The following is a 144,179-nucleotide window of genomic DNA, read 5'->3' on the forward strand; positions in this document are numbered from 1 at the left end:
GCGGGAGCTCGTCGCCGCAGAGCGGGGACCCGAGTGCGCCTGGTCCAGCCTGGGAGCAAGAGGAGTCAAGAGAGGCCTGGCGGCATGTGGCGGCCGCGACGCCATGGGCGGGCGGGGCCCTGCCGCTCGGCGAGGGCAGGGGGGCTCCGTGTGTAGGTCTGTCCCAGACGGTGTCGGCGAGCCGCTGCTAGCGGGGCCCGGCTCCCTCGCGGCAGGCGGCCGTGGTGGTGCCCCCTCCCAGTCCAGTCTCCGGTGCCTTCCGCCGGCTGGTCGCACGCTGGTGCGAATCGGGGCTTGGGAAAGCGCGGTGCTGACTGCTGGGCTGGGGGGCCGTGGGCTGAGCGGGCAGCGTGGTGCGGCCATGCGGGTCGTTCTGGCAGTTTGCCAACTTTGAATTGCCGAACTGAAAGACTTGAGGCAATTTTTTTTTTTCTTCCCCTGTGTCGTCTGTTTCCTCCCTTTTGCTCTCTCGGTCTTAATGAAATATATCTGCTAGAGATTACGTAACTGTTTCTCTGCAGAGTTTACTCAGATGTGTCGGTTCTCTCTTATGGCGGGAGGAGACCACCTGGCGTTTTTAGAGCCATTTACAGGCAATTTTTTTTTTTTTTTTTCAAAACGCAGAAATTGCTTCCAGTGTTTCTGGCAAAGATCACCAATGTAAGCGACAGGGGCTGGTGTGCTTTACGAGCCAAATAGGGGCTAGCTTAAGTAGATTTTGCCTCCAAGGTTATGAGGAAGTAGGTTTTAAAACGCTGACTTCCGCCATCACCCTTTCTGTTCAACGTGCTCAAAGCACAGAGCATTTGTACTTGGAGGAAAGCAAGAGGAGAAGACCCAGTGTGATCTCCAGTTAAACCAGTGACAGCACCTTCTTTGTCTGAAAGAATTGTCTTTGGTTCAATGGGTGTTGAAATGTCTGGTGGTTCACAGTTGCACTGTACTTAATTCCTGGGGTGATGTGCAACGCTGTATAATAGACATCTTGTAACGATCTTAAGGTTATGAAGATAAAGAGCAGATCATTATTGAACCTGATGGTGGTTAAAATATCTGTAAATGAAAGCTTCTTTAATACAGAAAACAGTGATACTTAGACCAGCACTCTGCTCTGTAGAAAGACTTGATTTTTCTGGGGAATTTCATTTTTCATTTCAGGAGAGGAGGGCTGTAGCCTATATAATAATGTCAAATAAAACTTTATGAAATTAGCAAAACCCCCCAGTATTTAATAAAAGTTCGTTTCTGAAAGGGTAGTATGTTTGCAGTTTGTCACAGATGCTTCCGTTAGCAAGTACATATTTGTGTTTGCCCAGGCTGAATGGTAACAATTATGAGCTGGCTTTTGTGACATAATTGTGGTGATCTCCAGGCATCAAAAGTGAACAGCAGGTTGGTTATGCATAACACGTTCACTCCAGTAACCCCTAAGCCAAGATGCGTGGTTTTGAGAACATCAAAGCACTTTAACCTAGTATGATACAATGAAGTGCATTGATAGAGTGCTGTGAAGGACTGATCTAACTTCTGGTACATGTGATACTCACATGGGAACATTCAGAGAAATAAAATTATTTTTAGGTTACACGCACTTTTTTTTGGGGGGGGGGGGGGGAAGTAGATTACAAAAGTTACTAGTATTTAAAATGCCTTACTGTTTAATACAAAAGTATTGCTTTTCTCAGTCAAGCACATAGGTGTAGGATCCACAAGGTAGTCCTCAATGTTAAGCAAAACAGAAAAAAACAACCTCCAGGTAGTTCTTGGTGGTTGTATCCAGAACATGTTGTGTGCTTCCTTCTTGGTGAAGTAGGATTAGGTTAAATGTAAGAATTATGAGGAAGTTTCTTCAGTGTTGGTTATGGAGTACCTTTGTTCCTGTAACAGAGTAAGAACATGTCATCATATACTTGACTTAAAAAGGCTGCTTTGTTTAAGAAATCTTCAGCTAACCATGTACCAGTTTTGGGTGTAGTTAAGTTGACTGCCTTCTATTTTTGTCTTTCCAAAATGATGTTATATTAATTTTGAAGGTACTGATGTATTTTATATGAGTTTGTAATATAGAGTGTCTATTTTTACACTGCAGAAACTCATACTAAAGCATTATGAATTTTTTAAGGATACTTAAGAGGAGAAATGAGCAAACTTGTCCTCTACTGTTCAGCTTAAAAAAAAAAAAAAGGGAAATTTTGGCTGGCATAAGCAAAAAGGCATCTGCAGTCCTTGAAGTACTGTGTGCACAAAGGTCAATTAAATGGAAAACATAATTTACCAGTAAGTTTTGTCTGTTTATATTCTCCTCATGCTATTCTTAAAACACGCTAAATAAATAGAAGCAGATTTAAGAGACAACTCTCCTTTGTTTACTCTAAGGATCAAGATCTTAAGTGTGTGGAGTTACATACTGACCTGTCTGTACAAAATTACATCATTTGTTTATTTTCTGAATAACACAGAGAACCCTCCTCTCCCTCAAGAAGTGTCTTAAGTCCATTGTGGGAAGAGAGGTCACCTGCTGCAAGTTACTTTCAGCTAGCTTTCCCCCAAGAAGTAGGTATCTCATAGTCGTTTTTGAAGATTATTCTTTACCTTTTGCCTTGCTTAAAGTACATCTGATTTTTCAGGAATTTACCATTGCTTTGGATGTCCTTGTTAATGGAAGTAATTGGTGCAGGGAGAAAAGGAAAATAGTGTTATGTGGAAGTTTGCAAATACTTTCATAAATAGAAGAAGGTGACCTTCAGCTGGGCCAAAGTCTATTTAATTCTTGCTGTTCTTTAGTGTGCCTGTACATGAAAGAATTTACCACAGGCTATTTCAGATTAAGGGCCTTTTTAAAAACAAAACAACCTGAAAAACTGCCCCAGTTTGCAGCTGCATAGTACTTAGCTGACAGCTTTGTCCTAATATAAGCTTTCAAAATCTGGTGCATGATATAACTAAAAATACCTTTGATAGTAGTCAGGATATGAAGAAGTAGCAACATATATCCCTCAGTGCACAAACTAAATGATATGCATATTACTTTTTTTTTAAACTGTGAGGATGGAGGTTCTTACTTGACTGAAACACAGGAGATTCACTCTTGGTTTTTTGTGTGTGTTCATATTCTGCATATATAAATTAAATATGATTGTCAGTAGGCATGTGGAAAAAAGTGGCTGACTTGGTATAAGCCTTTGAAACATGGTGTATCACTTCAGAAATTTTTCCCCTTCCTGCCCTGAAAAACAACACCCACCCCTTCCCACCCCCAATCCCCACAACACTTAGATGAAAATATTCACCAGGGTACATATCTATACCTTTTCAATTACTGTGTGCAAAGAATATTGCTGGGTTATTTCATTTGTAGTATTACAAAAGCAAGAGTAGTTGAATGAACCACAGATGTGAGGTTGAACTAAAATGCTTTTGTATGCATTGAAATACGCACATAACAGCACAAAAGATCTTCTGAAAGGTGAGAAAGAACAGAGGCTATGTTGGAAATGTACCAAGTGTTCTAATGGTTAGGGAAGAATGACATATCTAGATATAAAGAGCCAAAAACAAATTCTCCAGTGTGTATGTAGAGACAAGTGTTGGCTTTCAAATGAGGGAGTGATTGTTCTTCAGAGTTAAGGAGAGCTGGTAGCTGTGTTCATTATCTGGAACTGACTGGATATGTTCAGTACACAGGAGTGTAGAAACAGGCAAGGCAGATTTAACTAGTACAGGTTAAAATTTAATAGGAAACAATGAGTAGCCAGGTGATAATTACAAATGAGGAGGATAGGATCTAATAATGCTTACACATTGGTACCCATTAAAGTATTTTGAAGAGCTTTTTCTTATTCTCCTTGCTTTTCCTGCTCCCAGAGGCGATAACCATTAGCTCTTAAAATGATTTGTGATTATTTTAGCTGTATGGTCTGATCCTGGAAGTTACAATGTACTGCTTACATAGTAGTAAATGTTGATTTAACAGACTATAAACATGCAGTTGTGAGTGGGGAACCTGTCTTTGTCTAAAAACTTGTGTCTCTGCATAAACGTCAGCAATCTGAGCTGATTCATTGCTTGTCAAAAATTCTAAATGAATGCAATGTGATTTTGTGTAAACATATAAGCTGCCTTTTTAGCTTACCTCTAATGTCCTCACCTTTCCACATTGTCTGTGGACTGACATATATTTGTTTACTTTTTTCCTAAGTGCTTGGATTGTCCTGTTAAGAAGTATATTCCTATGACTGCATTCCCTACAAATACCAAAATCAGAGACTTAATACTGTGTGGAACCCCTTCTCCTTCATAAGGCAGTATTACTCTTGCTGCTATTTTCAGAGAAGAGTGCCTGGCTCTCTGTCAAGCTTTCACTAAATGGCAGTATAATTTGCCATCACCTTATTTTCAAACCACCACAGATTTATGATTTTCTCTGGCTAAAAAAAATGTTGTTTTCAGGACCCTTTTGTGCCTGTTAAAAATTTTACTTGAAACGTCATAAAATTTTGGGAAATCAAAAGAATAATGACCCATTATATTAACTTCATAGCATCAGATGTTTAGAATTGTACTCTGTTTAACATGATTTTTAAGTATATCTTTACAAAAGATTCACTTTTGCACACAGTAGTGCGTTTGAAAACAAACAAAGCTGGGGCAGATTCCTGCAGTCTCATATAAGTAAACTGCATCTGATTTGGTGAGAATTACTGTGTAAGTGAGAACAGCAGTGGCCTGCTACTGCATTTGTACACCAGTCAAGTTTTCTGAAGGTAAACTTGTTCTCTGTAGAAATAAATCCTGAACTTCGAATCACTTTATCTGCCAGTGACCTTTAACTTCCTATAAACAGATGTTTTGCTAGTAAGAATAGGGGTTCTGCACAGAACAGTCTTTTGGGTGAAATAATTCAGATAAATGCAGCCCGCAAAAAAGAGAAGACTTTATCTTCTGCACTCTGTTCACATTAATAGTGAGAAAAGCTAATGGGTTTCAGTAACTCATACAAGTATTTGTATTAGGCACGTTACTATCACTCGTTTTCTTTTAAATGAAATTAAACTTTCTGCCAGTCTTAAAATAATTTGATCTACTGCTGTGTCCTTTCTTCAGCAGAGAATTCTCTTATTTTTATCATGTGCCATGACACATACAGAGTTAAAAAACATTATTTTCTTAACTAACTTAAGTAAACTGACTTTGACTTCAGCTTTAAAAAATTTGAGGGATTTTTTTTATCTACACCCCCCTTTATTTGCTCGTTACTTGCCAGAGCCTGCCTGACGCTATTTTTGTCTTTGCCTGAGTCATACGAGTCATACTTGAGTTTATTCCACATCTTCTGCTTTGCTTTAGACAAAGTTATGCATTTAAAATAATTCCATGAATAGAACTTCACAGAAAGCCTGTAGCTGTACTGTTTGCTGTTTTAAGTATTCTCTCTTAATTGTTGTCCAATGTGACCGCTGTTATGGAACAAGTGAGACTGTTCCTGCCAGTTGCCAATGTGCTGGTAAATGCCTGCATGCTGATTATCTGCATTCTTCTTGTTCACACTAGATGACTGGAGAAACCTGTAAGGTAGGAGAGGGAGGCATCTCCTTCCAAATAAACATGTATTTTCTGATTGTAACACATATGCTTCCTAGAACTTGTAAACCTAATTAATATGGAATTATTTGCTGGAGAAAGACCAAGTGGATAGAATCAAGGATGACTGGTTATATGCCTAATCACTCCTATCCATTCATGTTAATATGATGGGAAGGGGACTGAATGTAATCAAGTATTTATGCATAAATTATGATAATGGACTAAGGAATCTGTTATACCACTTTAAACTTGAATTAACTCCACCAAAACTTTAGCTGACTTTCCTGATTTAATGGGTAGAAATTGCCTGATGCTAGTTAGCTAGACAGACTGTATTTAACTAGGCCCAGAGGGGGAGGACTGGTATCTGCCATGTCATAGCTACGCAAAAGTAGTCCCCTACTCCTAACTTGTGTGGTTTCTGTTGACTTGTCGGTAAAGCAGTTTTGTTCTGTGTCTGGAAGGTGTAGATGTGTATGTTTCTGATGCAGATCATCTATGGACCATTGTATGGATGATAAGCAGAATTTACCTTTCTAACACTGGAACATCACCTGAGTTAAAGGAGTAACAAGCAGGAACTGTAAACAATTCTTCAGGTGAATCAGCCCTAAGAAAGAGTTGCCAACTGTCACCATAAACGCACAGCTACTTCACAGACAGTAGAAGAGTCTTGGATGTCTTTGTGAGCGGAATAAATTACGGTGTGTAAGGCAGTAGCTGCAAGCGCTATAGCCAGGTGTATGTATTTTGAAAGGCAAGAGGAGTAAAGGGTGTACAGTTTTAAGGATCTGAAATCTGCTTTTTACTAAGTAAGAATTAGAATGTAACTACATGGTTACACAGTTGTTATTGGGAAATGAATCTGTTAGGGATTGTGCCTTTATCATTAGCTGTTGCTGGTAGAAATGGGATTTGAACTGGATTTCAATTTACCGGCCTTCACTAAAGGGCTGCTTCTCCTTTGTAAGTTTTGTAAACTACCAGTGTAAAGATCCGGCCTCGGAATTCTTAGCAGTTTCCTTTCTTCATTTGAAGAACTTCATGAAAAAGGAAACGTTACTTCTTGGTGGTTACAGATTAACAAGTGTCAGGGAGGGAGATTAAATTGCGGGCTTCCAGATGTCATCAGTGATACCGAGTGGTCAAAACCAGGCACGTAGAGGTTAATTTGCCATAAAATGTGATGTTTTTTAAGCGTATGAAGTATTATTTCCCTTTTACAAAGACTGGGAGGGGGAAGCACAAGAGAGTGAAGCCTTTGGCTTTTACAAATCACTAATCTGAGTTTTCTTACTTGCTTCAGTGCTTCCTCGGTGTCCTGGGCCGTAGGGATCTATAGCTTCCCTGCAGTTGTGAGGGACGACTCACGTGCCGTAAAAAATGGGGTGTGAAAGTTCCGCTGGGCGGGGGGCAGGCGCAGCACGGAGGCAGGAAGGCTCAGAGGCGAGCGGCCGCGGCGGAGGGTGGCGCTACCGGCCGAGCACGCTCACGGGGCTTGCCATGCTGATCCCGCAGCCACACGATTCCCACACGCCTGCCGCTTCGTGCGGCCGCCGCCCGCGGCAACCCGCACCCTCCCCGGCCACCGGCGAGGCGCCTCGGTGGCCGCAGGGGAAGTCCGCAGCAGCGCCGCGTCCGAAGCGGGCCGGGAGAAGGCAGCCCGCGGCCCGGTTAAGACCTTCCCGGCTTCCCCTCGCGGCCTCCGGGCACCGCGCTCCCCCCGGCGGCGGCGGCGGCGGCGCGTGGCGCCTGCGCGAGGCCGGGGCGCGGCGGGGCCCGTGACGCGCTGCGGCGGGCAGGTTCCTGCCGCCGGCGCTCGCATGAGGACGGCGGGGGCGCAGCGCGGGGCCGGCGCCCCCGCCTGAGCGCCGCGGGGTGAGGGGCACCCCTGCCGCCGCCTCTTGTCCCGCGGGGCAGCCCCAGCCCTCCGGACGGCGGCTGCCGCAGAGGTGACACCCCGCGGGCGGGCATCGCCCTCGGCAGCGCGGGCCGGGCCGCGGCGGGAGCGGGGCGGGGCGAGGCGCGGTGCCCGCGGGGCGGGGCCCGGCCGGCTGCCGGGTCTTCCCCGTGCCGGCAACCCGTTCCTGTCGGGGAGCAGCGGGTGTGCGTGGGGCCGCCCGGCCACGGCAGCGCTCTCCGGGAGCGGCACCCGGCGGAGGCGGTGGCGGGCCCTACGGTAGGAGCGGTGCCTAGCTGCGTGGCCTGGCTGGGAGTCGGGTCTGCCCGCGGCACGGGGTGGAGCCGGAGGCTTGGCGGCGCGGAGCCCACCGGTGTCCGCAGGTGTTTCTTCGTCCACGCTGTTCACAGCGGTGCGTGGCCGATTCCGGCACGCGTCTCGGCAGTGCGAGGCGGCATTACAGCAAAACTGCGCTCCGCGAAGTAGAAAGGCTGTGGGTGACCCCCTGCCCTGCTGGCCCCGCAACGCTGTGGCTTTGTGGCGGGGCCCGGCCCGGCCCGGCGGGATAATCTAGCGTGGGTATTCCCTGGAAAACACGGCCACTGGAGTACACACTTCAGTGTGCCCAGATGGCCAAGAAGGCCAATGTCATCCTGGCTTGTATCAGAAATAACGTGGCCAGCAGGGACAGGGAAGGGATCTTACCCCTGTACTTGGCACTGGGGAGGCCGCACCTCGATGACTGTGTTCAGTTTTGGGCCCCTCACTACAAAAAGGACATTGAATGACTTGAGCGTGTCCAAAGAAGGGCAACGAAGCTGGTGAAGGGTCTGGAGCACAGGTCTTATGAGGAGCAGCTGAGGGAACTGGGGTTGTTTAGTCTAAAGAAGAGGAGGCTGAGGGGAGACCTCATCGCCCTCTACAACTACCTGAAAGGAGGTTGCAGAGAGCTGGGGATGAGTCTCTTTAAGGAAATAACAAGTGATAGGACAAGAGGGAATGGCCTCAAGTTGCGCCAGGGAAGGTTTAGACTGGATATTAGGAAGCATTTCTTTACAGAACGGGTTGTTAGGTGTTGGAATGGGCTGCCCAGGGAGGTGGTGGAGTCCCCATCCCTGGAGGTGTTTAAGAGTCGGGTTGACACAGCGCTGAGGGATATGGTGTAGTTAAGAATGGTCAGTGTTAGGTTAATGGTTGGACTAGATGATCTTCAAGGTCTTTTCCAACCTAGATGATTCTGTGATTCTGAGTAACACTTGCTTAGTGTGCCATACGGCATACCCTGCTGAACGTCTGTTTAACTTAACGCTCCATGGGTAGGAGTTTATTAAATGTTTTTGGTTTTGTTTTTTTTTTTTTCCTGCCTTCTCTTATAGTTGTGGAAATCTTGCATAGCAATTATTTCTCCAGGTCTGGGTTCAATTGCTTGACAGAGAGAATATGAGAAATAGGCTGTGTATCAGGAGATGGGGTGATGTTTTTCTTCAGCGTAAACTGTTATCAGATGCTGACCTTTGTCAGATGTTTACGTATCCTGACCTGGATGAACTTTTGTTAAGTATGCTTGCAGCTGTAAACTTTCCATGGTATGTTATAGGGAGAGATGATATTCTTCTATGCACCTGCATGTGCATAGTGTAAAACACTATGAAACTTCAGTACAGCCTTGTGGTATGAATGTTAATTTTTGTGTATTTGTTTTTCCATCATGAGGGAATTAGCTCTCCTACAAGTGTATCCCCACTAATCATATTCTTTTAGAGAAATATGTGTGTGAAGTACCTTTATAGGTTATATTTAGTCAAGAGGCTTCCCTGTTTTGCAGGTAGCTTTCAGTGTGTATTTCACTGCTGCATATAGAGATGGGTGACAGCATGCTGTTGTTGGGATAGCCCCACCTTCTGATTAATCCTTCAGTGAAATCATACTTGTGACCTAAGAGTTTTTCTGGAAATTATACTTCATGGTGTGCATTGGGACTGTGAGTGCAAGTCTGTGTTGGAATATGTTTTTACTTTTTGCACTGGGGAGTGGCAAGATAGTATCCTTTTCTGGAGACCTTCTTAACATCAAGATAATTTTATCACATGCCCCTATTTCAGCAGAACAAATTTTTATTGTTAGTTTCTGATGTCTCAGTTCACTACTGTGATTTTTTTTTTTTTAATGCCAGCATAAATTAAGTACATTATTTTTTTGAAAGCTTCATAAAAATAAGTTTCTTCTTTTATTTTTTTTTCAAAAAGGGAGGAAAGGATCTCAAACCAAGGAGTGGTCTTGGTGTGTGAAGTGATACCTCATCCGTGTTTGTGTGAAGTGATACCTGAGCTCAGGCTTAGCTTTCAGTTCAGGTTTTGGAGATGGCAGTGCTCATACTTAAGTTTTCATATTCAAGAAATTCGTAGAGTGTCTTCCAACAGGAAGCTTTTGAACTTGAAAAATATTCAGTTGTCTTGGTAGTAGATGGTAATGTACAATCAACTGGTTTATATTAGTTAGCTTACTGCTTCTAGGAGCAACTTCCCTGAAATTATGGGTGTGAAGCTACAATTAGAGAGGGAAAACTCTGGAGAAGGCTCCCTGAAGTCCTCTTGGCTTACAGAAGGAGCTTGCTATTTCACCTCATGTTTAGGTTTTAGTCTAGGGTAGACGTTCAACTTGTCACTCAACAACTTGTCAGCAATGTATCTTATGATTATAGACTTTGCAGTCTTTAAAATTCATGGTGATACTCTGCTGGACATATCTGAGAACCACCTGTTTTTTGGCTCTCAATATGTTACTTGAAACTTACTGAATTTCAGCATCTGCGAGCTGCTTGCTCTTAGGAGATTGCTCCTGTGATATGAATTGCTAATGCCAAAAGAGCTGAATGCTGCTGAAGTCACCCTGGCCCTGGAGTATAACTGCAGTAATTGAAGTGTTCAAACTCCTTAAACAACTTTGAGGGGAAGTCAGGTTTCTTGGAGTGAGTGTGAGAGTGCTGAACAATGCAGCTGCTCGTATGAGTGCTTAGGAGGGATTTGGAATGGCAGTCTATCTCTGGGTATGTTTTCAAGCTCTGCCACTATCCACAGCTTAACTGTGCAATATACTGTGCTAAGCATCAAGAAGATTATGAACTGTTCAGTGTGTGTCCTGGATACGTGGACAATTCAGCATGGTTTACATTTGGAAATACAGTTTTGTAAGTTAAACATAGAAAGACTGGAAGTAGGGGGGGAGGAGGGGAGCACCCGAGCATCCTTTCTTTTGGAACAGCTGCAGAGGTGACAGTCCTGAAACTGTCATCCTGAAAGCTTAAATTCATTAAAAGACACATACAAATTTTCACTACATCTTTGAAAAATCTTACAGTTTATGAGAAGCAGGGTGTCCAGGGTTTTGCGTACTGGAGGTAGGTGATACAGTTTTAATTGCTTAAAGTATAATTCATAAGCTAAATGGTACAAATCAAGGTTTTGACAGTGAGAATGTTGCTGAGTGTTTTATGAATTGCGAGATGATTGTGTTTCTGTGTACTAATGAGGTTGAAGGGCTGGAGTTATATTTGAGTAGATAAGTCTGCAACATGGAGCCAGATTTTTTGATTTTCTTTTTTTCTTCTGGATTAAAACCAGGCTCGAGGGTTTGCTTAAACTCAGCTCTGTTGAACTAGCAGGTTTAGATGTTTGGGTTGATTTCTTTACAGACTGACCTTAGCCATCAAGACAGTGTGAGCCAAAGGAGCAGTCACTGGGTTAGGTGCTGGAAAGAACCTCTGACATTTAGCACTGTATCACTGAAGCATTTCCAAGAGCTGGGGAAAGTTACTACGTTCCAGTTGGTGTAGGGAAACGCATAGTTTCTGCTGATTGTCCTTCTCCTCCTGGCTATTTTTATTGCCCTCTTTCCCTCCCTGTGCTATTCACCTTCTACGTGATAAAAGGGTTGTGCTAGGTGGGCAAGGAGTAACTGATTTTTGCAGTATTTCTGTCAATTTAAATCATGCAGTCTTTGAATGTGATACTCAGTGAGCCTGGTGATGGCAAATTTGTCGTGCTTTGAGGAGTAAACTTATGTTTGCCATGCCAGTAACTTTCTAGGAGGTTCTTTCCAGACAAGAAATTAAGTACTGTTTTCTTATTCTGCTTTTTTCCTAGTATAACAAAAAAAAAAAAAAAAAAGACAGGAAAAGAAGCATTTAAAGGGAATCACTATTAGATATTCACAACTTTTTTGGCTACATGTATCAGACTGTTTTTACAGTTAAGTGGACTGGTGGTAATTGGCTGCATGACATAGTTGACAAGCTGCTGTATATGGCTTTGGTGCTTCAGTCTTCTGAGAAGCTTTATGTATGTCATTTTGAATGATTATATGCTGCAGTTTATCTAGTCACGTCAAAAAGTCAGCACTTTGCTGTAATGCAGCAATGGGTAAACTGATCAGCTGATTTTTTTTGTTTCCTACTATAAATATTTATAGCAAAGTGTACAAGGAAAAGACTGTAGCTGATTTTCAGAAGTATTTTTTCACTTTTTCAAGTTTGAAAATTAGACTCTCTTCCACCAAAAAGGATTTTCTTTTTTTTTTTTTTTTTTTTTGGCAACTTAGAGGAGTTGGTTAGCTTTAGTCATTAGATAAAGGGTTATTTTCTCTCATTTCCACATGAAGCTTTACGGTTCCATCTGGAAGAAAAGTATCTCTAGTTCTTTTAGTATCTTAAACTTTTTCTCATGGAAGAAATAACTTTTAATGTACCCTCAGGTACATTATGTACCCTTACGTACACATTAATGTACCCTTAGGTACATTATCATTTTTTGATGATGCTAAAAGCTTTTTGGACTGCTGCATATTAAAGTATTAGGAAGAGATAACTGTTTAGTGTGTGCTCAAAGCCATTCTGTCCTAATTTACAATTTAATTTAATTTAAGATACACCTGGTCCTGAAAATTGTCTCTCTCTGGGCTGTTCACTAGGGCTTTCAATGCCTATGATACTTCCACAAAGTAAGATTGGGGATGGGGTAGGAAGTCTATGTTTTTGTTTCCCAGTGCTTGTAGAAGAAGGTTCAGGAACTGGGCTGGAATAGGCAACTCCAGAAAACAAATTTTCACTGCCACACTAGATATAACTCTTTATGTGTATGGGTTCTGTTTACTAGATTGTCTTGAGTACAGTGTAGGATTTGCCAACTTGCAATTTAGTGAAGCTTGAAGGATTTCCCCAGGTTTTCAATCACTGTAGTTTTAAGCTACACTATAGATAACTAAAACCTTCATGTATTGTACTGTGGATGGAGCTTTCAGCATATGAAATACTTCGTACAGGTAACTGTGGCACCTCAAAATAGTTTGTGAGAGTTTTCATCTAACATTAGATCTCATGTTTTTGTTAAGGAAATTGTTCACATCCAATAACTTTGCTAGTTTGCATGGCTTCAAGATAGAAGTGTTTTCTGTCAAAAAAACAGTTTTTCAGAAATTACTTGTGGTAGTTGTCACTTGGGGTACTGAATTGGGAGACAATACATTATGTGTGAATGAGTAAATGATTAAATGGCCAGAGGGATAATTTAAGGTATAATTTCTAAGCCCTTTGCAAAGGGACAGGTCCTCCTTATGGTACAACAGGATGAGACGGTGGAGGCAGCATCACTGGATTAATAGCAGTGGCCAGTTCTTGACTGCTGTCAAAGGAAGAGCACTGTGCTGTCCTGGTGAATGTTTCTTGTGTAATCTCAAGTAACATACTGCAGTTTTCCATATTGTGCAGGGATATTTGTGGGGTTTTGCCATATTTAGGATGCTGGTTATCACAGTGTTGACCTGCTTTCTACAAGTATTCTGGGTAGTTTGCTTCTTAGTACTGAGATGGTGACTCTTACTGTCATCCTGAATTTTGAACACAGGGCCTATTCCTACAAACATATATCTACTTAGTCTGTTCCTGCAAACAATTTACTTCTATGTTTAAAGAATTAAACCACAAATAGTATTTTGGATTAAGATTGCCTAGAACACAAAGAATGCAGTAGTCTTTTTATATAGTTGTGCTTAAACAGACTTTTTCAGTGTCTTGAAAAAGACTATTTTGACCTATGAACAGCTTCTGAGACTTCAGGGTATGCGAAATGATACACTATCCGTGGCCAGTTTGCTTCTGGTTTAATCTGCACTAGGACTCAGGAGACCCACATGTACTTCTGTCAGAGGTAAAGGTGTCTTTAAAAAAAAACCAGTTTGCTTCTGGTTTAATCTGCACTAGGACTCAGGAGACCCACATGTACTTCTGTCAGAGGTAAAGGTGTCTTTTGGAAGAATACCCCAGAATGCAATCACCTGATCTAGTGGAGGGGTTTGATTTAGCTTTTCTTCTGCCTAGCTTTTATGAAATTTTAAGTCATTACATGTTTTCTCAGTTCATACCTAGGGTTTCTCTATTTAGTTTTTTAATTCATTGTTTTTTGACACAGTTCTGTCCTCTGAACTTTTGTATTGCTTTCTTTTTCGCATACTATGTTGCTGGTTTTTTTTTTTTTATACTGTAGCATTAACAAAGATTTTGCTCAGGTACTTGCTTCCACTATGTGATGAATGAGTACAGAGCAAAGAAATTACTTACTTGCTGTGCCCTTGTTCATGGTTACTTTTTTTTAACTTTTCAAATCAATAGCTCCATGATGAGCATAAGTGAAGTCTGAGCTCTGGCTTTGAAACTACTTTGGGACGTGCCTAGCTTTGGATACAAAGCAAAGCATGAAAATATATAGAGATGAACAATCTTACAGGTTTTACAGACTTATTATGATAGATATACACAGTAAACCTGAAGCTTTGTTTTGTCACTTCATGAATATGATTTGATATGTGGGTTTTGCAACTCCTTTATTTATGATAATAAAATATCTTCTTTTAATATGTAGTGAACAGACTCAAAAACTAGGCCTTTCTTTCTATATAAAGTATATCAGTTAAGAAAATGAATTTTTGGAAAATAAACCCACAGAAAATAGAATATACTCAAGTAGAACAGATTTAATACTATCAATAAACTGTGCATATCCATACTTGGTTTTGATTTTGTTAGTTTCATTTGATGAAAAGAACTGTCTTCTTTGGAATGTAGTTACAAAGTACTTTCAGGAAAGTCCTGGTATTAACCAGGGTAAATTTCAGAGGTGTTTGGCTTTTTTAAGGACTCTATTTTCTGTGGGGTTTTTTTTGTTTTTCTTGTGTGTGGTTGTGTGGACTTTGGGGTGGGGGGGGGGGGGGCGCGCAGGGAGGTGTGTTAAGAAAAGAAAATACAAAGATACTTAAGTTTTTTAGTTACGCTTACCCTTCTAAGATAGGCACATTCCATGTTAAAATATTTTGGTCAGTTGAAGCATGTGATTTCTGTTTATGTCAAATCAGATCATCTTCCAGATTCAGTAGCAGATAGATTATCTTTGTTTTCCCTAACAGAGAGTTCTAATAGCAGGATTTTAGCATAACAACTGTTTTTTTTTTTCAGCCTCCATGATCTTGAGAAATAGATTTTATCTGGCATGCTCTGTAAATACTTGGTTTTGTGGAAGAGTCGTCTTGCCCTGTCTGACTAGTACTGCTCCCTTTGCTTTCTATTAGCTTGCCAGATACTGGTAGATTTGTCTTCTGTGGCAGTTGTTTGAAAACATACTTTTTGGGGAGATTTTCTATTGCAAGACAATGGGCTTGATGGTAAGACAGTCTGGTATAATTCCCAAATATAGATATATATTTTAAATGTATATACAAAAACCCTAGAGTTTCAGTGGGGAAAAAAGCAACCATGAAAGCAGAGCTGCTGTTGGTTTAAATAAAAGTTTTGAGCCTCAGATGTGAGGTTGCTATGTGTTTAACATATGGGAATTTCTTTCAGATGTGGTGTTATCAAAATGACAATGAAAGTGCTCAGCACTGACATATTGTAGTAGTGACTATGCATTTTTTCATACTGTGATTGTAAGTTAAGAGTAAAGATTGGAGTTTGATTTTCTGTCTGCCTTCCTTACTGTCCATTAGTGATTAATGGGAGACAAAAGGGAAAACAATTTAAAGTGAATACACTTAACTGCAGGTTCTGGTGCAGTTGAGCCATGCATTGCTGTACTGAGTTTAATTTGATTTCTTCAATTTTATGTAAAGATGGCTGTTCAGAGCATGTAGAAATTCCACCTGGATGGCTTGCAGTAAATAAGGGGTATACTCACTTCTCCCTGAAATACATGCACCAGTTTAAGTACCAGAATCTTAAAGAAGATGCAAAAAGAGCTATGTGACGGTGCATGCAAAGTATTTGATTAGTAACGTTTACTTTTTTTAAATTCCCTCTTTCCATTATTAGGTAGTTGATGAAGAGTAAATTTGATGATTAGGTGGCTTTCTACTGTAGTATGAAGTTTCTCATATTTGTGTGGAAATGAAAAAGTATTCCTCTAAGAGAGAAGATGTAAACAAGGGAAGTGGAACAGGCACTGGCCTGATTTTAGTGAAGGGGATTTTTATTTATTTGCTTATTTTTTAAACAGATGACATTTTAGGTTTCTCTTCCCCTAAAGCGATGGATTTAGGATCACAAGAGTAAATGAATGTCTAAAATGGGAATGAGACACTGTTTTCTGGAAGAATCGGGAGCTGGTTTTGAATGTTCATCAGCTACAGATAGGTGAGATCAAGGAAAAAGAGAGGGCTTTGTTTGTTGTCCCTAGTGAAGTGTTTGGACAAGAAATATCGTGAGTACTTGATGTGTGATCTTCAGGGGTTGCAGGGAGGGAGGAAACCCCAAACCTGGCAGTCAGCAAAGAAAAGCCCAAATCTAGAAGTTTCTTCATCCACATGAGAAGAAATGGGGCTGAGGCTTTTTATAAAAGAGGATAGCAACATCTGGATTCTGGTCATAATCCCTTTATGTTTTCTTGCAGAAGCCCTGAGGTCCAGTCACCTGTGCTAGCAGAATGGTATTAAGAGCATAGTACTAGAGTTACTAATTCATCTTTCACCCACCTTGCAGGTTGCTAACTAACTTGTGTCAGTAATATTTCCTCTGAATCCTGTTAAAAGGTCTGACCAGAATTACTGCTGGCTTGGAGAAGCTAAGCATCTTGCTGTTCTTCTAATGCATGTAACTTAGTATTCAGGCAGATGGTGCACTTACGAGTCCTCTGTAGTCTAACAGGCACTTCCAGTAATACCTAATAGACATGCCTGAATGTGAGGTCTGAATGAAATGGTGCCAGTTCATTTCTTTAGCTATTGTTTTGAGCAAAAGAAAATTGGTGATAGTGCTTGCCATTTTGTGCAGTAGCTTTGTGGTTAGAGCACTTACCCAAGTCCATGGGTTCCATGTTACTCTGTTTCATTTCAGCACATTCCAAAACTTACATGAAGGGTAAATATTGGGGGGAGGGGGGGATATCCTCTTCCCTTTCACAGGAGCTTTGCCAGTGAGTGGCAAAGTTTCATAGGGCTAAAAAGACGGATCAGCAGAGAAGGTGAGTCTTTGGCTCAGTGACAAAGACTTCGCCTAGGAGGGAGGCAAATACATGTCATATAAGGCATGTCTTTGTTTTTCTTGGGAGAAAGGAAAAGGTGAAAAATTATATATAACTTCTCGCAGTCCATTTAATTTATCTTAGTGTTGGTAGCATTACTGCAGTGAGTGCAGCATTCTGCTTTGGAACTTCACCTGTCTGGAGAAATTTCCTTCGAAGAAGCTACTTGTTTCCCCTGTGCAGGTGAGAGGATGGTAGGAATAATGTTCCACAGACAGTGGGAAAAGGCAGACGGAGATTGCACAGAATCTAGCATATATCAGTTTGAAGTTTAACTAGTCAACACACCCTGCTCCCCTCTGTTCCCCCTCCAACTTGAGGATTATTTTTTTTAATTGTTGGTTTTGGACTTTTAAATGCAGAAATGCTGATGCTAATTTACCCACTGCTCTGCTACCACTGGTAGGCAAGTGACATCAAATGTGTGTTAAAAGTGTGTTTAAATTGACTCATGCACCTTCTGCATTGACATTTCTATCAATCCTTTATTCAAAATAATCATAATAATAAAAGTTTTTAAAAATGTTTTGGAAATGGCTTTTTTGCATCACCTAGTAAAATTTGAAGAGAGATTTGTTACTTTAGTATGCATAAATGTTCCACCACAACTCTCTGGATTGATGATATCCCTTTATATCCCTTTTATTTTTCTCCCTGCTCCTTCTCACTGATTTTTTGCAAAGGTTTTTGTGCTTTTTCTTATCTTCTTTTCCCCTTGACCTTAAGCATTTGCACATTAGCGCTTACTGAATACTTTGTGGTGAATTTAGAGCAAACAAATTAAGACCTTGCAGTTCAAGATAGTTCAGCTCTGTAGCTGGATCCACTGGTACAGCAGTTCAGTACACTATAATATGTAGACACTGTTGGCACTGGCAGACTGTTCATCATCTGTCTGACAGCGGGTCAACGCTGCAAGCAAAACAGCACTTGGCTACTTGAATTCAAGAATCTAATGTTTTCCCCTCAGTAAAACCTACAACCTGATTTGAATAATCCAGACTTCATAATTTGTGAAATTGTCTGCATTGTGGTGGACACAGCTATTCTCTTGTAACTATCCATTTTCTTTAAAGGAAGTCAAGATAGTTTACACTTGAAGGGTACTTGGACAAATTGAGGACACCTGTTAACTTGAGTCAAGCTGGAATTCTTGTGAAAAGCTGAGCATTTGCTTCCTGGCTGCTGGGAAAAGATTCTGCTTTCAGGTAAGTCTGGAAATAAGCTTGCTTCATACTTCATTTGCTTTAGGCTTTTAGCAATTGCAGAGTGAAATTTATCAGTAATAAAAATCTGAGTATTTTATGTGCTGAACTGCAAGGATTTTTGAGAAGTCTTACAGATTTCTTTTTGGGGGGTGGGCTGCCTGTGTGTGCTTGACTGAATTTCTTGCCTTCGTTTCCCAAGAGAACAAGTGCTTTATTTTCTTCATTCTCACCACCCAAGTCTTTGAACATCCTTTTTCCCTTTACTCTGTCTTCTACCTTAAAACTAACAATTTTCCCCTTGAGGACACTGTTTTTTTCACAGTGGGAGTATTTGTCATTCATACTAGATCTCAAATGAGAGTACTGAGGTTCAGTTAATGGTCCTGTAGACTGCAACCTTAATTGCTTGGAGGCACTGTTTGAGGAAGCAGTGTACCCTGAGGACACGATGTCCTTAAAAGGATAGGAAAATTGAGTCCTTAGCACTATATGGTTTCTGTCCAAGAAATGTATTCAGGTCTTGCTTAAATAAGAACACCAAACACTCCATGTTTCTCACTGTGCCTCTAGCCCTAGTTATCCTATAGCTACGTGAAATGTCAGTCAGAAGTAAGTACGTTGTGGCATTTCACAACATTGTCAAGTAAGTTTAAAGAAGTGCATTTACTGGCTTCAGCAAAAGCTGTGTTTGATAAAATTCTGTCATGGATGTGAAAATATTGTTTATTAAGTAAATTATTTAAATTTCTGTTTTATTGTGATCAAACTCTTTGAGCTTGGTAGGACTGAATTATAATGCAGAATCACACTCCATACTTATATTGCAACAGTTTATTTTAAAAGCTAGATCAAATAATTTGGAGAGAGAAGAGCTTGTGACAATGTGGAGAAATTCAATCAATGCTAATTAACTTACTTAACATTCCTGGTGTAGACACATCTAATATGGCAGTACTATTTCATCATTAAAGAAAAAAAAGATGTTGATAATCTGTAGTTGCTTAATATCTTCCAGGTTATTGGAGATGGTGATTTGAAGAATCAGGTTTCCGATATGAACAAAGTAAAAACATCATCTGAAAAAAGGTAAACTTAAAACTATAGTGACTTTCCAACATCAAGCTATTTGAGATTTGTGGAAGAGCAGTCTTTATCTTAATGACAAGGTAAATAAAATATACATTATGGGTCCCTAGTAAGAATGTGTAAATTGATGTCCTGAAACACTGAGGGAGACAATATTGATTAGCATAAAGTAGTTTCACACTTAAGAAATAACTTTTTTAATTTAAAATTTTCAGTTAGTGTTACACATGTTTAAATATAAAATATACATTAAATTTCATTGAAACAATTATAAATTAATTTAATCATTTCAGGCAAATATGGGCAAAACATAAAATGATTTCTAGTGAAGGAATTAAAGGACAAGTTTATAATACTGTGTAAGAAGCCATGATTTTGTCCTGAAATGTATATCATTCTCCAACAGTCCTGCCATCCAACACACAGGACAAACAAGAGTGAGATTACAGAAGATTTCAAGAGTTGAAACATTGTGCTTGTAATTGTCATGATAACTTGTTTTAGCAAATATTTGAAAAAGTTATGAGATTATCTGTGGAAGGCAACATGTCTGTTAAGCATCAGGAAAGGCTTTCAGTCTTACTCTTTTCTTAAGATAACACAGGTTAAACCACGTCATTAAATCAAACCATCTGATCAGATGAAAAAAATAAGTCTAAAGGTGGGAAAATAGGGAATTTTGGCTTCGGTCTTAGTTCCCTGAAATACCAATTATTTTCTAAATGAGTGAATGAATTTTCATGAAGGACATGCTGCACTGTGGGTTAGTTTTATATCTTGGGGTGAATTTAAAATTTTAATTTAAATGCTTGCATGTAGAATCATCTTTGCTTTTGATGACTTCAACAATGGAATGGCTAGATGTCAGAGACTCGTTCCTGTTTGTGTAAGAGATGGATCAAAAGAAATATTAAAGAAACTATTATGTTTTCTACTTTCAGTATATTAGTTCTTTAGGCATTGTGATAAGCAAATTCAAACTCTCTGTCAGCAATGGGTATTCTTGGAAATAGTACTAATTATAATACATGAAGAATGCTATCACAGAGTATATTAGATTTCTGCAGAGTGGTCACTTACATGCCATTTATTCTTCTTTAGTTATTGAGTCAAAATGAAAGTTTCCATCCCTGCAATTCAAAACCATTGTTCCCTAAGTCATGAATAAATTATGGTGAATTTATTGTACAGAGATAGCTGTGAACTAATCAGAAGTATCAGCTCTTTAAAGATTATTTGTTAACTGTGGAGGTGTTTGAGAGAAAAAAATATTTAGAAAAAGGTTTTCATTGGAATAAAATGAAAACAAACTCACGAGAAGCCTGCCTACTTTAAAATATTTTTTTAAAGGCTCACTGTAACATGCTGAAACACAGATGACCTGTTTGCTCTGGGGGAAGAAGACACTCCCTGATGTCAGTGTGCTAGCTGACTGTAAACAGCAGTTTCAGAGGAAGTAGGTACAGTTGGGAAACTGAAGGTTTCTGATTACTTCCTTCATTTGACTATTATCTCTTGGAAAGCTTCTTGCAAGATGAATAGCCGAAAACCATTCTAAGATAACTCAATTTTTATAAGCTGCCATGTGACAGCCGTCAGAGTTATCGTTCTCAGCGTGAGCAGACAGGAGTGTTTTAGTATTTGCATAGCAGTAGTGGTGTACGGTTAGTAATGGAGAGTTGTGAATCTAGCACTTCATCATCATTGGAGTAAGAATGCTTAAACTTTTTGGGAGTTAGTGGGACTAAAAGAAATGTCCTGCAGTGGGGGAACTTTCTTTGAGAAGATGTTTTCTTGTTGAGGGACTTCTCTTTTAAACATGAACCCTTGTCCTCTGTTCCTCACTGCCTGGGCAGTTGCTTCTATCTCCTCATAACTTTCCTAACCAGAGAATGAGGAAATCCACAGAACTGTCTGGTTAGCTGAAGTCACACTGTACGGTTTGGCAACAGCTGAGATGATGGCAAGCTTGTTCATATTTCCTTTCTGCAAGTAAGATGGTGGTGTGAGGGGCATTTTGAGCTGCAGTATTTGACTGTCGGATGGAGAAAGGGTTTCCTGCCCTAGGGAGACATGCAGTGTATACGGTCAAATAAGCCTGGTTAAACTTCACCTCAGGTTACTTAGAGAAAGTCGAAATCCATCCCAGAATAATAATTATCAGTTCTTTTCAGAATTTATGAGATTTGGGTTAAGTAGCGAAAGACGGAGATGGCAAACCTAGAGGTTATGTCTGTGGGAGTCAGGGAGCAGAAACGGAGTACTTGTAGATCAGCCGTCTTCTATTCCTTGCACAGAAGGATCCTGGAAGAACTAACCAAATGGGTGGGGCTGCAAACAGCCACAGGTGGTTTGAGTTGTTCTTGAAAATACATCTGATTTTTCATGTGTGAGAGAGTAACAGGTCCCATGAGCAGGAAAGTGGCATTAAAATACCACATACGTGTTTAAAGCTTTAAAATATGACATACTAAAATAACCATTCCATATGATTGCATCAGGAAGCTACGGCAAGTGTTCCATCCAGGTGCGCTGGAGTAGAGCACTGACTGGATACCAGAGCTGTGGTAGTTGATCGCTGTCAGAAGGAAACAGTACAGAGTTTGTTTCTGGATGTGCTCTTTCTGTGTGCAGTTAATGACTGAAAATATTTTGAGCTTCTACTAATTATCTGAAAGAGAAGAAAGTTCTTGTTGTTTGCAATTTTAACTTGAAGTTGGAAAGATCTGCAAAAATATTGGAGGATCAAATGATTTCAAAATACTTGTGTGAAATGCAGAAAATGGTTAAGAATATTTGATGGAAACATATGCAAGGTGCAGTGCTTAGAGAGGTATACAGTTACAACGGACAAAGAACAGTCACGTTTGCAGTGAGGAGAGCCAGAAATAATAAGATTAAACTGCAGGGAGAAAAACTTTCAAGTGAAGGGATACAAAGCGTTAGAATGAAGTTGCCTTTGGTTGTTGAACCACCATTTTTGCAGGCCGTTAGGGACGGGTTGAGCATATGTCTGTCACGAAAAGCAACTGTGTTCATCCAGTTCTGAAGACAGTAGTTATATGGTCTTATGAAGTTTCTTCCTGTGCTTCACAGTCATGATTTTTATAACTAAAGATAGAAGAGACTCTGTGTTACCCTTAGTGACTACAGTGCTCTTGTAGAGGCAGCTTTAGAATGGGTAGGGTGAAAAATGTCTCTCTTGTAGGAAAACAAGTGTGGTATGAAAGGCTGGCCGCAGTGTTCAGGGCCACATGTGAGGTTCTGCAATGTCAGCAGCTTAAGAGGAAATCTAGCTCTGACAGGACAGTTTTTATCATGCCGTTCTCACTATTTCCTTGGTTTATCTAGCTGTTGAATTAAAAATACTGAATTCCATGTTGCCTCTGTTTTGGAGAGCTCTCTTCCAGGTTTGGATCCTGAATGGTTTGTTGATCAAAACTTATGTACATTACAAATATCAGAAAAAGACCCATTGCAGATTGGGCTTCCATTTTGTTCTTAGTTCAAATGGATAGTTACAGCAGTATTTTGTACAGGAGCAGAGTCAGTCAGTCTGGCTGCCGTATTTCCTGTCCTACAGCCTTTTTGATTTACCGTGCTGACATTGGAAGCTGTCACAGTATTATAACCACTCTGTATATTAGTATAGAATATTAATAAAAAAGTGTACAATTCTTGATTTAGAAAACTCACATAGCTAAGAGGAAATCAGGACTTTATATTTCAGCATAGACTCTGAGCTGATGTTATTTTCAAGAACACTTTATGGGGTATGGTGAAGACCTGAAGTTTATTTGACTATATTTCTGTTGGAAGACTTCTTGCAAGATGAATAGCCTAAAACCATTCTAAAGATATCTCTTTAACCACTGCAATGATCACTCGTTGCTCTTCGTGGGAACTCTGGCCCCAGGAGGAAATTATACCTCTAAATCTTAGGACATAAATTGTTATACCACCCAGCAGTGAGAATGACTTATCCTTCCTAAACCTTTTAAAGCTTTTAGTAAGTACAGAGAAATTACGTTAGATGCTAACTTTCTGTATGTGGTATATTACTTCCATGTGCCAGTGTTGCTTGAATTTTGCAGGCTGCAGCAGTCAAAAATCAGGTTTGCTCTGAAATTTTAGTGCCTGTATGTGAGTTTTACTTTATGAAAACTTGTATTTTCTTTTTTTGTTTGTTCCTAAGGATCATCCTTGCTTTCTTGGGTTGTTTCCAGCTTTCAAACTACACTTATTTCATTGTGAGACCAAGGATATACCACAATGGAAATTTTATATATATATACACACACACGCACACACAAATTGAAGCAACAGTTCTCTTACACAGTCTTATATGTGGGTTGACTGGACTCGTCTTGATTGTGGAGCTGGTGAAGATAACATCCTTTGAAGTCTGTCAGTTTCTATACCAGATGAACAGACCTTGTGGATTTCATTAAAATCTTGGCTTTATTTTGGAGTATTTCAAGTTCAGTGGATAAATGGGGGAGTAGAAATAAACAAAACAAAACTTATGCAAATAGTAATGGCTTTATACTATTCAATCTGGTTTTGGATGATGAGAAAGGATTAGAGAGATTATGCTGTACTTATACAAGGGAAGTAATATTTTAGCAACCAAGACAGATTTATTTTAGATCAAAAAATCAACCAATTTGCTAGACTTTTAAATCAAAATCTAGCAAATAATTGAGAAGCTGATATACTTACTTCACGATATAAAATTGTTTTGATTTGAGCTCTATAATTAGTATAACCATTTCTTATTACTGATGTTAACAATTTGTAAGTATCATCTGTAATCTGAAATTGTTTTTTAGTTATGCTTCTCATTTAAATATCTGTGGAAAAGTGAAAGTGGTGGAAGCAGTTTCCTCAACAGCTGTTAAATCAATTTGCTTTCACAGCAGTACAACCTTTGTCATCAGCTACCTTTTTTTCCTTGATTTTAACATATTTGTCCAAATCTAAACCAATTATTCTAGTTGAGCTAACCATAAGTGTGAAACCTTTTCACAGATGTAAAATACAAATCAAGGAGTAATAGTTCCTCATTGTTATAAACAAAACTGACAGTATTTATAAAGCTAATGTTATATGCTTCAGTTTTATTGCAGATAGTCAGAACAGTATGTGTGTGAAATGAGTTATTGTTGATTATTGCAGGACGCTAATGTTACAAAAGTGAGAAGTGAAGGTAGTTAATCCTTGGAAATCATAATTTCCTGTAGTTAATTACTTAACTATAATTCAAATGTTAACCATTTGTCCAAAAATTACTTTCATGTGGGAATGTGAATCTCAACATCTGATTAAGTGTTATGTTCTAAAACTAGAGAGCAAATAAAATAATTTCTAGACCAACTGTTTTGAGTACTATAAATATTTACATTCATTCTTTCTCTGTAACATACCTATCTATATGACTGCCTGGTTTGAAATTGTTTCTTATATTAAAATACATTTTCAAGGCAATTTTATGATGTCAGGCCAAAATACCCTTGTGTTCCAAAATGAATCCAAACTGATGATAGCTTTGGACACCTTTCAAAGTTTATTTTCTTCAGAATGGTGTTCTTTTTCTTCAGCTGGTGGGTGCTGGTTTGCTTGCTTCATGAATTAGAATATTTTCTTTCACTTCGGAAACACCAGCCTGTAAGACAAATAGTCTTTGGGACTGTTTGTAGACAGTTTTTCCTTGAGTGGCAGGTTTGATACAGTATCTTGGCACTTAAGATAAACTATATTAAATATAAGTTATTCTAATTGACATAGATAAACAGCGTTTGTACCTATATCTGGATTTTATTTGCTGCAACGAATTCCCCTGTTCACAGTTGCTCTTGGCGATACTGTTATGTATAATTAGTCTGCTGCAATGCAGGCTTTGCAAAATCTGTCAATTTGCCAGAATTAAGGAGCATTAAGCCTGTGTTCCAATCAAGATAAAATATGAAGGTGAATTAGCGACTTCCCTTACTCTGACATGGGATTTCTGTTTTTAGTGTTTTGGGGGTTTTTTTTTGATGTAGATGGAAAAATGAATATAAAACATCTTTCTTGTAGTGTTTCTACCGGTTCTCGGACTATGTCTCTGCTATCACAGCTGGAGAAGATCAATTTGGATTCTGTACTAGGAGAAGCAGACAATGCCAGATATGTTACCTCAAAGATCCTTCATCTGGTTCAGAGTCAAGGTAAATATCTAAGTTTTGTGGTTTTAGTAGTTTTCCTTTTGAGCTTTGCTTCTTGTATTTCTTCCTTGCTGGACTTCAATTTTTGTTTCTGTTTGGTGAACTTGATTATCCATCTGGTTTTGTCACTGATTGTTGAGAGCAGCTGTTTAAGGCCATGTTTAATGCTGTCTGCTATAGTATTGGTTACACTGAGTGCATTTTGTATTGTCAAACAGCTATAATATAAGTAAAAATTCACAGTATATATGTGTGTGTGTATATATATATGAGAAGTAGAAGTATCTGTAAGAGAGCTTTCTTACAGACTTTATCTTTACAGTAGTTTTTTCTAGGGCATGACAAGATTGTTGAACAAGTGAAAGCAAAAATTAGTCCTAAATCACTTAAGTTTTTTCCTTATTTTAGTTAGTTTTATATACATATATGCAGTTTTTAATAGGTTTTATTATTTGCAGTGTAGATTTTCTGATCAATCTGTATATGATCACATTTTTTTCCCCTGCAAGCTAGTACATTAAAAGAAAAATTGTCTTTTTCTCACTGGCAGAAAAAACCAAGAAAGAGATGACTTCTAAGGGCTCCACTGGAATAGAAGTTATTTTGTCAACCCTAGAGGTAAAACCTTTTAATCTGTGTGGTTATGGGTACATAGCAAGTTTTCATTTTATCACTCGGCTTCCTGTTATTAATTATGTTGTTATCCTAGCTAGTCTCCAAACCTTGTGTAGGACTATAATGATTAGATGTGGTCTACTTAAGAGTTTCTCTCCTGTATTTTTAAATACTCTAAGAAATTATTTGTCAACTATCAGTTCTAATTAGTATGCCATCCTACAAACTAGATTTTAATTGGTTTTGTGACTAATTCAGGCTGCATAGTGGGATGGTTAGGTGGGTGGTTACATCTTAAGTTTTGTTTGATTTGGTGGTGTCCATTTCTCTGAGTTTTAAGTGTCTAAACCACTGTATTAGACTCCTACATTAAGCAAAGAAATATCTCTGTTTTGAATTGCAGAATACTAAAGATCCTCAAACTATTCTAAATATATTGAATATTCTCATTGAGGTTGTCTCAGTTGGTAAGTTTTCATTAAGGAGCAATTTGTGATTATATTCTTGTATTCTTCTGCAGACTGGGGTTTTTGGAGGGCAGGGGGTGTTTGTTTAATTTTTTTTGTTGTGCCTCTGATTTGCTAACACTGATTTAAATGCAGAATAAAAACGTAAAAACTAAAGTCACCTTTCAAATAATCATACACAAATAATTTATGTTTGCTATAAGTCTAAGTGCGACATGTTTTTGCATAGTGCAGTCACAGATGAAGAAAATATTGCTGTTCTAAAGACTATTCTTTATGATAACTTTAGCTTAGATACTTAATTGTTCTTTGGCTTTGGAGAGATCAGTTGGAGTTTAATTTCTAGGTGGTGGTCGGAGAGCAAACGTCTTAGTCACTAAAGGAGGGACACAGATCTTATTGCAGCTGCTTTTGACTGCCAGCAAAGACTCTCCACCAAATGAAGAATTAATGGTGCTTCTTCATACTCTTCTAGCAAAAATTGGTCCAAAAGGTGATAATTATATACTTAAGTATTATGGCTTAATACTTTATAGTTTTATTATTGTAACTTAAGAAAAATTTTCTTTCTATTATTGTATAAGCATCCATGGACTCAGAATTGGTAAAGGAGAACAAAAGGAGGAGTAAAATAGATAGGGAGGAATGATGAAAAACACATATGCAGAGTTGACATTAGAAGGAATTCACATAAATGTTCATTTAACATTTGTTTTTTGATAATTTCAGAATTAGTGTGATTGATCTTGTTTTTCTTTGATGTTAGATAAAAAGATTGGCATGAAAGCAAGAATTAATGGTGCCCTAAACATATCATTGAATTTAGTGAAGCAGAATTTGCAAAACCACAGGCTAATATTGCCATGTCTTCAAGTATTAAGAGTTTACTCAACCAACTGTAAGTATTACAGATAATTATTTTCTTCCCTGTATGATATAAAATTTTTTACAGAGATACAGTTAAAATATTGGATCTACATGCTTGTTTAATGTTAGATGTTGAAAGTAATTATTTTTATCTGAGAATTTGCTTTTTATATCATCAAATTGCTTAAATTCTAATAAAAGCTGTGAAGTATGCTTGTACTTCTTGTGTATCTGATTTTTTGTTCAGTCTGTGTGTGTATATATAGTTGAGGATTTTAACTAGTACTATTGGATGTGTGGAATTTTGAGTAATCTAATGTTCATAAATGCTGATGCTTTAAGATTTCTAAACCAGAAATGCTAATATTTTGTGCTTGCAAAAACACTTCAAATTAAATAATCATTCTCTTCATTATACCTGCTCATGGTTTTTTTGCTTTTTACTATTTTATTTCATTATTGATTACTAATTTGAAACTTGGTTCACACAGGAAATATTTTATTTGTTTAGTTAACCTTTCCCTTATTCCTTGTGTTGAAGTGCCCTACTATTGGAGCAGTATTCTTCCACAAGAATCTAATTAATTGTTGGGCAGGCAGTAGGAAGTTGGGGAAAGTAGTGTGGTTCTTGCTGTATCTCTACTGTAGCTTAGATGCTTCTTTTGAGCTCAAAATGGCGTTAAACCTCTTAAAAAGGGTGAGAAATTGAAAACATAGCCACATTCCTCCAAGAGAATTCATTTGATGATCTGTAAGTTTGTTTTCAGGACACTCTCATGAGCACCTATAGTTCATAAAGTCCCAATTCTTCTAAAATGTGAAAGTTTTATTTCTGTTGAGCTGTCTGATAATGAGGTAGAATGCTTCTAAATGGAAGAGTTGAATACAGATAGTTACACAGCTGAGCTGAAAAGTTGCTTCATCCTGAAAATGGGAAATTGAACTGAGTCTGTAATTTGGATTCTGCTTAGATCAATTCTATCTTTCTGTATTTCCCACTCCTTATAAACAGTAGTTTATTACATTCCAATGGGTAGTACTATTTAAGGTTTGTGTACAGTTGTTACCAGAATAGAGTCCTAACTCTTCTTAGATTCTAATGGTGTAATGTTGCTGCTAATGATGATGAAATTGCAACTCGGGGTTCAAATACTAAATTCTACATTAATAACAGCATTCATTATGTTGAAGTCAGTTCTTAGTTGCTCTCTTCCTACTTTGTTAGGAGGGCACGTTGTTAAACTCAGTCGGGAATTGAATTTCTGTGCCTGTTTCAGCAGTTTATATTTTCAGTGGGCGTTGGGCTTCAGTCATACATACATCCAGTGTGCACTTCTTGAACGTAGGTCTTGGCATAATTTCTTTTGATTTGCTCCCTTTCAAATAGTTGTTTGGTTTTTTTTTTTTCTGAGATCATATATGCAGAACATGTAGCTCAGGAAAGCTTATACCGATTGTCATTTCTAAATTTTACAGCAAACTCTTGGCTTTCAAATTTTGGTGGACATACCTGTCTGTCCTGATAGTGAAGGATAATAGCAAGTCATAGAACTTGTTAGTCTTGAAGTTTTAGAAACCCTGCTGTCTTGATAAACTGTGAGGTTTTCTGGAAGAAAATTCTTTTTATGATGTATCTTAATAACAAAGAAAGCAGAAGCATCCACTGGAAGTAGTACACGATTTTATTTGTAAAGTAATAATTTTTTTCTTCTTTTCCAAGTTTTATCAGGATTGGATTATCACACTAATTATGTGCAGAGTAGTGTTTGTTTGTCATTGTATGTCTTAAAACACAAACATGTCTAACATTTTTTACTTCAAAATTAACTCACATTGATTTTAGTTTGACTATATTGATTTTTTTCTTTTGCCTTTCTTATTACATTATCTTAAAGTGGATTGTTTTTAACTCTTCCAGCTGTAAATGCAGTGTCCTTGGGAAAGAATGGAGTAGTAGAACTGATGTTTAAGATCGTTGGCCCTTTTAGTAAAAAGAACACTAGCCTTATAAAGTAAGTAAGGTCTCTTTTAATATAGTATATAGAAAAACCTTAGATACATTTCAAAACTTACTTGTAAATGAAAAATAATATTAGAAAAATCAAATGTAACTCGTATTTGAAAGCTAAAGTGAAGGGAGGTGGGAAGGAGAACCACAAATCTGACAGTTTAATTTTACCCAGTAGAGTAACACAAAATACTTGAATGTCTAGTTACAGTACTGGTAAAAGAATATAAATGTAGTTTTCTGTCTCTTAGATTCCTGCATGGAAACTACAGTGGTTATCCCCAAATCAAGACAAACAGATAAAGATAATCCTATCATTTTCCAATTCACTGAATTAGCTCCCACATCTCCTTTGTGTTTTAGAGTGTTTTTAGACTGTTTAATTTTGTAATAGAAATTTCTTTCTGTTTTACTTCAAAGCAATTATAGACTCTCAGAGCAAGACCATGAAACAAAGAGTAGGAAGCACCAGTAATATACGTCTAGTGGGCTACTGTGTTTTATAAAAAAAAAAGTAAATTCACTGCATACCTTAAAGTGGTGACTTAATTTTTTTTTTTTTTGGTCCCCTATGTGGTTTTTTTCTTTTTTTTTTAAGTGAATTTAGGGTAAAAATAGATAAATGTGTCTAACTGGAGATAGCCCTTTCTTTATACACTACCACCTTTTTGAAGTACATACCTGTGGAAAACTGAATTTTTCATCTGGTTAGCAAAGTGATAATCTCATGTTGTTCATATTCTATCTTCAGTACAGAAAAAAAAAGTGTTTTCTAAATCTGGTATTTGTGGTTACTGTAGTATCTTTTTAAAAAATGCCCCGCCCCTTTAAGCCCCAGCTAAAGTTAGACATACGAATTTACTATTCTGTGATGTGAGTAATCATAATATCCTTGTTTATGGTCTAAGATCAGATACATGAAGTCTATCTTTACAAACAGGGTAAAAATAAGAATATATGTTCTCTAGCTGTACATCTTGAGTTAATTGAGACAAGATCTTTGTGTACAAGAAAAATCTTAGATCTTGTAGTACAGATTGATGAGCATTACTCCTCAATATATTCACACACTGCCAGTTTTGACCTAGTTTTCTAAAATGGTGTCCTTTGCTTTGTGGAAGTACTTGTTCTGCTGCTAACATAAAAATATGAGTTTCAGAAGTATCTCATCCAGTTAGTATGGTTCATAAACATTATGTTGTCACTTACAGTGGTTTTTTGCAAAGGCAGAAAGTCTGTATTGATATTTTAAAATTTCACCATCAGATTTCAGATATAGCAAAGATACATCAGATATAGTAGAGATGCATGATATTTTAGTAAAACCAAATTTTAAAAGCAAAATCTGTGATACAGTGCAACCAGGAAAATATGAGGATAGATGCTAAATAAATCTGTTAGCAGTAAATATTTTGTATAGCTTTACAGTGTTGTAGATTAAGCTTACTGGTTGGTTGTTGTTTTGACTTTTCTTGTTATATTGACAGGGTTGCTTTAGACACACTTGCTGCATTGCTAAAATCAAGTAAGTGTTTGACTACAAGAAACTGTTTGTGTAGTTGAGAGAGAGAGATACGTGTGTGTGTGTGTGTGTGTGTATATACACACCCACAGAGTAAAGCTAATATTAAGTTTGTGGCCAAAACAAATCAAGGCTAGGAAATTTAGAAATAAGGCTACAGTTTTATCTGCAGTCTCTGGTGCTTTAATATTTGTGTGGTATGTACATGTATGTTTAATAATTAGTTACTGTCTCTTCAGTTACACACCAGAAAGACTGCACTGCTTCTGCAGAACTGATCTTGATCCAAGGTGGAGAAATAGCCTTTTACAGTCACTCATCTCAGCCCTTCAATAACGGATATCTGTAGCTTAACTCCTGCACATCTTCTTTGTACATACATCTGAAAAAATCTGTTGGGTGGCGGGGGAAAATGTAGGGTTTCTTCAGGTACCTTTCTGAGCAATTAGATTTTGGGTCTTAATAACAAGTCTGTCAGTGATGCTCATGAAGTGGAACCAAGGGTAATGAAATGATGGTCAGTTCCCAGACACTGGCCATCTTAGCTGTCAGCAGAGGATCCTGACAAATGTCATCTCTGCGGATTTTGCACCAGGGTTGTAACTGACAAGCAATTAAAAACTCTTTCTCTCCAAGCAGTTGTATAAAAGCTACAGCATTCCTAGTAGTTTTAGTGGAGTCGGATAAGAACTGAGGCGTGATAAGATTTGCAGAATGCAATTTCAGACTAATGTCAGGAAACTTCTGTACCAATTATTACAGGGTGCTGAGTTTTCTCATGTTTGATCAGTGTGATACCTTGGTCTTACAGATTTCTGTATTTACTAATTTTGGAATTTCTTCTTGGCAAATTTAGGGAAAGAAATATTTCCAAATTATTGTTAGTACTCTGTTCAGTAAATTGGTAGTTAAATTTTAATGTTGAGGAAAGAAGTTAAATGTTGAGAAGGTGTGTCTTTAAAACAGAAGGTCTTGTGCATTTGTTTTGATATGTCTTATTCAGTCCTGAGGGGTTTTGACATTGTAACTTACTACACTTTTATATAAGTAAGACTTTTCATAAAAACACTAATCTCTGCTGTGTGGAGTCCAGTTGTCATACTGATTACCCAGTATTTGGGGTAGAGGTATTTTGAGTTTATTGAATTTGAGTGATAGTTGCTGCAAAACTGTATGGATTGCAGCAGTAAGAAGTTTTTTTTCAAACCTTGTATCTACACTCTGTGTGTGTGTTATATAAGTGCTTTTTTTTTTTTTTTAATTTGGTAGCTGACAGTATTTTACAGTTACCTTTAAGGGTAATGCACACTGTTCTTCTGATAAACCATGAAAATTACATGTGCTGTTATTCTGAAGAATGAAGTGTAGACTACTGGCCTCAGTTATTCAGTCATTTCTGTTTAGGTTGATGTAAAACTGTTAAGTGTGGCTAAAATACCACTTTAAATGAAACAATTCAGTTACTTGGGTAAAAAGAATAATGTTATCATTGATTTGAAAATAATATTGAAGTCATTGGACAATTTTTAATTTTCTTTCTTAACTTTTTCTATAAAGAAACAAATGCCAGGAGAGCAGTAGACAGAGGATATGTGCAGGTGCTTTTAACGATTTATGTTGATTGGCACCGTCATGATAGTCGACACAGATATATGCTGATACGTAAAGGAGTTTTACAGTGCATTAAAAGTGTTACGAACATCAAATTGGGAAGAAAAGCATTCATTGATGCCAATGGGATGAAAATTCTTTACAACACTTCACAAGTAGGTCTATCTCAGTTGGGTTTTTTGTTGTTGTTTTTGCCTCTTTGGCTTTAAAAACACATCCTGACCTCAAATTTGTCGTAGTTCTTTTATGATATGCATGGTCATTTCTGATTATGGGGGTAAGGATTATTTTCTGTACTTGACTAAAGCAGAATGTAGGAGTACAGAATTAAATTCGTATTTGCTATTACTTAGCTGTGACTATCTCTGGGAGGGGCTGTTGAACTTATTTTTAAAAAAGAGGGGGGAAATATTTTAGTTTTGAAGTTTGGGTTTTTAAAAAACATGAATTTTTGTTGGTAGAAGTTGTTCTGGCCTTCAGAGGAGGCATTAGCAAAATTTATTGTAAACAAAATACTTTGTTATTAGTGAATTCTAGAAATCTGTAAAACAAATGTCATTTGACTATTAGTTTGAGAGATACTTTTCTCTTGTCTTCATTATTTCCCTGTTAATAGGAGTGCCTTGCAGTAAGAACTCTTGATCCCCTTGTCAACACATCCAGCCTAATAATGAGAAAATGTTTTCCTAAAAATCGTCTTCCTTTACCAACTATTAAAAGTGCTTTCCATTTCCAACTCCCAATTATTCCTGCCAGTGGTCCTGTGGCTCAGCTGTACAATCTGCCTCCTGATGGTACGGTAATTTTATAATATTTTCTCTTTGAGTGTCTAACATTGCTTTATGTAAGGTAGAATCAATTGCAGTTATTTGTGTTCTCCACTAAAACTTGGACTGTGAGATGACTCTTGGCTAGCAAAGGGTCTGTGGCTGTTAGTGTAGAGCACCAATATCTAATGTTAAGTTTTAACTGATGAAACTTTTGTCTACACATATGTGGTTATGTTTCTGATATATAAAATATAGGAACTAAAATGTGATGTTCATCAAACTCTGAAGTGTAAAGCATAAGTTGTACATATTAGTCTACAAATTTAAGTGGGCTCTCTTTATCTCACTTATATACATTCTCCTATGTGAAATGTTATCTTGTGTACATCCTGTTTTAAAGGCGTGTGTATTTCTTGATTTCTTTCTGTTGCTCTGATAAACTGGATGTAGTGAGTTTAGATTAATATCTACCATTTGAAGCATTATTTTTTAAATTATTGTGGTTATTCCTTCATTTACATGATGAAAAAAAGTAGACCTGCTTTCTTGGACTGTTGTAGTCACTTAGGCAACACTTGTCTGCAAAGTATTTGTATGGTGCTTTGTAAGAAATGGATTCATCCCATTGTGAACACCTTTCATTATTTTTTCATAATTAATGTTTAATGCGTTATCAGATATGGTGAAGCAGCTTGGTACCTGAGTAAGCAACGGATGAAGTTGCTGTCAGAAAGTTACTCTAAAATGAAGAGGCAAAGTCAGACTTTTTAATATCTTCTTACTCACAATATCTCCTGAAACAAAATGTGATTGTAGTCTGAAAGAAGACAGCTGTCCGATTGGAGTTCATATGGATCAGACTTAAACTGCAGGAGTTTAGAGTTTGTTTATGTTTTGTCTTCAAAGTAGAAAATAGAAGTGTGTTCCAAAATCCACAGAAATTATACCTCTGCTAATACAGTGATTTTGGTACTCCATAATACCTATTTAGAAAATTCCTATTTTGTTGAAGTAAACTACCAATAGTTTGGGTTTTTTTGTAATAGGTTTGTTATCTATAAAAACAAGAAGTAGAATACATAGGATTTTCTTCTTAAGGCAAAACTTCTGTGTTAAAAGACACGTAGAATATTGGGGTAGGTACAGCTCTGAGTTTATTAAAGTGTAATCTTGTATAGTCAGCGTTGTAAAAGCAACACATGTAATCATTCTGAATAGACTAGAATAGAATAGACTAGAAAATCAGTATAATTTGTAAATCTCTGAGTGAGCGTTTTACTGACAATCAGCAAATTTTCTGCATTTAAAACACTCTCAGAAAACATAAAACCCCCAGCACTCAAACTGCATGAGGTCAAATTTACCAGTAGTAAGCAGAACATCTACCAGAATAACCAGTTAGTGCCCACTTCCACATATTAGAGAGTTAGCCCAATTCTTGTTAGTCATGTGTAAACAATTAGTTTGCTTCCCCTTGTTTTTGTTTGTTAAAAAAGGAGGAAGTCCTAGATCCTTCAAGGTACTGGGTCTCTAACTTAAGCTAGTGTTCCAGTAGTTCCACATGTCTAAAAAATAACATCTCACTGTATACTTTGGGGGTAAAATTTAGTTCCCAACCTGCCCATGCTAAGCAGTTGCAGTGACCACTCTCCTTGAGTATTTTTCTTCACTGGTTGAATTTCCAGTGATATGTTTCTGACCTTTTTTAAAAAAAAATATTGTTAATTGTTAGGTCCCATTTAAGCAAGACAAAAAAGGTGAAGAGAGTGCTTTGTCCTTTTGTTCTCCAATACAGGGTCAATAGTAGCTGACACGACTAAAAGCTGCTAAGACCTCAGTATTTTTTTGAATGTGGTCATTCTTGCTTACTTTGGGAAAAGGTGTCAGACCCATCTCATTTTGTACTGACCTCAAACCATGCTGAGATGTTCTTGGCACATTGTGGTGGTTTAGGCCCTGCCGTGACCCGAGACCACGTTGCCACTGCCCCTCCCCCACCCTCCAACTGGACGGGGCAGGGAGTGAAATACAAACCCCGGGGTTGAGATAAGGAGAGTTTTAATACAACAGTGCAACAGCAACAAACCGAACAACAACAATAACAGTAATAACAATAAACAGAACAAAAGATGTACCGATACAGCAGCGAGAGGAGCGACTGCACACACCGCACGTTCTACCAAACTTCCTGCGCTTGGGCGCCCAGACGTGACGTCAGCGTGGTATATGAATAACCCGGCTAGAGCGTCCTCCCCACTGCTGGGGAAACTTAACCCTATCCTACCTGAACCAGGACATAAACCAACCATTTATTCTATACCATCTGCGTCACGTCCAGCTGCTATTTAGCAATTAACAATAACAAAAAAAATCCCAATTAACAAAAGCACAATATAATTCACGGTGTGTTTTCACCCAAAATCAAATCCCCTTGTGGTACGCATTGGACCTCTACATCCTCCTGCATCGCCCACCAGGTGCACCCAGGTCCTTGAGCAAAAGCAATCCCGTGGATGGGTTTGCCTTTGCCCGGCGCAGGACTAACTCAGACCGTTTTTCCCAGCAGATCCCTCATGCGCACCACAGGGACTTTATCCCCATCTACAACACGTGGAAGTTTTGACTGAGCCGGGCCAGCTCGATTGGCAGATCCTCTTGTGTTCACTAACCAAGTGGCCTTCATCAGATGTGTGTCCCAGTGTTTGAAGGTTCCACCTCCCATCGCTTTCAATGTAGTTTTCAACAGTCCATTGTAGCGCTCGATCTTCCCAGAGGCTGGTGCGTGGTAGGGGATGTGGTAGACCCACTCGATGCCATGTTCTTCTGCCCAGGCATCTATGAGGTTATTTCGGAAGTGAGTCCCATTGTCTGACTCAATCCTCTCTGGGGTGCCGTGTCGCCACAGGACTTGCTCTTCAAGGCCCAGGATGGTGTTCCAGGCGGTGGTGTGGGACACTGGGTAAGTTTCCAGCCATCTAGTGGTTGCTTCCACCATTGTGAGCACGTGGCACTTGCCTTGGTGGGTCTGGGGCAGTGTGATATAATCGATCTGCCAGGCCTCTCCATATTTATATTTCATCCATCGATCTTCATTCCGCTGGGGCTTCACCAGTTTGGCTTGTTTGATTGCAGCACACGTCTCACATCCGTGGATGATCTCTGCGATGGTGTCAATGGTGAGGTCCACCCCTTGATGTCAAGCCCACCTGTATGTTGCATCTCTGCCTTGGTGGCCCGAGGTCTCATGGGCCCGCCGGGCTATGAACAGTTCACCTTTACGCTGCCAGTCCAAGTCCACCCGAGCCACTTCGATCTTAGCAGCCTGGTCTGCCTGCTGGTTATGTTGATGTTCATCAGTGGCCTGACTCTTGGGTATATGGGCGTCCACGTGGCGCATTCACAACGAGGTTCTCCACCCAGGCTGCAATATCCTGCCATACTTCAGCGGCCCAGACGGGTCTTCCCTTGCGTTGCTAGTTGCTCTGTTTCCATTGCTGCAACCACACCCACAGGGCACTTGCCACCACCCACGAGTCAGTGTAGAGATAGAGCCTCGGCCACTTTTCTCGCTCAGCAATATCCAAAGCCAATTAGGTGGCTTTCACCTCTGTGAACTGGCTCGATTCACCTCGTCCCTCAACAGCTTCAGAGGTTTGTCGTGTGGGATGCCACACCGCAGCCTTCCATCATCGATGTTTTCCCACAATGTGACAAGACCCATCAGTGAACAGGGCATATCGCTTCTCCTCCTCTGGCAGCTCGTTATATGGTGGAGCCTCCTCAGCACGTGTCACCTCCTGTTCTGGTGACATCCCAGAGTCTTTGCTCTCTGGCCAGTTTATGATCATTTCTACTAATCCTGGGGGATTGGGGTTCCCTATTCGAGCCCGTTGTGTTATCAGCGCAACCCATTTACTCCACGTGGCATCTGTTGCATGATGTATGGAGGAAACCTTTCCTTTGAACATCCATCCCAGCACCGGCAGTTGGGGTGCCAGGAGGAGCTGTGTTTCAGTGCTGACCACTTCTGAGGCAGCCCGAACTCCTTCGTACGCTGCCAGTATCTCCTTCTCAGTCAGTGTATAGCTAGCTTCAGAGCCTTTGTATCCCCGGCTCCAAAAGCCTAGAGGTCGGCCTCAGGATTCCCCATCTGCTCTCTGCCAAAGGCCCCAGGAAGGGCCATTCTCCTCGGCTGCAGTGTAGAGCACGTTCTTAATCTCCTGCCCCGCCCAGACTGGCCCGAGGGCTACTGCCTGGGCAATCTCCCACTTAATTTGTTCAAAGGCTTGTTGTTCTTCAGGGCCCCATTTAAAATCGTTCTTCTTACGGGTTATGTGGTAGAGAGGGCTCACAATCAGGCTGTAGTTTGGGATGTGCATCCTCCAGAACCCCACAGCGCTCAGGAAAGACTGAGTCTCCTTTTTGGTGGTTGGTGGGGCCATGGCTGTTATCTTGTTTATCACCTCCATTGGGATGTGGTGACGCCCATCTTGCCATTTTATTCCTAGGAACTGAATCTCCCTTCCAGGGCCCTTAACTTTCTGTCCCTTGATAGCAAAACCAGCCTTCAGGAGGATTTCAGTTATCTTCTTTCCCTTTCCAAAGACTTCCTCAGCTATGTCCCCCCATACAATGATATTGTCAATGAACTGCAGGTGTTCTGGAGCCCCACCTTTCTCCAGTGCAGTATGGACCAGTCTATGGCAAATGGTGGAGCTGTGTTTCCACCCCTGGGGCAATCGATTCCAGGTGTACTGGATACCCCTCCAAGTGAATGCAAACTGTGGCCTGCACTCTGGTGCTATTGGAATGGAGAAAAACGCGTTAGCGATGTCAGTCGTGGCGTACCACTTGGCTGCCTTCGACTCCAGCTCATACTGGAGCTCTAGCATGTCCGGCACTGCAGCACTCATCGCTGGCGTAACTTCATTCAGGCCACGGTAGTCCACGGTCCGTCTCCATTCGCCATTAGGTTTTCTCACTGGCCATATAGGGCTGTTGAAGGGTGAATGAGTTTTGCTAATCACCTTCTGGCTTTCTAGTCGACGGATCAGCTGATGGATGGGGACCAGGGTATCTCGGTTGGTACGGTACTGCCACCGGTGCACCGTCTTGGTGGCAGTTGGCACTCACTGCTCTTCAACCTTAAGCAACCCCACCACTGAGGGGTCCTCTGAGAGGCTGAGTAAGGTGGACAATTGCTCAACCTCCTCCAGGGCAGCTATACCAAAGGCCCACCGGTACCCTTTTGGGTCTTTAAAGTACCCTCTCCTGAGATAGTCTATACCTAGGATGTACGGGGCATCTGGGTCAGTCACAATGGGGTGCTTATGCCAGTCCTTCCCAGTTAAGCTTACTTCAGCTTCTAATAGGGTCAGCTGTTGGGATCCCCCTGTCACTCCGGAGATACAGGTGGGTTCAACCCCGCTGTAGCTTGATGGCATCAGGGTGCACTGTGCGCCAGTATCTACCAAGGCCTTATATTCTTGTGGGTCTGATGTGCCAGGCCATCGGATCCACACCGTCCAGTAAATCTGATTATCCCTTTCCTCCACCTGGCTGGAGGCAGGGCCCCTCTAATCCTGTTCAGCATCACTCACTTGTTCTAAGAGTGACTCCTGCGAGAATGACTCACAGATCCGCTCAAGAGGGTCAAGCATAACGTTGGCCATTCTATTCTGTCTGGGGGATTTCCGACTGGACACTGGAGCTGCATCTCTCTTGGAAGACTCCCCTTTCATGGTGGTCTTCCCTTTCAGCTGCTGTACTTGTGCAGCTAGGGTGGAAGTGGGCTGTCCATCCCACCTCCTCATGTTTTCCCCATGGTTGCAGAGGAAGAACCACAGGGTGCCCCCTGGTGTGTACCTTCCACTGCCCTTCTCTTGGGTGGGGAAACGCTTGCTTCTAATGACTGAGATATTGGCCTGTGCAGGTGGAATGTAGGACATGTCCTCTTCCACTTTCTGGAGCCTCTGAGACAGTTCCCTTACAGCTGAAATCCAGGCATGTTGGGAGGAAGGGAGATTTCCCTCATATTGCCGGAGCTGGCCAGCCACTTCATCCACTGTTTGAGTCTGGGTGTCTCGCCACCAGGACACTACTGCTAATGCTTTGGAACGTGCCTCTGGTGCACTTTACAGGAACTTCCGCCACATCAGCTGTGTGCAAGGGCCTGATCTGGATCCATGGGTGACTGCTCATCATTCACATCACCATAGACCATGTCAAACACAGCCACTTCCCTGAGGTTTTGAATGCCTTTCTCCATGTCGGTCCACTTGCCTAACCAACATAGAGCATCCTCCTTGTAGGGGTACCTCTCCCTCACACCGAGCAGGAGTCGCCTCCAAAGGCTGAGGGTTTGAGTCTGTTTCCCTTTGCCTTGTCAATACCAGCCTGCTTGGCTAAAGATCCCAGCTGCTTGGCCTCTCTCCCCTCCAGTTCCAAAACACCAGCTCCACTATCCCACTGTCAGAGCAGCCAGGTGAAAATTTGCTCGCCTGGAAGGCGGCTGAAATCCTTCTGCATATCTTGCAACTCACTGAGGGATAGAGATCGGATGATTACCTCTGGCTCTTCCTCTTGCTCTCATGATGGGCCTGGTTCATCATCACCCTGTACACTGCGAGAGGATTTTTTGGTATATTTAGTTTTCCGTATTGGGGCAACTGGTATTGGTACTGCTTGTCCCTCTGGCCCAGCTGCTGTGCTGCTGGAGGCGACTGGCACTGGCACTGTCTGTCCCCCTGGCCCAGCTGCTGTACCAGTAAGTTCACTTTCAGATCCTGCAGCCCCTTCTCCCCCTTGAGGGCAGTGAACAGTGTTAAAGATGACACGGTAAGCATGGGCAAGCCCCCAGCACATCACAGCGAGTTGTGTCGCCTGGGGTTTGTCAGATTGGCAGCACACCTTTTCCAAACACTCCACTAATTTATCAGGACACTGCACTTGTTCGGGAGTGAAATTCCAAAACGTTGGGGGTGACCACTGACCCAGGCACTTGCCCATCTCTTCCCACACACCTTGCCACTCATAACTGCCCTCGGGGCAGGTTTCTGGGTGGTGCTGTTGTTGAAGTACCGCATGGCCCAAAACAAGATCTGGCAGACATTTAGAAAACATTGTGCCGTGAACACAGTGGCCTGGATGCTCCAGGGATAGCTGAAACTCTCACAAACCGAGAGGATCTCTTCCCCTGGCTCACCCATAGAGGGGGTGAGACCCCTAACAAAAGCCCAGGCAGCAAACAGGTACTGGTTCACCCCACAAGCAGTGATGCAAGCACATTATAAGCAGTCAGTAGCCAGTACAGCAAAATAAGACCCTTGACACACTTTCCACCGAGAACAAACACCAGCACTAGGAGCACACTGTGGACATAAGGATTAATCCAGCCCCACCACGCAAGCAAGTTGGCCAGCATTGCCAGTGTTCCTTATCAAACAATACAAGTAAAAACAGAAAAATTGCACCTAAAAGATTGCTCTAACACACCTTCTCCTTTTGTCCTTATCTCAACCCTCTCATGCCCCACGTTGGGTGCCAAAAAGGCTGTGGTGGTTTAGGCCCTGCCGGGACCCGAGACCACGCTGCTGCTGCCCCTCCCCCACCCTTGGACCGGACAGGGCAGGGAGTGAAATACAAACCCTGGGGGTGAGATAAGGAGAGGTTTAATACAACAGTGTAACGGCAACAAACCGAACAACAACAATAACAGTAATAACAATGAGCAGAACAAGAGATATACCGATACAGCAGTGAGAGGAGTGACTGCACACACCGCGCGTTCTACCAGACTTTCCGCGCTTGGGCGCCTGGACGTGATGTCAGCATGGTATATGAATAACCCAGCTAGAGCTCCCTTCCCACTGCTGGGGAAACTAACCCCGTCCTAGCTGAACCAGGACATAATGCTGAACCAGGACACACATCCACACTATAAAGTATTTCTAATGGCCATCTGCTGCCTTGCTGGTTTTTTTTGGGGTGGAGCGGTGTTGGGTATTTTTTAGTTTTCTTTTGCTTTGTTTAAACCAGAGATCTTTGATTTCACTTAAAACTGTATGGAAATGTAATAAAATGAGTCTGCAATACTGTCAAACAGGCATTTTGTTTTGTAAATCTGGTAGTAGTAATTAATGTTTGCTAGTTGGTTTTCACAGTTTTTTCAAGCTGTAAGTGCTTGAAAAGAAAATGAAACCAGAACATAGAAATATTTTTTCAGCATATGTATCATAGAAACATAGAATGGTTTGGGTTGGAAGGGACCTTAAAGATCATCTGGTTCAAACCCCCCTGCCATAGACAGGGACACCTTCCACTAGACCAGGTTGCTCAAAGCCCCGTCCAACTTGGCCTTGGACACTTCCAGGGAGGGGGCAGCCACAGCTTCTCTGGGCAACCTGTTCCAGTGCCTCACCACCCTCACAGGGGAGAATGTCTTCTTTATATCTAACCTAAATCCACTGTCTTTCAGTTTAAAACTTACCCCCTCATCCTACCACTACAGTCCCTGATAATGAGTCCCTCCCCATCTTTCCTGTAGCCCCCTTTAAGTACTGGAAGGCCGCTATAAGGCTTCCCTAGAGCCTTCTCTCGGGTGAACAACCCCAGCTCTCTCAGCCTGTCCTTATAGGAGAGGTGCTCCAGCTTCTGATCATCTTCATGGCCCTCCTCTGCACCTGCTTGAGCAGGTCTTTGTCCTTCTTACGTTGGGGGCCCAGAGCTGAATGCAGTACTCCCAAGTGTGGTCTTGTGAGAGCAGAGTACAGGGGAGAATCCCCTCCCTCGACCTTCTGGCCACACTTCTCTTGATGCAGCCCAGGATACATTTGGCTTTCTGGGCTGCAAGAGCATATTGCTGGCTCATAATTCAGTTTTCCATCCACTAATACCCCAGGTCCTTCTCCACAGGGCTGCTCTCAATCCACTCATCGCCCAGCCTGTATTTGTGCTTGGGATTGCCTTGACCCATGTGCAGGACCTTGCACTTGGCCTTGTTGAACTTCATGAGGTTTGCACAGGGCCACCTCTCAAGCCTGTCAGGGACCCTTCTGGATGGCATCCCTTCCCTCCAGTGTGTCAAGCGCACCACATAGCTTGGTGTTGTCGGCAAACTTGTCCCACTGTCCATGTCGCTGACAAAGATGTTAAAACAGCACGGGTCCCAGTACTGACCCCTGAGGAACGCCACTTGTCACTGGTCTCCACTTGGACATCGAGCCGTTGACCACAAGTCTCTTGAATGCGAGCATCCAGCCAATTCCTTACCCACTGGGTGGTTCTTCCATCAAATCCATGTGTCTCCAATTCAGAGACAAGGATGTTGTGTGGGACAGTGTCAAATGCTTTGCACACGTCCAGGTAGATGATGTCAGTTGCTCTTCCCTTATCCACCAACACTGTCACTCTGTCATAGATTAAATGTATTGGATTAAATGTATAATCTGCTTTACAAAACTTTCTTGTATCACAGTGGATGATGTAGTAGATGAAAGTGATGATAACGAGGATGCTGAAACAGAATCAGAAATTGAAACCGAAAATGATGATGACAAGGACCAACATTTTAAGGTTGGTATGAGACAAAATTAACAGGCAAAAATCAGGCATAAATTTTTAAGTTGCTTGAATCATGTATACAGCCATATGTTTTAAGTGTTAAAGGAGTTTGAAGAATTTTTCGGGGCTATTTCTAAAATTAAAGAAGCTGCTGAAACTTAAGGTGGTTGCTACTTGAAAATATCAACCTTTGTTCACATTTTTTATCAAAACCTGTTTGCTTCACATTTGATGTGTCTGGAGTACAGTAGAACAGAAGTGCAAACTGTTTTAGCAGTGTTCTGTTCCCAACTTGTATTTCTCTTAGCCTGTTCGTCCCATCTAAGCTGCTCAGTATGTAGGAGCTGCTGTTAACTTTTTCCATCATCCTGGACTGGGATTGACTAGGTCAGTGTTTCAGCATGGTAACTTTGAAGTTCAGCCAACTGTAGAGTTAGAGATCAGACCTCTCACTATTGTATCACTTTAGGGAAGTCTTGTTCTACTCTCCAGCTGCCAGTCAGGACATAAGAGGACATTTGGTCAGAACAGCCTTATTCTCTATTTTTATGTAACATATATTCAGGACTTAATTGAATTGTCTGTCCACGAACTGGAATGACAGATTTTAGTCAAGGCTCTCATGACCCTGATGAAGGGATTATCTTCCATAGAAGCAGTTATTCCTTTGTCACTGCAGTCAGATGAAGTCTCCACATTCCAGGTTGCAATAGTTGAACTATGCACAGATCTTATGTAAAGCGTAGTCTGATGTCTGTGCATAATACATTTGGATGAAAGCAAGAAAAATGAGATGTGTGTAATATTTCCGTTGAGATGAAGGCTTTGGTATACTAATAAAACTGAGCTGGTTTACTAATTTTACTAATTAAACCTTCATGGTTAAAGGTGCAGTTCAGCTAATTTTAAAATAGTGATATTTAGCTTTTAAAGCATGGCCGTGTAAGAATTAAAAGGTGAATGTAATTATTTTAGAAGTTCATTAATTCTGGATGCAAGATTAATTTGTTCTGGTGCTCTTTCAGAATGATGATATTGAGACTGATATTAATAAACTGAAACCTAGACAGGAATTGGGAAGACCCGTAGAAGAACTGAAAATGTATGAGCAATTTTTCCCAGAACTTTCAGAAAACTTTCAGGTAAAATATCTAATGCCCAGGGCATTCCTCATCATGATGGGTTGACTCTGGAATACACTTTGACTTTTTTTTTCAGGTGGATAGTTCCTCTAGCCAAAAAATGAGAGTCAGTAGTGCTAGAGCTACACATGAAAGTGCTATATAGTGAGTTACTCAAATGTTACGGGTTGCTTTGATCTGACTGAGAGGGGAACTGTGGGCGGATATGAAGGAAGACTGTTTTCTGATGTTTGATTTTTGCACACAGCAGGAAGTAGAATCATAAGAAAGGGTACGAGATTTCTGACAAAGATTCATTGTGTTAGGTATTTCCTTAGATGTTGTGCATCTCTTTATAGTAGTTGGCTAAAATATCTGGGGAATTGCATTGACTTGATAATTTGTTACTGATGAACTGCTTGTTTATTGCTGTGACGCTATCTTCTTGTAAAAGCTGAAACTTCATTGCTATGTTTATGTAAGTTTAAAACATAGTAACTTGGCTTTCATGTTTATTTTGGATTATTGCAAAACATACCTCAGGAACAATGAAAGAGGAAGGTTTCTAATATTAATGAAACTTCAGGAACCGTTTACTTATTTTTTTTAATAAATCTTTTTTTTTCCCTCTTATTTTTTAAGGAATGTGACTTAGTTTCCAAGGAACCAAAGCCTTTTGTATCTGATGCAAATCTGAGTGGACCTATTGTTGTTCCTACAGCAGGAGAGGAGCACTCTGCTGAAGCAAACCAGTCAACAAAAGGAGTTGCTTTGAAGGAGAGCAATCCTGTATTGACAGAGGAATACAATAAAAGGCCAGCCTTTCTGGAACTACCAAAGAAAGATAGTATCAAAGACGGTAGTTTACATGAACAAAATGATCAAAGAAACCTGCTTCCATCATGCCACTGTCTAAGCCAAGAAATTGTGAAAGGCTTGGACAGAATCAGTCTGCAGAACAGTGCAAAGAATGATCAGTATTATGGTACAGGGTGTGTAATAAAGAAGGAAAGCAAAACTAGCCTTACCACACTTTCTTGTAGTAAACCTTGTGAACATGTTTCACCCTGTGGAAGTAGCCTCTTTGAAGGATCATCTGTTCATCTGGGAAAACTCTGCTGCACTGGAGTGGATTCGGAGGAGGAGGATTCCAGATCTAGTTCATCAGGGGAACAAGTCATGCTTGAGGTTTCTGATGTATCACCAATTCATGACTGTGATCTTTATATTGAAATGGTAAAAACCACAAAGTCTATTCCTGAATATTCAGAAGTGGCCTATCCAGATTATTTTGGCCATATTCCACCCCCATTTAAGGAGCCTATTCTGGAAAGGCCATATGGAGTGCAGAGGTGAGTTACCATACTCCTTTTTTGTTGTTGTTTTCCTTCCCTTGAGAAACAGTCTTTAGGATGAGATTAACAGGCACTTATACAATGTTTTTTAAACATATAAAACTGTTTTCAGTGAAAAGTAGTTTGAAGGTAGGTGAGTAGGCATTGATCAATGCAGAGCCATAAACAAGATAAACAATACAATCTGATTCTGTAATTCAGTTTCTGAATACTAAGTTTAGTTTATAGTCTCCCTTTCTGCCTTTCCACCATCCCCCATCATTTAAATTTTGTAGTTTGTAAAAAAAACAAAACAACCTACAGAAAGCACAAACACAAAAAAGCCCACCTGAATGCTCCCTTCAGGTCTTAGCAAAGATAGGACAGTTAAGAGTTTAAAGATACTTCAGCTCTCTTTGCTGTGCTAACAAAGCTATTGTTCAGGAAAATGTAGTGGGAAAAATTAAAAAAACTAATACACTTAAGTGTTTGTTTTTAGTAATTGCAGTATAACAGAATGTAGAGGTAACAAATACTAAGGATGCAGTTTGTGTTAGGTCCTGCAGAATGACAGGCAATAAACACAGAATGAAAAATAAAACAAACCAGCAAAACTCAACATATCAACATATCCATTAGTTCTTTACTGAGTGATATTAGGAGATGATAACGGGTGATGTGACTCTTGAATAATTTGCAGGGGTGGTATGAAGAGCTGGCCCATATGCATAGTAAGTTACTATAGAGACAAATCAGCATTTTAGCAGAACATGTAATAGTAGGTATGGGACCTTGCTGTATGCTTTCAGCTTTATAATTCCAGTTTCCATGAGATGCTTCCTATTTACACTTAGTTATTAAAATGATTAAGAGATTAAGTGTGTTTAGGTTGTATGATTAAAATCCTTTAGCTGTTTCACACATGTCATAAAAAGGTGATTTCTAGTGAAATGACCAAGAGTTGATACACTAATGACATCATGAATATACCATTACTAGAAAGCGCCGTTCAGTGTTGAAGGAGAAGAGTCTTCCCTATAAGCTTATTTTTTAAACAGATTCAGCTGATTTAGAAGGGAGATTAGTCTTGAGTCAGAAATCGCCTAAGAACTGCATTTTAAGAAAATCTCACAAATCTTCATGTATGTTTTTGTAGTACTGTATAATTCTGAATTTTCCTGAGTAAAATTGGGTGAAGTCAGATAAAATTTGTTATTCCAATGCTTGTTCTTCTTAGATATAAAGCACTGTATTAACTCTGACTGTTAACCAACAAATCTACTTGTGTGGTTATACATAAAGCTGATTTCTAAACTGTGAAGGTAATTCTAGAGTATATTTTATTTAAAGTTAAAAATGTTTTATTTTTGTTGTATTTTTTATGTTGAAAGTAACTTTTTTAGGTCTTGTGTGAAACAAGAATGAAATATCAGGTAGTATTGCTAAACTTGAATTAAAAGTCCTGCATCACCTTTTTAAGGTAGAGTATTCTGAGAATTCAGTTTTCTACAAATAACTCAGTCTTATTACTGCAATGTAACAAATTTCTGAGAAGGGAACCAGTTTAAAATTACAGTTTATAGAAAAGTGGTGAAAATGAGTTTGGTAGGGACATGGAGAAGCTGTCTCTAAACTCTTGGCATTCAGTGGGATTCTCCTTAATGTAAGCAGTTACTGCTCATCAGCTAAATCTTCTTCAGAAAACAAATGATTGCCTTAATCCATCCTGGTAATTTAAGAAAACTTTGTGGGGGACTGAGGTGGGGAGTTAGGGTTTTCTTTTTACTTTTATTAGACACATGTGGTGTGGGTTTTCTAAGGTTTTGGGGGTTTTTTTACTATTTCAGAATGCTGAGAGATGCAGTGTTTTTGAATTTGCTTTGGAGTGCTTTTGCTTTTTCATTTACATTTAGTAACATGTAATTTTCACCAAATGTCTCACTGAATTCTTACTGAAGTGTTTTATATTATTTTTCTTTTTGAGGAAAAAATTATTACAGAATTCAACACCATCTACATTTGGGTTTAAATTCCTACTTTTTTTCATCCCTTAAAATTTTAGGTTGATTTTTGCTGTACACTTTAGTATTTTCTAGTTACTTTAGTATTTTCTAATCATCTGACACTTAAAAGTGATCAACAGGTAAATCAAGATCCACAAAAGACGGATCTATAAACACAAAGCTCCACATCAACAGTGTTGTTTTTATGTTTTCTTCCCTTTAATTATCTTAATATAGCATCTCTTTTCTTTTGTTTTTTTGCAACCTAAAAATGTCCCCTACTACTTTTCCTTTTCATGTATATTTTGAATACCATTTCTTTCCTTTAGTATATATTGGTTATTAGTATGGTATTTGAATGCCTGATATTCATTAATGGATTTTGTCTTGGTAAAACTCCTGTTGATAGTAATTATTATGACCCTTTTATTGCTGAGGCACACTGAGATTTAAGGAGTTGTGTAAGATCAAATGCAAGATCAAAAATCTGTAGTTCTGCCCTGAGCTGAACCTGATCAGATAGATTGTGGTGAGTCAGCCTCTTCACAATTTTGTCAGTACATTGGACTTGGGACATATTTTCTTTTCCAGTAGTTTTAATTTAATAAGAGGCACTAGAGTTGTGCACTTACCTTCTTTTTCTCATTTGTTAACAATATTTATTTTAATTAAATGGAGAATTTCCAGCCTGAACGTACTTTACCACTCTGTTCCTGTATTCTTCATTGTTAATCTGCTTCCTTTTCTTCTTATTGCAGGTGCTGTGCAAGCTTTTCCACACAGCTCTGCCACTATATTTCATTCTTGAACTGCAACACATACTTACTTTTCCAAACCAGGACGTAGATACTGCCAGTTGTGCAATGGTTTTATGATCTGGATAAACATACACCTGACATTTGGCTGACATCACCAAATTCATTCTTATTTGTTACCTAGTCGATAAATGAACCTAGATCTTCAGAGGTGAAAAGCTAGTGCACTAACACACTCACTGCACGACCTACTCTCTAAAACTCTTTAATTTTAGTTATGGTAGGACTCATGTAAGTTACTAATGTTATCAAGTGCTGTCCTGGATTAAAGCATTAACATAAGTAATGTTTGAGTAATTTCTGCTTCTACTATAAAGTATGAAATGGTGCATTTTTTTTTCATAAGATAAAGCCCAGTGGGTTGTGTGCATGAAAACTCAGTTCCCTCACATACAAATATTGGACTCAGTCAGCTGTGAATGCAGGTGTTTAAACTTAAGTACACTTACAGTTTGTGCGCATAAGTGGGGGTAAGGCTGAGGTCTCTCTGAAAATCTGTCCCACTGTCTTCATGTCAACTTTGTTTGTTTTCATTGTAATGAAAGGTAATTCCTCTTTTGTAATTGGAAACAGTATGCAACAATTTAAATGAGAACTCTGCTTTTTATTTTAGGACAAAAATCTCTCAAGATATTGAAAGACTGATTCATCAAAATGACATTATAGACAGAGTTGTGTATGATCTTGATAATTTGAGGTAAGTTTTTACCCTTCTGAAAACAATATTCAGCGAATTCTCTAAGCCTGTTCTTTCTCTGTGATACGATTTGTAATATTTAGATCAGTGCTATTATGAGAGACTTCAGTGAAGGTTTCATCTGATGTAACACTGTTTCTGCTATCCAGGCTGTATTTAGAAGAAGGTTGAAAATAATTTCTGAATTACCAAGTGGGGGCTGAAATAAACTTAATGAGTTTGTTTTAGTTAAGTTTGTCTTATTAATTTTGCTCCCTTTTCTTCTGCTACTCATAGTTGTTCAGTACCAGAGGAAGCAGATGTTTTGAAGTTTAATTCCAAATTTGAATCTGGAAACCTGCGCAAAGTTATTCAGATCAGAAAGTAAGATATTTCAGTTTTTCACACATAAGGCTTTTTGTTTCTGCTTCTTAAAAAAAGATTGATTTGTTTTTGTTCATCTTTAGAAACGAGTATGATCTAATTCTGAATTCAGACATAAATAGCAATCATTATCATCAGTGGTTTTACTTTGAAGTCAGTGGAATGAAAACTGGCATTGGTTACCGGTTTAACATCATCAACTGTGAAAAGTCAAACAGTCAGTTTAACTACGGTAAGATCACATTTCCCATACTTTGAGAAGAAATATGTAGAAAAATACCTGTACTAGACAGCTCAGCTGGGATCAGTAATATGTTCATGCTGTCAGATCAGATTATTTTTCAGTAGTATTACTAGAAAATGTTAGACAAGTTTCAGTTAAAAAAGAAAAAAAGTATCTTAAAACACTGGCTGTCAGTTTTTAAAATGAAGTTTTGTTGTAAGTGAGGCCAAAGCAGAAGAAATTTACTCATAGCTGCAGCTAAAATTTGTCCTGAGACCACTGTAGGAGGCATCAACACCAAAGCCTGTTGAGACATTCTCAAACAGTTTTCTCTTATTGATGGGGAGAGAGGCACATTATTTAAGAAGAAAAAATAAGTCTCCATGGAAATGCTGGGCCTCATAGGTGACCCTTGCAGTCCCCAGTGAGTAGTGTTTGCTGCTTGTACCTCATCCAAAAGTTCTGGCTTAATTGATTATACCTTTCTTCCACTTGTTGGGAGGGGGGAGGGGTGTATCATTCAGCTTAAAACCATTTGTTGGTTTTTTTTTTTCCTGCGGGATTTTCTGAAATTTGTCCTTTAAAAAGGAGGAGGAGAAGCTCCCCTCTCCCCGCTGCCAAACTCTTGGGACAGAGTAACATCATATTCTTCTTTGCCATAATTGTACAATTCACACTGATAAAATCCAAGAATACCAGGTAGTTTGACCAGTAATAAGATTCTTTTAAATTATTTACTAATCTTCATCAGTTACATTAGATCATCATTCATATGTTGCATATACTTAACCTGATACTTTTTTTTTAAGTACACTAACTGAATCAATCAATGTATTTGGCTATCTTAACTAGTAAATAGTGTTCAATTAATATGTACTTCTAACTTCATATTAAGTATTCAACTTCAGTATACTCTCTAAAAAATATAAACTTCGAAGAGTTACTGTTTAAAAAAAAAAATGTCCTGAAACATCAGTTATTTTCCAAGTGTCCACATGAATGGATGATAGTAACATTTTTTCGTATTCTTTCTGAAGCCTTTTTGTAATGGTGAGTTGGAGGGAGTGGTACCAAAGACTTCTTGTAGATTACCATTCATGCTAACTACAGCTTTCATTTTAACATTTAATTTTGGTCTTCTGTAGGTCTGATTCTTTTTTTTTTCCTTAATTTGTTATTTTCTGGAAAGCGGGACTTGATGAGGGGAGAGGGGAAGGAATCCTTTGTCACCTCGTTGAAAGAGTGTACAATACCCAGGCATTCATGCGAATACACTCTATGATAGCGAGTAAATGAGTATAGGTAGTTTGGAGACTTGCGTGTAAGTGTTGATGTGGTCAACACATCAGCAAATCCACACATCTGCAAAGATCTTGATGTTTAATGTTAAGAATTAAAGTAAGATGCATTTTTTTTCTTTAAGGTATGCAGCCCCTCATGTATTCTGTTCAAGAAGCATTATGTTCTCGACCATGTTGGACTCGTGTCGGGACAGATATTTGTTACTATAAGTGAGTACACCAATCAAATGTACAGCAAATCTTACGCTGAAGATTAGTATGAGGTACAATTTTTGAGGAGAAATATTTGCTTCTGAGTTTGATAATTCTATTTTAGTAGGTCTGTTGTGAACAGAGTTTTCTTCTTGAGTTACTGTGGAGAGTAACAGAAGTGACCAAAGTATATAGGGTCTTATTTTGTTAGTACACTGCTAATATTTAAGCTGTTCATCTCTTTATACTTTTGTTAGAAATTGCATACTGTTCCAGAGAAGCTTTTAAGGGAATGTATATATGCATGCTTGCTTGAAATCTTAATAGTGACTTCCAGTAACACTGATCATGTGCTTGTGATTCGGCTCCTGTATTCTGTGGTATAGTCATTGTAGGGCAATCCTGGAACACAGGATGAGATGGTACAGCATATCCATGCATTACCCTTCTTGGTTGGCAGTTGTTTGCTTCCTTTTGTTTTGTTTTGTTACTTGTTTTTGTTTGCTCACCTTTTCCCAATATGAATGAAGGTGTATCACTGTTATAAAAAAGTGTCTTTACAGATAGTGGGAACCAGTGTATTTAACCTGGATGTACATAGAAGAGAAATACAATCACTAAAAATCTTCCTAGCTCTTAGAATGTGTGTTCAGAAATAATCAATGATATGAAAAAAAATTATTCTGATATGTTTATTACCTTCATTTTACTCTTAGGAATCACTTTTCAAGAAGTTCAATTGCTGCTGGAGGTCAGAAAGGAAAATCTTATTACACAATTACATTCACAGTGACTTTCCAACATAAAGATGATGTCTGCTACTTTGCTTACCATTATCCATATACATACTCAACTTTAAAGGTGAGAAGATTATGAACTGTTACATAGATAAATATTTATACTTTTGGACAATGTGAAACATAAGCATTCATGAGTGAACTCTTTTTATTTCTTTTTATGAAGTTCAAAATACTCCTTAAAATGAGAATTTTCATAAAACATTCATGTTTAGACTGGCAAAGTGTGTAGGTTGTTCTAAAGAACAGTTCCTGGAAAAATAAAATTGATACTTACTTGCAGGCTAAATGGGTTTTCTGGGAATCATAATTCATAATTGACTGGAAACGGTGCTAACTGGATGAAGTATTTGTGTTTGAGTCAAATTACTCATATCCTGCTGTTCTACATATACCTCTTCATAATTGACCTGTTCAGTTACTATATTTAAGATAATTGGAGACCTTTTTAGGATAATGAATTGGCTAAGGAAGTATTGTGAAACTTTTTAGTACTAAGCAAAACTCATGCCTAGAATGTCTGTTGATTGTTTCTGTCATAGCATTAAAAGCAAACTTGGGGATTCAGTGGCTAGTGTGTAAGAGTTGAACAAAGCTTTTTACTAAGCCATACTTGGTCTTGGAAGAAGTATCTGTTAAGGGATGTTATATGCGGCTGCTGCATCCAACAGCTCTGGGGCTGGTGGTTCCTCCTGCCTGGCTGCTGGAGCCTAGTCAAGGGACCCTGGGGGTGTCTGTCCCAGGCTCATGGATGTGGCTGCTGCTTTCCTGTTTGCTTGTAGGTTCAACCGCTAGTGAGTCTGAGTATCCCAAAGAGAGAGTGAGACTCATGCACACACACTTGCACATCCCGTCCCCTCCCAGCGTGGCTGGCTACACAGTCTGGCACAGACAAGGTGCTGCCTCCAGCAGCACCAGTGTGTAACACTACTAGGACTTGCTTAAAATATAACTACGGACACCCAGGTCCCTTTCCTCCTCTCCAGCTGATAAGGATTGCTGTTCCCAACTGAAAATACACACCCACTCTCTAGAATCACAAGCACACACACATTTGTGAATGACTAGCATGGCCCATCTGTGCCATACCTCTGCATGGATCTCTGTCTCTCTTACCTGCTGTGCAAGGCTCCAGGTTGCAGGCTAGTCCAGCCTGATGCTCACTAATAAACAGATGCATGCATTCTCACACTCGTCTCACTGGCTATCTGCACTTGTGGTTCTCCCCAGATGCCAGCATGGACTCTCTGCCCACCTGATATCCCTGCCTCAACCTGGGACCTCATACTTTCTGGGTAGTCCACCTTGAAGTTTGCTAGCAAATTGCACACACACCCCTCCATGTACAGTAGCTTTGGGGAAGATGCATATGCTTGCCCCCTGCCCCCAACAGCTGGTACCAGGCACATGGGCTCGTAACCCTTGTTCCTTCTCTAGGTGCTGAGGACACCTGCCCTTGCTTCACTGACCCTTATCACCCCACTAGCTGGTTTTTGGGACACCCACTGTTCTTGCCCCAGTGGCTGGACACCAAGACCCTTACCCATTTCATTAGCTGGCACTGAGATCCTCTCTTGCTTGCATTGCTGGTACCAAGTCCACTGATTCTGATCCCAACAGTAGTCTGTAGTGCCCACAGAGGTGCTTCCAAGACCACCTCCAACTACTGATGCTGACCTCAAATCCACTCACACCTTTCTTGTTAGTTGCACCCAGTCCACACAGCACTTGTATGCATGGAATAGAGAGTGAGACTGCACAGAGATATAACTAAGGGCAGACTGCAGGGATCAGGTGTGTAAGTTTTGTATAGTCCCACAAGCCCCCCTTGAGTATCCCAGATCCTTACGTTGTTCTTGTTTCCTCCTTGTCCCTCGGGTGACTCTTTCCAAAGCTTTGCCTGTAGATTCTTAATGGCCAGTCAGTTAGAGACTGGAGACTTTGGTCTTTGCTGTTGTTTGTGTTATGTCTTGTCTAGCAAGCAGGATTGTTTCTCTCTGTTCCTGTTTATTGATTCTCCCTTGTTATCCCCTTTTGCACTGAAAAGGTCCCTGGTCAGATAACCTTGATGAAGTAGAGGTTCTTATCTCCCACATACCCTTACAGTATCATCTGGTAGAAAATAATGTACCCTCTGTCCCTTCATTTTCCTCAAAGCAGTTGGAAAACCAGGCTCTATAAAGTAGTCAGTTAGAGATGTAGAGAATGATATTTCATGGTCAAAATTATGATGGAGACTTGAATGTTATTTAGAACAACAAGAAGTATGATTAGTTAAATAATACCTGTGGAATATTCTGTGATATGTAACTGCAAAAGATTTGAAGTATTTTTTCATTATTTTTGGAATGAAGATGCATCTTCAGAAGCTGGAATCTCTGCACAACCCTCAACAGATATATTTTCGACAAGACGTTCTCTGTGAGACCCTGGCTGGCAACAGTTGTCCCTTAGTCACTATTACAGCCATGCCAGAGTCCAATTATTGTGAACACATCTGTCAGTTCAGTAAGTATGACTTCTCTTTCTTATCAACTGAAAATAATGTAAAACTAGCTCTTTATGAAAAAAATTCAGTATTAACTGTTGTGCATTGTAGAAATATCAATGTAAAATCAAGTTAATGAATTCAATGAAATTAAGATGCATCAATATTCAGGATTTGATTTGTATTTAATATTTATTTGTGGTAGTCAAGGTTATTATCTCTAGATATATAAGAGTATGTACGTATATTTTAAATCAGTTGCTAGATATTTTTGTATGTTAGAGTTTGCAGACTACACTTCTTGGGAAAGAATACCTGTTTTCCAAGTAACTTTTTTCTCCAAATGCTCAGGTAATTTGCTTGACAAAAAAATCTTTCATAAAGCCAATATCTAAGCTACTAAGGTTTAAAGTGAGCTTTAGTTATGACAGCATTCCCGGTTTCTTCCTTCACCCCAGTATTTTTCTTGGCTATTGGAAAAAAAGTCATCAAAGTCATAATACTGTAATTGCCAGCTCAAACTAGTCATGACTGTGTAATTGTCTGATTGTATTTAAAGCTCCATTGTGAGAGTTCTGTAATTAGCAGTCCTTATAACAATATTCTGGCAAGCTCTATCAATAACAATGATACTCAATAATAAACTCCCAAATACTGTATTTTGCATTGTAACAAATGAAGCTGGCTATTACCTCTTTTTTCAGTTAACAAAATGTTTACTTAGCTTGAGTCATATTTTGCAACCTCTATGCATACTTTTTTAGGGAATCGTCCTTATGTTTTCCTATCTGCTCGTGTACATCCTGGAGAGACTAATGCAAGCTGGGTTATGAAAGGAACACTGGAATACCTTATGAGCAATAATCCAAGTGCCCAATGTTTACGAGAATCTTACATTTTCAAAATTATTCCCATGCTCAATCCAGATGGTGTCATCAATGGAAAGTAAGCATAAGTTTACTCACAAATATGTAACCTGTACTACTAAGTCTTTGCATCTGTTATTTTAAAAGAAAAAAATCTTAAACTAATCCCAGAAACATAAAAATGCAATACTTGATATGAAAAACAACCACAAAATTTCTAAGAATTTTCCATTTTTGGGCTTTTTAAAGGCAAATACATTGTTCCATGAATTTCAGTTTTATAAAATGTATTCTCAGTTGTTCATGGATGATAATAATTTCTATGTGATTTGACATGACATTTTAATTGTCTCTCTGAACTAGTGTCTTGGATAGGTGTAGAGTGTTATATGAGAGCACAGCTGCTTTTAGGAAGAGCTAAACAAGTTCATGGTTCTCATGAAAAAGAACAGTCCTTGTATCTGAGACAGCTTTTTACATAATTTTTTGCTCTTTTTTTAATTATAGTTTTTAGAAGGATGTTATGGAAAGGGATGTTGTCAAGTGTTATTAAAAGGGGGAAAGTTAATAGGTGTGCAACAGAAAGCATAAGAGAGTATCCTGATTTACTTATTTATTAATAGTAATTCCTTCACTTACTACCACTTTTCTTAACAAATCTAAGGGATATTTCAGAACCTTTTGATACTGCTATGAGTAAGTATTCAGCAGTCTATACTCACTTGGTTGGAGGGAATTCATATGAAATGGAAATTTTGGTATGGTGAATCTACAGTTCCTTCTTAGCCTAGTTATGGGTAGTATTTTAAAAGGTTTTGTGAACAAAATAAAAATACAATCAATTATGGATTTGAGTAGAACCCTGTCTTTATATATGTAAAAGCGTGCATAGAACAGAAGACCTGGAATTAAATCATTCGGAATACAAGTGAAAGTTTAATACAGTGACAATAAGAGCTCTGTCCCAGCAGATGCAATCTAAAGACAAATGTACTGAAGATGAATGCATGAACATGAATTTCTATAAGTTTAAAAATTCTGTCTGATAGCTGACTGAATACAGAGATTATTATCTTCATTTGGCCTCTGGGCTTTTTGGTTGGTTGTTTTTTTCTTTTTTGTTTTTCTCACATCAATGTGTCTCCTAACATGTTTCAAGTCTTAGATTTCAGATTGACATTAGTCCTTATATTACAGAAGTTAAGACACCAGAGCTGTAAAGATATATATATTAAAAATCAGTGATTTCAAACTAGCATTTGAATAGAATCACAAGCCTTCATTTTCAACAGCAAATAAGCAAGATTACAATTGACTTTCATATAAGAAGCTACTTCTAATTTATTTTTAGGTTTTCTGAAACATAACTTAAAAAACCCCAAACACTTCTATTACTTGGCATGTTAGAAAACTGAGGTTTGTTTCTTACCAGATTCTTTCCAAAGAAACAGTGGTGATGAGGAAAACTTGAGGTGGGGGGGAGGCTTATTTAAAAGTATGATAATGCAGACTACATCATGCGTTTTTCCACCCCCCCCGCAATAGCCACCGTTGCTCTTTAAGTGGAGAAGATTTAAACAGACAGTGGCAAAATCCAAATCCAGATCTGCATCCCACTATTTACCATGCTAAAGGGTTACTGCAATATCTGGCTGCTATAAAACGTTTACCTTTGGTGAGTATGTGTGTGTAAGCAATTCTGAATCTTTTTAATCTTGTCTATGTAGCTAGTCTGTAAATTAAGCAGTTTAATACGGTCTTGTAAACTGTATCACACTTAAATTTGACTTGGAGAAGTGGTCTTCTGCAAACCTTTATATCTAAATCTGTTTCCTTTGCTAGGGTAGAAGGTTAAACCTTCCTCAGGTAAATCCTGCGTTTTTTGACACAAGTTAATTATATAAGGAGTCGTGTTTCCTAATTTCTTCAAAAGTACAAATAAAATTTTTTGTCTTTCTGTTTCTTTTGTAAAATGTTAATTCCGTATGTCTTGGCTTTATTTTGCTGAATGATTTATTGTAGGTCTACTGTGATTATCATGGTCACTCTCGTAAAAAGAATGTATTTATGTATGGCTGCAGCATCAAAGAGACAATGTGGCACACAAATGTTAATGCTGCCTCTTGTGACCTGATGGAAGACCCTGGTTACAGGGTAAGTTCAACATTTGTACCTTTTTCACTTGGCATGAATTTGGAATACATTTTTCAATTATCTTCCCAATATTATTCTGTGCACATAGTGACTTTATCGCATAAGCAGACTTAGAGTGATCTCTTTTTAGTTCATGAGTGTACTTCAGAGTATTTTGAAAGTTTTAAACATTGTACACTAACACAGTTAAGGATTTAATGTTAGTAGAGTGCTTTAGTTTTTTTGAGTCTTTGTACCAATATGTGCTTTTTTGTGTTCAACATTACCATTATAGCAAATACATGGAAAATACACTTCTGTGCATTTATAAGGACTGAATGAAAAAAAGAGTCACTTAAGCATGGTAAACAATATTCTAGGAACAAGAAATTAAAAATACTGAATTGCTCTGAGAAATACTAATCTTTGTATGGAAATAGGCAAGGTTCCTCTTATAAAGATGTGTAGTGAAAGCATGTGCCATAAGAAACTTGCACAAACGACATCCACTGCATTGTATATGCTTTCAAAAATTCCAAAATATTTATAAAGAATTCCGGGTTACCCGTTTCTGTGTAACTCCACTGCCGCCTTGTGGCAACTGCAAATCTATGCAACCTAATGCATCCAAACCCCGCGGGGTTTTTGAGAAGATGCAGCTAAGTTTGAAAAACTCGTGGAATACACGTTGAAATGCTTGTTATGCATCCGTGAGTGTAAATGCGTACGAATGCTTTCAGATTTTTTTTCCTCAAATCTCCCTACTTTCTAAAAAAATTCACTCCTTGATTTTCTTGTGTCATTTCCTGGATGCTGAGTCTGATGCCATTCGTGTCTGCTGCTCACCATATTTTTATATATGGGGTTTTGTCACATGGGGTTTTGTCACTTCAGTCTGCACTACTATAGTGCACAAATGACAATAGTCAATAACGGTTGTGTGAAAAACCCATTTGGATTCAAAAAAGAGGACTAAAATATTTGGGCAAGCTTGTAATAATAATGGTATATGTACTACTAAAATAGTAAATTCAGAGTGGTCATGTATTTTTTGGCTTAACTGATACAAATAAAAGCTGGAAAGAATGTAGTCATTTAGCATTAGTGAAACACAGATATTTGCATAACTGTTTCTTGTCTTTTTCCAAAGCTGTCATGTAAACAGTTATAATGAACTTTGATTCACATTCTTGAAGTTAAATATGCACCTAGTGCTTTGCTGAATACAAATGGAATTTCATGTATTAATGAAATACTGTTAGGTCTGCAAATTGGATTGTTGAAACAGTCTGAAACTGAATTTAATTAATTAATTAGATAGGGTATGTAGTAGACTTAATTTGAGAAAAGTTAGCTAGGTGAATTAGGAGGAGATGGTGATCACCTGAAGAATTCTTTTGTATCCTGATTCTTACCCACTTGACTAACACTTAATTTTAAGTATTGAATAGGAAAAGGAGGATTTTAATAAGTAGGAAATGGCAAACCTATTGTAGCTTGAACTCACTGAGTTTTGAAAACTCAATATGGAGAAATGTTTTCATTCTTGTTCTTTTCATTTGAATTGCAGCAAAATTTTCTTATAATAGTTTATGACTGCATATTCCCCTCCCCCACTCCCCGCTTCCGTAAGTGAAATAAAATAACTGCTGAATTTTTCAAATTGATGTTCTGCAGGCACTCCCCAAGATTCTGAGTCAAACTGCCCCAGCATTCTGCATGGGCAGCTGCAGCTTTGTAGTGGAAAAGTCCAAGGAATCAACAGCGCGAGTTGTTGTCTGGAGAGAAATAGGAGTACAAAGGAGCTACACAATGGAAAGCACGTTATGTGGATGTGACCAGGGCAAATATAAGGTAAGAAAATACATCAGTTAAACTGTTCTTGCTTTATAATTTCTTCCATTTGCATTGATATCTTGTTCTATAACCCCACTTGCTTGCTTGCTTTAAACTTCTAAAACTCATCTAAGATCTGTGTACACTAATGTTAGAGTGAAATTACATACTTTACAGTATTACAGATTGCATAACAGTCTTCATCTGTCATTTAACCTCTTCCCCATAGTATGTTATGCTTATTGGCTGTTTTAACAAGATTGATATAAATTATTGCTTATAACACATATGTATGTAGTTAAAAAATCAGAGCTTTTCTTTCCAGTAGATTATTAGAACTGGGTAGTAATAAATGCCAATATTAGAATAAAAATTTCCTTTACACATGGTAATTTCAGACTTCACCATGGCAGTTCATGGTTCTTTAGCAGATATTTAATAATGTGCTTTACAGAATTTTCCTGTGTAGCTGCAGAAAGAGACTTATAAATACAAATAAAACTTGTCTTTGATTTGTCTCATTCAGAAATGTTAACAGGGCTGGATTTTTGAAAACAAAAGGGGACCCTGTTTGTAGTTTCTCGCAGGTAAAAATTTACTTCAAAGAAATATTTGTAGAGAAAAAAGAACCACCACCCGAACATCTGATCTTCAACTTCTGTCACTGGGTTAAATTTAGCTACAAATTGAAACAAGTTTTTAAAATGAAGAAGTCACAGTTTCTTCTGCTTGAAAATAGAGTTTAGGAATGCTAATCAAGAAAATGACCACAAGACTCAAGGTGCTTGACAAAAAAGAGGATCAAGAGGATGGGCGTGGGGCAGGAACAAAAAATAAAAGTTGGAACAAGGTATATTTAATGTATTAAGGTATGCTCCAACACCCATGCTTATCTCCCTAGACAGAAGGAAGACAGATATTTTGGCTGAAATTTCAGTAGGTCTGTAACTACAAAATGAATGAGTTAACTTTGTCAATTAACAAGAGAAGCATTCCTGCTTGTTGTCAGAACATTCCATTATTCTTCAGGTGACATCATTATGGAGCTTTAAAAAATAACAATACATCCAACTTGCTTCTTTTTGAAACTTCTAGAATATTCTTAAGCATGAACCTTCATGGATTTAGCAGTGTTGCTACAGAAAGTTCTTAAGAAAGGTGAATTGAAGATGCTTTTGTGATCCAACTTTCAAGATGCTTAATCTGAAAAGCTGTTCTTTGGTAAGGGAGGAAAAAATGGCTGAATTCTGTGGAAAAATCATTTACTCAAAAGGGAAGAGCATTCTTCTATGTAATATAAACTAGCTGATGACATCAAATTGCTGTTCTGTCATTCATTTCATTTGGAATAAAACAGTTCGTCAGGTTTTAGTCATCCTCTGAACATAGAGGAAGATTCTTCATTTTTCTTCACTATGGTAATGCTCAGACTTACTAAGAAAATGTATCTAAAAGGCCAAGGTGACTAGAGAGAACAAGAAAAGAGCAACATTTCTCCAGTGAGAAGGTCAAAGAGATGAAAAGGCTCAACCTTTTTTTTTTGTGGAGGGTGTGGGACCAGCAACTCTGAATAAACTTGTGGTATAAATTAGATGACGTATTTCATAATATGTTATTTCAAAACACAAGGAGTTGAACTGTAGAAATTCCCTCCTCCTACTTCCCATCCCAAAGGACAGGACAGTTCAGATCTGACTGTGTATAATGTAGAGGTCTGAAGCACTTTTCCAGTCGTCTTCTGGTATGGCATTGCTGAATTTTGTTCAAAACACAAAGGATTACTCAACAACTCTGTTCTTTGTGAAGGAAATGCTGAGTCTTTGCTAAAGCTGGATAATATCAGAACATCAAATTTTTATTCTTTTTTGTTTTACTCAGACAATGGTGATGCTGGACTATTTCCAGCCAGGAAGCTGTTGAACTGAAGTTAGCAATTCTAACCTGAATTTAAGATCCCTGGTGACAGAGTTACCAATGGAAGCAATCTTGTTTTAACTGTTTGTGTGGGGTCTTTGTAGTACATTGAGAATTAGTGTTGCAAATATTGCTCAGTCATCTGTGATTCAAGATACTGGAAAGCAAACATTCAGGTGAAAAGGTGCTCCAGGATCTACTATGGAGGATAATTAAGATGCCAGACAAAAAAGATCCATTTCTTCAATAATTCAAACCATGTGAAAACTGAAATAAATCCCTTTCCTGATTAAAGATTAATAAATTTGGGAGTATTGCTTAATTTTTAAGTTAATCGAAAAGATTTTGTAACCTGGCAATCTTATGATGCATGGTAAAGAGAAGACTTTAGGACATGAGGATTCAGTCAACAAACTTTGTCAGTTACTGTGATTCTTCAGTCTCTAGATTTTGAGTTCTCAAAAATGATCACAACTTTGTAGCCTCTGCTGAATAAGAAAGAAGAGCAAGATGATGTTTTACTGTCCAACTGACATATTACAGGAATATTCTTCTCAACTTGAGGTCACAATCTGTTGTGCCTTGGTTTTGCATCTTTGCTTTCATGAAGGAAAGCTCAGCACCAAGACACTGTATTCATGTGAAGGTATTTTCATGACATGCTTAGTAAGGAAGACTTCAACTAGCCGTCTAAAATGTTGCTGTCTAGAAGAAAGACAGATGTATAAAATGTAAAGAAAAAGAATAAAATTCAGTGCATGTTCAAAAAAAAATGCAGCTGTTTCCAGGTGGCTTGTGCTTAAAAGCAATGCTTGTAACACTTAAGGAACTTTAATAGGCCACAGTTAAAGGTACTAGAACAGGTGTTTGGAAGATCAAGAAGAGGCGTGTAATCAAGGCTTCAGTGAAAATGAACTTCACCTCAGGTCCCCTATTTAGGACAACTGTTTATTACTATTTCCTGAAACAGGCTTCAGGTCTCTTGTTTAATGGAAATTAAGAGATTTGGCTGATAGAAGAGTAATAATGAATTAAGAAATTTGGTATTTGGCAGCTGTGTAGTACTGCATTCTCTATTATGATTTAAAGTAATGACAGAAGCAAATCTAGAGTTTGGCATGGGCATTTACTGCAAGTATGTAGAACCTTCAGTATAGTAAGTTCAAACTTATCTTCCAGGCATTTCAGTTATCCACCTCCAATCTGATCCATTTAGGTCTCTCTTTAATTATATCCTCTTTTGGCTGTGATGAAAATAGCAGCCACGGAACGTGCACACGCTATTTATCTTTCTAACAATTGTCTTTGCACTTTCTTTCATACTGTGCTCTTGTCCTTTTTCAACTTAAAGCCACTCCTGTATACTCTCTATAAGGAATCTGCCAACTAACGATATCCTCTTCAGCAACAGATGTAGACAATGATTGGAAAAGTTTCTGAACCATCAAGTTGTGCACGTTAGTAACCTGTGTAACAGTGAGATTACTGTTACCCTTCTCCTTCCACTTCTGCATACTTGTTGCCTCTTGTCCTTAATGTTATTTTAATCTCTTTGGGGCAGGGACTGTGTCTTCCTGTGATTAGCATAGTGGAGCCCCAGCTATGATTGGGGTCTTCGAATGTTACTGACGTGCAAACAAATACAAAACAAAACCAAAAAATTGGCCTCTGTGGATAAGGTACTGCACTGGGAGTGAGGAGAACTGATTTCTGTTCCCAGCGGGGTCAGTGGCATGCTGTGAGACACTGTGCAAATCGCTTCAACCCTCTCTGCCTCCATTTCTCCATCAGTAAAGTGAGGATAATTCTTCCTTTATTAATAAAGTGCTTTGAAACCTACAGCACAAAAGCATTGTAAAAGAGGTAAGTAGTATTACTATTAACAATAATACTCAAATATCCAACTCTTGTTCACTGCTAACAGGTTTCTGTACCATTTGGCTGGAGGATGGCACTGTTTAGAATAGTGGATATAGCTTTAGCTTTCTTGTTACTAAAGAGCATTTTGTTTATGAAGACTACCGAGGAAAAAAAGATCTCACACGAAAAATTACATGAAACTTTCCATTTATTAAGTGTGCTTATGCTCTAAACAGAAGTATATGAAGAATGTTCAGACTGTAGCATTTTTGGAGCAACATAACACTTTCTCTTAAAGCTTGTATTTTAAAATACAGCGTCAGTGTGGCAACATATACAAAGCTTGTGTGGGGGGTTTTTTTTAGCTTTTAGTAAAAAAAATTCCTATTTCATTCTTTTGCATCATGTATTTTCCTACTTGTAAAAGCTTACCACCAATTCTTGGTTCTTCTGCTTCCCTGCTTGTTTTGACAAAGCTCCTTTTTAACTACCATTCACCTTAAGAGGTTTAGAATATCCATACTAAAATCCTTTTAAATTCTCCTGAGATACAGAAATTGCAAAGGGAGAGATTGAGTTGGGTTGTGCCATTGCATTTGTTAGTGTATATACAGTCAGTACTAGCCAATTCCATAATTGTTGAGGGTCACTCTGGAATATCATTCTCTTTTCATAAAGTAATTGAGGTTAGAGGTTGTGTTCCTACATACTGCACTGCTGGCTAAATGAAAAGTGTAGAATTATCTGATGGGAGGCTTTATCACATGTGTAAACTTGGAGAATATTCTGTAAGTTCTACCTCCTAAATACTCTTTGCAGAGGAAAATGCCTTGTTTCAAGTTAGAAAACAGCTATGGCTTTTGATACTTTGTGTTTGTTGCTTTTAATTACTAAATGTGTGAATAAATGCTTTCAGAATTAATACACGGAGCCTCTAAATTATAGGAGGGGAAGAGGTGTTTGTGTCAAGGAGTAACTTTGTTGCCTTAAATAGTCTTATTTATGTGTCAGAACATAGCTATGAACCTGATCACAGATACAGTATGAATTCACTCTTTTTTTTTCATTCTGATGGAACTTCTGTTGAAGAATCTTGTATTTGAAATCTTAGTATTTGAAGTACCTTTTTATAAATTTTGTCTCAGGTTTTAAAAATAATTTATACTTACAAATTTGGACATGATCTCTGTCCCTTTTCCAATGCCACTGAGTAAAGTCCTTTTAATACTGATGTGCCTGAAGGGTAGACTAGGAAGCTCCAAAAGAATGTGGATGCATCCAGAAATGTCTGTTCAGCCTTAGAGGAATCATGTATTTATTCTCTGAGCTTTCTCTGATACTCTCGCTAAGTTTATTCTACAGTTCTTATTTGTTCTGTCTTTAGAGCAAGAGAGTGTATTAAATAAAATAACAAAATGTATTTTAAATAGTAATTCTGTAGTATGTGTGGGTCCATCTGCATGTACCTATTTTGTATTTTAAATCTTATTTTTAAATTAGGGACTGCAGATAGGGACAAGAGAACTGGAGGAGATGGGAGCAAAGTTCTGTATTGGCTTACTGCGTTTAAAAAGAATGACCTCACCTTTGGAATACAACCTACCTTCTAGTCTGTTGGATATTGAAAATGAGCTGATTGAGTCAAGCTGTAAAGTGACAAGGTAGTACACATTTTTATTCTATTTACTTTTTTTCAGGAAAAATTGCAGTTTCTCAAGTGATGTAAGATTTCTCTCAGAAAAGTTCTTCCACTCGTCAAAAATAATGTTGATGTGTTGTGACCTGTTAGTGTAACAATAATCTGAATATATTGGAGACCTATTGTTTTAATTCAATTGATTCAAACTTTTGAAGAAAACAATAAATGCAGAGTTAGACTATATGTCACATTTGTTGCTGGGATAAACACTGGCAATTTTAATGTCACTGGGGAGTTATTCTATGCAGTAAAACTCAGTAGGTCTTAGGTCTCAATTGTCTCTGAGAGCATTTTTTTCTTTTCTTTATTACTGGCTACAGTATTAAAAATGTGTTTAGACAGACTTAAAGTACATGTCTTAAAGCATTGTAAGAACTGTAAGTTTTTCTTCCAAACTTTTTTTTTTTCTTTTTTCCCCTATGTTAGAGATATAACAACATTTAAAGATGTAAAATAATGTTTGGGTCACAAAAGAAATGTATCCTATCTGCTCAGTGGCTAACTTATTAAGTTGCCAATTCTTAAAGCTCTAGATAGGCTTGCAAAAATATGCATGCTATTGTATATTTCCATTCATGTAATTCATCACTGAAGTATCCACATGTACATGGTAATTGGGAATGCACAGCACATAAGTGATTTCAAATGTACAGACATCTCTTTCTGAAGATCTGGTTAGAGATTAAAAAAGAGTTCCAGATTTCTGAAAAGTATTAAATTAGAAAAGAGTAAGATTTACACATTATTATATGTTACCCCTTGGCATACTTAGAGCCAAAAATGTTTTTATAGGGGCCTTGGCTGTAGCTCCGGCTTAGCTAAAGCCATACAGTGGAAATTTGGGGGAAAAATTAAATTTATTATTGTTTTTGTGGAGATGAAACAAGGAGGTGCTTGAGACTAAGACTTTCATTAGATGCTAGACTAATGAGCAGTTTATCTGTAGACCATGGAAAACTAGGAGAGATATGGGAGGGCATCTGTGGTACTCTATGGAAGGGGGAGATGATGTTTAGTGCTAGCATTTAAACACATAAGTGTTATCAGAATGTGGAGTACTGAGAAAGACTGGAGCTTGTGTTCATGCTTAGCATTTATAGATAGTAATGAAAAGTGAAGTATTAGATGAAAGGTGATAAGAACAATAGAAGAGTGTCTTAAGGAAGTTGTTAAAAATGTATGAAGAGTAGCTGTGATGTGTGGATATCTATCACTCCAGTGATGGCTGGATCCCCCAGTATCATTTGCTCACTAGTACAGCATTAGGATACTTGTAATGGCTGGATTTTTACTGTCAGATCAAGTTTTGTGTTTAGGCAAGGGTGAGTTAGTGAATCCTGGAAGAGATACGATCAGAAGGTGGCTTTGGAGTAACCCCCACCAGTGTGTAAGCCCCGCTGGAGTGTAGGTAGGCTCACTGGGAGAGAGTCATATGTCAGATGCTGAAAAAAGCAGAAAGTGCTCTGAGAGGTGTTCTACTGGATCTGGTACTCACAAACAAGGATGTGCGGGTTGGGATGTGAACATGAGGGCAGCCTTGTCTTCAGTGGCCATGAGATGATGGAGTTCAAGCTCCCAAGAGGAGGGAGCAGGGCAAAGATCACAACCCTGGACGTGTGGAGAGAACACTTTGGTCTCTTCAGGTAGCATCTTGGAAGAGTCCCATAGAAAAAGACCCTGGAGGGAGGAGGGGCCCAGGAAAGCTGCTGAATATTCAAGGACCATAAGCTCAAGAGCAGTCCACCCCCCTGAGCAGGAACTTAAGCAGAAATTCTGGGAAGCCTGCATGGATGAATGAGGAGCTCCTGGCAAAGTTCAAACATGTAAAGGAAATACTTAGAAGGTGGAAGCAGAGACAGGTAACCTGGGAGGAATATAGAGTCACTGTCTGAGTATGCAGATACATGGTTAGGAAAAATAAAGTCTACCTGAAGTTGAATCTGGCATGGGATGTCAAAGGCAACACGAAGAGCTTCTATAAGTATGTAAGTAGTAAAAGAAAGACTAGGGAAGACATGGGCCCACTGCTGAATGGGGCAGGAGCCCTGTTGACACAGTACATGGAAGAGGTTGAGCTACTGAATGCCTTCTTCACCTTAGCCTTTACTAGCAAGACCAGCTTTTAGTAACCTAAGGACCCAGAGTCTGGGGAAAGTCAGGAGCAAGGAAGACTTACCCCTGGTGGAAGAGGTACAAGTTGGAGAATACTTGAGCGAACTGGACTTACATAAGTCCATAGGTCCTGATGAGATGCACTCACAAGTGCTAAGGGAGCTCGCTGATATCACTGCAAGGCCACTCTCGGTCTTTGAATGATCATGGTGATTGAGACAGGTGCCTGAAGACTGGAGGAAAGCAAGTGTCATTTCTGTCTTCAGGAAGAGGAAGAAGGAGGACCTAGGGAACTACAGGCTGGTCAGCTTCACCTTGATCCATGGGAAGGTGATGAAACATCTAATACTGAAAAGCATTTCTAGCCACATGAAGAAGGAGGAGATCGTGAGTAGTCAGTATGGATTCACTAAGGGAAGTCATGCTTGACCAACCTGATAACCTTCTACAATGAAATGACTGGCTTGGTAGACATGGGGAATTTACGGATAGTGTCTGCCTTGACTTCAGTAAGGTTTTTGACACTATCTACCACAGATCCTTGTAGGGAAGTTGATGAGGTCTGTGCAGACAGTGAGGTGGACCGAGAACTGTCTGAATAAGTGGGCCCAGAGGGTGATGATCAGAAGCACTGATCTAGCCAGTAACTGGCAGTGTGTCCCAGGGCACAATACTGGGTCCACTCCTGTTTAACATCTGCATTAATGACATGGACAGTGGGGCAGAGTGTACACTTAGCAAGTTTCTAAACGATGCCAGACTAGGAGTGGCTGATCCAGAGGGACCTTGACAGGCTGTAGAAATGGGCTAACAGGAATCTCATGAAGTTCAGCAAGAAGTGTGAAGTCCTGCACCTGAGGAGGAACAACCTGTCATGTCCCGATTTCTCAGGATGGCGACTCAGATTCGCTGATTCCCGGATCAGGATTAAGGCAAAATGACACCAGGGATTCTTTAATTCACAAAGCTCAACTTTTACTTGCTCACAACAGATACTGGTATGAAACTTTGTCAGTAAGCCTTTCAACCTCCACAACAAGTGGTAAACTGTATAACCTACTGGGACAAACCATAAACCTTACTACATACACTGACAAGCAGCACATCTTACAACATGCCCTGACAAGCCTTGCCTTACACACAGGGATAGAGAAAAGGAGAGAAAGAGAGAAAAAGAGAGCAAGAGAGAAAGAGTGAGAAAGACAAACACAAAAGAAAGATTTCACCAGTCCTGCTTCCAGTGTTGGTCTAGCCAGCCTAGATGTCCAGTTCCGGAGGGGTGCACCACCCAGGGCTTTGATTTGTGTCCTTTTATAATTCTTCACTCCTCCCCCAGGTGGACTCACTGGGCTAATCAGACATCATGCGCAGTCTGTGCTTCTCAAATTCTCTTTGCTTTGGTGCATGTGTAGTTTGTAGTTTCAGAATCTTCTGGAAATGGGTTGGTGGGCTTGGGGGTTGTTGGGGAGTTACTCCCCCGTCCCTGCAGCATTGTCTGACCTTTCTTCTTGGCACATGCATTGTGAAAATGGCTTCTCTACTGACTCTTCACAGAGTTGCTCAAGATAGGGAAGTTCAGCCCCAGAAAAGTGCAATCTCACCTTTGTGGGACCCCCTCCCCTTGCCACGTCTTCTTGCCATTACCTGCACAACCCCAGAGTGCCCATGGAGACCATCTCCTTTAACAAAGTTCTTTATCATATGTTTGAGACACTAATTATGGTTTCATCGGACTGTCGCACCACCCCATGCACCAGTACATGATGGGGGCTGACCATCTGGAAAGCAGCTTTGCAAAAAGACTGTGAGGGTCATAGTGGACACGAAGTTGAACATGAGTCAGCAGTGTGCCCTGGCTGCAAAGGACAATGGTATCCTGGGCTTCATAGGAGGATTGTAGCCAGCAGGTCAATGACATGATGGACCTGATCCATCCCTTCTCCTCAGCACTGGTGAGGCCACGCGTGGACTACTGTCTCCAGCTCTGGGTTCCCCAGTACAAGAGAGACATGGACATACTGGAGGGAGTCCAGTGAGGGGCTCCTAAGATGATGAATGGTCTGAAGCATCTCCCATAGGAGGAAAGGCAGGGAGAGCAGGGACTGTTAGTCTGAAGAAGAGAAGGCTCAGGGGGGCATCTTATCAAGGTGTACAAGTACCTGAAGGGAGGTTATAAAGAAGATAGAGCCAGGGTCTTTCCAGTGGTGTCTTTTGACAGGCTAAGACGCAACGAGCACAAACTGTAGAGGAAATTCCATTTAAGCATTATATGTATATAATGGTTATATATGTATTTGTTGTGAGGGTGCCCAAACAATGGAACAAGTTTACCTTGGAGGATATGAAGTCTTTATCCCTGGAGATATTCAAAAGCTGTCTGGACACGTTCCTTGGCAACCTGCTGTAAGTGGCCTTGCTTGAGCTGGGTGTTGGATAAGATGATCTCCAGAGGTCCCTTCTGACCTCAGCCAGTCTGTGGTTCTGAGAAAAAGGGTAAATGTCTTTATGTCTGTCCTCAAAAGACACTGAGTGCTGGTGTTGTGGGCAGTTTCAAATTAGAGTGCTAATTTAGTTAATTAAAATACAGGATTATATATACATTATTATATATTATGTTATTATTAATATTATTAATAATTATTAATACTAAATATTAATATTAATTATATATACATTATTCTATTATTCAGAACAAGGGGTAATGGCCTCAAGTTGCGCCAGGGAAGGTTTAGACTGGATATTAGGAAGCATTTCTTTACAGAACGGGTTGTTAGGTGTTGGAATGGGCTGCCCAGGGAGGTGGTGGAGTCCCCATCCCTGGAGGTGTTCAAGAGTTGGGTCGACATAGCGCTGAGGGATATGGTGTAGTTGGGAACTGTCAGTGTGAGGACTAAATGATCTTCAAGGTCTTTTCCAATGTAGACGATTCTGTGATTACAAAATCACAATCTAGTTGCATTTCTCTCCCTCAGAACTTTCACAGCCAAGCTCCTATTCCCTTGGCATTTCTGCCATGTACACTTTAATAATTTTGCAAATACAAATTCTTCCATAAATACAGGCTGGCTGAAAGGCAGTTTCACTTGACAGCTATTATGGATGGCCTCTAAACAACAGTCTTTCAGCAAGGGCACGTGTTTCTTTCTTGAGTTCCTTGTGTGCATTGATGCAGCATGTTGAACTTCAAAATTTAATAACATTACACCTATTTATCATACTTCCCAGTTTTTAAAAGATTTACTTTTTTTTTCATTTTCAGCTACTATTATATGTTAATGAGACTACCATATTTTTCTCATCCATAAGTGTTATATCATTGTCAATTTTATTAGAACTAAGCTTCAGTAAAAATGTATTTCTTTGAAATATTAAACCTCAGTTACGGTATTTTGAATCAAGATGTGGTTGTGAGTAATTAATTATCAGGGTGGCATTGAAAAACAGCCCCAGATTTCCACATAATTTTATATTAGCTGTCTCAGATACAGAATCTGTGTTTTATATTGTTTCTCCGGAGAAGGTTAGCATCCCAGTTCACAGGTAGTTAGTGGCTGTGCTTGAAAAAAAAAAAAAATGCTGGATTTCTTAGTTTGTTTAATGTTACTTGTGATGGAGTGGCCTTAAAACAGCACCTGCTGAATTAAGGAATGTCATATGTTAGTCACTCCCCATAGTATCTGCCAGAGAGCTAAAGTCTATTGGGATGTGATAAAAAAGGGTGAGGAGTCATGTACCAGCCAGCCTTCTAACATACCACTTCACATGAATACATGCACAAAAAATCCACTTCTAAAGACATTTGAAGGAAGTGAATTAAAAAAAAGTATAGTTCTTGACCTTCTTTCCGGAGTAGTGGGGGTTATGCTTTACCACTCTAGTTAAGCTTTAACTGATCTGCACACTGTAGACAATTAGGTGCAATTGTGGTAAAGAAGTAGAAAACTGTTGTCTGGTTTAAATGTTGGTGCTAGATGTTACCTTAAACTAAAACCAGGATTACTGCTTTCTAATACTTCTGAAACTTTCAATAGATCAGCACAATCATTTATTGAGAGAGATTTTCTCACTTCAGTGAAACTAAACTTTACAGTAAAGCTGATAGTTATGGTCCTGATTCTGGAACAGGATTTCCATAGTTAGTCTGTACACAAGTTGATCAGCTTCCATTTTGGAATTTTAAAGCATATTGTTTATAATGGGTATGAAAGTGCTTCCAGTGAGTAAAACGTTGTTACTGCTTTCTGTATGATAGCACGCTTGAGTAATGCTAGATGAGAAAAAGAACAAACATGAAGGTGGGTTGTTTTGATGTTATGAAATAAAACAAATCCTGAAGAGAGGGATATGAATAGACACGCATAGTTTGAACTTCCTTTTCCAGCTAAAATACTTCATTAATACAGCTAGTTATAGAATAACTATTATGTACCAAAATGAATTGCATGTAAAGTATGACTATGCTAGGGGCAGGAGGAAAACTGTCTCTGACTTAGTTTATATTTTATTGGTGGGAGCAAGGGGCATGGGGACTGTTTTATTAGTGTTTTCAGAAAATCCAGTATAAAAGACTTACTACTGCAAAAACACAGTGTAGTTGGCTTGGCACATGTGAGCATAGATGAAAAATAACATGAGGCTCATAATAAGATTAATATGATTGAGACTGTACATGGAAATGTTTATAATCCTGTTGTGTGAGAAAGGTAACTGGTACTCAGGAACTTCAAAAAACAGGAAGTTTCAGTCTCCATCCCTAAGGAGCAGGTCATGAAAATCACAAAAGTAATTGTACTGAAAGACAAAATTTTGAATTGGAGAGAGTTCATTGAATTAACTTCATTCAATCTTTTGAAACCAAATTTGTGTTTAGAAAAAATAATTTAAAAAATATTTTCCCCTAATCATGACCTTTGAGTGTTACACAGCTATAGATGGTGAAACATAATAACCAAACGCTTCTGCACTAAGGAAATGAAGGCAGTGGAAAAGAAACCAGAGTCTCTGCATTGCTAGAGTTATGATTTTTATCACATAAGGAACATTGACATAACAAATACTGAACTTTATTGGAGAAATCTATTAACAACTGTTTTTCTTATATCTGATGGCTTTATTCTTAAATTTATTAAATGTAAATCTGTTAAATGTTAATCTTCTTTAATAACACTAAAATAGAAAAATATATAGCAAAAAGTGAGAATCACAGAATCATCTAGGTTGGAAAAGACCTTGAAGATCATCCAGTCCAACCATTAACCTAACATTGACAGTTCCCAACTACACCATATCCCTCAGTGCTATGTCGACCCGCCTCTTAAACACCTCCAGGGATGGGGACTCCACCACCTCCCTGGGCAGCCCATTCCAACACCTAACAACCCGTTCTGTAAAGAAATGCTTCCTAATATCCAGTCTAAACCTTCCCTGGTGCAACTTGAGGCCATTCCCTCTTGTCCTATCGCTTGTTACTTGGTTAAAGAGACTCATCCCCAGCTCTCTGCAACCTCCTGTCAGGTAGTTGTGGAGGGCGATGAGGTCTCCCCTCAGCCTCCTCTTCTCCAGACTAAACAACCCCAGTTCCCTCAGCTGCTCCTCATAAGACCTGTGCTCCAGACCCTTCACCAGCTTCATTGCCCTTCTCTAGCCACGCTCAAGTAATTCAATGTCCTTTTTGTAGTGAGGGGCCCAAAACTGAACACAGTAATCGAGGTGCAGCCTCCCCAGTGCTGAGTACAGGGGTAAGATCACATCCCTGTCCCTGCTGGCCACGCTATTTCTGATACAAGCCAGGATGCCATTGGCCTTCTTGGCCACCTGGGCACACTGCTGGCTCCTGTTCAGCCAGCTGTCAATCAACACCCCCAGGTCCCTCTCTGACCGGCAGCTCTCTAGCCACTCCTCCCCAAGCCTGTAGCACTGCTGGGGGTTGTTGTGGCCCAAGTGCAGCACCCGGCATTTGACCTTATTGAAACTCCTACAGTTGGCCTTAGCCCATCGCTCCAGCCTGTCCAGGTCTCTCTGCAGAGCCTCCCTACCCTCGAGCAGATCAACACTCCCACCCAACTTGGTGTCATCTGCAAACTTACTGAGGGTGCACTCGATCCCCTCGTCTAGATCATCAGTAAAGATGTTAAACAGGAGTGGCCCCAAAAACGAGCCCTGGGGGACACCACTCGTAACCGGCCGCCAACCGGATTTAACTCCATTCACCACAACTCTTTGGGCCCGGCCATCCAGCCAGTTTTATACCCAGAAAAGCGTGTGCCCATCCAAGCCACGAGCAGCCAGTTTCACCAGGAGAATGCTGTGGGAAACGGTGTCAAAGGCCTTACTAAAGTCAAGGTAAATAACATCCACAGCCTTTCCCTCATCCAATAAGCAGGTCGCCCTGTCGTAGAAGGAGATCAGGTTTGTCAAGCAGGACCTGCCTTTCATAAACCCATGCTGACTGGGCCTGATCATCTGGTTGTCCTGCATGTGTTGTGTGATGGTACTCAGGATGAGCTGCTCCATCAGCTTCCTGGACACCGAAGTCAAGCTGACAGGCCTGTAGTTTCTGGGATCATCCTTCCAACCCTTCTTATAGATGGGCGTCACATTGGCCAGTTTCCAATCTGTCGGGACCTCTCTGATCAGCCAGGACTGCTGGTAAATGATGGAAAGCAGCTTGTCGAGCACCCCAGCCAGCTCCTTCAGCACCCTCGGGTGTATCCCATCCGGTCCCATAGACTTGTGTGTGTCTATGTGATGCAGTAGGTCACTGACTATCTCCTCCTGGATTGTGGGGGGTTCAATTCTCCCAGTCTCTGTCTTCTGGCTGAGGAGGCTGGATTCCCTCAGTACAACTAGTCTTTTTATTAAAGACTGAGGCAAAGAAGGCATTAAGCACCTCAGCCTTTTCCTCATCGCTTGCTACCATGTTTCCTCCTGCATCTAGCAGGGGATGGATACTCTCCCTGGTCTTTCTTTTTCTGTTAATGTACTTATAGAAACATTTCTTGTTGTCCTTGATTGCTGAAGCCAGATTAATTTCCAGCTGGGCTTTAGACCTCCTGATTTCTGCCCTGCATAGCCTCACAGCATCTGTGTAATCATTGTGAGTGGCTAGCCCCTTCTTCCAAAGGCCGTAAACTCTCCTTTTCTCCCTGAGTTGCAGCCAAAGCTCCCTGTTCAGCCAGGGTGGTCTTCTCTGGTGCCAGCTTCTCTTACGGCACCTGGGGACAGCCTGCTCCGTGCCATTAAGACTTCCTTCTTAAAGAGTGTCTGGCCTTCCTGGACCCCTATACCCTTCAGTACCGTCTCCCAAGGGATCCTGTCAAGCAGGTGCCTAAACAAGACAAAGTCAGCCCTTTGGAAGTCCAGGATGGCAGTTCTGATGCCCCCTCTCCTGGCCTCTCTAAGAATAGAGAAAATAGGTACCTTGCTCTCAGTGTTCATTTAGCAATACTGTATATCTGTGTGAGAATCTGTGATGGAAAAAATAAATGTGTAAATTCCAACAACTTATCTTTAAAATGTGGCATTAAGACATATTGTGTATTTGTACCTAACTCTGTATATGTTCTGACCCCACCTTTAAAGTGATTTGATTATCATAATTATTTATACAGATATTTATTTCATTTATTTCAGTGGAAATGGTTTTTATTTAAAAAGAAAGAGTGCAATCAGGCACTTAACAGCATGTTTTTCAGAGAAAAGTGTAAACTGTACTGCTGTCTGTGTCACTACTGGAATATTGGCCTAGTATCACACTGTCCATTTTTTCAAGTGTGACTCTTCTTAAACTTTATGTGTAACCACAGCAGCCTTAGGTACAGCCACTGATTTGTCTGATGCATAATCAAACAAATTTGTTTAACCAAAGTTACCTAAGCAATCACCTCTAATTAAAAACATTGAAAATAATTTAAGTACGTAATACTTAGCCTGGCAAAATGTTCCTCTATTAAATCTAGAACATGACTAGATTTTTTATTCTTTTTTTAAAATTATAATTCCTGTATCCTTCTGAGACAGGAATGATCTATCTCTATGCATGGTAATAGGAATTTGCTATCTGGATAACTGGGTTGACTCCTTCTTATTTTGAGAGCTGTGCTGTGTGCCGTAGAAGCCATGTACGTGCATCATTTTTGCATAAGCAAGAAACTATAATTTTGTTCACAGTACCTCCACTATTAGCAATAAGATTGCCTTATAATCATTTATGTTTGCACATTATCTTCACAGAATCACAGAATCATCAAGGTTGGAAAAGACCTTGAAGATCATCTAGTCCAACCATTAACCTAACATTGACAGTTCCCAACTACACCATATCCCTCAGCGCTGTGTCAACCCGACTCTTAAACACCTCCAGGGATGGGGACTCCACCACCTCCCTGGGCAGCCCATTCCAACGCCCAACAACCCGTTCTGTAAAGAAATGCTTCCTAATATCCAGTCTAAAATCTTCTTTCATTTGTTGCTAAAGGGATTAATACTGCCATAAGTGGAATTAAGAGATGGTCTGATTTTTGTTTCCAGAGGATCTATACAGGCCATCAGACTTGGAAATTACTTGGAAAAGTCTGTCTAGCGCAGAGCAATTTTGTTCTGCTCCCCAAAAAATATACCCATATGACAATTGTGCCAGATCTCCTTGGGGTCAAAGTTTCCTGTCTTTGGTAGCACTCACTGCATGTCTCAGCAGAAAGTTCAGAAACGTATACTGTTTATCAATGATGATGCTCAAGGGGAAGGTTTCATGTTGTTTATTTTTAGGGACTGGCTTATATTCAGAACTGAAGCATATACTGTAAAACAGGTTGTAGTTAAAGGACAGCTCTTTTATGGTAATGGAGACACCATGTTCCTCTATTCTGGATGTAATTTTAAATAAATTTTAATATAATAGACTTTTTTTAATTAATTGTACTGTCTCAAAAAGTACTGGACAAAGTTGTAGTAGATAAGTATTGATGGGATCTTTTCCTCAAGAAAAAAAAAAAAAGAGATGAGGAATATTCAGATTTTAACAGCCAAAGGAAGTTGTGGTTCAGCATGGATTTCCCCCTGGTCTTTCAGAGGCTTTTGTTGGGGGGTGGGGGTAGGTTTTATTTAAGCAATATTTTTGTATGATCACTGAACAAGTTTTCAAGGCAATGTTGTATTTCCATTGTACAGTGAAAAGAAGCCTGGACACTATCTCAAGATGTTCCAGTTCATTCAGATTCCATAAACATAATTTTTCATGTGATCTTGGGGGTGTGAGAGGCACTCTAGAACGTTTTGCTAGAATAGTACAACTAATTTACATAGATACAGTGAGTACCAGTTACTAACAACACCTCTAATAATGCTTAGCAAACTCTTGAGCTTTCCTTTTCCATCTTCCCAGGCCAATGATGATGAAATATAGAGAAGCCTGTGGCTGGTATTTCTGGGTACTCTTAAAACTGAAACACAAGGGAGTTGAGCACCCTAGCTGTATGAGACCTCACTGCTGTTTGAAGGAAAAGTTTGCTTCTTATGGTTTTCTTTTTTTCCCCCGCGCCCAGTAAGGATTTGGCTACTTTTCTGTGCAGCAGAAGTCCCTCTCTTTGCAATTAACATGAAGTAGATTTTAGTTTAATTTTTTTCTGTTTCTTAAAACCAGATTTTTATTAACACCTCTTGAAACCTGTATGCCAAGTCTGTGAAATATGTTGTTGATTTGTCTTTTGATTCATGTGCTGAAGTTTTAGTGTTTCTGTACAGTTCTAGACAAGATATTAAAAATAACTATCAGCTGAGGTATCTATTTATTAGGTGTTTATTCACTTGAGTGATGGAAGTATAAGAAGAGCCTCTATTGAATAAAATTTATAAAGCTTATTTCTGTTCCTCTTCAGAGGCAGTCATGGGTGAGAAGATAGTCACACTATTCCTTGCTTTATATGCCCAGACTTCCATTCCCATAATTCTATTATAATAAAAGTACTTCTTATACTTTATATACTTTTTCTTATACTGACATGATTCATGGGTTATAACTTACCATTAGAGATGAATGAGAAGCTACCTACAGAAAATGCAGGTAAAAAATTAATGAATAAGAAGTATAAAAGAATAGTTTTTACACAGATGTAATGTCCCTGTAATGTTGGAGTAGAGCAATGACTAAGATTGTAGTTATTTCCTTTATATTTTGGGTGTTGCTAGTGTTACTTTTTACAAAACCACAATTTTAATGCTTTAGAGGATAAGCAGGCAAGTTTAAACATTCAAGTCTAAACACGCAGAAGCAGTGCTTTTATATTTCGCAAATGATTTTTGAGGGTTTCTCAAGTTCTTTTTTGATTTTACTGGTTGCACTTAAAATGACCAAGTAAATGCTAATATTTTAAAATATACCTCCAGTATTTCATTACACATAGGCACAGTTTCCATGAGTTCATTTTGAACCATGTCTGAAACACATTTGACTTAAGAAAAATAAAGCAATAAGTAGATTTATTTCCCTCTGGCAGTGCACTTTAACATTTTAAGTGATGAATTAAACACTTTATTTTTCTTTAATTATTTCAAACCCATTTGCCAATGTTTTCTCCCCCAGTTCCAAATGGAAAAGATTAGACTAAATATAATATCGATCTTGTAGTAAGAATTATAGTTGTTATGCTGACAGGTTTGATAGGCTCTGTATGCAATGAAACAAAAACACATGACTGCAGTTGTAACTGTTGGGACTTACTGGAATTATCCTTTGCGCAATAACTTGACCTCTTTTTGGAAATTCTGGTAATTTCATTGATTGTTTTGAGGCTCATTGCTGTATTTTAGAACATGGTGTATTTTTGTTTGTTAATTTGATTTAATTATAGCAGAGAAGCAGACTGAGCTTTTGGGACCCAGCATGTGTAGAAAGTGGTAGAAAAACTAGACTGCCAAGAGGAGCTGTGGGAAGGAAAAGTCCTGATGCAAAATCCATTCCCGGCACTTAGTCTTACACTTGAGAAAAGACATCAGACTCGTGCGGAAGGAGTGAGGGGTATAAGCAGTGAGAATGTGTCCAAGATGTTCTTGTAAAGGGTCTCTCTCTAGGCGGCCAGAAGGAAACTGGATTTGTCCTACTTTATTTCTTTCCCCCTTAATGACTCTTAAACTTTGCCCATACATGTGCATACTTCTCCTTCACCTGGGAGTAAAAGTTTTTTCCTTCCTACTCTCCTGCAGTATTTGAGCTTTTCTTGGTCTTTCTTCCAGTACTTTAGGAATACAACTTAGTTAAAAAGCAGGTATCTTATGCTGCAACTTTTGTCCCATCTGTCCCTTTCAGAAGGTTGGAAGAAAAAGCTATCAAAGATGAGACCCAGAATTTCAGTGGTGGCCCTAGTGGCAATGCTCATCCTCCTCTGGCCACCCACTTCTGGCCAAAAGGAAAGTGATTGCTTTTAATTCTGTGTAGACTGTAGCATCAGAGTACTGTTTGTCTTCTCTAGGGCAAAATAAGGAAACTAGTAGTATAGGGGAAAAAAAAGAGGAAAAAAAAAGTGTGATGGACAGGTTATATATTCTTGATACTGTTTTTCAAGCTTTTCTTCCATTCCTGGTAGTATGATGCAGATATTAGTGTGTGCTACAGTCAATGATTGTTGAATCCAACTAATTCAATCCAGTTTTGAGTTTCACAAAATGTATTTCAGGGTGACAGCAAAAAGAAAGTGTTGAGATTACTCTTTATTAAGCTGTGGAGTAAAAATTTGTAACTCTAGAAGTGGGGATATTTAAAAACAAGACTTAAATGGGATTTGGATACCCAGCTTCTTATGACTTAAATAAGAGTTGGATGTGTTGTTCTCTTTAGATTTGGAAATTCCCTTGAGGAAGTACCCTTACTACTTGGGAAAAGCACATAGGTGAAGAGCTCCTGAAGAGGACAGCACATATATGTGCATGTGTGACGTTCCCTACTGTAGCAGCATTGCTGATTTCTAAAAGAAAATATAGACCCTAAAGGGAAATTAAAAGGAAAAGTCTGGAGAAATTATTCCTTTGTGATACTTCCTGATTCTCTTTCTCCTCTAAAATTTTTCCTCCCTGAGCAATGCAGTTTTAAAAGGAATCATTAGTTCTTCAGATTTTTTCTCCTTCCTTTCCCAAGTCCCCAAATAGCTGCAACTCTCCATAGTTTGGCAGGGAATATTTCTTAATTTTTTCTTCCAAAGTTTTAAAATATATACACATCCCCTGTAGTCTCAGAAAACTGCTGATCTCCATGGGGTTGAAATTGGTAATGGTTGTGTCTGGCTTGTGGATTAATTTCTCTGTAGTTCATGAACAAAGAAGAATCCAACCGTATCTTTTGAGCGACAAATTTTAGTTTGAAAAAATATACCATGTTAGTGAATAGGTTTATTTTTTAATATGTTTGGAGCATTAATGTAAATAAAAAAAACCCATAGTAAATTATCGTCATATAAAAAATTAATTATTATGTTCTAGAAAAAAGTTCTATTAATTCCTAAATTCAGTGTATTCAATGACAAGTGATGTAGAAAATACTCTTTTTAAAATGAAAGGGATATTCTTAAAGTTCTCCATAAATATGAAGACCACGGTATTGTATCAGCTATTTAGGAGTTCATCTTTTACCCATAAAATATTGTTTAAGTAAAATCTGGAAAATTTCAGGTTTTTATATACTATTCTCTTTTAACTGCCATGACTTCAAAGAAAATACACAGATTATGGTATCCTGTACATTACAGAACAGTAGTTGTGTGATAAACCTCTGTTAACCTGAGAAAAATAATTGTTTCTTTTTAAAAGGAAAAGTGGGAGGTGTAGGGGTAGAGGAAGAGGGATTATTGAGCAAGTTAATTAGAAACAGCCCAAGGGAAAAGTTAGGAAATTAAAACCCATAGAATCAGCATGATGGCAGCTAAAAATATATTGTCACAAGATATGCCGAAGATGGGGAGCGGCAGGGAGGCAAATACAGAATTTGATTAAGCAGCAAGAAATTTTTTCAGGTGCTTTGATTTCATAGAATGGTTTGGGTTGGAAGGGACCTTAAAGATCACCTAGTTCCAACCCCCCTGCCATGGTCAGGGACACCTTCCACTAGACCAGGTTGCTCAAAGCCCCGTCCAACCGGGCCTTGAACACTGCCAGGGAGGGGGCATCCACAGCTTCTCTGGGAAACCTGTTCCAGTGCCTCACCACCCTCCCAGGAAAGAATTTCTTCCTTATGTCTAATCTAAATCTGCTCTCTTTCAGTTTAAAACCATTACCCCTCATCCTACTCACTACACTCCCTGATAAAGAGTCCCTCCTTTAGTCCCCCTTTAAGTACTGGAAGGCCTCTATAAGGCCTCCCCAGAGCCTTCTCTTCTCTCAGGTGAACAACCCCAACTCTCTCTGTCCTCATAAGGGAGGTGCTCCAGCCCCCTGATCATCTTCATGGCCCTCCTCTGGACCTGCTTGAGCAGGTCTATGTCCTTCTTATGTTGGGGGCCCAAAGCTGGACACAGTACTCCAGGTGGGTTTCTACATTTCTTGTGACCCAGCCTCAGTAAAGCAGTGGAGTAATAATTACACTTTTCAGATTGTTGTGGTTTGAGCCCAGGGGGCAGCTGAGTACCACAGAGCCACTCACTCATCCCTTTCCCCGCAGGAATGGGAAGGAGAAAATAAAGCAAAAGGCTTTGGAATCGGGATAAGGTAAAATGAAAAAGTCATTTTAGCAAAGATACTGGTTATTTTCACCATTTTTTGTCTCTCCTAAATGGATACAATTTTGATTTAGACACCCAGTTCATTAACCAACATAGTGGGTTGTTGTCCTAGTTACAGCTTAAATAATCTTTAAAAGTATTTAGTTTTGTGGAGCATTCCCTTTTTCATGGCTTAATGAGTACAAGCTTGTTTAGTGAACCATGATACAGATTGTTTTAAATGTAAATCCAGAGACCATGACTGTATTGAATTTTTGATAATTTATTTTCTTTAGATCTTCTGTCCTTTTTTCTCTTAAGATAGGACTAGCAATTCTTCTCATTTGTTCTTCATCCAATATTTGAATTAACTGTCAACAGCACAATGAACAGAGATTGCATTGCAGATTTCAGGTGGTCCACTTAAGTTCCTAAAAGACATTTAGAAAGAAGCAGTGATTAATCCTTTTAATTATAAAGCCACAGCCAGGCTAGGCTTGTGCCTTAAGACAAAATTCATCAAAATTAATATGCAAACATTTCTACAAGTACCCTGTGATCTTTCTCAATAAGAACATTCTATTATGTATGAGTTCTGTATGATTTGATTATTAGGTAAAATGCATTACAAAACCTTTTTAGGACTTCAGCTGAATATAAAATTACTTATGAAATATTTAGGAATACTTAGTGCTTTTAAGCAGATAGCTTTTTATGTCCCAAGAGAGGTTAGTAAAACTGGGTCTAGAAAACACATATTTCTTTTTTCCTTTCCTCTGTCCTAGGGAGTTGAGAGGATCAGAAAGTTGTATTTTAAGCTTTCTCCAGTTAACACTGAAGGTGTTAGTCCTCTTATTCTTGGAGGCCATTAGTTAAGGGTGTAGACCATTCTGTGTGCAGTGGCTTGGTTCCTTAACTCCTTAAGCAAGGCTTAACATACGAATTATAAGTTTTAACTGCGTGCAAGTATGTTAAGACCTGATATGAGTCAAGTGATTCATGTGGGAACTTAATCTTAGTTGTGGGTGTAAACATGACTCCATGTTTTGTCATCTCTGATGCATACAGTGTAATTACTCAAAGTGCTTTTCAGTAAAATGTGTGTTTTAATAAAATAAAATAAAGAGGTTTCCCAACTGAATTTTTAGACTCTCATCTGTTTTTTAGTTTGTTTACACCTCATAGCAACTGCTGTTTCTTCATGTAGTTGTATCCTTCTGCAACAACTTCTGATACTGCTATAATTACATGAAGTTCTTACAGGCCATTAGTGTAGATCTATAATGTGTAGTTAATTTTTCATGACACATTTGGATAACGAGTTGTGTATGACTAATTAGTTCAGGGTCTTACAAACATGGTTTGGCTCCCAGTTGTTTTATGTGCAATTAAAAAATTGATACTATTTCATGTAAACTGCTCCTTTCCTGAGGTAATTTTTGGATTGTTGTATGTCAGGATAGACACAGGTCATGGTCTGAATGTATTGTTCCAAGTAAAACTTCTAACATGATTCATGAAACTTCTTGTTCATTATAGCCCCACTACCTATGTGTTGGATGAAGATGAGCCTCGATTCCTTGAAGAAGTTGATTACAGCGCAGAGAGTAATGATGATCAAGACGTTGAATTAGCTGATAATGCGGGTGATTATGAGGCAACTAATCAAGAAGATGGACTTTCAGACTCAGATTCAACAAGGATTCTCCTTTCTTGAACCATCTGTGCAGCCAGTAATAGGAAATAAAGTATCTTGGATTTTTGAAGTCAAATACTTCTTTGCTTTTGTCTACCAAGGGGATAGGCTTAAGGAAACACAAATCATAGAATCATCATAGAATGATTTGGGTTGGAAGGGACCTTATCCAACCCCCCTGCCATAGACAGGGACACCTTCCACTACACCAGGTTGCTCAAAGCCCCGTCCAGCCTGGCCTTGAACACTTCCAGGGAGGGGGCAGCCACAGCTTCTCTGGGCAACCTGTTCCAGTGCCTCACCACCCTCACAGGAAAGAATTTCTTCCTTATATCTAATCTAAATCTACACTCTTTCTGTTTAAAACCGTTACCCCTCATCCTACAACTAGAGTCCCTGATAAAGGATCCCTCCCCATCTTTCCTGTAGCCCCCTTTAAGTACTGGAAGGCCGCTATAAGGCCTCCCTAGAGCCTTCTCTCGGGTGAACAACCCCAACTCTCTCAGCCTGTCCTTATAGGAGAGGTGCTCCAGCCCCGATCATCTTCGTGGCCCTCCTCTGCACCTGCTTGAGCAGGTCTTTGTCCTTCTTATGTTGGGGGCCCAGAGCTGAACGCAGTACTCCAAGTGTGGTCTCGTGAGAGCAGAGTACAGGGGGAGAATCCCCTCCCTCGACCTTCTGGCCACACTTCTCTTGATGCAGCCCAGGATACATTTGGCTTTCTGGGCTGCAAGAGCATATTGCTGGCTCATAATTCAGTTTTCCATCCACTAATACCCCAGGTCCTTCTCCACAGGGCTGCTCTCAATCCACTCATCGCCCAGCCTGTATTTGTGCTTGGGATTGCCTTGACCCATGTGCAGGACCTTGCACTTGGCCTTGTTGAACTTCATGAGGTTTGCACAGGGCCACCTCTCAAGCCTGTCAGGGACCCTTCTGGATGGCATCCCTTCCCTCCAGTGTGTCAAGCGCACCACATAGCTTGGTGTTGTCGGCAAACTTGTCCCACTGTCCATGTCGCTGACAAAGATGTTAAAACAGCACGGGTCCCAGTACTGACCCCTGAGGAACGCCACTTGTCACTGGTCTCCACTTGGACATCAAGCCGTTGACCACAAGTCTCTTGAATGCGAGCATCCAGCCAATTCCTTACCCACTGGGTGGTTCTTCCATCAAATCCATGTGTCTCCAATTCAGAGACAAGGATGTTGTGTGGGACAGTGTCAAATGCTTTGCACAAGTCCAGGCAGATGATGTCAGTTGCTCTTCCCTTATCCACTAACACTGTAATCCCATTGCAGAAGTCCACCAAATTTGTCAGGCATGATTTGCCTCTAGTGAAGCCATGTTGACTGTCATCAGTCACCTCCTTATTTTCCATATGCCCTAGCATAGTTCCCAGGAGGATCCATTCCATGATCTTGCCAGGCACAGAGGTGCGACTGACTGGCCTGTAGTTCCCCAGGTCTTCCTTTTCTCCCTTTTTAAAATGGAGGTTAAGTTTCCCCTTTTCCAATCAGTGGGAACTTCACTGGACTGCCACAACTTCTCAAATATGATGGATAATGGCTTAGCCACTTCATCCACCAGTTTCCTCAGGACCCGTGGATGCATCTCATCATGTCCCATGGACTTGTGCACCTTCACGTTCCTTAGATGGTCTCAAACCTGATCTTCTCCTATGGTGGGCAGTTCTTCATTCTTCCAGTCCCTGCCTTTGTGTTCTGTGTCTGGGGCAGTGTGGCTGGAGCACTTGCCAGTGAAGACTGAGGCAAAAAAAGCCATTGAGTACCTCAGCCTTCTCCATATCCTGGGTAACCAGGTCTCCCGTTTCCTTCCAGAGAGGGCCTACATTTTCCCTAGTCTTCCTTTTATCAACAATATACCTATAGAAGCTTTTCTTGTCACCCTTGATGTCCATGGCCAGATTTAATTCTATCAGGGCTTTGGCCTTCCTAACCTGATCCCTGGCCGCTTGAACAGTTTCTCTGTATTATTCCTCTCAGGCTACCTGTCCTTGCTTCCACCCTCTGTAGGCTTCCTTTTTGTGTTTGAGATTCTCCAGGAGCGACTTCTTCATCCGTGCAGGCTCCTGGTGTTCTTACCTGACTTCCTCTTTGTCAGGATGCATCGCTCCCGAGCTTGGAGGAGATCTTCCTTGAATATTAACCAGCTTTCTGGGGCCCCTCTCCCCTCCAGGGCTTTATCCCATGCTATAACGGGCCTGCCTAGGTCAAGGACAATAAATATTTATGATTTCTGATAAATTGTCATTTCTTTTATTTAAGAAGTTCTGTGTTTTCTTCTAGCACTAAGTAGATAAATTTATTTACTGATTCATTTTCTACGGAGTAGCACTGCATGGCATTTTGTGTCCTTAAACCCTATCTTCAGAAAAATGGATTATAATTTATGGTGTGTCAGAGTACAGAAACTAATTATTTGTGGAACAGTTCTTTGAGTTGCTTCCTGAAAAATACCTGTGTGCAGGTTTTCTAAATTAATCTGTTTATGTGTGTGTATATGGGCGTGTGTATACTGAGGTGAAGAGGTTATTTTTCAATATTATTTCAAAGATACTTGATTGTGTTTGAAGCAATGTACTGCCTGCTCTGGAACCATTCAATAATTACTAAATTAAAAATGAAAAATGATGTATGAATTGTTGCACTTGTTTCTTGCTTCTGAGGATTATATGGTTTTGCCACAGTACTAGATGAAAATATACCATGTCTGTTCATAGTTCAGAAATTTTGCACAGTGACCAATGCAGCCTGTGCTCACACAAACTATACACTTGTTTAAAATGCATTCCCATGAAGTAGGCATGGTTTAATATGAAGAGGGTTTTTTTACATGTACACAAGAAGTGGTTAAGTATGTACAGTGTATGCATGTTCAGCTACCCAGTTGCTCAATTTTCCTTTTTGAATATGCACGTAGTTGAAAAGAGTTCACTTTACTGGGGACACGTTAACAATATACCCAATTCAAATGTTTGAAGAGGGAAGGTGCATTTAGGTTTAAACATCTTTTGCCTGGTCTCAATCCAGTTTTTACCCTGCTCTGAGAAGAAGATCCAACTGTAGCTTCCTGAGTTCTCTTCCAGCCTGAGTAATTATTCTGTGATTCTATATTCTCCATGTTTAAAGTCAAGCTGTCAAGCATGGGATTTACACTTCATCTTCTCCTGTCATCTACTAATTCTTATTGCCTCTGCTTAGAATAAAATTTACTAGAGAAATGCAGTTGTAGCCCGTTGTTTACAGAACTGACATGTTTTGCAATGAAAAATATTTTTACAAAATTTTTTTACTTTATGTGACCCAGTTGTGGCATTCATTGTTCTGCTGCATGTGCAAGGGCTTTAAGAGCATGAAGAATAACACTATTAAATTACATCAGGTTTTTAACTGATGAGAACTTTGTGTATGTTTACTGTTGCAAATAAAACTGTATTTTGGAGGAGAAGGGTGCCTTTGGTAGAAGGATAAAAAAAAAATGAAGAGAATTAACTGTATCAATGATGCTCAGTCAGGAGATGGCTTTTCACCAGGATCTGCTGTTTCAAATGCAGCATTCTTTGATTATGACTGTCCGTACCATCCTGATTCTGAAACGGGAAGGGTTTTAGATTCCTCATGATATGCTACTGTATTTTTGTTTAAAGGCTTAAATTTGTATTAATAGTCATGCAGTTTTGAGATGTAAGGGTATAATGGAAACATTTACATTCTTGTCCATTTATAAGTTTCTCTAGTGAAAATTATCATTCCTTGTGTTCTGTGAACTACGTACTCTAAATAAGAAAGTTTATTTAGTACCCTGTTGAAGAGGAGCCCTCTGCATTGAAACTGTAGAGGAATTTGGGAATCTGCCAAATGGAAGGATTAACCTTGGAACAGAATTTGAACTATCTGTAAGTCAGCCCAGTGAGAGCAGTGCAGAATGCTCATATTGCTGTGTCAGTCTTATACTAGTTATCTTCATAAACAGTTTCTCATCCTTAAGGACTTGTACTTCAGCACCTTACATAAACAATTTTGACTTAAATTTCAGGGGGTGCAGGATGCCACATGTTAGTTAACCCAATTGTGCATTTCACCTTAGTTTTCATATGAATCTGTATTAATCCTGGAACACTGTTTTCATACTACAAGCAAAACTAGAAATGTACTTCATCTGTTTAGAAAGAATTGTGGCTTAGTAGTACAAAATCATCTTTTAATCATGAGTAAATATGCATATATGTTCTTCCCATGCCTTCTACAGCTTTTAGTCTGTGCAAAGAAGGAGTTATGAATGACTTATATAATGGCTCAGGATAACAGGCATTTTCCTAAAACAATAATATTGTGTTTATACATTAGATTCTAATGCACTTACGCATTAGGTTAGATGTATACGTTTGATTAGATGAGATGTCAGTCTGGCAGTTGTAGGTCTGAACTTCTACAAGTGCAGTTCTGATGCAAGAGTGAAACTTTGTCCACAGTGTTGAAAATGCAAATGTCCTCACCTCTTACACCTTTTGCAGCACTTTTTAAAGTGCGTTCTGAAAGGCAGAGTCCCCATTGATACTCACAGGGATGCCAGTTCATGGGAAGAACTGCCGCAGTGTTTAACTGCTTCACACTGTTTATCCCTTCTATATGTTGCCATTGTTGCAGCAGTGTTGCCAGACACATGCTGGTATCCCATTATCTGTTTTGTTGGGAAGTCAGGTGAAAAGTTTAGCTGAAGTCAGGTGAAGTTTAGCTGAAAATGGAGCAGCTGAGGCTTGAGCACACAGTCCATTCTGTTACTGTGGTATTCACCCCAAATAAATGGGCAGAATGGATACCAAAGAATGGTAGCTTCTTGAACTGTCACAAATCAGTCATCTAGCATGGTCTGTCCTGGACAATTGACTGTCTTTATTTTATGCATTGGCATTCCAACGTGTTTCTGGTTTTAAATGATGCTCTTTACTATAAGCATGACTGATTCTGTACAGGAAAAGAAGATACTCTTATATCTTTTTCCAGTAATAACAACAAATTAGATTATAAACAATAATTACATCTGCGCTATTATTTACCATCTTGCTTCTAACTAATTGCTGGATGATTAATCACTTCATTTCCTTTCAAGATATAATACAAGTTGCAGCACAAATTTTGGTATTATGTCTTCACTGGTGACATATCCTGGTATAATGTAACTTACAGCTAAGACTGCAGTTTGTGCCAAAATCTTGCCTGGTCATTTTTGGAGGTGGATTGCTTTCTCAGCCTGACTTATCAGGGAAAACTGGCTTGAATCTCAAATAAGACTGCAGTAGCAGTAAACACTGTTCACAAAATGCAAAAATTCAAGGTTTCAGATAGTTTCTATTGTAACACTGTCATAGATATAATTGTTGCAGTATTATTATGCATGCTCCAAATAACAATACTTACTAATAAAAATACATGATAAAGAATTAATTACAATCACTTTGCTTCCCTATTATTGGTTAGTAATGTTTAAAGGATTTTTCATCATAGCATTTGCAGCAGTATACCTACCTGTAAGAACTGGGGTGTGCTTAGCATTTCAGAAAGGAGGATATTTTTGTTCTCTGTCAAGTTAAAGTCAGTGTGCTGCAGGCTTGGAGTACCATTTACATATTAATAGACTGAATTATAACTCTCTTAAAAAGCGTAATACTCATCAATGTATAAGTCTTTGGATGAACCACAATGAAGACCATTGCAGAGCAAACAGAAAAGGAGAATCTTTTGGTGAGAGTCTTTCCCTCCTACACAGCTAATAGACTTTTCATCTGATACAGGAAGGGCACAAGTTTATTCCTCAATGAGTCATCCCATTATTTTTACTATTTTTTTTTTTTTGCAGTAGCACTTTTAAGATTTGAGACAATTTTTTGAGGGAAAACTTAAGATAAAAGCAGATCTAGTTGTATGGAGCTGCCTGAAGAGAGCAAGTGGGAATCATCAATGTCACTTTTGCAAATACATATGCAGCTTACTTAGCTACATCTGTTGTGTTACTTTAGGTTGAACAACTTCCTTCACAACCCCTGTTGTCCAAACTGTTGTAGGGTGTAGAAGAGTCGCAGTGGCTCTTAAGTTAGTCTAAGGATATTTTTCTTTGATCTTAATGCTTTTAAGGTCACCAGGATGTAGAACATTTGAGATGTGACCTTGCGTCTTATTTGCTTAAATAAACTAACTGTAAATTGCTTTGAAAGAAGAGCTTCAAAATATGAAATGCTAAACAGCTTTGACACCTAGTAAAGAATACATTATCTTAAATTACGGATGGCTTGGCTATTTTTAATAGTATCATATAGAGAATTTGTTTAGTCCCTGTAAAATACTTCATAACTATGAAACACACCCCCTTAATTCTTCTGTTATTAGAAAAAGTTAGGTGCAATTTTATTTTTTTAAAAAAAAGCATAATATTGTTAGTGCAGCTTTTGAAGCAGTTCAAAACGAATCGTCACTGAAAATTATGGGTTTAGCAACAAAGGAAACAGCACACCATAGGATTTGTTGATCCAAATGATGTGGTTACCAAATGCCAACCAGCTGCTGCTTTTTGCTGCCTATGCAGCATTCTTACCACAAGATATTTGTGCTTAGTGTGTGCCCTTCTTTCTTGGAATGGTGTTATTTAGCATGCATCATTTTTCATGGTAGATTGGAAGAATGCATACTTAAACTAGCAGCATCACATAGTGCTACTATAAATTTTCATTGGGCTGAATGCTAAATAATAAAAGAACCTGACTAACAGAATTCTACAATAGTACTTCCATACATGAAACACTGCTGTTAACATGGAGTGGGGAGATTATAATGACCTGAAGTAGGACTCTTCACTGTCCCTCCAGACTTACAAAGGTAATATAATAAATGTACAAAAGGATCTCCACAATTTAGTACAAACTAAGGACTTTTTTCCAAACCCCCGAGTACCCTTACCTATCTTTTGTCCTACTCACTTCAAAAGAAAAGGGTCTAGATTCGCTTGTTTTGTATTTAGAGAATAACTCAATTACTCAATTATTTTATTTTGGTTTTTTTCCCTGAAAAAGGCAAGTGAAGTCTAAGAATGATGTAATACTATTGTAGAAGTCTTCATACAGCTTAATCTGCATAAGGTGTCTCAAGTTAAGGTAAGTTCTAAGCTGTCAAGGTCATACTGAAGTTTGCCCAGACATGTAGGTCCATGGCCCAGGAATGGCCAAGACAGGTGATTAGCTTTTACAGAAAAACAGTCTTGCTTCCCTTCATACCTGAAAATGAAACAAAGGTTATTTGCTTTCCAGGCAGCTGGGAAAGGTGGTGCAGGCTAAAGCCAAAGCCCAGGTCACCCAGCCCATGTTTTATTTGCAGTTTGCAGTCTTCTCATGCTTAACCCTGGCACCTGAAACAGCTCTGGGAGGCTACTGGCTTTCAGAGTTGCATTGTTTTGCACAGGGGTGGACTTCCATCACTTAACTGGTTGCAGACTCATGTCCTTAGCAAGCCTCACTTAGACTTTCAGGGTTAAACCAGAAGTGTTGTCTTCTCTGGCTAACTATTGAAGCAACATAAACCACTCTCAGATGGCAGCATTGCATTTGTGCTCACTTCGTTCTCAAAAGAAAATGAACATGACAATATTTCAGTATAAACAAGACATGAAACACAGAGTAAGGAAGACAGATGATTTTAATATTTTGTTTAATATTTGCTTAATTGTACCATATTTACATAAATCATATTAATGACACAAGCAGTCGAGCTGACCCTACATTAAAATGGCTCAGTTGTAAAGACAAATTGGAATGAGGTGTCTTGCACAAACCCTCAGCCAACAGTCTGCCCTAATGCTTGGCTTTGATCCAGCATCCCACTTAATTTAGTACAATACACTGGCAAATGAAAAGTCCTAAACTGAGTCAGTATTCCAAAATAATGTATGCCTGGGGTTTTTTGTCCTGTGAAGACTGTTGCAAAATTTGCAGATTCTTTGCAACAGTCATCCTGCTGTTATAGCTTGTGTATAATCACAAAAGAGACAAGTTCAATTTACACGGATCTTGTGCTTGTGTACACTTGTACTCGAGTGAATTCAATCCACATCTGCTCTAGGTTACTTTGTTCTTCTAAAGCATCCAGCCTGGTCAAGCCAGTCCTTCAGCTTAAGTGATGAGCCAGTGACATTTCCCTCTTCATTTGGGTTTGACGTCACTGTTGACAAAAGCTTTCTGTTATGAATCACATCAGTCAGGACTGCTTGAAAACTCTGCTGCTATCAAATGTACACCTTGAGTGTGTTCCAGAATGAAAGAAGGAGCCCCAGATCATCTATTTAAATACAGTAGCTCATTACTCAATAGGTCAGGTACTTGTTCCTTTTGTCTGAAAACTGAATGTCCAGAACAGAAGTAGACTATATTTCAAAAGAATAATTTTTCAGATATATGAGTGAATTCAGGAAGATATTAACTATCCAAATCCCTTTATGCTAAGCACCTGGACCCAAATTTTAATAGAGAATTAAATCAAATCTGATGTACTGGTCTGCTAATTCTATAAGCAAGCCAAGACACTTGTCATTCCCTTTCACACAGCTTCCTGTGTTGAGGAGAAAATGCTGACATTCACAGCAGAGGAAGAAGTCTTCACCTTAATGTCATTCACCTTAGAGGTTTTCGGGCAGATTTTCCTCTGCCTTTCATCTGTGTGCTCTGTGGTATGGGGAGAGAAGGATAAATTACAATTTGCAAATCCTAACGGTCACATAGGCTAGTGCTTAAGAGCAACCACCCTCATCCATGACTTGTCCACCAGGGTAGGGTGGCTATGGGCAAAGCACCTATTGGCAGTGAAAGTAGACGGAAGAAGATGGACACAGGAAATACTTTTGGTTCTAGTCTGAGGACAGTGGAGGCAAATGGGACCTGAGGAACTCCTTGGCTGCCTGTGAAACTCCCTCTCCACAATCCCTGTCGTGAGCTTTCCCCCATGCCATGGTGAGGGCTGGCTGGGTGCTGGAGGCCCTGATGGAGTACCACTGCCTGACCTGGGGCCAGGCTACTGGAACAGCTGTGAGAACATCCCCACAGTGGTACAAAAGGTAATGCTGGAGGCAGGACCAGTGTTGTTGAGATGGGAACATTGATGGATCAAGGATTCAAGAAAGAAGACACCAGCCTAGGAATCTTAGGTGAAAACCAGAGGGCAGTTAGGTGGGAGTCACCAGTCTGAGGTGCCATGCCAGTGTGTGGGTGGCAGGTGCCTCTCTGGGCATCCCATGGGAGCCCACCCTGCCTGTGGGACCAATGCCTACCTGGCCCCCAGGGCCTTGTTGGGGTGGTCAGCACACTACCGCTTTGCCTAGCAGCTCACTAAATCCCAGCTGCCTTTTGTGCATGCCAGCCAGCAAGTAATTGCTTTATGCTTTTATGTTGTGTATATCCTCATTGCAGTGTCTCTTTGCACTCAGAATAATTTGTGTGAACAAATGGACCGAAAAGAAGGGTCATAACATGTCTTACAATCACTGGTCAACCCACTTGGGTGAATCATACAAGAATCATACAAGGCTCTTCAGGAACAGAGCCTCCAGTCCACAGAAGCAGGATCCTTGGGTGTATGATTCTGTGAGCAGGAGAGCCAGGGATACCAAGTAATTGCGTATTTCTAGGTTATGCCTAGGTTATGCCTTGCATGTTCTACTTCTACCATTCTCCCTCCTATGTTCATAGAGATCTTTAAATACTGCCAGCTGTATCTTTAATATCTCAGTCTGAGAAAACAATTTTGTTCTACAAAAATGTCACATAAGCATTCCCTTATAACTTAAAATCATCACCTTAAAACCAGGATCCACTGACAAAGTTATCCCTATTAAATTCAGGGATTTACATCACAAGGATTTATGTCCACCTTTAACAGGTGTTCATGTGAATGGAATAATATAAATGGAGTAATTCAACAAAACTTTAGAAGTATTTGTCAAATTTGAGGGTGGAAAGAATGTGTCTGAGACCCCAGCCTTATGTACAGGAAGCCTTATGTGTTGCTTGAGCTCTGGGGTTTCCAGGAAGAGACATTAAACCAAATGCGTCTGCTGGAGGCTGAGTAACACTCAGGAAATTTGGAAAGGCTTTATATGGCTCTAAGTGCTAAGTATTTAAACTATGCCAAAAGAGGAAGAGAATCAGTTATGGTATTGCAAATTAAGGAGATGGCAAAGAGGTTTCAAATAGCTTAAATGTACTTATTTTCAGTGCCTAAAAAAAATAGAGGGGGCCAACACAGTTTAGGTACAACAAATCCACTATTATTTCTTCAGTCACTAAAACTCTGAATTTCTAAAATTCAGGTTCTCAAATTAATTCATTTTTAAGCTAATTAAATTTCAGTATTGTCTTAACAGGAAAGAAGTTTTTCCTGGTACACTGACAGAAGAAGTGGTACTGTTTCCTACAAAAGACCACCTGCTACTTCAAGGCTACAGCCATGTATAGCATGAACCCAAGCCCATTCTTTCTTCTTCTTTTTAGTGACATCGTTTAAAGTTTCATTCATAATGTAGGTCAATACTGTGAAAGAAATGTACCATTTTCCAGCCTTAGGTTTGTAAATTGGGAAGGGCAGTTATATTATATCATGTAAGGATATAAAATATTGATTGCTATAATAAAAGCTACTATGACTGGTAGTACACTTAGAATGCACTGCTTGATAGTATTACATATGTAAAAGATTCGCATCCCCACATGATGCCAGTTATTAGAATAATCCCTTGAGAAAGCTTGTAAAGAAGTGAAAAAGCAGTCCATATGGCATTTAGCAGTGTAGCACGTTTCAAAGCTGCAAGACTGTTCTGAGGAAAAGCTATATCTTATTTTTACACAGAGTTCCTGTTTATGCATCTTAAATTTCATTATTTTCACCATAGACATCTGGCTGCCCGTTAATATCTTACAGCCAAATAAACAGCAGAAGATTGCACACCATAGCTGTAGAAGTGTTGGAAGAGACAAGCGGATGTTGCTCCTTATTTGCAGGCAGGAGCCTTTCGAGGCAGCCTATGAGTGCCAACTGAAGGTCATACTTATACTGTGTTTCCCTGGTGACTGCTCTTTTTGAATGGGTGTCTCTAATGATGAGGCACACCTTGGCCTAATGAAGTGGCGAAGGAGATGTCCTTCAGTAGGTATTGACCATGAAATGCTACCAGGAATCATTATTTTAATGTTTCCTGTACCTTCTTCCTCTGGATTGTTTTTAATTTATGCTGTTTTCTTTTATTTATTGAATAGCCAGTGATTAACCTATGAATGAGGTGATACCAGAGGTACCTATATTATAGAAAAAATATCCATTATATTTCTATATATGGACACAATTTCCAGGTTAACAATTCTCTTTCCTCACAGACTAGAAAAGACGTAGGACCTGTGCTACTGAATCAGGGAAAGGGTTTATAACCTCATCTCTGCCATCAGCCAGTGTTGATGGCTCTAGAAAAGATATGAGAAGCCATTTATTGGCTAATAAGCCATCCTTCAATCTTTTCTTGTTGAAGTGAGTGGACTGTACGTTTTCAGCCTGTTTTCCTGTAAAACATCTTCCTAAACTTGGATTCATTTTTACAGCTTTTTCTGAGTGGTCCCTGGGATGCCAGTTCCTGTTCAGCAGTGGTCACCATAGACCATAGGGTAGCCCTACAATATACCCACAAACTCACTGATGCTGCGGTATACCAGTTCTTCCGCTTCTACTAAGCCTTCTCCTGGCCATACATCCAAGTATATAATGGTCCCTGCACTGAGACTTCGAAGTTTATCTGCCTTGAATCTAATCTCTTTGCCTATGATATTGTTCTCCAAAACTATAGTCACAATTCTTATTTTTCAGATGTATGACCTTGAACTTCTGTACAGGAAAAATTGTGAGCTCAGCTAATCTAGCAGTTTCCTCTGTGTGGACTCTGCTCTCCTACCAGCCTGCACTGCTGGGTGCAGCCACGCTACAGTGGCACCCAAATCCCTCCTCCTGCGTGGAATCACAACTTGGTGCTGCTCTCTGCATCAGCCTGGGGTCATACCCTGCCAAGGTGGGAGCCCCAAGAAGTTCAACGGGAAGTGCAATGTCCTGCACCTGGGGAGGGAAGTGCCAGGCACCAGCACATGCAGTGGGCTGCCCGGCTGGAAAGCAGCCAGGGAAAGGTGACCGTGCTGCTGCCCTCAGGCACAGGCTTTCCTCCTGCTCTGCCAGATGCAGCTTTGGTGCTGGCATTTCTTCTCCTCTACTTGGAAGGGACCCCTCTTCGGCAGATGGGCGCTGTCTGTTCCCCAGCGCCCCTTCCTCCCACGCCGCCCCCACCCGTCGCACGCTCTCTGCAGGACTTCCCCCAGCACAGCTCCTCTCTGCTGCGAGTGAACCCTGCAGAAAAGGCAGCGCATCTTCCCCGTGCTCCCCAGCTCCCCTCGCCCTCCTCTTGCACAGCACACACCCTTTCTGCAGCCAAGCCGGCCACGCAAGACGAGGCGAGGGACAGAAGGCGACTGCTGGCTTTGGCGCTAAGAGCTGCTACCAGGCCCCAAAGACAGACCCAGGTCCCAATGCCAGGCCCACAGGTGGTCCTGCAGGCCTCAGGCACGCAGCAGGAACCTGGGGAGAAGTGCAGCGGGGTGAGGCTCTGTGGGCAGGCGAGCAGAAAGCAACGAGAGCATGCCAGGCCCCACCGCGCTGGGGCTGCACAGAGGGCCAGAGCTCTGCCTGGGGAGGAGAACCCAGAAGACAGACACGGGCTCTCTCTGGAGACCACATGATGCAGGAGGTTCAGGCTTGACGTTAGGAACAATTTCTTTACTGAGAAGGTGATCAAACACTGGAACAGGCTTCCTAGAGAGCTGGTGGACGCCCCGTGCCTTGAAAAGAGGCATTTGGACAGTGCCCATCATAATATGCTTTAACTTTTGGCATCCCTTCACAGGCTTGTGACAGCTGTGCTCTGGGTTGTGGCCACTCAGGTCTTGCAGACTTCCAGGCTCAGGGATGTCGCAGCTTCTCTGGGCAACTCACTCCAGGGCTTCTTGATCCTCACAGGGATTTTGGGTTTGATTCCTTATCTCCAGCCTGAACCTCTCTAGTTTCAGGAGATGCCACTGCCTCACCATCCCATTGGGCAGTGCTGGGAAGAGCCTGTCCCCAGCCCCTTGGTGCCTTCCCCACAGGCACTAGGTGTGTGCTGTGAGGTGCCCTGATGCTTTCTCTGCTCTGTGCTGAACCAGCCCCAGCCCCACAGACTGCCCCTGCCTCCCCTGAGCTCCTCTGATTTGTCGACCTCTCTCCTGATTGGGACCCCAAAGAGGACGTAGTGTCTGGATGAGGCTTGATGGGTGCTGAGCAGAGGGGATCACCCTTGTGCCTTCTGGCTGGGGGAGAAAGACAGGAGATGACCCTCCAGAGCGAGACAAGTGCTGCCTTTGTCCCCTCAAAGGGGAGGAAGTGGGAAGAAGTGGGGGGAGCCCGGAGGTCTGGCCAGCAGTGCTGGGGTGTGCAGAGAGGCCGTGGGACTTTGTCCTGCAGCCTCCCAGGGTGGCACAAGGTGTTACCAAGTGAACCCTCTTTCCATATGTGCCAGAAGAGGTCTGCCATGGCCGGAGTGAACTGACGGGGCCCTGGGAAGACGTGGCCGAGGTCTTGGTGACTGGCGTGAAACACCGATGCCGAGCACAAGGCAAGAGGTGGGGGGATGCAGTGGGCAGTGGCGTTGTGGTAACCCCAGATGCGTGTGCTGGGGCCACAGTGCTGCCGGGGTGAGTGCAGCGGGCAAGGATGGCCCGTGGTGATGTCCCTGAGCAACGGGTTTTGCTGTCACCAAGCCATGGGTTCTGTGGTCACCGAGGGATGGACTGAGCCATCGCCAAGCGATGCACCACGGTGTCGCCTAGCGATGGATTGTGACATCCCTGAGCAAGGGACTGTGACAAGGCGTGCCTCGCTGGGTGCCGAGTCTCACCCAGCTGGCACCTGCCTGCACTCCAGCTGAGCAGTTTGGGAGGCTGGAGTGTTGAGGGAGGCCTTTGGTGCTGGCGTTGTGCGCAGGGAGTTGTTCGTTGCAGCTCTCTGTGCCCGACCCCAGAGCCGTTGAAGGATTTTCCCCAGCCCTGCCTGGTTCAGGCAGCTGGGGCACCCAGGAGGTGCACCTGCAGCAGCAGAGGTGAGCTGGGAGGGGAAACCTCGCCCTGGGGAGCTGGGAGGGTTTCCTTCCTGAGGGACCTGGGCATTTCTTCCACCCCTCCCCGGGCCAGCCACCGACCGTGGCCTCTCTTCCTTTTCTAGTGTGACACCCGCTGCTGCGGCGCCGGTGAGAGGGAGCGGCTCGTCATCCCCAGCTCCCCGCAGCCCACCGCAGCACGTGGAGAACATGGCCATGGAGCTGGACAACCGCTGTCCAATATGTCTGGACAGCTGGGAGGAGGCCAGCTTTGTGATGCCGTGCCTCCACCAATTCTGCTACCTGTGCATCCTGCGGTGGGCTGAGAGCAAGCCCGAGTGCCCCCTCTGCAAGAGGACGATCCTGTCCATCTTGCACTCAGTGCGGGCGGACGATGACTACATGGAGCATGTTGTCACACCATCTCGGACACCATCAGTCATTGTCCGCCAGGCGGGAGCAGCTCCTGGACACCCAGCTGCCCATGATCTCCACCGCCCTGGAGCACCCCAACCACGGGCTGCGGAACAGGTGCCCAGGCATCTTGTGGGTGGCCTCCAGCCCGAGCAATGGGTGATCCTTTTCCGGAGCCACCCAACGCTGCTTGAGACCTTGCTGCCCTGGGTCCAGCCGAGGCTGAGGCGGATATTTCAGAACAACCGGAGGGAGGCACACATAGCGGAGCAAGCCATCATGTCCATCCTGATCAACCATGGGATGGACGAAGAGATGCTGGTCCGGACGCTGGAGGTCTCCCTCCAAAACCACACGGCGACATTTGTCCAAGAGTTCTTCCATGTCGCCGTGCATCGGTGCAGCAGGGAGGCCCGTCGTCTGCTGAGCAGGCAGGAGGGCAGCCCCGTGGGTGCCCCCGACCCCACTGCCTCCCGAGGAGGGTCTCCTGCCCCTGTACCAGCCCCCTCTGGCAGTCCTGCCAGACCCAGCACAGACGAGCTCCCTGGCACCTCATCCACTGCCATTGATGGGAGTCCCAGCAGCCACTCCTCTGCTCCCATTGCTATCCCTGTGGAGCAAGAAGAGCCCCAGGAGGAGCTGGGGGAGGCTGTGCCCAGGCCCTCCACTTCCAGCCGGGGCAGTGAACACTCTCCTGGGGGGCCGCGGCGACCCCCAAAGAGGAGGGCCAGCAGCACCGAGGCCTCTCCAGCCAACAAGAGGCCAGCACGGCGTCAGTGACCCTGGAGGGTGCCTCAGGGGGTGGCTGAACCAGGGCTGCACCATCAGCTGGAGCATGCACCAGCCCTCAAGGGCTCCCAGCCCCGCAAACCCAACTACCCACATAAAATAAATGCATGAAATCTACAGAAAAATTCTCAGTGTTACTAACAGTGCAGGTGGAATTGCTATCCTTGTCCTTTTCTGCTCTTTGGCTGTGAGGGGTGGGATGTTAATGTTGACCGGGTCCTTCCACACGTGCCAGGTACTCTTTTGTTGGTCCCCCCCAAAGACAAGCACTGCCCAGCTCCAGGCCTGCATCTCTGCCGGTGTTTCCAGCTGGGGGATCTCCAGAGCCGGCCACTGCTCCATCCTCCCTGGCCTGTCGTTCTCCTCACCGCACCCTCTGCCCCCACGTCCTGGGCGGGCTCTGCTCTCCTACCAGCCTGCACTGCTGGGTGCAGCCACGCTACAGTGGCGCCCAAATCCCTCCTCCTGCGTGGAATCACGACTTGGTGCTGCTCTCTGCATCAGCCTGGGGTCATACCCTGCCAAGGTGGGAGCCCCAAGAAGTTCAAGGGGAAGTGCAGCGGGGTGAGGCTCTGCAGGCAGGCGAGCAGAAAGCAACGAGAGCATGCCAGGCCCCACCGCGCTGGGGCTGCACAGAGGGCCAGAGCTCTGCCTGGGGAGGAGAACCCAGAAGACTTACATAGGCTCTCTCTGGAGACCACACGATGCCGGAGAGCAGCTGCCTTCACGGGGAGTCTCATGGGGTCTTGTCGCACTCCTGAGGCTCAGGAAGAATTCATATTTGTTCTCATGTAATCTGCTTCAGCAGTCTGACAGAAACCCAGTCCCAGCAGGTATCAACTGGCAGGGGCCCTTGCTTCCTGCCTGCAGGCAACACCCTGGGGTAGGAAGTGGGCAATGGTTCCACGTTGCTCTTCCTCTCTGGTTCCTGCAGGGAGGATGAGGAGGGACAGCCAAAGGGTTGGAAATCCAGAGATCCTCCTTCCCCTGCCAAGGAACTTCTTCTTGCCAGGATGGAAAGTCTGAGTAGGGCAAGCGTGGAGGAGCTTGGGAAAGCCACATCAACTCTAGCAGAGGTCCTGCTTCCTTCATGTGCACCTACTCTTCCCTTTCCCTTGCTAGTCTTTCTGACCCCAGGTAAGGCACTGTGTCAGCCACATTGTTGTTACGACATTAACACCCCCCCCGCCCCGAGCCACGGGGTGGTGTAAGATGGCAGCTGTCTCTTTCAGCACCACGCCTTTTCACAGGCCGGGCTTCGGCGTCCCATTGCCGGGAGGACAAAACCAGCCCAGACCTAGAAAAGCTGCGCACATGCGCAGGGCCGGGGGACGCGGGGACCGTGCGGAAGCTGAGGGCGTCACTGGCCGACCCCCCCACCTCGGTACGAGCACTGTGGGCATCCGGCGTGCGCCATGGGGGAACATGAGGCCGTGAATATGCAAATGAGCTCCGTGGCAGCGACCGCACTAGTGGCGGGGACTGGATAAAAGGGGCTGCGCGTGCCCCTTTAGAAGCTTCTCGTCTGCGGTAGTTCTTAGCTTATCTTTGCTGTCTTGCCTGCCGAAGCTCTCACCTGCCGGAGTTTTTCGCTGGAGTGTTTTTTTTCCATTGCCTGCCCTGCTTTTCCTTGTGGCCTGCACCGGGACCGCACCGACGGCACGCCGCTAGACTCGCGGTGGCGACATTCCCCATCGTCTGTGGAAAACCCCACCATCACCGGAACCGGATCAGCAGGCTGCTAGACTCGTGGTAGTGGTAATTAGTATTGCTGCTTCTCCTTTTTGTTTGCTTGCTTAGGTATTCTGACTTTTCCTTTTATAGCTATTATCAGTTATTTTGTTAAATAAAGCTTACAAGGTTGTACAGTATCTGACCCCGTTTGTGTCTTAATCACGCTCTTGGGATCATTTAAGAACCCTCCCCGATATTGGATCAGGACACCCCAGGGCTATGGTGCCTGGGCCTGTGCTCTTTTGCCTTATTCAGGCACCATGGGTCTTTGTGTTATGGGTTTGTGGGACCTCTTTCCCCTGATTTGATCTCCATTGAGCTTTGCTTTCTGGTCTTCAAGGGCCTCTGTGTGCTCCTTTGAGCATCACTGAGACTGGAAGACTGGTCTGACTGGACCTTTTCTGCCTCATTGGAGGGCTATGGGCCTTAGTCTCCCACTCTTGCTGGGGCAGTTTTTCCTGATTTGAGCACCCCTTTCTCCTGATACAAGCAAGATGAGGCCTGTCCCTTGATCTTACTGATCCTCTTTGCTGTGATACGAGTGCTATGCGGTCTGGGAGGACCATGGAGACTTGGAGCACCATGGGGCTTTGCCCACTGCTCATAGAGAGCTTTTCTGCCATGATTTAGGCAGGATAGCCTAGCAGGGTCCCTTTACGAGAGCAGGCCACCTTGGGACCTGGCTCTGTGTTTTTCAGGCCTTCTTTGGTCTGCCTTTCATGCCATGGGGCCTGTCTCCTTCACTGACAAGGCACTCAAATCAGGACAAAGAGGCCCTGTATGACCCACAGCCAGGCCCCATGCTGCTCAGATCTGTGGAAAGAGGCACTGAGAGAGCAGAGAGCCAGGCCCCACACTCCTTGGCTCAGGGCGAGGAGGTCCTGCACTGGCAGAGCAAGATGAACATGCTGGCTTTCTTCCTGCTCTTGAAGATCCAGCCTCAGCTCTGGCCTTTTTCTCCCCTGACTTGGAAAAGACCCCTCTTCAGCAGTGGTCACCGTCGGTTCCCCAGCACCCCTCATCATCACCAGCACCTTCCCACTGTGTGGTGTCTGCAGGACTTTCCCCAGCACAGCCCCTCTCTGCTGTGAGTCAACCCTGCAGAAATGGCAGCAAGGTGCAGAGGTGTTGTTTCACTTGCATGATCCAAGGATCCCACTGGTAAACCTGGGGAGTTACACATTAGCTGATGATCCTTTTAGGGAAGGCATATTCAGAGAGCAATGTTTCACTGCTGTTCATTGCTCCTTGGAAAGGATTTCCTTTAAGAGGGAGGTCTCTCTCCAGTTGTCCCAGTGTCTGTAGGGTGCCTAGAGGGCAGCCTCAGGCCATGATTGCTCCTTGTCCAGCAATACCTGGTGTCCCCAGGGAAAGTTGAGGTCTGCAGCCAGCCCTGTGCGTTATGAAGTTGCTCATGCTTGGTGGGAAAGGAGTGTCCTGATGTCACAGGAAATGCTGAGAGCCAAAGATCAAGCATGTTGCAGTATCAGGAGGAGCACTAAATCTCCTAGTCTGTTTTGGGATATGCAGCTGAATAATCCTGGCTATCTACAGCAGTCTGTGAACCAGCACTTAAGTTCTTCTCACAAATATGAAGCATTTTCAAGTCAGCTGTCCTTGCAGGAGACCACAAGCAGGCAGTCAGAATCAGTCCGATCCTGCACTGTAAAGCGTAACTTTATGATACAGATTGAGGTGTTCTGCTGAAGTGCCACATTCTCTCATTCTCATAAATCTCACCAACTTGATAGATTTTTATGTTAACAGGTCAGAGCCATGCATTCTCAATACACATTGCGTGTATCTTTTCTTATAGTGGTGTTCAATTATTTTAATTATTTTTCAGTTTACACCCTAGTAACTAACTGGTTCACTTCTTGAAACACTCTCTTGTTTATTTGTTTTTGGACTTAGCATTGTAACAGGGAGAACAGCACAGTGAAACCTGTGCACAGCTGAAGTATGAGCAATACTATGACCTGAGACAACAGTAGGTGATAAGAATTTCAGTGTCTCTGATTGACCAGAAAGGACACTGCAGAAAGACTTTGGTTAATCTAGTAAACAGACAGATTTGCTATCTGAGAAATAAACCCTACTGCAAAGGCCTGATAATAATGCATGTGAAGAAATTTTGAAGTTTTGGGGATGATAATATAGCATAATGGAATATGCCCTGGGCCTGAGCAATATCCTGTAACCTTACCATGTTACATTAAGCTTTCTCATAAGAGCAGAATTTATTTTACTATCAGTTAGCAGACATTGTACCAACTGAGTCAAAATTCATAAAACTGTATACAGCAAGGAAAACAGCATTGGTTATTTGCAATGTACTGCAAAATGAAAATTGCTTCAGTTTGCTCTAGACTCACTTAAGAAAATATTTTTCGGAACTTGTTGAAAGTACTTGTATTTTGGAAAGGATTATCAAGGTTACCACAGCTTTTGTAGGTCAATGGAATCTGATTTTCCCTGTTTCACACAGCTCCATAAACCATACATACATACTTTCAAACACTTAGGACGTGTATATCCTCATTAACTTACCTGTCTTTCTCATCAATCCTGCGGCATGTGTTTAATATCCTCTTTTATAATGTTTCTTCTCCTGACAGACTAATTCAGGATTGCTGTTCTAATTTAATAGTAAATATAGGAAAGTCACAGATGCTGGTTGTGACATTGCAGCTGTAAGCATTTGGAAGAGCAATGAAAAAGAGAAAAACTTTATTCATTTACAGACAACAATGTAATTATCTGTGATGGATAACGTGAGGGATTGGAAAGGCTCCATGTTCCTCATTTAGCAGCTACTTTAATGTTGCCCTTGGGACAAGGGATTCCAGAGCAAACCATATCTGATGCCAGGAAGGAGGGACTCATAAACAGATTTTGAAGCACAGGCTGGCTGTTCCACCTGACCATTTGCAGGATTTCAGTACAGATGTGCAATCCAGTGAAGTATGTGATCCATTCAGTCTAAAACTGACCATGCAATTACAATCTTGAGTACTGTCTGACATTTAGGTAAATCACTATCCCTTTTTGATGTTCTCCTGTTACCTCATGAACTGAACCTAGTGATTCACTCTTCTTAGCTATGTAAGCACAACTGAAAAAACTGCAAGGCTGCATCTGCTAGGGTTCAAATTTGTGTGGCAGTAGATGTATCTTACTGTGAGTCAAAATTCTCCCTAGAATTATTTTGTTAGTTCTATGGTAAATGGAGGCCAAACACTCCCTCAAACACTTGGAGAAAAGGCCAAAATTGGCTATTGCTTGCATGTATGTGATGATAAGCTACCTCTGCAGAAACCAAGAGGAGCTATGGCTCCCTGTGTTCACAAAGGCAAATTCAAGGGACTGTAGCCTTTACATTTTTTTAAGAGCACCTCCTTGATCTGTCTGTGGCATATACTGGTCCACCTGAGGTCAGACTATGTCTGTTATGGGTTACTTTCTCATTCTGTTGGGCTTTTCGGTAACCGGGGGAGGGACTGCACTATTTGGCAAACATACACAGCAGTTCATTGATCTTCTGCTCTGATTATGATTCTGTACGGAGAATGTCCCCCCAAACCAAAGGATTATTAGTGGTGGTTATTCCTGTGTTCAGATACCAATACTAACCTTGTTCTGTCTCAGGACTGTAAATCCTTGCAACCAAGAGAGGGTTCAAAAATGCCTGCCACTTCATTTCTGGATGGGTGAGGTTGGACATGCGTGCAGGTGTGAGGAGAGACAATAGAAAGATGGTCTGGCCACTAAAACAAATTTAGAGGTTTGAGATCCCAGGTGCATCTGGCTAGCAATCTACCTGACACATTCGCTTTCACAAAATAGCACTTGTCATATAACCTCCTTTTTCTGTCTGATGTCCCTCTTTATTTTTTTTTCCTCTTTTTAGTTAATATCATGCATTCATCACTAGCTACTTGAAGTAAATAGAAAGAGATAGTGGAGTATTCATTTATGAGAGCAAATCTGGCTAGTTTTAAGACTGTATAGGCAAGAGAAACTAGAAAGAAAATGAAGCTATAACTGCAAACAGAAGCTGACGCCCCTTGTACTGCAGCTGTGTGACTTTCTTCACCATCTTCTGATATGATTTAGTCTGTTTTACCAAATAAATGAATAAAAAACATCCTTCTGTGCAAGTACTGTGTGTTTAAATGTTGCTAAGAAGTATTTTAAGATGTGCCCACCAGTACATTTCTTTGAGGTTTTTATGGACATCAAGTTTCCCTGCAGGCTCCTATTATTCTGTTCTTCAAGAACATTTGCAGAAGCAGCATCATTTTGACTTGCTAGGATGACTCACGGGCACAATCTTAATCTGATGCAACGAGATTCAGCTGCAAATAACATAATTTGCAGGACTTTATTAATAAAAGAAAAAAATTAAAATCACAGGAGTTTACATCTAATGTAAAAGTAATCATGTTATCACATGAATACAATGTTTGTAGAATATTTATGTTACTTATGTTTGTGTTTCCCATCAATGGATTTAAATTCAGATCAGTCTTTCATGAGACAGATTCCTTGTACAACAAAAAATAGACTTGGTGACAGTGACTGTACAGGAACCAGACATCCTGTTTGGCGGCAAATTTTACAAGTTTAACAGAAAGTTTTGAAAATAACTCTCATGAAAAAAATCCTTTGTGGTAATCCAAACAAGATGTCAACACTCTGCAAATAAATTTTTAAAGTAAGGCTAATACAAGAATTCTTTTCACAATGAAAAACCAATTGCTCCATTCTGGAGTTGTCCAAAGGAATGTTAGTGGGAATTCTTTCCCTTTCTTTTGTTTATGAGAACTGGTGTCAGAACTGAATACTTCTGTAAAATGTTGCTGGTTTAAGCAATTGGTATCTTTTGATGGGAAAAAACACTGCTGGTAAATTTCTGATCATCTCTGAACAGCAGGATCTGCAAATAAGAAGTGGCAACTTGTGGGATGCAATATAAGTATTTCTCAGCTGAAGGAAGAAGTTTGATTCAGGTGTGGTTCAGAGAGAAGATTTGGTCCAGATTTTATTTAACTAATTATTTTCCTTAATTGCTAGTAAATTCAAGTTGATTGTCTCACTCAGTAGCTCTGTAGGCCAATAACAGTTTTGTTTGTCAATGCAGTAAACCAGCTACTGTTTCTCCTATGTGAATGAGCTGTAGGCATCTATGCAGGGCAGCATTACACCATCTTTTGTGTAAGAATATCCCACTGTTGTGTGAGCTGTGCTGCCTTTCCATTAGCTCAGGCATACCAAAAGAAGTTGTCTGAGTAGTTCAGGGAATTGTTAATGGACTAAAATCCCTTTTTATGTAATTCATTGGTTTGGACAGCTGGCCATTTTCAGCGGTTATGAAGAGTTGATATAACCTGTTGGCTTGTTTATAATCCTTTGCTGAGAAGCAAATTGGTAGTCTCAACCCGAATGCCAGTTAGAAGGGCTGCAGTAACTAAATCTACCAGACAAGCTGCAGTACCCCAGCACCATCAGCCAGGAAAGTTGCAAGCAGACCAGGAGACCAACCTGTTGGATGAGGGGACCCCCATAAAAACTGGCTAGGTGCCCTGTTTTCTGGGGACCTGCTACCACCAGGGCTGCCCTTGGAGTTGCACCTGTTGCATGGCAGCACTATCAAAACAGGGCTGTCTGTAGGAAAGGACAGCAAAGTGGGACTTGAGCAAGGCCAAGAGTCCTACAGGAAGGTGCTGTAGTGGCTGACCCCTGGCGGAGCAAGGGAGAGCCACAGATGAAGTGCCCCTGGGGCCAGCTGGGTTGGTGTTGGGAGCTGCAGGAGCGGGCATCTGCTCTGCCTTGCTCCTCACCTGGGGTATGATAGAGGAAGCAGGGATGTATCTCATGCCTGAAGTATGGTGCTCCAAAGGAAGGTTGAGTGTTTGTTTTTTTCATAAAACTAAACTTATGTTCACCCAATGTTCAAATGCATGGTACCACTTATTTAATTTCCTCCCTACAAAATGCTGACTTTTGTCCTTTTAGACTTTTTTGGTTTTCTCTTCTTTTTTTTTTTTTTAACCTTTTCAGGAGTCATGTAAAATGAATTCATGACTGTTGCATGTGACTGAGGCAAGTGCATGGTTTTCTACTTCCCTTTTGTTCCAAAATATGTAGGAGGATTTTGTTTTATTCACTTCCTCCAAGAAACCTTCTAAGGACATAGTACTAATCCAAAATACAAGCCTGAAAAATTTCTGACTGAAAAGTAAAAACTGTAGAAAGTTTGGTACAACTGAAAACAGAGGTTTATAACAAAAGCAATTTTTAATTCTGTTTGTGTGGTCATTGCAGGTTGAGTAATAATGCAGTCCTCATATAGTACTACATCACATTCCTGGGTAACTCAGAGAAGAAATTATAGATATGCTATTATAGATTATAGATGTCTGCATATCTCACTTAGAATGACCACAAAGGAATCCCTCGGAATATGATTGGGAATTAAATAAGGTAATTAGTTCTCATCTCCATCTCTGCTGGAAGTTATGTCTTCTTAAGCATTTACATGATCCTCCTGTTTCTGATCCCTGATGATATTATTATCCCCCCTGAGCGCTGTGTGAATGTTATCTTCACATCCCAGAAGGATGAAGGGATCCTTGTGTCTGCCACAGAAACCTGTGGATGACCCCTCTTGCTTATGGGCTAGGTGTATGCAAGAGAAGCTGCAGCCTGGCTTCAGGTGCTTTAAGGGGGAAGCCTGGGATTTGAATTTAAAGCAGCCATTCAGGAAAAACACATCTTAATAAGGGTCTTGTTGCCAGGCAAAACTATTTAGTTTAGAAGTTGGAGCTCTAATGCAGTTTTCGACAGGATATTCAATGGACTAGCCTTCACAAAATAGTCAGTGAACCTCTTGGCTTGCTTAACAGTAGTATCTCTGGTGAACCGATTGCTGCAACACTTTTCTACCCTTTATTAACATAGAGGTGAGTGTTGAGTTTTTGGTGGGTTCTGTGGCTACTTTTTCACAAAATGCAGAATAAAATTACTTTCTTACCCAAATGTTTGACTCCTTCTTTTATGAAAACATTATTTAAATTGTTCCAGCCATGAATGGAAATGCTGACAATAAAACCCCTTTCACTGAAATTTGTTCATCAAAACAAATCTTGCATCCTTATCCATTCATCCTATAGTTCATATTGACTAATGGGAGATAATTGGGCCTAAATTCCCTAGTGCAACTGGTATATTTCTGGGCTTTTTGAAAAAAGTTGTTATTTGGAACCTAACACTTCAAGCTGTATTTCTACAGTGCTACACACATGGGAACTTTCTATTTTGCGTGAATGCTAATTATGCAGCTAATTTTCTATGAGAAATAAGGTAATAACTGTAGCACATGCTTAATTTTTGTTTTCCTGCTAGCAGTATTGCAGTAAAAATCCCTGTGTACTTGTTGGAAGAGGGAATGTGGAGAAGCTGTGCTTGCTTTTTACTGTGTTGACACCAGCTTTGCAATGACTTGATGGTTCTAGAAGGGTACGCTGAACAGGCTGGACCTGCTTTCTTTAAGTATTTCTTTAAACTGACCTTTGCTTTGTTTTATTGCACCCCAAATTCAAAAGGAGAGTTTCCAAATTAGCATGCAGAGGGAATATACCCATGTTTCTTGTTAAAATTATGTTTTGAAGGAATTGCGCAATTTCAAAGCCACCCAGGGAGGGAGGTAAAATCATTGTGAAAGCAAGCAGTGCTGAGTTAGAGAGAAAGGTCCTGGAGAGAAAAGGTAATGTAAGCATCTACTGCAAAGTGTCACTAGCTCCTTCGCCTTTAATGGAAAATATCTTGCAAAATCAAGATGTTTTCTTTGCTTTCTGCTTATAACAAATGGTTTAAAAAGCAAAGAAAAACTAAAAGAGGCATAATTAGCAAACCACACAAAAGTTATTCCAAGCCCTGGAGAACAAAAATTTTTGTCTCTTTTTTAGGCTGATGAATTCAGCATCTGATGATTTATATGAAAAACAGTAAGAAACATGGCTTTCATTACTCCATTGCGCCTTTGATTTCTCTCCTCAACTGTTACTTGTTTATTTGTTCAAGCTATCATGACTCTGAGTCATTTGTGATGTGTGGAGCAGCGTATCTCTGAGCTGGCTGGCAATAGTCCATAAGTGGTTTCCCTCAAACGAAATCAGAATGTAACTCTCCTGAACACAGTGTTCCTTGCGTGAGATCAGCAGAAATCCTGCATTTTAGGAGCTGTGTTTCTTGTACCATGCTCATCCCCACAGTAAGCCAACGCAATACACGATCGGAGTACTCTTGGAGGAATATTATAGAGCATCTTTGGTTTGGCCATGTAAGACTTTTTGTTAGCAAGGGTCATGATTTTCATCCTTCCTCATCAGCTGTATCATTGCTCATCTTCCACTTCTTGCTCCTTTTCTTCCTACCCCTTCTCCCTGTACAGCACTTGGCCTCTCTCTGCCAGTAGGGTACCTGCCCTTTTCATACCTCACTTCCCAAACTGCACCATGGCAAACTGATGGTCTTTGTCCTAATTTCTTTGATACTCTGTATTCTGGGTAAGGGGTGCCTAACTTGTTAATAACTAGTCAATGAAACAACTAATTATGCATACTTAATAGCAAGGACACCAAATAGTGTGGTATCAGATGTCTTACCTGTTGGAAAAAAGTGTAGAGCTGGCACCTCTCAGAGTAATTCCTCCAGCAGGTAGGAGGATGATGGCTCATATGGTAGCAGGTGTGTTTTTTCATCTGACTGCAGAGGACTGGAGTAATCCTTCCTATCTGGTGGTTACCCAGTCCCTCGAAAGGCTGGCTTCTGGTAGTCAAGTAGTGGTTGTTACTACCAGCAATCCTGCCCTTGGAGCTGGTAGAAGCACTCACAAAAGGAGGAAATAGAGCCATTTCAGGTTCTAAATTTGTAAGTCAGCACAAATATTTTAAAACTATGGTGGCAGTTGAAAACTACAGGGAATTACTGGGAAGGGAAAGTTGGTTTCTGACTGCAGCACGTGCAGGATGTGAGAAATTTCCTTCTCTGCTCCTTCCTTTCTCTCCTTTTGGAGGTGATTTCTGCCAGAAAGATGTAGATACCTAAATTGGAAAGACTGGAGATGAGGGAACAAAGGTGCTCTTCTGGGTGCTCTGGAAATAACAAAGGTCTGACGTTTCCCACTGGTAAGAGATAATTCTGTACCAATTTCTAGCTTTCCGCTCTGACTTTTTTTTTTTTTAAAAAAGAAGTTTTTGACCCTTTTTTTTGTTTGAACTCTGATTTCCAAATCCCACAGAATAAATGGTGGGCGATTTCTCACCCAATAAAAGCTATGGGAGCCTGGTAGGTAAATAAGAGGCATTCCCAGAAGGGAGAATATTCCCTCACAGAAAATACTCCAGATTTTTTGCACCTAGAGCTGCCATCTCACTGACTGAGAGGCAGCTAGAGGTATCCCTTCTGCCACCCTCTCTGCAACACTGTTTGGGCAAAACCAGTGGTTCATTGCCTTGGTAATGGCTTCAAGAGGCAGCGCTGCACTGAAGGGGACTCTGCTTGTCTCCATCTGGCGTGACCATGGTGGAGGAAACCTCTGTCTCCCTCCTCCCTTCAGCTTAAAGTTTGAGGGACAGTCTTGGTCCAGGAAAAGGAAAAGGATGTTCTTATGGAGATAGCAGAGTCCACCCTTTCTGCTCTATAAGTGGGTGATCCTTGCACTGACCTTTTAAAACAGATGTGAGCATTTAGTAGCCAGGGTTAGTGATACATCCTTAGCTCATGTATATGTTGTTAATGTGGATGATCTAAAAAACTGCATCATACTTATTGGTGCTCCTGTACGCAAAGGAATGGAGAACATCTGCTCCAAACAAGAAAATCTGGATACTGTGTTTCTTACAAGATCCATTAGGAACAGACTGGTCTAAGTGCTGGAGTCAAACCCATTCCTAATTTAATTTCATTGCTATCCCTTTGAATTATGGCAGAGACAAATTTATTCTGTAGTCTTTTTATGATAGTATTGTTAGTGGCAAGTTTGGAGACTAAACATTTTCCCAAAGATATGCAACAGTTTCCAGCTTTCTAGGAGAAGAACGTTACTACTCCATACATTAAAGCATCAGAGGGCCAACCATCTGAGAACAGACATTTAATAGAAACAAAGCCAACACTGTGGTCATCTCTTTTTTTCATTCTCTGAAAATTGGTTGCAGACAAAATGGAGATGAAAAAGTTAAATTGTGAGATATGTTTTGCTCTTTTGGAAATGTTGACTTCAACACATTGCTGGATATCTGTGAGTAATGACATAAAGTCAGTATAACCTGCATATCTAAAAGGAAGACAATGACAATGATGTAAAGAATAAGTCATTTAATATAATACAAAAATAAGATTAAATCTTTATAATAAATCCACAACCACTCCTTTGCCTGAGAAAGTAAAACTGTTCCTGAAATATTTAACTGTGATTTTTTTCTTTTGGCTTGTAGAGCAAACAGTTCTCAGTAAACCTAAAAAGTCATAAGCTGAATCTGTTTAAATCAGTGGGAAGCTTTCTTGATTTTAGTTGTGTACCGATTTCCTTCATAACCCTTGTACTTTTTTTTGCTCCTCTTTCTTTATTCTATTTTCCATGTACATGTAGGAATAGAAGGAGAAATGGGGGGAACTGTCAGGAGGTACAGTATGGCTACCATGTGTTGTCAAATTGCTCTACCTTCTTTTTGAAGTATGAATTTCTTTTCAGATGCCTCATATAAATGAATTATGATACTTCCGATTTTACATCTAAACAGTAGCACACAGACATCTGTGTCTTTCATATCATAATATGTAGTCTTTAATAACAGAGAGTGATAGCTGATCACATTTTAAAAAACAATATTTTGGTTTTGTACACAGAAGAGTGCATCTTGGCTTCTCACAGCAGTTTAAAAATAGCTGATTCTCTGTTTATAGACAGGGAAACTGAAACACAGAAAGGTCGAAAGATTTGCCAGAGGGATTTATATCCATAGCAGATCTGGAAACAAAACTTAAATTTCCTGACTGAGCACTCTGTTATAACCAAAATGTATAACTTTTCCCACTTTTGAATGCTGGTGTTTCTGAACTGACATGCAGAAACCATTGTCAGAGAAAACTGTGATACTGGTAGTTCAGGGCAGGTGATGAAGAAATGACATACACTCTGGAAAAAACATTTACCGAATGAAAGGAACTGGAATAAATTTTGCCTTCTAATGCAGTATTTGAGAAGGTAGCTGAGCAGTTCTTTTTATGTATTTCCCATAACATCAGTTCTCTTCCTTCCCCCCACCTGAAACAATAACTTTGCAGACCAGTGGGAGCAGCTTAAATATACAATATTTAGTTATGTATGAGTGAAATAAATGCAGGGAGAATCTCTCTTGGTAGGCTGTACTGTCTGCTTAGTGGTTGTTTCTGATGGTTAGGCTTTGCTTTTTATTGTTTCTGTTTCCTCAACTTTTATTTTTCATAATGCACATGAATGGCTGTTCTGTTTTCTCAGCTGAGAAGCAGACTTGATTGTCTCAGCTGCAAAATAGCAAACTGGGGCTAGGATGTTTCTTGCAGACTTGACATGGTCACTGCATTGAATGCGATTTCCCGTCTGCTAATCTCCTCCCCAGGCATGGGAACCTTTCTGGGTTGGATGCAAAGGCAGCATGCCAGTGAGTGGCAGGGGTCTGAGCACTGGGTCACTGGTAGGGAACAGCAGCCCTTCACAACCAGCCTGGTAGCACCAGCAGTTGCAAATAGCAAGGAGGTCCATTTTCAGGAGCTACTTGCAGTAAGAGAAAGTCCACTGATTCAGAAAGACTTTATACAGAAGGCTTTACACAAAAGGCAGAAGAGACAAGGAGAATTGCTGAGCCTTTCCCAGGTGCTGACTAGCAAGGCACGAAACACAGCCCAGCATCCTTGAGCCCCACTTCTGCATCCTTGGTTGCTGATTCGAACGTGCGCCCCTGCCTCTGGGGCAAGGTGAGCTACCGAGGCATGTGTACCTCTCCCACACGGATGCAGCCAGCACAACATGAGCAGACAGAGATTCGAAGTTGCTTGACCTATTGCAAGAGCAAAACACAAATTAAAAGTAAGATGCAAGGCAGCTGTGGCAGGCCACTGGGAGATGAGAAAATCACCCCTTGGGACCTGGTTTTGCAAAGAGACTGTGAGATGCCCAGCAAACACAAGTGGACCCGCTGCCTGGGTGCCCAGTTTTTGTGCTTCACACACAGCTACTAGGTGCCTAGAGTGAGCATATAATATAGGCTTTACTTTTTACTGAGGTTTTTTTGCCTAGAATATTGGAGGTTTTATGATTCATTTTCTTTAAGTACTCAAAAGAAATGAGTTAAATATTAGACAGAAACATGTTTATTTCCCCTTTCATAAGTACACATGCATCCCTGCTCTCTTGTGCTCTTTTCCTCCCTCTGTTTGGTGTTCACGTCCTCCCAGACAGTTCTTGTGCTCACAGCTTTCTTTAACAGGACTGTTTTATTCTTTATAAAATAGAGACTTATAAAAGAAATAAATCTTGCTATTGTTCTCTTGGGGTGCAGCTGTGTTAAACTGTAATCATGGGACTTGAAACAGGTTTCCTCTCACAATAACATTTATATTCGTTTCCTGACACTCTTTCCTAATAACATGAGTGTCTTCAGCTGACCAAGGGGAAAAAAAGCCCTCTGCTGAGCGCTTCTGAACGTAAAATAATACTTGTGCAGCACAGAATAGTTACTGCTATATTACAGTATTTTTAAAATTTTGTTGCGCTGGATAAAGATCCACTAGATCTCTAATTTCCAAGTTAATATTTCTATTTTCCCCTGTTTGTCCTCTGTCTGAAGTTTCTCCTAGTATTGAGACAACTTTTTGCATTGAGGATTAATTAAGCCAGGCCTTACCATTGACCTTACCTGCTTCTCCTGTCTTCTTCCTCAAGGATGAGCATAAAAGAGCAGATCAAAATATCTGAGAAAAAAAGGCAAAATAGAGCTTGTAAAGTCTCATGAGGATGGAAAAACAGGAGACTTCCAGCTCACTGAGGCATTTCCTCTGACTTCTGCGAGCAAGAGTGAAATGGGAATCTTTGTATTTCAGCTTTTCCACCTGTAAAAGTTATTGGAGTAGTAAAATGGTTTTATCTGCATCTCCTCTCTACGTCCAGACCCTTAGATAAAATATTTGTCTAAATATTAGTCTGATTTTAATCAGGGATACATACATAAATGTGATACTCTCATTTTGGAGAACAGATCCTAGAGTTTGATATCTTAGTGGCTGGGAGCTGATCTTATCCCATTTTAACAAAAAGGTGTCTTTTCCTCTTTTTTTTTTTTTGTTTTTAACATGGCAGTGAATAAATTATGTTTACAGAGCAGCCAAGATATTACAAAAAATTGTTGAAAACAGGAAGGAGTGAGGTCTTTTCACTTTCTTTTTCATTTCAGAAGATGTTGCTATTGAAAGCAATACCTGCTTTAGATAAGAGTGAAAAGCCATAAAAAACCCTCATTTTTTGAGGTTAATATTTGTAACCAATAACCTGTCTTTGTTTGTATAGGAGAGGGACTTCCAAGTCCTTCAGGAAAGCTTGCATAAATATATATAAACACAAAACAGGTCCATGTTGTGTTTGCAACTTCCATGTCCGCCCTGCAGCTGACACATCCCACTGTATGCTTTAATGAAGACTGAAAGTACTGTGAGCCCATGTTATTATAACCTTTCCTTTAGTAGAGGGGAGAGCCTGGATCCGGTACTGAGTAAGAAGGAAAATAACACGAGAAGATGCTTTTTATTTTTCCGGAGGAGCAGGGTCATGAAAACGATAATCTGCAGGATGCAGTGCCTGGGTAAACTGCTTGTGTGGAAGGAGCTGCCAGTAGGAAGAACATCTGTAAGGGGCTCTGTACTATCTCATCCTCACTGTGTCTCTGTTATTATACACTAAAGAGTACTTTTGACAGAGTGCTGTCACAGACCTTTGCTGAACAGAATCCTTAGGGGCAGCATAACAGATTCAGTCAGAGGATATCTGACCCAGCTGGTAAATACCTGCAGAAGTGACTCAGAGCTGCTCTTCTCTCCCCTTTCCTCATGTCTGCAGCTCTGGGAAGTTAACTGTTTCCAGCAGTTAGCAGAGTTATTCACAGTAAGGTAGAAACACAGACCTAGTAGATGTCACCTATAGACAGTATGATTCCTTTCTTGTAATTTGACTAATTGAAAACCAGAAGAAAGGAAAAGAAGAAGAGAGGAGTAACTTCAAGTTCAAAGAGGAGAGCAGCCATCCAGTCTGGAGTCTCTACCTCATTGTTGATAACTGCTGTATTTCTTGCTCCAAGAGAGATACAAGTACATCTAGAAAAGGGGTTTTAAGAGCTTATTGGTCACACACTTCTTGTTTAGCCTAAGATGAGCACAGTTTACAGCAGATATTCAAAGCACAGGGCAGCTAGAAAGAAAGCAGAGAGGTGGCTGCAGCTAGGAAGAAGGCATTTTGTATTGGTGCCTTTTGAAATGGGGAGGCAAAATACCACCACTGATATTGTAAGGGCTTATTTGGTAGTAAAGGTGTTGCAGGAAAGCATAAAAAGCATGCATCTGATGCAATGAAGGAAGCGGGGAGTGGAGAAAGGAAAATAATTCTGGTTAGAAAAAGTGACTTTTTTTGGTGAATTTTGTTTCACCTAGAAGGGAGTGGGAAGGCTGTTCCACTGATGTCTGTGGCAGCATTTGCCTACTGTAGAGTATTCACAAGAGTAGCTATTTATTTAAGCATAGCATTAAATGAATTTCAGAGCCTGACTTCAGGAGTCTTGGATATCACACTCCTTACATGCTATACAATATTTACACTGCTCAGAAGCAGTCATCAGCAGTCTATTGAAGGGCAACGACATGCTGGAGAAAAATGTCTGGCACTAGAAATCACATGGCCTGGCTTCAACTCTTTGTAAAGCTGCAGCTTACTATGAGGTCTTGGGAACGACATTTAACATGCATTTAACGTGTGTCAAGTCCTTCAGCATGACTAATTGTTTTTAACTTCTGTGAACTTCTGTGAGACCTACAGAGGAAAAGCACTTTTAAGCTTGATGCATAACCCTAGCCAGAGCCCTCCAGTCAGTCACCGACATGTCTCTGGCGTGACTCACTCTTAACTTTCTCCTACCAGCCTGAAGCTGTGTGCGTGGGCTTTGCCTGAGGCTGAATTGTTTTTTAAAATTTGAGGAGAAAAAGTATAGTTACACTGTATTGAAATGTGAGATGAGAGAAAGGATGAAGAGCCCTAACAACCAAAAATGAGCAAATGAATCCTGGGGATTTTATGTGAACATCTGGTTGTGCCAAAGCCACCTGAGGCCAAAGTCTGAATTTCTGATTCTAAGAAAGGACTTAATGAGTATAATAAGTGCCACTGATTGTCTCAGTAAAAGATGGCTGTGATTTAGCAAAAATGAACCTTTGAAAGCCATCATTTCAGTAGTTCCAACCATAGCAGTGTTTTTAATTATGATTCGCCAACTTTCCAGCAGAAGTTCATAGGCTGTATTCATGCCTGGATAGCTAATTAATCTCCTTACTAAAAATGCATGACGTTAAAACTGTTGTCTGTGGTTCCAAAAAGCTTCTTGATGCTGTTTTAACTTTGGCCCTGACGTTACCAAAGCGTAAGCAAAACGTCACTTTAATTACAGTTACCCAAATAAAGGTAAGGAGGTGTTTATAGGCTTACAAGAAGAAGGCTTGAATTTTTAATTTGTTATTCAATTACTTTTTAGTTATTCAATTACTTTTTAGTTATTGATTGCTTAATGATAGACAGTGCGGTCTCTACCTATGATACAAAGAAAATGTCCAATTTTAGCACAAAGTGACATAATTCTTTCCTCCATTCAAATCGCTGAAGTGAAGTCACAGAAAACCAGCTTCATCTGATTTGGATTGAAAATAAGAAGAAAAATTTTTGTCTAAAAGCCAAAAACCTGCCCTTGGATGCAAGCACACACCTTTTGAATTCTTTTGGAGACCAATGTCTGTATCTGAAAGTAGAATACAGCTCGTCTGGTTTGGGTTAAAATTCAGCACTGCAGTACCATGAATTAAGGGATTATCATAGATTAAATCAGAGACAATCTCCTTCCCCAGCATTGATTAAAAAGGCTGAAAAAAAATTACCCTAAATTTATATGGAAAGCTGTATGATTTGAGCAGTACAATGGACTTTGACTTAGTAAATCAAACGTGAAGGAAGGTATTTCTTATGTTACTTATAAAATATTTCATAGGAAATACTTCTCTGGTTAGAGAAAGTTACCACATTAATACTGATACAAACAGCTTGTCTGAAAACTCTATAAACTGAGACTTTGTGGGTTTGCTCTGTCTATGCACTTGTCCTGTGAAGCATCAATGCAAGTTACTCGGCGTTAACTTGAATCCATATAACTGGATTGATACCTGTCATCAGCTCTTTTTATGTTCATCCATCTTGTGTCAGGGAGTTTTGCAAGTAAAGAACAAATAAGCCAAAATAAAATATTCAAAAGTGCCTTTCTTTGTCGTGCTTATGCTGAAAAAAGATGGGCAATGGTTAAATATTTGCAGAGAACTGTGCTGTGTATGTTGCCAGCACTTTTTCTGAAGTAAAAATGAAAAGACTATAGTGTTGTTTCCTTCATAAAACAACTTCTTCCTTCTGAAGTTTCCCCATGACTGCAAAATACAGCTCCAATGATATAAAACATTCACTGATCAGAATTCGGGCTGCTTTATTTTTCTTTGCATATGTGTACTGGCAATATAGTTGAAAGGCAATATATATAAAATGTATAGTAGCAGAAGAAAGGGTCATTCTCTGAAATTTTTCTTTTAGCTGCATAACAATACAGTTAAAAACACTCATGGATATATATGCTCGCAATGATAGCATGATCTGGATAATCTGAACCGCTGATGATGTAACAAAAGAGTATCTTCACTGATTATACTCTCCTGTGGATTTATATTGGTCTAACAAAAGGTAGAAGTTTTTAAAGTATTTAATATTTAGTTGAGGCAGATGTGGTACAATAAGTACTGCAATGACACTGTCTTGGAAGTAGTTTGGACAGAATTAGAGTGTTTTTTAGTAAATGGTGTCAGAAGGCCACATTGTGGGTCAAAATGTTTCTTTCATGGGAAGAATTCTGGAACTGAGAACTTCATCTTGGACAGTGTTTTCCCAGCTGATTTTCCATCATTTAAAAAAAAAATTTCTTTGTGCGCTGAAGCATCTCCACCATTTGACAGTGCAAAGCGTTCAGACTTCATGGTCACTGACTAAAAGGTGGACATACATCTATTGTGAAATGTGGTAGTACGAAAATTATTTTAGCCTTGTCCTCCTTGTGAAAATCAATAAATATTTGGCTTACATGAATAATGCCAAGCTGACTGGATTTTGTATAAGAGCATAGTTCAGTGACTCTACATTGTGTGTATGAAATTGGTGACTAGGTTCCGAATAATTTAGGCCACATAGGAGCATCCAAAGCCACTAGCATTTGTGATTTTTACCTGTCCAGCAAATGAAAAAGAGGTGTTTGTTGTTCTCATGTTATCTGTTTTAGGGTGAATTAGTCAGCAGGAAGCCATTAGAAGAGAAAAGTGAGTGGAGTTTACAGGGCTGGGTGGAGAGAAAGAACTTGCTCAGTAATGCAGAGTTAATTTGGATGTGCACTGGAGAGAGACTGCAAAAGCGTGAGACATCTGTATTGCCTGGGTGGGCAAACAATGATGACACCAAGTAATCTCTGTAGGTTCATGGTAGGTTTCTGACTCACTGAACCAGGACACTGTAGCTCTGCTAAGTGTTTTGCATCTCCCAGATGTGTACAGGGCGTGATTTTATGTGATCTAATGCATGTGTTTCATATACTGCAGATTATCATCAAGTTGTTAAATTGAAATTAAAAAAAACCCACAACACACAAATGTTGTTTTAAAGCTAGTTTTCAGGAATTCTGCTACCCTTAGCAAAAAACCACTGCCCAGCAAAAGTTTCCCACTATTTTTAATACTGCTGCTAATGCTACTGTGTATGGGCATTGGAGCCGAATAACTGGCATAGTAGCAGAATGTAAATTGATTAAATGATTAACATTAAATATGACACTCTTTTGTACTTTGTAGCTGTTCAATGGTATACACACACCAACATACACAGACATACATACGTATTACCGTCAGCTGTGGAGGGGGAATCCATGACAAATTAATCCCAGACTAGCTAAAGGAATGCTATCTTTAAGATTATGCCAGTTTTCCTTCCCTCTATACCAAATCAGCCTGCTTAGGATGTTTGTTTGCCTGGTTTATTGTTTTTGTTGAGGCAAAATCAAAGTCTCAGTCTTTTGGAAAAGCTTTGTGCTTTGTGAATAATTTCAAAAAATTATTTGAATGAGAAAGGAGAGATTTCATCCAAAACTATTGCTAAAAGCTACCACTTGGACTGTGAGGCAAACTCAGCCCCAGGTTACCTGCAATCCAAATAGGAAAATGTGTGAGGGAAACAAACTTAGAAAGTGACTTTTCCACTGCTGCTAGGAGCAAAGCCCAGTCTTCCAACAGAACAGCTGTCTTCCTGCTGACCTCCGCCTGGCCAAAAACCACCCTGATTTTCAGCCAAACTTAGAGCTAACATGGATGTCTCTGTGGCAACACACAAGATGTATGGTATACACCATTTCATATTACTAATGTGTGTGTTTCCTTGCACAGTGTTAGAATAGTGATTCTCAAGCCGTTTTTCATTAGGCAGGCACTGAACTCTCCATCCTACTGCTGACCATTTTCATGCTATTTCAGGAGCTACTGAAGAGCTTCAAACAGTGTTAAGCAGATAAAACACTCTTTAACTCCTCAGGTACAACAGTATGATTACATGCATAATTTTGTACTAAGGTGTTTTGTTAATTGCTCCTGGATCCCAAATACTGCCATGTTTAAGAACCGTTTTGCTCTTGTTCTTTATTTTAGGTAGTTTCCACTTCTCAGATAAGGAGAGGGCTCTGTGCGAGGCAGTGTATAAATTTTCTATAAACTTACATAAGAAGTTTATAAAACATTTATAAAGTTTGTATATACTCTGACTGCACACGGGCACAGGTTGCCCAGAGAGGTGGTGGAATCTCCGTCCTTGGAGATACTCAAAAGCCATCTGGACATGGTCCTGAGCAACCTCCTTTAGATGGCCCTGCTTGAGCAGGGGGTTTGGACCAGATGATCTCCAGAGGTCCCTTCCAATCTCAACCATTCTGTGATACTGTGAAACTTACAGAGCAAACAAATTAGATCTGTCCTTCCTGAGAAGCATATGATATGTAGGGGCAAGACAGACAAGAAGGCCAGGCAGAAAAAGGGTGAATGAAGTGTAGTTTCATTTATCTTATATTTACAGAAAAATTTAATGATTTACTGAAGGTTGCTACAGAAAGCCCAAGCAATTCTAAGATGTGAACTTGGAATTCTTGAAATGTCATGACAACAATCAGCTTGATTCTGTTTTCCTGAGCTGGAGATTTTGTTTTCTATCAAAGCAGAAGTTTTACCATCCTACTTTCAGTTTTGGTTTCCTAGTCAAATTAATCTCTGCTTATGTGACCAAGAAAATATTTGATGTCACAAGATGCTGGACTCCTTTACCAGCCACTGAAATTGAATTCAGCAGTGCTGTGAATATTAATGAATGGGAAGAGGCTCTTCACTGGCTCTTTATAGAACCAGACTCAATGGTTAAATAAACCAGCTATAACACCTTTTCATAGACAGAAGTAGCTATGTATAAAGGGGAGCAATGGAGCTATGGCCTTTAGTAAAAATTCTGTTTTCAGTGACTTTGAGATCTTAATTTTTCATTCCTCGTGGTGCAATTGTTTTAACTGAATTTGGACATTAAATAAGTGATTCATCTGAGGTAGTAATTTCTTTTACAGGAGTTGAAGAATAACAAGGAGAGCAATAGTAGCCAAAGGAATTAGAGCTAGAATCTGGAAACCATGAAATGTGGTGTTTGTGTAAACCTGATGAGAACAGATCCTTTAATCAGAAGTAGAGCATGAAAAATTCTGTTGGAAGCAGACACAAGGAAGCTATGTGTCAGCTCTTGCTCCTGAAAGATTTTTCCCTGAAGCAGATTTGGAAAGGAAGAGGAGGGAATAAGTGGTTCCATATGACTTTTTTTGGAAATTACTCTTTTTTTCCAAGACCATCTCTGCTGAAATCAATTTCCCCTAATGGAGCTGCCCCAACTACTGTTCTTCATTAAGAAGCCAGGTGTTCTGCTTGGTCTGTTTTGAATAAATGGCAGACTATTTCTGAAAGACAATTTTTAATTTCTACTTTGTCATATTTATTTGGTCTGTTCCTGTTTCAAATGGATGACATGGCTAATCTAAAATTAAAAGGCCTACACTGAGCACTCTCAGCTCTTGTTGGCTTTAATTAGAATTTTAAAGTGATATTATCTTCCAAGACAAAGTTGATGTTTATAGCATTTAAAATATAGAGTCAGGAGCAAGAAACTGATGGATTCTTTTGCCAAAGAAGCTAGTCAGGATTTTAAAATTGGTTTTACAATAGAAGGTGCAGTTTCTACAAAACAACGTTGCATCAGGAAGCTTTCAGTTTGTCTGAGATATGGCATATTGCTGTTTCACATAGGGTCAGCCCAAGTGACTTTGTAATATTCTGGTTTGTTCAGACAACCCCAAATATTTATTTCCTATTAATTAAATTAGGATGGATTTCCCTACTGCATGAAGCTGCTGCCTGGGAATCCTACTCTGTTCAGCTCTCATGATGCAGTGTCGTCCTTCCTCCAGCTAACAGCCCACTGCTATCTGACTGCAGGGACTGCATGGGAGATGTAATCTGGCACATAAGGGCCTTTGGGAACATCTAATAAACTGCAACTGATGTGGTCAATCATATGACAGATCTACTCCCGTGAGTACCTGCATGAGTCTCTGAGTGTGTGAGTAAGTGTCCAAATAAGAACAGCAAGAGGTAATCTATATTTTTGACTTCTGCAGGCCTTCTGCATGTTTACAACAACCTATACATTTACATGGGCTTACAGAATACACTGGAAATAGAGGGGTGGTGTATGAACTAATTGTGTCACATTGCCTGATGCTGATTTGGTAGTGCTGTACTCTTGCTGAGATTATTGCTTTAATAATTTCAGTGCTGCCTTCTTTAAGAAATGTTGGGGATAAATTGCTTCCACTAAGGAAATTTTCTAGCCTTTAAAAAAGAGTATTATTGTCTGTAAAATCAATTTATTCTGACTAGCTTTACCTTAAGTGGTCAATTGTAATGTTGTTGAGCGGTAGAAATACAGAAGCATTTGACTTTCATCATTGTATAATAGAAAATCCACGCTCTTTCAATGAAATATGGTCATGGATTCCTGCTGTGGAAAAAGAAGTAGGTAATTACTCTAGATGGCTTTCTGTATAGTAACAGAAATCTACAGGTTAGTACAGGACATTGGAGGATTACCCAAGTCAGGAATCTTTGCTTGCTGCCACTTTAGCAAAGGATTTCTGAAAGAGAGATTTGGAAGATGTCCATGGATTTCTCTGAACAACAGAAAAGAGGTGTGTTACCACCCCTGTATCTAAACACCAACAGTATTTTTCTGGTGGTTCATGCAAGGAATAATTATTGGCTGTGTTGGGTTGACATCACAAGAAAGAATAAGATGGAAAAGCTTGTAGGTTGAGATAAGGACAGGGGGATCACTTACCAACTACAACCACATGCAAAACAGACTTGACTTGGGGAAAATTAATTTATTGCCAATTGAAAGTAGAGCAGGATTGTGAGAAACAGAGACAAAAACTAAAACAACTTCCCATCCACCACCACAGGCTCAACTTCATTCCTTCAATTCCAAGCAGAACAGAAGGATGAAGAATGGGGTTTGTGGTTAGTCCCTAACAGTCCACCTCTGCTGCTCTTTCCTCCTCACTCTTCTCCTGCTCCAGTGTGAGGTCCCTCCCACAGGATACAGTCTTCCATGAACTTCTCCAACGTGCGTCCTTTCCATGGGCTGCAGCTCTTAAAGAACTGCTCCAGCGTGGGTCCCTCCCACGGGGTGCAGTCCTTCAGGAACAGACTGCTCCAGGGGGGTCCCCCATGGAGGGGGGACTTGGGGACCCCCAAGTCCTGCCAGAAAACCTCCTCCTGTGTGGACTCCTCTCCACAGGCTACAGCTTCCTTCAGGGAATGTCTGCCTGCTGTGGTGTGGGGTCCTCCATGGGCTGCAGTGTGGATATCTACTCCAGCATGGTCCTCCAGAGGCTGTAAGGGCACAACCTGCTTCCCCATGGTCTTCACCACAGGCTGCAGGGAAACCTCTGCTCCAGCCTGTGAAGCACCTTCTCCTCTTCTTCTTCACTGACCTGGATGTCTGCAGGGCTGTTTCTCTCATATTTTTTTCATTCTCTCAAAACTAGTGAGGGATGTTCTTTATCCTTTCTTAAATACATTTCCTCAGAGGCACCACCAGCTTGACTGATGGACTGCTTACCTCTAGCCAGCAGTTTGTCCATTTTAGCACTGGCTGGAACTGGCCATGTCTGGCACAGGACAGCCCTTGACTTCTCCTCACAGAAGCCATCCCTGCCACCCCCCACTACCAACTCTTGGCAATACATTGGCATAGCTCATTTGGTAGAGAGGCTAATGCTTCTTTTTGTGTTGGCTGTAGTGGTGCAGGCCCATAACACCCTGAGAGCACAAAATCCCTGAACTGCACATGAGAATTTCTCTTCAGACCCAAAGGGTCTCCTACACCTCAGGCCACACCGTCTTTGCTCCTCATGTAAAACTGTCATAGTTTTGTTGGAAGTCCCTGGTTCTCCATGTCATGTCCGATGTTGTGTGTCCATAAAGCCCTGCACTGTGACTAATGCTGGAGCATTGTTTTGTCCTAAGTGGCAGCAATGACAAGGTGCATGAGACATGTTTTGGATGGCATGCACAGATTAGATGGTGTGGTTTTGAGCTACCATAAGGATGCAGGAACTCAATAAGTGTTTAGCATTTCCAGGTAGAGGAGACAGGTCCAGAAGCAGTGAGAGAGAGGGTATTTCCCAGAGAATTGTAACAGCCAGACAGTGAGCTCTCACATGTGGAAAGGATGTTGATCCAAAATGGGAGATAAGGATGTTTCCTAGTGCTCCTGTGGTTCACACTTATTTAGAAATGTGTCCAGCCCTGGTTTCTGGGCAAGTTTTGTGAAGGAAGTGAGGAGCTCATTCAGTGGAATGATATGGGTGACCAGCTCACTGCTACATGCCCATTCCCACAGCACTGGGAATCTAACAATACCACACTGGGCTGCAGAGCACTGGGCGCAAGCAACTAAAAGGGAGAGCAAACCTGTGATGGAATGACTACATCAGTGGACAAGGGAAGAGCTATGGATGGTATCTATCTGAACTTCTGTGAGGCCTTTGACATGATTCCCCACAACATCCTTTTCTCTAAATTGTAGAGATATGGATTTGATGGGTGGACTGTTCGGTGGATGAGGAATTGGTTGGGTAGTTGCATCCAGAGGGTAGTGGTCAACAGGTCCAGATAAAGGTCAGTGACAAATAGTGTCCCTCAGGGGTCATACTGGGACGAGTAGTATTTAATATCTTCATCAGTGACACAGACAGTGGGATCAAGTGCACCCTTAGCAAGTCTGCAGATGACACCAAGCTGTGTGGTGCAGTTGACATGCCTGAGGGACAGGATGCCATCCAGGGGGACCTGGGCAAGCTCAAGAAGTCGGCCCATGTGAACCTCATGAGGTTCAACAAGGACAAGTGCAAGGTCCTGCACCAGGGTAGGGTCAACCCCCAGTATCAATACAGACTGGGGGATGAAGGGATTGCAAACAGCTCTGCAGAGAAGGACTCAGGGGTACTGGTGAATGTGTGCTTGCAGCCCAGAAAGCCAACTATGTCCTGGGCTGCATCAAAAGAAACATGGCCAGCAGGTCGACGGAGGTGATTTTCCCCCTCAACTCTGCTCTGGTGAGACCCCACCTGGAGTACTGTGTCCAGCTCTGGAGTCCTCAGCATGGGAATGACATGGACCTGTTGGAGCGGGTCCAGAGGAGGGACACAAAAATGATTAGAGGAATGGAACACCTGTCCTATGGGGAAAGGCTGAGAGAGTTGGGGTTGTTCAGCCTAGAGAAGGGAAGGCTCCAGGGAGACCTCACTGTGGCCTTTCAATACTTAAAGGGGGCTTATAAGAAAGATGGGGACAATCTTTTTAGTAGTGCCTGTTGAGACAGAACAAGGGGTAATGGTTTTAAACTAAAAGAGGTTAGATTCAGACTAGATATATAGAAGAAATTTTTTACAATGAGGGTGGTGAAACACTGAAACAGGTTGCCCAGAGAGGTGATAGATGCCCCATCCCTGGTAACATTCAAGGTCAGGTCAGACGGGGCTCTGAGCAACCTGATCTAGTTGATGTCCCTGCTCATTGCAGGGGGCGGTTGGATGAGACGATCATTGGAGGTCACTCCCAACCCAAACCATTCTATGGTTCTATGGTTTCTTTATCCACTTGTAAATACATGCAGACAAAGCACTGGCAAAATTGTGTAGTGTACTAAATCAGGTTATTTTCAGGTAGTGTAAGTGTTTTCTTGATACTGTCTTGTAGTATATCAAGGTGCCTAGATTCTTTGAGATCATGGTCATGAATGTCAGCATGCATAAAGAACATTGGGGGTGGCTGGACTATATAGCTAAATCCTATTTAACACTTCTAGAAGATGGGAGAGCATCAACTCTCTTAATAAGAAAAACACTGACAGTGAGAAGTGATTTCTCCCCTTGGCTTACTCAGTCGGTATCTCTGGCCATTTTAGACTATGCCAGTAACTTTATTGTGCTTATCACTCCCCTGATCTTCCAACTTTTTTTTTTTTAAACACCTATTTCTTTCCTTGTTTGTGCTATGCTGTAGGCTGAACTGCAGAGCAGAAGTATTTGTAAAGGAATGGACAAGTGTGATATTTCTAAAAAAATGTACTTAATCATCTTTAATATTTAACAGTCCACAGCTGTTTGCAGGCACATGCTGTCTTAGAACTTAGTTGTCATTAGCTAGCATGAAGTAGAAATTCACTTTGCACTGCCATTATACAAAGCTGAAGGTTACCACTTATTAAGAGAGAATAAATTCAATCCCATATGGGTGAAAGCCACCTCAGTAGCCTAGTCTACCTTCTGGACTCATGTAATAGAAACATATAACACACAGAGAGCCTTGGTGTCCCCTTTACCAGAAGTCAAATCACGGCCATTTAGTGGGTGTCTATTATATTACAGGAAAATATCTCACAGTAACTTGATCCACTACAGTTGTTAAAAAGAAATTCCTTGAAATATTAGTCCATTTTTATTGTTTATGTGTTGACTTAACTCAGATTAGAAGGTCAGACTGTCCAGATCACTTTTCTGTCTTAGTGAAAGATGAATAGTTTAATTTTCTCACTAATATTTTTAGTTGCAGGACCCAATGGAATAGGCAGCCGGCTGTCCAACCCCCTCCTTAGCACTACCTCAATGTTATATTCATTTCCTGGTCATTTCCTGGCCACCATTTACTATGCCACTTAACTCTGTCTTTTCAGTTTCTCAGGCATAGACCTCTCCACATGCAGGATGCTCATAACTTTTTGGCTAAATGGTGGATGCTAGTGGATCTTTCCCATCCCCCAACTCCAGCAGTGATACCAGGATGCTAGGCTGCATTCAGGGACTGTCATTTCAGCTGTAAATACCCTCTGCAGGTCAGACAGTTCAAAGTCCACAGGGATAAAGAAAAAGAGCTTGGATTGCAAATGCATTGAAGTGAAAAATCGTTGTTTATTTGTATCTATCTGAGGCATTTCTCTAGTGCTATACATGTCACAGAGAAACTGCATGCATTAATATCACAGAAGCAGGGCTTAGAGTTATACACAGCCATAAAGCACAGGCACGGTTGCAGAGACTTAATTCCTGATATAAATAACATGCACTAGGGAGTTTGGCTAAAGACATGTTAATTTCTCAGCAATAACAATTCTCTTGAAGTTTATGGCCACCGAAGAAAATGTAAGATAAAAAGCCTGCCATATATCTTTTCATTCCCCAGAATATAACAAAGCCCCTTCATTTTTCCTTTCTTTAATCTTTTGTATGCTGTTTTTCTCAGGGCTTGCTAGGCTCTTTGGTCAGATACCAGTTTTATGCGCGTATTACTTCAACTGTGGACCAATGTTTTGTGGGGCTACCCTTTCAGTCATTTAGAGACCACACAGAGAGAATGTTTGTTGTTTTTTCCACCTAAAAAGACTTGGTGTGTGTAAAAATGCATTGCGTATTTCAAGGAATCTTTTCTTTTGTATGCTTCTTAGATGGGAGAGAATTAGTTAAAAAAGAGCAGCTGAAAACTGAAACAATCAAATACAAAAACATCTTTGCTCACCCAGAAAAATGTTCACAAGAGAGGTTTATTTCCAGGCTGAAATGACGTTCACACCTTGTTTGCTTGGAAATGTCTTGCTCTTTCAATGGCACACTTTGGTTGGTAAACAACCATTAAAATTCTGAGCAGATCTGCATAGCTTGCAGGAAAACCTCTCAAAACAGCTGCAGCCTCCTTTCAGCTGATGGGAATTAATAACAGCCTTTGTTCTACAGGCTCTTCCGTTTGCACCCACAAAATGGGGTGAAAGCCACTTTTCTCAGACCACTGGTGCCCACAGGAGTCTGAACCCCGCCCTGTGGTGTGAGCTGGGGGTTGAGGATAAGCAGGGGAGGGTGAGTGTGGCACTGGCCTCTGCCTTTCCCCTCCCCCTTGCTGTCCCCTACAGAAAACAATGCTGAGTCCAGCTGGTACGGTGAGATACAGGCCTGCTCTTACCCCGTACTTCCCTCTTGTCTCTCCTTTTAGTGTGGGTGAGCCCATTGGGGATGCTTTTGGTGCCTGCAGTGTCTCCAGCAGATGCACACTTGTGACTGAGGTTACAGCTTGGTGCATGGCCAAAGTGCCACCGTGGGCTTGGAGACTTCTAGCAGAAGATGATGACCCATCACCATCATGGATGGTGGCTCACCTCTGCTGGCCAAGAGAAGCTGCCAAGGGGTGTCACCCTGCGTGCAGCAGGTGAGGCCTTCCCGAGCCTTGGGCACGCAGGCAACACCCCTGCCGCAAGATACAAATGACCTCTGTATGTGCCTACAGTGCTGAGGGGTGTGGGACTTTAGCAGGAGGTGACTCTACCTGGATTCCTCATTATTCACCCAGAATTTATTGCTTTGCCTGCAACAGGTCCAAATTTCAGCTAAAACCTCTGGCTGGTCCCTTTACCCTAAGCTTGATATTTTTGCACTGGAGCTTTCATCTCTATTAGTGGGGGGAATTGCCAGGAATGTCTCTTGCTTCCCAAAGCTGCTCTTTATAAAGCTTTGAAGGTGCTGGAAGGCCATCTGCACTGAGCTTGGCCACTGTCTGTGTCACTTGGACCCGCCCCCATCCCTGCTGCCTGCATCCCACTGAGCACCCCTGTGCCGTGGGCTTTTGTCCTACACTCCCTGCAGACTGGGATTCGTCTGCCACGGAAGTCACCAGTCACTCTGCATTGCCCCAAGACAGCATTGTCCCCTGGGACCACAAGGCAATGAAGAAAAGAGGGAAGCATCTGAGATGCAGAGACAAAATGTTCTTGACTAAGGGTGCTCGTCTGTGGCTGGAGCTCCTTGAGGAGATGAGACCCAGCCAAAATCCCTGGGAGATCAGAGCATGCTGCAAAAATCTTCCAGTTGACAGGCACTTTCCCACCCTCCTCAAACTAAATAAGCATCATTCGGCATAGGCAGGGGTGAGGGGTAGCCTCGGGGGTCTCCTGCGGGTGGGCCTCCATGTCCTCCCCGCCTGCTGAGGCGAGGGGCAGAGCAGGGCCCTGCACCAGCAGCACCCCCAGCCTTCCCAGTGCTGCCTGGCAGCCAAGCTGCTTGCCGGCATGCTGCTGCCCGGGCGCCTCTCCCTGCACCCTATTAGCGGGGGACTAGTCTGTCGCCTCTTGACGGGGCAGCGGTCCCAGGACACCCTGGCCCTGCCAGGCTCCCACCAAACCTTCCGCCAGCACTCCTCCTTTATCAACCCTCCAGTGGGAATATCTGCAGCCAGCCTCTGCCTGTGTTGTGTCTGTTAGCAGGATGAGTGAAGCTCCCTTTTATGACGTCTTAGGTGCATTATCTACTGTTAATTTGCCTCTACCACGATGTTTAATTTCTGTTTAGGAACTAAAAGAAGTGCTTAAATATTGTGACCCGGGCAACATTGTGCTTCCCCCTTTCCCCTGTTTTAAAATACAGAACGAACAAAACTTTAACACTGACTAAAAGAAACTACAGAATGCATCAGTGAATGGTAAGTTTTCTCTAGTGTAAACTGCTGAGGTCTGCTGAAGTTCTTTTCTATTGCCATTTGATTAAAGAAGGGGAACACATTTCCCAATTCTTTTTAATTTCAGTAATTTCCTTGTATTGTTTGGAATTGTTTAGGCTTTCTTAATTTTATATACATGTTGATGACATGCGCCTCAAAATCTTGTTACTCCAACTATTGCCAGATGCCCAGCTGCACAATGATGTGAAGTTCTAGCTCGGATGGCAGTCTGGAAGTGTTGCGGAGAAACAAGAGATTTTCTGCACAGTAAAATCTCAAACAGACTGAATTTTCTTTTCCTGTTCTCTTTACCTACCTCTGCTCTGATAGTATGTTATTTCTTCATACTAAAACATGTCACGGGATACGAGAATTAATGCCACATTTATGTGCTCTTTTTTTTTCTTTCATTATGAGATGCAAGCAGGAAGGATACTTATGCTATTTGATGACAAGTTGATTGAAGTATCAATTTAAGGACAATAGAATGCATTTTTATGTGGCAGCACGACATCTATTGACATCTAGCAATATAGGTGTATTCATGACTAGCTAGGCATGTATTCTCTATTATGCTTAGAAAGGAATGCCTCCACTTTTCCGTTACTAGTGTTTGAAGTTTCGAAATCAGATAGAGGCAATAGTCTACAATGTTAGACTTGCAATGTTTTGGGAATGCAAACTTAGCTTTCAGCTAACACTGGTTCTGCCTATTGCCTCATGGGCACTAAGGCTGCTCCCCAGACAAGTCCCAGTTGTCCTCCAGAAGCCAAAGTCTGCAAGGGATCAGCAGGGGATCAGTAAGCAATGCAGGTTGATCACCATCAGTGACCATCTACTGCTGCTGCTCTTTTCTGATGATTCATACAATCTTCTTGTTTGGCTCCATTTTACAGAGGGAACAAATATTGCTTCAGTGGCAGGAAAAAGGGAGCAGAAGTGAACTGAAAACGTCTGTGCTTTCTAAAGGAAGAAAACGTCAAGAGAATGTCTTTCAAGGATGATTGCTCTTCAGGTACACTGGATGGGATCCCATCAAGTATAGCATCTGAAATGGACTTGAGATAAATTCAGGATAAGTTCATATTAAGTGTCCACTTTTTTCCAAATTGATAAGCATTTAGTTAGAGTATACACACATCTCTTAGCTACCTGAGCCATAAGTTAGAAGGTAGAAATCAAAGAAATAAAACAATTTGCAAATCCTTGCAAATTCCATCACAAGATATATTGTAAGTATGTATATTGTTTCCTTGTAATCAGTTTGTTAAAGGGAGAAATATATATGGAAATGCAAAGAGAAGTTTATTTTCTCCCCAAAAGTGAGAAGATTAGTTTACTGGGATACATATTCCTATTAATTTCATTGAAAGTGGTTATAAGTAAAGGTATTCATACAATGCTTGCAGTCCAGAACACGTACTATATATAGCTTGTCAGGGACTTCTAACTGTGAAAACAGTTAAAAAACATCTGCTTTGCTTTACTGGAAAGGCCTGTTCACATTTCAGGGAAAAGTCACAGAAGAAATGGTACCAAAGAGGTGAAAGAAGGAAAAAGTGTATTCTTTGTATTTTCTGTTCTGCCTTAAAACTAAAGCAATTAGTAAAACATGTTCAAAAAGTTGCACGCAAAAGAATTCTGTCATAAAATGTCTTATTGACAGTCTTATGGTTCAGGATCAAGAATAATAAAATCAAACCCAAACTTCTGAATGATACTTGGGGAAAGAAGAAACCCATGTAGATAATCAGCCGATTTCAGAGAAAAGAGGACAGTTAAAGCAAAGTGAATTGCCTCCATCAGATACATGAAGACAAATAGGAAGGTTTTTATCAGTACGCTGGGGAAAAAGGAGTACTTGGTAGAAAGTCCATCTGTTAATAAATCAGGATGGAGATTAAATTAACAGACACTTAGTATGGTGGAAACAGTGAACTTGCTTTTGCATTCATTTGAAGAAAAATAATAGACAAAGTGGATGGAAAAAAACAGTAAATGCAAAAGGGAATAACCTACTAAAAAAAGAAGTGAAACAAGATATAGGAATCTGGGCACATATGGGTCACCTGGATGACACACATCCTTAGGTGTTAAAGATACTGTTTCCTGAATAATTTTCTGCCACTTACAACTATTTGAAAACCGTGAGCAACTGTGGAAGTGCTGAAAGATGGAAGGAAAGGAAATATCACACTGCTTTTCTAAAACAGCAGATTAATTCTAGCAACAGTCACACTAGGTCCAAAGGGTAGAGCCCACAGGGGCACCCCCCTCCCTCCTTTACCCTCTGTCCCTCTTAGTGTAAGAAAGCACCTCAGCCTCTCAAGCCCAAGCTTACCTTCAGTGATTTTAAGTGTAAGTGCTTACTTGGGTCTGCACCCCTGAGAAGAAAATAATTTCTGAATATTTCAACTCAGACTCTTGGCAATGAGAAAGGGACACAGATACACAGGAGATGCTGGAGAAAGAGATGAATGGGATATAAATACTATTTTGCTTGATATTAAACATCTGGGATTAGCACAGCAAAATGCAGATGATCTGAAAACTCATAGAGTGAAAATATATTGGTGCAGCACACCACGGTTTGAAGAGTAAAGCCAAAAATCTGCAGCTCTATGAAAAAAATACAAAAGTAAAAATAACCCTATTCCTCAGGCAGGATGTCATTGATTTTGTCTTTTGTATGCTGCATAAACTGGGGAGATACAAAAGAAATCATGAGATTCATTTGCTATTTTTAATATACAGCAATGAATTTTAGTCCTTAAAGTGCCCCAGCGGGTGTAGATGTGGATGTGGAATAAAGAGATGCATGGAAATTCAAAATGATGAACGGCTCAACAAAAACTTGCAATCTACTGGCATTATAAAGAATATCAGGCTATTATTAATTGTGGTAATTTTTTCTTGTTTCAGGAGAGAGCGTTTCGCTGTTGGGAATGTAAATACACTCACTGCAGCTTTATTAAAGGGTTTCATAAACTAAGTTTCATTAAAGGGAAGATGTGCAGCATTTCATCATGCCTCTAATATCTCATTTGGACAGATCAGCTCCTTGATCTAAGCTTCTGATACTTGTGTAGCCCTGATTCAGGGAAGCATTTATATTCAGAAACAGCCCTTAATATCAAGCATAGACACAAGCGATTTTCTAAATGGGAAAGGCCTCAAGGACATATTTAAATTCTTGCTTGGCTCAGGGGTTGCTTGTGGTCTTTTATGATGCTGTGAAACAGAAACAACTGTGATGATTACTGAGGGTGTGAGCTGTGAACTGCAGCAATTTCAGATGGAGATGCCCTCCTCTCTGAGCATCTGACTGTCCTTGCATAGTCTGATCCCAAAGTAACTGGGATCCTGCTGTTACTAGGTTCATTTCTTTTTCTTCTCTGAGGACCTAGTGGTGCATTAAAAAAAAAAAAAAAAAAAAAAAAAGGGGCACTCATACAAACTTTTTAATTCAGCTGTTGAGTAGAAAGGAGTATCTGCAGGTCTGTCCTGGGAGAAATTGTATCTTGTGGTAATAACGCTGTTTTGTGGGAGTATGCTTTCATTCAGTAGTGCTCTACTCGCATCGAGTAACTCAGCTGACATCCACAGGGCAAGATTTCCCTGTCTGGAAATCCAGACTTCCCTTTGTTGAAACTGATAGCTGAGACCACTTGTCCAGGATACATGCAAAGGGACTTACACTGGGTGAGTGAGATCAGGTACTTCTGCTTATTATGATGATCCTTGAAAGAGGATTTGTCCTGGGATCTGCTATTCTGATTCTGATCTTCTCTTTTGTAATTATTTTGTCCTTTAATTTTTGTCCATCAGGTTATGAAGTGGTTTGTGGGTTTTGCTGGGGTTTTTTTATAGTTGCCTTTTGCATTTCACAGAAGCATGATTATGAGAGGTTTAAAAATATATGCTTTAAAATGAATTCCAAATGAAATCCATCCTCAGCAATTTGACTGGTAGAAAATAAATACATAGTGTTACAAGAGGAATGCTTTCTCATTAGCCAGTTAGGTGGGAAAGCACTTCACACAGTCAAATTGGTTTGCAAATCTGCTCCCCATCTCAGCCTCTACTATTGCTTTTCTGTGAGACCTTGGACAAGCCAATTTGCTTGTCAGTGCTGTTTTTTAACTTGCGGTGTGCTTTGCCTGTCTTAGCTATTTAGAGTGTAACCTTTGAGGGCCAGAAATTTTCAAGGTTTTATACCTCATGGGTGTTACACAGGTACCTACCCTCCCATGTCATTCAGAAGGGCTGAGAGGAACCCTAACACAGACTGTGTTTAAAATTGCCTGTCTCAGGCTTCCTTACACTGCTGACACTGAACTTTCAGGACAGGTTTTGTTCCAAAGAAAGCCAGTCATTACTCTGCTTACATAGCATGGGGCAAATGAAACATTTAGCACCAAGAATCTACTAATCTACATCAGCTGCCCTATTTTTTTGAGTTTTACTTCTGCATGTGATGGCTCTTTCTTATAAAATCACAGTGGTGGCAAAGCAGAAGCTCAACCTACCCTTGGGTCTCCTGATCTGTTGGACCACAGGTAAGATTCATGAGAATGGGTGATTGTGCAGTGAAATCCCAGCTGTGGCTTATTGGTCCTAAATTAACACTCACCGTCCCTAGGTGGCTTGTGGCATTTGTGCCCTGTGTTAACTCAACCAAGTCGTGATGGACATGGAGCTCTCTCCTCCAGAGCATGGGATCCGTCCCTGGTCAGCTGGTTAATGTTGAAGGTTGCAACCTCCTGATATCCACTGGGGTCTCCGAGTGGCCTCTGCTCCGCTGAGCTGGCATCGCGGGTCAGAAGGAGGCAGGGAAGGCATGGCAGGGCCCCTCTGGTGGCTCAGGCTGGCATCTGCCAGGCAGCAACCCAAGGCAGGGAGGTCTGACCTGCTTGAGGACACCTGGTGGGGCAGGGACACCGATGTGCGGGGTACCTGGCTGCCCTGCTGCTGAAGCCCCACAGGGGAGGGCTGCAGGGCCCAGGCATGCATGGAAGGGGGACACTTCTGCTTCTGCCTCTCATTTCTCTCCATTTTATCTTCTCTTACCATCTCTTTTTCTCCTCGAAGTGTTTCTCCCTCAGCCCCCACAGCTCCACAGGAAACCTCACCCACTGTACCTATTTTTGCCCGCTGGTGTGTGGGCAGGTATACCTGCCCTGTGCGCCTTAGCTCAGCGCTGCATCACAGAGCAAGCACTTTTGTTCTTTTTAAAGCTATTAAAATTTTTAAAAAAAGAAAAGAAACGCGCACCCTGAAGCCTGAATAGCAGCATTTCTATCATCTGTTGTCATGACACACAGCTGACGTGGGAACACGGCAGTAAGGCTGACTGCTAGATGGGTTTAATTTTGGTGCAGAAATTTGCTAGAAGAAGCTTTCAAAAATATCTCTGGGTGGGAGGAAAACAGGTGGGTGCTGGTTATGTGTATGAAGCAGGAGGAAATAGTTGTCAATCTTACCTAAGCATTACACCACATCCATCAGCCCTTTGGTACCCTCACTACTTAGTGGGGGAAAAAAATTACTGCCTAGAAAGTCTTTCTCTGCTCCTCTCTCCTGTTACTTCTGGAGAAGGTGCTGATGGGCCACAGAGTGCGGGGAGACCAAGCATGGGATGACTGAATAGAACCATCGTTGTCTTGGTCAAAATGCACCCTGCCCACACAGTCTTGGTAAAGATGTCCATACAGGAAGGTGATCTCAGTATCATCCACTGGAGTCAAGCGATAGTGAGATTCACCCAGGAGAGACTTCTGGGCCAGTAGCGTCTAAAATGACAACTGACAGTGGAGATAGGTGGTGAGTAGCATATAGTCTGTAGGGACTCTTAGACTGAACACAATTTCTGTGGTTGTCCATGTAGGTGAGTGAGTGGACTCAGTAGCCTATGTGGTCTGTTCAGCCCTGTGTTCCTATACCTCATACACACTTTTGTTTCAAATATGTCTTGTTTTTCCCCATCAGTGTACCTAGGTAAGTCAGACCTAGTCTGGTTTTTAGACATTCCTGAGCAGTCAGTCACAGCTTCTGCTGGCTATGAAACAGTGTAGGTGTTCAGAAATATTCTCTAAAAATCTCTCTTCTAACCCATTTGAAGCTCATTTTCTTCTACTGCAACTACCTTCTATTAGTACATTTCTTATCTCTGTTAGTCATCTCGACTAATGACTTAGTCATCTTGACTAATAACTTTACTCATCTATACTAGTTTACTCACCCATTTCAATACTTTGCTAGATCACAGGAACAATTTGTGACTTAATTAAGTAATCATTTAGAAGAGCAGAAGTCTTTGAATGAAAAGTGTTATGTTTTATAAGAGCAAAATACTATGATTATATGACTGAACAACATAATTCAGTGTAGGGACTTCCTTTCTCCTCCACATTTGGTGTTTGGATATCCACAGTAACAATGGTGAAAAAAGTGGAACTGAAGACTCCAACCACTAGCACTGAGAAGTTTGAAAGAGGATGTCCACACTGTTGCAAGGTGGTTGTGTGGATTGAGATGGAGGCAGAGGAAGAAAAGTAAAAGCTTACTTGGAGAGTAGGTGCACTGGAACAGAAGGACGTGTAAGTCTGTGTGAGCACAGTAATTCAGAGCTCCTTTTGTGGAGTAAAGCTTGTACCCAACGTAGTCATAAAGTCAAGGGAACTATAGCATTTTATTCCATTTTTATTGTTTCAACTCGGTCTGAAAATCTGGCTTTTCTCATACCATTGCTGCTCTTTTCTCAATTTGTGAAATGGTTTCTTTGAAATTCCCCCTTTAGGTCCCAAGTGAGAAGCCTTGTTGAGTGGAAAATTTGACAGCAATGTATCCTTTGCATCCTTACTTTGCGTTTTGGTTTTGGTCCCCTCTCTGTACTCCTCTGATTCTTCTGCTGCTTTCTGTTTCCAGCCTCTACTCTGAATATCCCATAGTATGCTCAATAAAAATTGAATAGTTTCCACTTAGAATTCTAAAAATGGCTTGCCATTTCCAGAAAGTGACAGCACCAATATTATCGTCAGTCTCTTATGCAAATTGCCACACTGTTGCTACTTTCCAAAGTATCTCATATTTCTCTGAAATCAGGCTCCATGCTCTTCCACTCAGATGCCCTGGGACTCCTGACCTTCCCACTGGAGGTGCCCAAACCACTGACATTCACCTTGCTGCTGGCCAGAGTAGATAAAAATTATGTAAGAGCTATGAGCTGTTGTCCACTAAGGAGCTATTCTTATCAAACTGTTCCTGCTCCAGGGTACATCCATATGGTTCAGTCCCTCAGAAGGTGGCATGCTGTGCCATTCTTCTGGCAAAAGTGTTCAGTGCCAACCTTGAAAACAAGTCTGTGTTTGGTGGGTGACATTAGGTCTACAGGGTGAAACTTGGATTGGCTCTATGGCGTGCTACCCTCCCTTTTGCACATGAAAAGGAAAAAGAGAACCAGGATTGTTTGTCTGAATTCTCATCACACTTCTTTTTCTTTTCTTTCTTTCCCATCTAAATTCTAGAGGGCTGGGAAAAAAATCAATTCTGAGTTTGTCATTGGGGAAATATAACCATCTGGGAAAAATATAAGCTGTGGCCATAGGGGCAATCTAGCTTCCCATGCTAAACAAAGACATTGATTTTCTCTGCCTCCTAGTTATTGCACTTCACGCAATTTTTTCAAGCCACATTGAAAAGGCAGCCTGGAATAGCATTCTTCCTATACAAACAACTCTGTCTACGGTAGAAAGGTAGCTTTCCTTTATGTGAATGGCAGTCATGTGCTTTCAGTCAGAATACCCTAAACAAGAAAGGACTCAATTACATTTTTAAGCAGCATGTTTTCTTTGTAGAGTCTCCGCTGCCTGCTCCAAACTGAAGACAAAATGACTGCCTGTCTGGAGGCAGCAGATGTCTCAGAGATGTAAGTGTTCACCACCCCTGAATCAAAGCCCCAGCATAGCTGAATACACTACTGTATAAAGGCACTATTGACTGTCTTTGTGTTTGTTTGTTTTTTGTGTAGGGGGTTGAAAATGGTAGTGATGTTTAAACACCTCTTTAGAGTCATTACAAGATATTGTGCAAATATAGTAATTTTTTGCTGGTAAGCAGGCATTGAAAGGCACATTTGCTTATCAGAGTGAAACAGTTCCAGGGGAGGCCTTGATGTCTGTCAGGTGAATCATCTAATCTCCAGATTTAATGTACTGAACTGGGTAAATAAGTCACTTTTTGGAGATGTCTAAATATACATTTCCCTGAGAGCTTTTCCAGTCTCTAGGGTAAATAAATCATGCTTATATAAAGATTGTTTCTTTGTTTAGGAGATACGATTACCTTAATAAATAATTGTGGTATAGCCATGTAGTACACACACCAAACATTCTTAACTCCATAAATTCTTCCTGTAAAAATGCCTATTGCGAAGATGTATCAGCCATTTAGGATTTAATAATCTGTCATATTTCCCCCTCCTACTTAGGAGAAAAAGAAAAGGAAAATAAAACAGATACAAATTTCACAGCTGACAAAATTGCTGTATGTCTTAGGAATGTTTAAGTTATAACATGACCTGACAAAAATCAGAAAATTAAAACGCAAAGCCAACTCTGTGTCCTTCATTCACACCTTTGTGCATTTTTTTATTATCATGCAGAATAACATGGGCATTTCTGCTGTGAATCTTTGTGACGCTAAGCTTCCCTACTGCATTTTCAAGATGACTTATTCTGGCTGTTAGCTACCTCCAGAACTGTTACGGTAGGTCATCTAGTCCATCTCGGCCAAAGTGCAATTAATCCCTACTGCACATTTACAAGGGCTTATCCTGCCTAATGTAAATGTCCTAAGTGAGCTGACTTTATCTTTGCTTTACCACTGAATTATTTTTCAGGCTAGGAATAAGTTTAAAAAATCAGATTTAATCAGGATCTTTCCCCTGACGTCATTAATTTTGTACTAGAAAGGGTCTTTGGTATTTCCCTACAACTGCACAATGTCCTTTGCTGTATTTTTGTTCCTTTCCCTAATGTCAGCATCTGAATGTATTGTCCTCTTCTCTGACTCTTTGAAGCAGGGCAAGAAGTACTGCCCAGCCTTTGGCCTCCCTTCTGGGATGGATCCTTTACCCCCAGATCCCTCTTGTAAGGCTACTCTGCTTCACCACCTACTTGGGAGTACTGTGTCCTCAGTTTCTCTGCCTGGCTGGGCCTTCTCACTTCCCAGCACCAGCAGGCTTAGCAGGCTTAAAACTCAGCCAAGATTTATTCGGAAAGTGGCTTAAGGTCAGACACCGCCCATCTCATCCTGCCTTTCTTTGCAGCTCCTGCCTTGCAGAGAGATCCTGTCTGAATTTGAAAACCCTCTTGATGACTTAAGCTGAAAGCACATGCCTCGGGTACTTGTCCCATCCGATTTTCTCTGAAAACCATCTAGGCTATTTGGCTTTTGCAGTCTCTCCCAGGGCAGGGCACCTAAAACACCCAAACTGGCTTTCTCCATGGTGCCTACTCAGCCCCAGCAGCATTGTCCCTGCCTGACCTGGGCTCTTCACATGAAACACACAAGATATGTCTGGGCTGTAATTAATGCTGATAACACCTTCACAACTAGATGGTGCCATGGTTTACAGTCACTGAGTGAGGTGCAGATGCTCTGCAGAGATCTCACATGGCAGTCACCTGTGGCCATATCAGAGCAAGCCTATGAGACATTTCCTGCTTTGACCATTTTAGCGTGTAACTGCTTGGCCCGACCTCTTTCTCAATTAAGCAAGGGATTTGCCAGCTCACCCTCTGTCTGTGTTCTCACTGATCTTTTTCCCCTACATTTAATTTTTGCTAAGGTGGGGAGGGAGAATAGAAGGAAGAAGCAGAGAAAATATGTTTAGAACTTTTATTTTCATTAATGTATAATACGTAAATTATGAAGAGCACTAGTGGGAATGTATTTATTAAAAGTAAGTAGCAGTATGACTTTGTACAGCCGATTGCCAAGAAACAGATAGCATATCGGTGTGGAGTCCACTCTGTTGTTACGAAGCTGGGAATAAACTGCAATATCTACTAACAGCCTTTAACATTTCCTTTGTTTTATTTCCCTTACCTTTAACCATGATGTGAAACTGATCCAGGAGGGAACTGCTTATTAGCCTTGCTAAGTGTACTGTTCATGGCAATTCTGCACAGTTTTGCTGGCATCCAGAGGACTGAACCAGGCACAGGCTGGTTTTGGAGACTGTGGTGGAGCAGAGTTAAGCTGTGGTTCCTAAATATTGCCTGATTCTGAAAACAAGTATCTGGAGCTCAGCTCCCTCATTGGCTTATATTTGTAGGCAATTTTGCTGAGATGCCTTTCATCAATAGTACAAACATTTAAATGATATGCACAAACATTTATATTGTTATTAGTAGTGTAATGAGGAAAGGAAAGTTAAAGAACCGCATTACTTGTCCTTACTTAGACAACAGAGCATATTTTTTCTGTTTATGATTTTTCATCTTTTAAGTGATGAACAGAGAAGAGTAATTCGTAAGCATTTTCTTCATTATTTACCCTTTGTAAAGAACAGTAGCATCCCCATTCTGCAAGTGAGTAAACCAAAGACAGAGACTATGCCTATTCGTCTAGCATTCAGGTCACTGAAGCAGTGGCCAGTCTGTTTTTTCTAATACAGGAGTGGACCAGAACAAAATTAATTTCAGTGAGCCAGTGCCAGAGAGCACCACAGGAGAGAATATCACTTTTTCCAACCACTTCTCATTGTGCCTGTATTTTGATCTGGGGCTAGTCTGTGCAGGGACAGGACCTGCAGGAAGGTTAATCAAATTCACTTTTAAATGTATTGGTTAAATTGCATTACCTCACTGTGGTGACATTTGTTTTTTGTTTTAAAATAGGCCTTAATTCTGTTTATTTTAATTCACTTTGGAATGTAATGTGGTTTACCTGATTTAAATTAAATTCACACCTTGAAATATCTCAGCTTCCCTTTCCCCAGCATCCTCACATAGGCAGAATGAATTTTGTTTTCTAAGTCTTGAAGCTGTATTCTACCTTCTCTTCCCAGCACCACTGGGAGATTTCTTATTTCTGCACTTCACACAGTGCATGCCCTGCCGTCACACAGTTAATTTAACCAGCTGATGAAAGGTTTGTGATATTAGCAGCTTTTGTCTATGCAGTTACTTTAAAAGCTGGTGATTAAAAAGAAGGTGAAAGAACAGGCTGAAATATTAATTCACAGAGTAAAAACGATGAAGTGATGGAGTAATTATAGCCTGAAAAGTCCAAAAACGCGACCACCTGTGGGACTTGTGGCAGTTGCATTAAGGTGGGGGACTGAAGACAGAGTGTGAACATGGGCTTTTAAAAATCGTTTTCCCTGCATGGGGCATGTGGAGGAGCTGGGTTTGCACTTGGTGGCAGTGCTCTCCCGCGCTGCCGGCAGCCTTGGCTGCCTGGGCTGTGGCTGCTGCCTGCAGGAGACACGAAGGGGGAGTGAAGGCTCTGCACAGCTGAGGACTTATAATCTGCCTAATATTGTTTTCTTAATGCATTTGAAATACTGTTCCTCTGCTCTGATAGGGCTCTGCTCTTTTAGAGTTCTGATTGCTGTCTAAAGGACTCCCTTAAAGGGAAGAGAGGAAAGGAGGTGGTGGAAATGGGTGAAATTGTTTGTAGTTCCGCACAGGGGGAGCCTCTGTTATTCAGAGTACCCTTGAGAGTAAGGATAGATGGTGGGAGGCAAACGGATGGGATGTCTTAGGGCCATACTTGATATTTAATTTCTGCCTGGCACAGCACTGCCCCTCATGATCTGGCCCTACTTCCTTCTTTCCCTCCCTCCCTCCCATCTTTCCCTCCCATCTTTCCCTCCCATCTTTCCCTCCCTTCTTTCCCTCCCTTCTTTCCCTCCCTTCTTTCCCTCCCTTCTTTCCCTCCCTTCTTTCCCTCCCCTCTTTCCCTCCCCTCTTTCCCTTCCTCCCTCCCAAGCTGGCTGTAAAGGAAATGCCATGCCTTCCCCAGCCTTAGCTGTGACATGTCTGAAAGTGAAGAGACACTAGCCTCCAGCAAACACCCATTGCCAAGGCATTTATCGACTGTCCTTTAGCTCTCCAAGAGGACAGGAAAACATGCTGGAGGTTAGGTTCTGTGCAAGGTTAGCCGTCAGTGACAGCACCAGAAGCCACAGGCTGCTCTCAAATGAAACTCTCGTCCCTATGGGGCTCACCAAAATTACAAGGACTGAGTGCACTAGGCCCAAACTGCTGCATCTCCTTCAACAAGACATCCATAACATCGTAGCTGTGGAGACACAAAAGGGGAAATAAAATGTCCTTCAAATGGCCTGCTCCTTGTGTAGTGGAAATCTTGCATTTAGATGGTGTCCTCACGGACTCTGCCTGTAACAGGTGACAGTCGTCTAGCACCTCTTTGGGATGAACTCACTGATGGCCTTGCAGCATGTGGTAACTGCTCTGTTGTTACCTGGAGAAAAGTAGTGTGACTGTGGTGTGGTCAAGTCTCACAATGTTATTATGAATTTCATAGCATTAGATGCTTTTCTCAAACCTTCAGTCTGCATTCGTATGACATGCAGAGAAACTCCTCTCTGTTTCTTCTTCGTTAGAAGGGACGTGTGACTTTCCTGGTGGTGCGGAACAGCTTGAAAATGTGAAAAACAGGCTTTGATGGCAGAAAACAAATTCCCGCCATTTGTCCAAGAAATCCAAGGCACTTTAGGCTCTTGATTTTTGCAGGCCTCAGGTGGCCAGTGGTTAATATTAGTGGAGGTGTCTCTGCTGCAGCCAAATAGACACATTTTTAATGTAACAAAATAAAATGTGCTAGACTGTGCAGCTGCTCCCTCAAGGTACATTGGTTGGTAATGTATCGTGTTGGAAAGAGCTATGTAATTGGAGGATAATAATGTTGGTGCAAAAAAAAGAAAAGCATCAGAATTGACCATGTGTAAGTACAGGATGGAAATAAGAAGTCTTGTAAAAATTAGAGAGAATCTGGATGCTTCCTTGTAAAAGCAGCGTGAGAGGGAAATCAAATGGCTTTTAAATGCGGTTTGACTTGTTCCTGAGAAGAAGGTGAGGTTCACAAGACCAGACTCAGTGACTCAGGGCAGATCTTTATCTACGCATACTTGGAGTTTGATTATGCACCATGTGAGTTGATAGTCCATTCTAGGTGCAGAGGTTAAACATTTGGTGCTCAAATGGGCCTAAAGCACAGAAATCATCTTCCTTCCCATGACACGCGCTGAAAGGTGAGATTAATGTGGTTTCTGTGGCTGACTGGGGCTGGTCGTTCAGCAGCAGGCATTGTTCATGGATTTATCCATCAGCAGAGATGAGCCTCACTGCTTTTACAGTTCAGTGGATCTCCTGATCAGCCCAAGCTCAGTAATGAACAAAGGCTGTGAAATAACTTGTATCCTCTATTAGAGACAAACAAGCAAGAACAACGCCACTTAAGGAAGCAACATAAATAATGAATGAGTAGAGAAATATGGTCCTTTCTGACAGCAATGATGCTGGTTTTAATTTGTGTTTATGGCACCTAAAGTAATGGGCACATGAAATATGCATGTAGAGAGAGAACCAGGAGAAAAACCCCTGCAGAACCCGACCACAATCCCCTGGACCCTGACCAAAACTTGCAATGGGAAAAGTATAACTGTAGGAAGCAAAAATAATAAACACTGGAAAAATACAGTGCATATCTTTATCTGATGCCAGCTACACTACTAGAAAATCAAAACACTATTTAGGAAACAAACTCAAAGTGTAAGGTTGCCTAGTGAGACAGTCTTTAGCATTTGGCATAACGGGGACAAATCTTCAGGGAGGGAAAAATAGTGTTTCAGTGCTGCTTGTATATAGAAAGTCTTCGTTTAAAATATCTGAATCCCTCTTTTAGGACTCATTCAAGGTGGCTTTCTTATAAATTTAAAGGTAGTATGCCACGAATTAGACTAAAATAAGGATGTAGCCCATCATCTTGAATCTTCTGTTGGAAAACCAAGTTAAGTTTAGTTAAGTTTTCTCCTGAAGAATATTTTAGAAATTTGTAACATAAGGACTAAAGTGATTTTAATTTTCATAGCTGAAATTGCCTTCTTTCTGGACTTTTAAAAATGTACAGAGGTGCTAATGTGTCTGAATATGATGACTAGGGCTATAAAATTGTACATTTTTTGATTGAGCTACTGAACAATAATGTCCCAAACCTGTAGTCAATCAGACTGATTACAGAATTTTTTTTCTGGAACAGCAGTGCAAACATTTTTGATTGAGTTTGACCATAAAATCTGATTGACCCAAAGTAGCACATTTCATTTTCATCCCAGAAAACTCAATAGATTTTTCAGCAAGGGTTGAAATAGAATGGAGTACAGGTGTTATGCACTTGAATTTAAAATGTGGATTTTTCTAAATTTATTTTTCTACAAAGGTGAAATTTTGCCATATATTTCATAGCAGGACTTCAGCATATCGTAACAAGGCTCCTGTACTTTCTCTTCAACAACTGCCCAAAGCCATGTGGTTAGAACACCCCAGTATGTGTGTGAACTAAGGTTAAAACCATATCTCCAAGGACGGTGTCTTATCCATCAACATGTTAGAGTTATGAGTCATGGAAAGACTGTACTGAAAATTGTTAGTCCATAAAAAAGTGAAAGCTAATAGTCTTCAGATAAGTAAAAGATTACAATAAAGAGAGAAAAAACCCTCCATAACAAGAAGACATTTAGAAAAAGAACTTTCTAAAGGTAAGGATAGCAAACAAGTAGATGACCTGGTTATGGAGTATCCATCACTGAGATGTTAAAAGAATGTCAGTGCAATTTCTGTCCAACATTGCTTTGGCACAGACAATTCTGTGGGATCATGACATTAATGGACATGTGGGCAGAAGATGGAAGAAGAGACTGCTTAAGGTCTCTTTCAGTACGCTGGTTCAGTGAGCTAATGAAATGACACCATTGCTTGAGGGTTCATGGAAGTGTATAAGTTGTGGGATTGCCCTAGCAGTCCTTATTTGAATTAATTCTACATCTAAATCAGAAGGGGGCTGTGATTTGCAGCATCCAGCCTGCAGCGTGTACAGGCATCCTTGTACAAATCCACTGTATTTTTGTTTCCTCCCTGGCTGAAAGATTATGTGTATGCGAAATGGAGAGGCATCCGGCGTCAAGAGTGAGCAGAGCCATGCTGGAAGCAAGAGCTGTAGGAGAGTGCAGGTGGGTGAGGGGTGCAAGCCTGGGTTCCCCTGGGAGTCTTGCCTGCTTCAGGGCTCTGATGACTGTCCTGGCAAGTGAAGATGGAAAAGCTCCTTCGTGTTTTGTTACCTGGGCCTGAAAACACATTTGAGAATGCATCTTTACAGTGTTTTCAAATATTGTGTCATTTTTATCCCATCTGAATCTGTAGAGAAGTCTGTCTACCCAAAACCTGGATTTTCCAGAGAATTTGCTGAAAGGGATTAAAAAAAAAAAAAGGATAAAGGTCCATCTCTAATGACAAAACCATGTTTGCAAGAGCTTCTCACAGATCACACAAGAATTTCCTGTTAATGTCTCTTGAGCAGATCCTTGTGTGATACAAATAGGAGTGTGTCTCTGTGTAACCCGGTCTTTCTCTTTTATTGATATTTTGGAGATTCTCTTTGAAGTGCCTCCATTTGCACAAAAAAATAGACTGAGGCTACGGCTATGTTGAAAAGTATCAAAGGGCTACAGGCTTGGACCTTCAGCTGGTAGAAATCAGTATGCCTCCATGATTTGGAGTGGTTTATATAAGCATTAACTGGGCTATGCAGTTCAGCAGGGACATGGGAAGATCTCAGCATTCCTGTGCAAGAACTCCCTGACAGAGATTTCTCATTCTCACCTATTCCTTTCCCCCCCAAAATCCCATGAAAGCCATTCTGTGACATTCAGGGACCACTGGATGGCAATCACTGTAGCAGAAAAGCGTCAGCGAGCCTGATGCACTGGGTAAGTAGGAAGGGCTGTAAAGAAGACTTCCCTTTCCAGGACTCTGATGGGAAGCATAAACAGGCAAAACTGTTCTTTGCTCACATGCTAACTTTTGATTGTGGATTTCCTATACAAAGTCATTTTGAGCAGAAGACAGCATAAATGAAAAATACCAAACTACTGGTAGAAATTCACAAGCCTGTTAGTTGTTCTTCGAAAGGGTCTCTGTACAATGAGCATGAATCAGACCTTACTATGAGACACATGTATCATGTGCAAGTGTACATGTTAATATCTCTTGGTCTGAAAAGTTAAACAACTAGGTTGTATTTGAATGTCTGGAAAACCAAACACTCACCCTCAGCACATAGGACCGTA

At 40.7% G+C, this 144,179-nt stretch overlaps 1 protein-coding gene and 1 long non-coding RNA gene across 13 annotated transcripts; one reads left to right on the forward strand and one right to left on the reverse strand.

Moving 5' to 3' along the window:
- Positions 1-1,642: 1,642 nt before the first annotated feature.
- LOC141937634 (uncharacterized) lies at positions 1,643-7,287 on the reverse strand. Its single transcript, XR_012627022.1, has 2 exons — positions 6,881-7,287; positions 1,643-1,878 (listed from the first exon to the last, which is right to left on the reverse strand). It is a non-coding gene; the product is annotated as an uncharacterized LOC141937634 (long non-coding RNA).
- AGTPBP1 (ATP/GTP binding carboxypeptidase 1) lies at positions 7,241-82,172 on the forward strand. Of its 12 annotated transcripts, none has more exons than XM_074855595.1 (28): positions 7,241-7,256; positions 17,128-17,226; positions 18,120-18,251; positions 19,267-19,337; positions 25,416-25,546; positions 26,094-26,161; positions 26,562-26,625; positions 26,972-27,118; positions 27,392-27,523; positions 29,411-29,504; positions 30,988-31,025; positions 32,580-32,788; positions 33,250-33,427; positions 42,879-42,976; positions 43,990-44,106; positions 44,728-45,437; positions 48,851-48,934; positions 49,211-49,297; positions 49,381-49,529; positions 50,944-51,031; positions 51,730-51,874; positions 54,165-54,318; positions 55,063-55,243; positions 56,710-56,839; positions 57,187-57,318; positions 58,975-59,151; positions 64,408-64,568; positions 81,940-82,172. In XM_074855595.1, exons 4-28 carry the CDS (start codon positions 19,306-19,308, stop codon positions 82,115-82,117), a joined length of 3,684 nt encoding a protein of 1,227 aa, XP_074711696.1. In that variant the 5' UTR covers positions 7,241-7,256; positions 17,128-17,226; positions 18,120-18,251; positions 19,267-19,305; the 3' UTR covers positions 82,118-82,172. The 12 variants fall into 12 exon arrangements, 11 of the variants coding, with proteins under 11 accessions (XP_074711696.1, XP_074711699.1, XP_074711698.1 ...); XM_074855597.1 differs by lacking the exon at positions 7,241-7,256 and adding an exon at positions 7,365-7,535; XM_074855601.1 differs by lacking the exon at positions 7,241-7,256 and adding an exon at positions 80,361-80,407 and having other exon boundaries at positions 14,766-17,226.
- The last annotated feature ends 62,007 nt before the right edge of the window (positions 82,173-144,179 follow it).

This window comes from Strix uralensis, chromosome Z (assembly GCF_047716275.1).
Source record: "Strix uralensis isolate ZFMK-TIS-50842 chromosome Z, bStrUra1, whole genome shotgun sequence".
Taxonomy (NCBI): Eukaryota; Metazoa; Chordata; class Aves; order Strigiformes; family Strigidae; genus Strix; species Strix uralensis.

What these genes read in the sequence shown, in the direction of transcription:
- AGTPBP1 (XM_074855595.1), top strand. Translation starts at nt 19,306, where the DNA reads ATGAACAAAGTAAAAACATCATCTGAAAAAAG. An exon ending in TTATTTTGTCAACCCTAGAG is followed by an intron (nt 26,162 to 26,561) that starts GTAAAACCTTTT and finishes TTTGAATTGCAG; the next exon opens with AATACTAAAGATCCTCAAAC. An exon ending in TGAACACATCTGTCAGTTCA is followed by an intron (nt 54,319 to 55,062) that starts GTAAGTATGACT and finishes ATACTTTTTTAG; the next exon opens with GGAATCGTCCTTATGTTTTC.